The sequence below is a fragment of the Brachyhypopomus gauderio genome, chromosome 13 (assembly GCF_052324685.1).
Source record: "Brachyhypopomus gauderio isolate BG-103 chromosome 13, BGAUD_0.2, whole genome shotgun sequence".
NCBI lineage: Eukaryota > Metazoa > Chordata > Actinopteri > Gymnotiformes > Hypopomidae > Brachyhypopomus > Brachyhypopomus gauderio.
In genome coordinates, this window is record NC_135223.1 from 18565023 (window position 1) to 18680804 (window position 115782).

A 115782-nucleotide genomic window follows, 5' to 3' on the forward strand; every position below is an offset into this window, starting at 1 on the left:
TAAAAGATAGGAGCGAATCTAGGATTCTCCCAGTTGACCCATCAACCACAGAGAAAGATGAAATATGGGACATAAACATTTTACTAGAGGATTAGCAGGATATGTGATTATAATTGAACATTTGATTGCTGTTGAGCCTTTTCTCATAGCACAATTATTGTATTTCGAATAGATAGACAAAAGCAATAGTCACTATCACCTCCCAGATACTTTATAACTAATATAGAGATGTTTAACCATAACTTCATGTTCTATGTTGGTACCTCATAGACCCATAGCCAAAAGCCTATTTTCAAAGATTTAAGGATGCTTCTTAATTAGAGCATTAACCCAGGACTCATTTTAATCTCGCATGCAGATTTGGAATATTCAGCCAGAGAAAGCATTAATATTAGACAGTGGCTATCGATGGCTACATTGCATAAGTTACAGTTTTTGTAGTCAGCAGTTTGTCGTTTGCTTGTTGGTCTCAGTAAGTCATTCTGTTATGTTGTTTATAACAGCATAAGCTTACCTACAAATGTCTGTTTCCCCAGAGAGATCCTAAACAGATAAAACCACACACCTTTTTTACAGCTATATTTACCACTAAAAATAAAAGGTTAGCAATTGCAGCAAAATCACCAGGAGAGCTAAGCTGACCTCGACTCTTGCGTGGGGTCTCGACGCTCCTTTAATGCGTTAGTGCCGGACATTAGCAGGTCTGATGGTCGTGCCCTTTTCCAAACGCTGTGGGAATATTCAAGCCACTGGTGGCACACATGCTGTGCCTGTATGCAGGAGTCTGGACCTGCACAGAAGGGCATTTAGATACGCCAAGATCGTTTTAATGTAACGAGTGCTTGTCCTGGCTCCACAGAGCCCGCACTGGACATGGTAAGATTGGTTAAATGTTCGATTCTTGTGGAGGAGTGGAAAGGATGAAGTGGATGAATGGACTTCCTGCCTCAGCAGTAAATTGTATCTTCAGGCTAGAAGAGGTGCAGTGACAGAACCACACATCAAAGGCCATGGAGTTTTGCCTTAATAGCACTCCCATAACTCCAGTTAGACGTTAGCCAAGCACTGCCAATTTTAGGTTTAGGTCACTTCATCTTCATGCATTGCTTAGTTGCTAATGGAAATTCACTGAATGCAGTGTTAAAAGTCAAGAATGTAAGTATTCATTGAACATTTAGATATTAAATACAATCTTATTTTAGGCTTACAATTGGCTAAATTTCCAATTTTGTAGAATTCTGTATTCGTAAGCCCTGATTTAAAAATTTATATAGACGTGACAATTTTAATACTGACTAGTATCACATGGTTTGTTTCTGAGTGGAAAACTGCAATCAACATAATATTTATTGATCATTTTTTTATGTATTATTTTGAATGTTATCTATTAACATAAATGTAATGTATTTCCATACAGAAATATTTTTGATTGGCACAAAACATGTTCAATAGTGTCCTATAAAAATACTAGTAAATGTGACACATTGGGATCAGCTGTTCAGTTCATACTAGTTCCAGCATTTTGGCAGTTTCACTGTATAAACTGCCTGCTGTGACTGACCAACCAGATGCAGCACTTTTGCACTGCCAGTTGACCAGCATGCTGTCTGAAAACAGCTCGGGCATCTTGTAAGCTTGTAAATCTTGTTCACAGTCACAGATGTTAACAAAATGTTCCAGTGTAATATTCTCTTCAAATGTACGATAGTTTTCTATTCCTTAAATGTTCAGTGCATTGACTATCAAACTCGTCTGACCTCTCACCTTATCACTAGATCCTTTCAATGATTAAAACAGCCATCATCTCAGGTGTAGTACAGATTGCTCACACGATTAACAGTGAAATGTATTTACTTGAGCAGTGATGTGTAGAGCTGCCTTGCCTGCATCATTTAATATTTAACAAAATAAGCACAGCTGAGTCCCCTGCACAACCAGCTGAGCATCAGAATGATGGAGCTTCAGAATGAACAGGCCACACCTGCAGAGTCAGAAGGCACTTCAGATTTGGGGCTGCGCTCTGGGTTTAAGATGGGAGAGATTACACAGCAAATGGGGAAAACGGTGTGGCATAAAACACTACCCCCTCATCTTTGATTTTATTTTATTTTTCATTGTATCTTGGTTGTATTGGCTATATTGGCATATGAACCCCCTTTAAAATTGATTTTGGACTGGTAGAACTTGGAGTTCCTACAATGCTGGCATACACACAACACTGCCGAGGCAACGTGAAAACACATCAAGTCATTCTCTCATTCCCCGCAATAAATTCAGAGCAACTGTATTTCGGTATTAAGATGAATATGCTTAGGTCGGTATCTGACAGACTTTCTTTTAGCTTGTGTTTTCCATATCCGTCTGTAACGATGAATGACAAAAGCATTTACTCCATTCTTTGTCCCCGTGGGGCTCCTGAGAGAGGACATCAAGCGTTTGGACACTGGATGAGTAGTACAGTCAAAAGACAATTATTCAGATCCTGCAGCAATTTCAGCACATTCAGACTCCTGTGGTATCATAGCAACAACACCAGCGAAACAGCATCAGCACCCCCATCACCCGTGTGCCTGCCAGCCACAAAACTCTCCATTACAAACCGGGCACACAGCTTCCTGACAGACGCTCTCTGGAGAACAACGAGAGGCTGGCGCTCCAAATAAAAAAGAAACCTGCTTGTTTTAGAGGCAAGGAGCGATGGAGCCGCTGCCAGCGCCACATTGTAGGAGGAGAGTGGGTCCGGCGAGGTAGAAGCCCGAACCTCCCCTCCGTGCGGGATTACATGACATACGCGGAGCTCTTTTCATTGCGCAAAATGAACGCTTCAAAGGAGAGAAACTTTTTGATCGTCGTCTGAATATATAATTGCTTTATATTTTTCCACATGGTATGTAACGTTACTTTATATACATACATACAAATGACCTTTACCATATTGACAGAATGTGCGTTTTAAGCACAGGGTGAGCGTTCTGTGGGTGTGTGGGTTACGGATCTATTCTTTCACAGATTTTTCTTGTGCTTTTATGAATTTTTAAATAATTGTGGTGGCTACCGTATGTCACGACGCAGCTGTTATTACTGTCTATCTTTACATATTTACATATAAATATGGACATTTTTACATTTGTTACTTTGCGCTTCTTTAAGTTAGAAACACAAAGCGTTGTTTTCTGTGTCTTTTCTCCGTCTTGTTCTTGTGGACGGGCCGGTCCAGACAATCAAATGATGATATAGGATGCGCGCGAGGAGCGGTGTGCGCGTGCGAACACCGTAACACTGAGCACTGATGGAGTATGTGTTGGTCCTCACAATGTATGAGTCAACATTGTCGTCGGACACAAATACTCTATCAAACATAGAGTATGATTTATAATATAACCTACAAACTGGTTGTATTGTGGAATGTGTATGCTAAGAATAGCGCGCCGGCTATTTAAAAGGTTTTGTGGGCATATTGTATTTTTCTATTCGTTGGCTACATGGCAGGAGTGGCAACTCTGTCCACACACACTGGTGTGTGTTGTTGTAGTAGTTATGCCAGTGAAGAGCATACACTGGTGTGATGTAGTGGCACTACAGTCGTATGATGCAGGAGACTACTTTCGTGTTACTGAGTGCAAGTGACTTTGTCTTGTAAAACATACGAGCTTGTTTGTTGATTTATGTTTCATATGTGTGCGTGTTAAGATATGAGCATGTTATCTTCTTCCTCACGTTTGTCACGTTTCAGCGATCTTGCCTTCTGCAGGAGCAATGTAACCACACGCAAGACTTGTGTCGTTAAATATGTGTCGACTCGTGCAGCCACCACTATAGTGGATGAAAAGTTCTCAAATCCCTCAATTTTAAACTATAGCATATACAAATTTAAAAGGTCTACATACAATCAAAGGAACCAGACTCTTCTGTTTCTAGAAAAACAATTCCAAAAAAGTTGGTTTAAGACTGGCTGGGTATCTGTTCCACTGCAATATGAAAGTCCTCATGCAGGGCAATCACCATACGATTTAGCCCAAACACTCACTGGATTCTGAGCAAAAGCAATAGGCTAGCATGAGTCTTCTGTTGAATCCATGCCTCAGATTTATAGGTCCAAAGAACGCAAAGAAATTCAAGAATGGTCAGAAGAAAGAGGTGGGGGTCTTCAGGGGTGTGGGTCTTCCTGGCAACAGCATATAAACATAACCATAACCTGAGGTTGATATATTGAGCAGTACTGATGGATGGCTTTGTGCTGGAAGGTTTACTGGAATAAAACAGCTTTATTCCTCACAGATTATCACTCTTGTACTTGACAATGCAGCAAAAAAGAAGAGAGGAATCTTTTGTCTGCTTTGAATTTGATGTTGGGTATGAACTATAGTCGTACAGAGTTATTCCCTTGGAGTTATATCAAAAAGGAAATTTTTATCACTAAACTATTAGCAGATGTTTATATAATGAATGATTTCTTGTTATTCTTCTGAATTCATTGGTCATTCTTTTCTGTTTTCTCTCAATATACATTTTCATTGTAATATATCAGTGGTTTAGTCAGTCAGTTCTACTTCATTGTTTGACTGTTCTTTAGTTTTCAGTTGCTCTCTGCCTGGCCAATAGTGTGAAAAAAAACGACCTGAATGAGTAGTAGCTTCTAGACATGCTTCTGCTATGGCAGTACAGATATATGGTTTTATTTTGGTAGTGTGGTTTCAGTTTATTTTAAGAGTTTCCTGTCTTATGTGGACACATTTTAAACTAAGCTCTGGTGTTGGTCTTAAGCTAGGGCACAGTGAATTTGAGTTGGACTTTACATCCTGCCCATAACCTTCCAGCAATCCAAATTCTGAGAAATGATGCCATTTGAAATGAAATCTCAAATAATGTGACATTTACAGTAATTATTTGGCCTTAAAGTGTGAAGCAAGTTTACACACTTCTACCATATACCTTCAGGTTTCAGACTGAGTCTGAAATGTTGTAAAAATGTTTATACAGTATGAAGATAAGAAACAAATTGTTCAGTAGAAATAAATTGCTGCTTTACTACCTCATCAGATTATAGTTTAATTTATTCATCCCAACTAATTGCATATCAAAAGAAATGTTCACACTGCAACACTATATTGTTAGATCAAGGTCTCTACCCTTGTTTATAGCTAATTACTTTGGGTATTACTATGTCTGTGTCATATCACTATGAATGTCAGCAGCTGAGTGAGTCACTGGATGTTAGCTAGCCGTCCCCTCATGGGTGCTGAGTGTGGGGATTCCGTGTTTAGAACTATTACTATGAAGATAATTGTTAGTTTAATGACCGTGTACTTTACTTGGGCACATTTCACTGCTCATTAAGCTCCATATAAGCTCAATAGGTTCACCACAAGGTCATGTACACCTGCCTTGTCATTGGAGTGCTCATAGATTAAATTAACTGTCTAGTGGAGTGTTTTCTCTTTTCTGACAATGAAAAAGATTTTGGTGGCATGGGGAAAAAAGTCTTTCCAAATTCTGGGGTTATCTGATGCTGATGCATGACTAGTTTTAAATTTAGGTGTTATTAAAAAGATTAAGCATCATTAAAAAGACAGAAAAGTATGTTTTGTTGGAAAGGTTTAAGTTTTATATGCATAGCACTGGTATTAAATGCTGTTTGCTGGGTACACAGTAGGCTTTGTGAGTAATATTAAAATTAAAATATTAAAGCCTCTCTCACATTTGCTTCCACTACCTTTAATGAGCCACTTGGAAATGCCTTAGCTGTGCATTGCTGGGTTTGGTGGACCACAATTTCTACAGCAATCTAAGAGTTTAATGTTTCATTTCATCTCGTTGGTTCAGATTAACAGATCATGTGACTGACCACGTTGCTGTCTTGCCAGCTCATGCTTAATTTCAGATATGCATTCATACTACGTATAGGTCATCCATCCACTGACCTATAAATGCATCATTGACAGCATGTGTGAATGTCAGCTTTTGTGTTATCTTTTCTTTCTTGATCACTCGCCTCGTTTCCTTGTTTACTATGGTTCTCTGCTGTTTGCTTTGATGTGTGGAGAATCCAGACAATCCTTTGAACCACAGCCCTCAGCACTAGTCTTTCACTAGTCTGCAGTATCGGATATATTTACTGACAGCAGACTGACATGTTTGTGGATGAGAGTGGATTGAGCTGGAATGGTGGTTTCAGTACCAATGCAGTAAAATTTAGGCTGTAAGATTTTGGATTGAGCAAAACTAAAATTTGAAATTGTTATATTTGCTGAAACAATACTGAGAGAGTTTTTTGATGACTCAATAGAAATTGTGATCAATGCTTTATTCAATGTAAAACCCCAGAGGAAAACTTTTATAAATGTCTATTACTAATATTTTTCATACCCAACATCAAATTCAAAGCAGACAAAAGATTCCTCTCTTCTTCTTTTTTGCTGCATTGTCAAGTAAGTACAAGAGTGATAATCTGTGAGAAATAAAGCTGTTTTATTCCAGTAATCCTTCCAGCACAAAGCCATCCATCAGTACTGCTCAAGAGATCAACCTCAGGTGGTTATGGTTATATGCTGTTGTCAAAATCTCTCTCTCTCTCTCTCTTTCTCTCTCTCTCTCTCTCTCTCTCTCTCTCTCTCTCTCTCTCTCTCTCTCTCTCACTCACTCTCTCTCGCGCTCTCGCTCTCCAAAACTGCAGTGCAACATAGTAAACATTATGGACCATAGGTTTCTCAGCTGTTAGATGCCCATATTTAGGGTTATGAACAGAAGCCGAAGGATATAGCATGCTGTCCTGCAGTGGAAGCACCTCATACGAAGCACCTTTTGTTTTCCACCAAAGTGAGGGGAAGTAGTTTAATGAACACTGCACTGTGGCAGTGCATTCATCACCTCAAATTAAGAAAAATGGCCAGTGTACCCCCAATAGGGAGCGAACCCAGGAGTGTCTGTGTGGGTTTCCCTGCTGCTTCAGGATTGATGGACCCTGGTTGTGGAAATGCTAGTATGCATTTTATCTCCAGAACTCCGTACTTAAAGACAAAATAAAGATTTAATTGTTGTAATAAATTATCACAGCACAGTCAGTGCTAAAGAATACAGAAAGTTTATAACATTTTACAGCATCTTCTTTATACATGTGTACTGTGTTTTCCAGAATTTAAAATGTTTTGCCAGTCAGATTTTTTAGCCTGTGTAAATCTATAAAAATCATTTATCTCTACTGTGAAATATACATCTGAGACGATTCCAAATTTCCTTCCTCACGTTTGGTACTCAAACTTTTAGTAATTGATATATAATGACTTAATGGAATCAGTGCATCACTTTAAAACCCTGTTGTTTTAAACTTGTTTAGGAAATTAGAGAGAGCAAGATGCAACTGCTCCTGTGAGCCAAAGTGGGACCCAACCTGTCTGTTATCATTAGCTGGAGCACCAGGTGTTCTGCTTGCCATCTGTTTATTGGCCAGAAGCCATTTAAAAAATCTCATTTATGTCTCCTCCACATCTTGGAGTTTTGAAGCCAATGTTTATTTGTTAAGATTAACTCTCAATACCCAAAATCCTTTCAAAATGACAGTCAGTCTACCAAAATGTCTGAGATTAACTATATCAAACATTTTTGTGTTTCTTTAATCAAACTTGGCTTGTGTATATTTCTTATCTTATTTAAGACACTGAGATGGCTTGAGTGAATCACAGCTGCACTGTGGGAGGATTATTCCCCAGTGATCAGAGGCCTTAAGAGTTCATGCGTATGAGTTCATGGACAACCTTCACCAGACCCGTGGAGAAAGGTTTTGGGACTGTATTCTCCACAGACAACTCATACACTGCCCTCCAGCATTATTCACATTCTTGTGAAACATTTACAAGAAAGAAAAGCATACATTGAATTAATATTTCAATCTGAGGTACCCAAGTGTCCAGCAGCCATTCCCTAATGGTGCAACCTTGATGAGCTGGAGCATTGTTGTCCACGAAGATGAAATTAGGCCTGTGTTGTTCATGTAGATGCACATGATGATTAATGATGTTATTCAAGTATTATTGGTTGTCACTGTACCATTCACAATGTGTAGGGCAGTTCTTCATTGACTAGAAATACCTGCCTACTCTGTAACACCATCACCAAAGGCTCATCTGGTAACAACAGTGGCTGATGCATAACGTTCTCCTTGGCATCTCCAACATCGCTGGCGACCATCATTTCTGCTCAGTGTGAATCAACTATCATCAGTGAACAGCACTGAGGCCCACTGGGCCCTAGTCCAGCGTAAATGCTTCCTGGCCATTGCAAGATGATGCCACTTGTACCTGGTGGTGTGGTCAGGTACCCTTGCAGGTCATCCAGCACGCGGACCACTATGATGTAAATGGTTTGGAATGATCTGACATGACACTTGGGTGCCTCTCGCCTCTCTTAAATGTGCCTGGAGTTGTGTGGCATTCATCATCCAGTTCTGTTCACAGTGAAGTGGTCATCAGTGTAGGATGTAGCCAAAGGACGTCCACTTGTATGCCTTTCTGTGACTCTTCCAGTCTCTCTGTATCTCTGTTGCAACCTGCTGATGACACTCTGTAACACTATAAGCTCAGTGGTCACATTATTGGTCAATTCATGTATCAAACACCTTTTGTGGATTTTGACGTTAAACTCCTTGTTATAGAACAGCAAGTTGTACAAAAAGTACTGAAATATTGAACATTCAAATATTGACATTCAAAGTCACATTAAGTTCACCTGCAAAGGTTAGAGTACATTTTAGGTTCATCCTGAAATTTCACCTGAAAGCCAAATTACTTTTTTTGAGTAGTATAAAGCAACTTGTTGTATGATAAGATGGAAAGGAAGGTATTATGCTAGTTACATGTTCAGTGACTTCACAGGTTAATATCTACAGATATGAACATGGATGTTTCAAATAAATTGAAACAAAGTTTAAACAAATCTTACTTACACTGTTCGTTAAACGTTTCTTGATTAATTTACTGAATGTTTTCAGATGTTTCACTGCTGCTACATCACTGATGTTACTGAGAATCTGTTTATTTAATCTAAAAAGGACCATTCAATATAAAGTGTCACCTCTTTTGCTGTTTTTTTCAAAAGTAACTCTGGAACTGGACCCTATAAACAAATTTTTGAACTACAGAGATTAGAGGTTAGGCTGCATAAATAACACATTTTTCATTTAATTTTGTTGTTGTTCATCTGTGTTTTCAAAAAATGATGTTGCAGGCTACCCTCAGCACAGGTGTTCAGGTCCACAATATGGAGGAAGAGGTTCCCACTGGCCTTCAGATTCATGTTTCGGCAGTTGGACAGCAACTCTGTTCTTGTAGTAACGTTGCTGTGGTTGATTACAGGGTTGAAAAAAAGACCCCGAGTCCCACATCAAAGCCCAACTTTCAAACATATAAAAGTACATTTTAAACCATCTGCTTCCAATTTCTGTGTTGTTGTATGTGAAATATGCACATAGTGAAAATTCTTTGTGGCTTTTTTTGGCATTTTTTCAACTGTTAGGAGAACAATTCTATCTTCAAATGCACCACTAGGTTCATTTGACATTGTTGCAAACAGATGGAACATTCTTTCCAAGAGAAAGCTTTCTTCAAGGTAAACCCTAAAATGCCTTTAGAGGGCCATAACTGATTCAATATCATGTGCTGATCATAAAGAAACAGCTACAATTAAGAATTGTATAGCATTTGGATTGATATTGTATTGATATTTTGGAAATTGTATATATCAAATTCATGCTGTCTCAAGCAGCCAAGCATTCTTTTTACTTTATACTAGTTTTTGATGTGCAAAAATCTATAAATACATTTTAAGACAGATCTTAGTAATGGTTTCGAATGTTGTGCTCTACAGTGCAGACTAGTGGTGGAAGAAAGTGTTCATCAAGTCTTGCAGAAAAAGAATGGAGTATTTTCCAAGACCATAAATCAACACCCAGACTAAAGCTCTAAGTAATGAGAATGATACCAAGGCTATGTTTATGACCATGATCTTGAGAGAGGTCTCAAGATCAACACCATGAAATCAACCCTATTAAATGTATTCTGTTGCTTAACTCTGATCCAATTGAGCTGATTATTCCTTACAGGAGGTTTGAAGTATGTCAGTTGTAGTCTTTTAAATGCATTCTTCAGAACCTTGGTCTGCCTTTGCATATTAATTATATTCATTATTAGTGAGTAAAATCCACACATAAGCATGATGCATCAAGCTGTTTCTGTAAAGAGTGTACAAAACCATTTTTTTACTCTACTGTCTTCCACAGAGACACCAGCATCCATGACTATAAAGGCATTGTTGCCATTGCTCTTGTCCTGCATGTGAGCATGTCTGAAATACATTCTCTATTAGATGTACCATCCTTTCTGCAAACAAAGCCTGTCTGTACCTCCAAGCCTCTCTGCTTCTCTTTATACCTTGGTGTGTTTTATTCTTTACCCCACAACTGATAATGTCAGATTATTAAGCATTAATTCCCAGAACTCTGCAGGGTTTCCTGATCTGCTAGTAGATGAAGAATTCCAAAGCAGGTTACACCTGAAAAGAGTCGTGTTTTTGTTGAAAGAGTCCTGAAATCTCCCAATTCTCTTTTTGCTTGGGTATTTGTGGCTGTGGGTTATATCATCTGTGCAGTCACATCTGTCTGCGTGGCGTAGTATGAGTTCTCCTGGACTCCCACGCATGGCTGATAATCACGCGTGCTCTCCGGGCCTGCACAAGATGCCATGTCACAATGCTGTACTCAAAATGCGCAGTGCCTCCTGGACCCCACGTTTCCTCAGTTCAGTTATCATGTCAGATGAACAAGAGCCAGGAGAACAAATATTCCATTGATTTGAGTTCAAATTTGCTTGGCTAACTTGACCTTTTTAAACATTCACTTTTTTTCCCTTTATTTGCTTTTTTTTGGGGTGTGGTGGGATGGGGCTGAGGTGGGGGTGCAGAATACCCAAAGTATTTGAAATACATCAGATCATGTAAATTACTGTAATACTGCAGATGCTTTAGTATACTTTAATCTGCTCACATTAGGGATTCAGCTTAATGGCACTATCATTCTAACTGCTTCTCTCTCTTTATGTCAAATTCAGGATGATTAATTATTCACAAGCTCTGGCCTCATTATGATTGCCACTGGGGGTCTTCTGCGGATCTCAGCCAGACGCCAAGACTCCCTCCGTGCCAAAAACCGTGCGGAGAACAAGCGTAAGAGGAAAGCCAAGAAGAAGAGGAAAAGTGAGGTGGTGGTGGTGAAGGGCAAACTGAAGCTCTTCTCCATCTCCGGTCTGGTCGCTGCGCTTGGCATCCTTGTGCTGCTTGTGGGCATCGCCTTGGCAGTGCTGGGCTACTGGCCTAAGGACAGCCTGTACCCACTACTCACCCCTAACAGCTTACACAAACCACAGAGACCTGAAGATGTAAGAGTGCCCAAGTCAATGAACTGGACCACTAATGGCAAGCTCATTCATCAGCTAAATGGACACACGCTCATCTCCAATCACTCCAATGGCACAGCTGAGAATTTACCGAAGCTAGGGGCTTTTGCTGAGTTTTTGAATAGACACTTATATTCAGATAAGCTAAAAGTCTTTGGGCCATTGATAATGGGCATCGGGATCTTCCTGTTCATTTGTGCCAATGCAGTGTTGCATGAAAACAGGGACAAAAAGACAAAAATCATCAACCTCAGAGACATTTACTCCACAGTCATTGACATCCACAGTTTGCGAACTAAGGACAACGCTTCGCACAATGGGTTTGTAAACTATGTACAATCAAAGGGGCTGGAGGGTAAACCAGGATCTATTTACAGTGCTGCTGTGCTAGCAAAAGAGTCCTGGCCATCTTCAGGCTCTTTTAAACAGCACCAGGGCAGCCTGCCGCCGTCCAGACGGTCATCCAATGGGAAGGCACAGGACTTTCCACAGGACAGGCATTCATTCACAGATACTGTGTATAGCATCTGCAGGGAGCAAGACAGAGCCACCAAATCATCAACAGTGCCCAAGCACTGGGAGAGCAGAACCTTCATGACGTCCTCAGGCAGTGCGTTCACGCTACCAATGATGAAGCTCAACCACAGGTCTGTAGAAAAGAGGAGGGGCTCAGACAGGACTGGGGAGGTAAGCAACGAGCATTTGGATGCAGATGCTATTCGCCATTGCCTTGAGTCTCTGGCAGCATCCGGGAGCATCACCAAAGCCAGTGTGGAAATGGCTCAAACTCACTCCATCCTCTCCCAGGACTCAGTGGAGGTTTACAAGAGCAGCGGCAGTCTGCAGGGAATGCCACACGTCTCCCAACAGGGCTCGCAAGTGCAACTGCTTCCTGCCTCACCTGGCCCCAAGATCAGAGGGTCTCACCTGTCCCTGAGTGCCCTATCGGACTACTCCAGGTCCATCGGCCTGGGCATCTGCCCGTCCACCCCTTCACGCCGGCACATGGAGCGACCCAGGCGCCTCAGTTGCCCTCGAATGGAGGGCCTGAGTAGTGGGGGCTACATCAAACTGGAGGGCCTCGGAGGAGAGTCCTTCGAGTCCTCGCTGTTTAGCTCTGCAGATCCTTTGTCCAAAGGTGAAGTTTCAGAATCTCTCCCCGTTGAAGAGGAGGGTGCCTCCAGTGAACCCGACAGTGGTGTCGTCAGGCGGTACTCAAACAAAGACAAACTCATCATGATCTCCCGGTCAGACACTACTTTGGAGGACATTGAAACAGAGAGTGTAGAAATTTAATTGAACTGGTGGATTGGGGCAGTGAATTTAAATAGTGGATTTAATAGGGATACTATATGTGAATTATTACAGCAATGGATACTTTAGCCCTTAGAGAAAATGAACGTTTATACATCCACTAGGGTGGTCTCTAGGTAAAAATCAGAACATAATCCATACTGTAGGAATTCATTGTTTGATGCCTTTCAAGATGAGGTTTGCAGTAACACAACTTGTTAAAATTATACTGGCATGTCAGGTCCAAAGACTCTTATAATTGCTGTTTACTGAAGGAGCAAAGCAAAAATGAAGGGCAACAAAACATCTCAGAGTGTGATAGCACAGGTGTGTCTCTGCTGGGGTCAGAGGTCAGTCTTTCCAGTAGGAATGCAAAGTGGCTGTTCCAAACGTGTGTTGTTTAGTTAATTAATGGAGAATCGCTCTCTGAGCGGCATGTCTTTTTTACTGTAGTGTCATTGGACTTTTTTTTAATTAACCAGATTATTGATTTTTTTAAAAAGTTTGACTTGATACATAGCAATATCTTATTTGAAATGTGGACTGCCTGTGGACAAAGCATTATGTTTGCATTTTGACCTGAAAAATTCTGTAATGTTTTTTATTAAACTTGTATGTTTCTGGTTTCTTTAGATGTCTTGCTTGTTTAGAAATGGCTGTAATGGCTTTTGCCTGAACTAAATACATCCTCTAGCACAATGGCCTGCTCTGTTCAGTATCATCAGATTCCATGAGCTCCTCCATTCAAAATACCATGATGTGTTTCTGGATACAGAGTCCTGTGTGAGTGTGTTTTTTATGTACCTGATTAAATGTGGGTAGTGCTGAATCATGCTATCTTGAAGTACATGCTTACCCCCGTGTTCCTTGTGTCACACACCAAACCATGATGATCATCATAGAGTACAATCATTTCTGAAATATAAACTAGAATTCTAGAACTGATGTGTGTGTTGTCTTTTCATCCCTACAGTTCATAGTGTTTGAATGTTGAGCAATACGCAGTCCTACACAATAAGAAGGTTTAGCATCATTTAATTTCAGAAAAATAAAACTTGGAAAATAACCCTACATCAGCCGTCTGTAAGGACCAGGAGAGAGATCCCTCTATGGGAGTAGCAGACATCTGACAGCTATGGTATCCTTGAACTGTCCAAACCTTTCTCATTAGTTGTCAACCTTTAAAACTCCATCAGATTACTTTTCCCTCTTCAGACTAACACAACGCTTGACTGTTCAGCTCTTTCGGTCCATCTCTGTCGTTTTCGGCTCCAGCAGGTGGTTTATGTAGTAGTGGAGCTACAGTCAGCTTCTCTGCAGAGGGAGTTTGTCTGGATCACCTTTGTCATGTAGATGACCTTTGTCATGATGACCTTTGGCCAGATTGCCAGACAGGTCTTTATGGGACCTGCCACAAAGCTCCTGTCTGTCTGTCTGTCTGTCTCTCTGTCTCTCTCTCTCTCTCTCTCTCTCTCTCTCTCTCTCTCTCTCTCTCTCTCTCTCTCTCTCTCTCTCTCTCTCTCTCTCTCTCTCTCTCTCTCTCTCTCTCTCTCTCTCTCTCTCTCTTAAATAACACTGTTTTCTGTTGCTTTGCTTGTAACAACACTACTGTCATTTGTGACTTGTGTTCCTATTATTGCCATAATTTCACTCCATAGTCAGGTTTCCTTTGGCTGGTTTGGTGGTTCAGGGCTACAGTAATTAACGGCTAGTTTCCTAGATGTCATCATTACAGTGAGATTAATCGTGCTCTGAATATAAAATATCACCCTTCTGATTCAAATAACGGGAGGATCATTTATTTTCTTGGAGGGTCAAGTTCTTGTTCTCAGTTAAAGTAAAGATAAATAACATGTAAGTCACTGACTGTTCTAATGTGAAACATCTAATATCTAAAATAATTTCTTGCCAAAACATTAACTGAGCAACCATGGTGATAATGTTACTATATATACTCTGCAACAGTGTTCTCTACTGATAGATTAGCTTCCCTTTGGTTAAGATAAAGATGTTCTCCAGGGAGCAAAGGGGTGATGTCATGTTTCAAGAGCTTCTGAAGAAAAACGCACTGCAAACCGACGTCAACTCAAGACACGTCTCTTCATCTCACTCCAGCTGTGTCATGCTGATTCACCATTGTTCAGGCATCAGGCGTCTGTTTGAGAAATATGAAAGCGGACACATTTCTCTGTTAACCATGTCTCTGCAAATGCAACAAGACTGAATGAGAATATCTGGTCATGTTGTCTCAATATGGACTGGAACATCATATCCAAATGCTCAGGCATTATGAATATGTCTGCTACGTCCATTATGCTGACTTCTACAGACCTCACATATTTTGCCTATGAGGTGTTTTGAGTCTCTACATGCAGTGAAAGCTTACGCACATTTGCAAGTATTTTTGATCCCAACACTGTAATAGAAATACTCTTATATATTTAAAAAGCCAAAAAAATATCCGTGAGTCCAATAGACGTAAATGTCACATCTGAATTCTTCTGGTTCAAAGCATTAAAAGGTGCTTCAAGATCTGTACTGAAAAGTAGAACAGATGTTTAAGTAATGCCAGCTGTGTTTCGTTTCCACCAATCGTTGCACATGGTAACAAGAGAAGAACAAAAACGATGAAGAACTGAAGCGTTCATGAGGCCATGTGCAAACCCGTGAGACAAAGGACTCCACTATCTGCTCTGCTAATGTAACTAGGAGATTTGTCCAGCTTTTGCAGATACAGGAAATTGTAAATATCACCATGATTGTACAAACAAACAACATGCATACAGATACTGTATGAATCAGATATGTTGGGCATGGAAAGGAAAGTAATTTCTCTGGGGACAAAAATTGCCTCTGTCTTTATTAACTGCTGCCTGTTATAAATATTGTATACTTCAAGGCCAAAGTTCTCATCTCACAGTGCCATCTAGTGGTACATTTTCCCATGGGCTATATGAAGCTTCCTCATTTCACTCCATAAATAGCCAGATCCACTGGCTAAGCCAGATATAATTATAACATATAAAATTATAGCAGATAATGAATTCTAGAGATTTGTGTGGGATGAAACAAAAAAGCATTCTTAGTAGTGACTGGGTTGGGATACCTTTACCACAGATTGTATCCCAACAACAAAGATTCACTGAAAATGTGAAGAGCTTGATTCAATAGTGTATCATTTTTTGCATTTCTAAAACTTTTAAATGAGCCTTACTAAAGGTTATTAATAGGTTATGGCATTCATCATTGTTTAAAGTTTAGATTATATTAGAAAGTTTAGGAATAATGTTATTATAAGGACACACATGCTTCTGATGTCATGGTTTTATGATTTGGGTGTTGATGCTAACTGACCTTTTATTATTTGGTCAAGACTCTGGTTCTATGGACAATTTCTACCGCAGATACGTCAGATACGTGCCTGACTCTTTTTTCTTTTTTTTCTGAATGAGGACAAGTCGGACAAGTCATTCATTTCTGAGTATATAAGTATGAAAATATTTTACTGCTGTTATTTCAGCAGTAAAATTGTACTTAAAGAAGTACAAGTTCTGATTACTACGTTAAAATCTTAAATCCTTAGCATTTCAGTTATAAATATATTAACACATATTTATAATAAATATTGATTTATAATCAAATTTACACAGATTCAAGTTTCATAGTTCATAGTTCATTCATTCATTCATTCATTCATTCATTCACTAATATCACTTGAACCACAAAATAATTTTTACTAAAGTCTTAAAACAATCCGGATAGAGGCATAGTTGCGTTCTGTTTAACTGTACACAGGACACTTAAGAGCAAACCAGACTTGCAGTAACCTCACCTGAAAAGGGAACCTCACCAACACAGCTTTGATTTACTGTTCGCGAGTGTATGCTTGTTGCAGCTTTGGCCACTAGGTGGCGAGCTCGTAATACGTTATACATAATACATGCAGCCGCTTATGTTCGTTGTAAGAAAGCTGCTTGTATCTAAAGCAAATGCTCCATGCTTGTTTTCTATAATCTACTGCTCTGGAACACTGCCGTCAGTAAACTCAGAAAAGACCAAATAAAGGTCAGATTAGAGCTCAGAAGCAAGATAGAAATTATTTAAATGCATAAAAAAGTATTATTTGCCTGCCAAAAAAAACTATAAAATGCTCAGAACTCTCCAAACTCAAGCACTGTTAGTTCTGCATAAACACCTTTAAGAAATACATGCCTAAGAAATACAAGGCTGTCAATGTCCCAAACTGGAAGAGTGCTTCTACAGCTAGTTCATTGAATTTCTATATGAGTCTGCATACACACTTGACATTTGAAAAGAACTATTGATCCTCTGCTTGGTGCTCTGTGTACTTTTATCTCTTCTCATGTATATCTGTGTAAAATTAAAATACTTGATCTGAAGACCTGGTTAGAATGAGAACATTTTCAATGCACTTTTTGATGTTATTCAATATATTCACATATATGTGGTTCATGCTCATCAATGGATAAGTTTATCTTGTACATCCAGCATCTAAAAATAAAAATTAAAAAAACCCACAAAGGCCTGAGAATGTAAATACTAACTGTCTACCTTGGTCTTGCATTTAAATTCCTCACTCACACATATTATCACTCTTTTTTGTCATTATTAACACAAACAACCAAAAAGTTGTAACATGGTCTTCAGTAATTTTGTCTTCTTTTTGGAAGTCTTAGAAGAATATTGGTTCTGAAGGCCTTAATTCTGAAAAAGGCTGAGATCTTCCTGCCTCTCGGTCAGCCTTCATTGCAGTCTGACAGTACAAACCTCGTTCATGCTGGTCTGATATATGCATGCGTTATCCATCTGAGCTAAAAACCTCGGCTTTAACCAAGACATTAATACACTATACACTTCATATTTTCTCCAACCGTTGTCCACTAAGTGCCATTACTGCATGTTTGCTATAATATTACCCAAACTGATGAGTCCATAGTGATGCAGTGCTATGACACACCTGCTGTATGATCAGATGTTTACAGGCTAATCCGTTCTTGGTTCTTGGTGCTTTCAGTGGCTTTGAGGAAGTTGTTCACTGACACATTTTTAGAAACAACTGCAGGCAGCCACAGTAATAACAACGCACTGTGCATTAGGGGGGGAAGCAGATGCAATCTTAGTACTCAGGCGGAGCTGCAATGCTCGGGGGAGGCTGAAGGTAAGTATCTCTCTTCATGCATTTGGGTGGGTTTTGCATTTTAATGGCTCTCACATCACACTTTGATGAAGTTGGACAACTCTGCTGCATTGCTGCAGCCCAGATGCGATTCATGAGAATCCTGAAATGGAGGTAGACTGTAGTGGGGCCAATATTCTCAATGAAATAGCTTCTGGTTGTATCTAGTGAGGTCCAAAAATAGGCCAGCTGATATGCTCTTATCCGCCTGCTCCCCGTGGTGATCCTATTGATCACGTAAGAATGGGTTGCTTCTCTTTCAGAGCCTGCCTTGCAACCCTTGAGCTGGATGAAAACATACTTGTGCTGTATGGTTACCTGTGGATTAGCAACAGAAATATCAGACTAAGGTGACTTATGGACTTCTCTCCAAACAAGAGACCATAATTCTGTTTTTTGTTGTTTTGCTGTTTGCTTTTTATTTTTCAGACTTGAAAAATTACAACCAGAAGTCAAATGTTTTCATTTTAAATACCGATGTGTGTCACTAATAATATTTAATGTGTCGATGATGCACAATGTTTCAGCTAGTCCCAGTAATCATTTTGAATATGAACTTATTATACTGTATAATTATGTATAAAAGGCAGAAGAACATGATGGCGTTCTGCAGGTTTCTGACACCATCAAACCCTTCAACAACCCTTAAAACAGCCTTTAGGTTTTAGCTTTAGAAAGCAATGAGAAGGCAAGTATTTTATTCCAGGTGACTGATTTATCTTGAATTATTTATAGTCGGACAGCACTTGCACAGAAGCTTCAAAAGACTGCAGTACTGGCCTGGTGTTATACTGCTGTTAATTTGCCTGTAGAAATGTTTTGCCAAACCGACAGCTAGGCTCAGACATACTTGACATTTTTGGTGATTTCAGGTTGATTTTTGTGATTTATTTTATTTTTATTCTTAGTGTGCCAACAGTGTGCCAATCAGTCTAAAACAGAGCTAATGTCTAAAAACTATATAAATAAAATATTAGTACCAGGCTACACAGTCCAGTCACAGAATGCTTCAATGCAAGGTTATCTAGTGACGTCACCGCAGTAGTAGTATCTTATAGGTGTTCAATATTGTCACAGCTAACGTCCATCAAACATCTCCCTTTTAATTCATATGTGATGACTATGTGTACAAACCTACACGCAATGAATGGCCAAAGCTCCAATATGCATTACGCTAATTCACTATAAATGACACTACTGTGGAATGGCATATTATTATGAGTGGGTGTGGTTCCACAAACGATGAGCCCGGTACATGTCCTGATCCAATGCTTGGGCAGAGACGTTTGGAGTCCAGGTTCGGCTGTTTACAGCATAGTATGACATTAGCACTGTTTTGGGTTTGATGTTCCGTGGAAAAGTACAGGCTTTGAGGTGTTGGATAGACTAACATCGCTATTAGCTGCTTTTTGGAACAGCAAATCGGAATTTTCGAAAGGTATAGTAACTAAGTCTTTGTGTTTATATGTGGACCGCAATGTTTTGTCATGAATTAATTATGAATCTGTGTGAATGCTGCCCGTCCAGAACACGGTTTAATGGGGTATAACATCTGGTGCTGCTCTTACTGGGTAATGCAGCTCATTTAGTCTTCGGTCTGATTAGATTACTTTGCTGCAGTTTTTGTGGCGTGCTTGTATTAACTGCCTTATTTGTTGATGCCGTTAAGTATTTTATTTTGTTGCATACTAGAAGGCTAAATAACTCCGCCGCATTATTTACAGGTCCTGGATATTCACTCGGTTATTGCAGCGTGTAGGTATCTGTAGCAATAACGGTGACAGTTATACTGAGCTCTGAAAACCAAATAGCTTCAAAAAAATGTCTGTATCCACGAATTATCAAGTATACAATATAATATCATACAATTCTTGATGTCGTTAAATGTCGTTTTTTAAAATATATATTTTTAAAAGTGTACAGTCTACAGAACGAACTCTTTTCTCCCAGATTGCTTTGATTAAAAAACGCACTGGGATATTAATAAACTGGGAGCACTTAGTGGTATTTAATGTTTCTATAGGGTTGTGTGCTTTACATTTGGTCCGTATCTCCGTCCATCCAGCAGTAGTTTCGTGTCTTCGTCGAGCAGCAGCTATATGAAGTCCCAGATTCACCTAAAGTAAAAATGTCTCGCTGTCAACCAGGTCCGACTTCTAGTTTGAAAATTATTAGCGTCCACTTTTCAGTAGGTATCATTTTTGCGAGATTTTTGATAGGAAGAATAACTTGGGGCTTTGTTCACGTAAGTATTTAAATATTTGCAGTACGTTTTACAGGACTGGTCCATTCATTGAAGCCCTTAGCTTCATTTTCAGCTTGGAGTGCTTACACCATGCCTATAGCTATGTGTTAACTATATTGCTAATGTAAATTTGCTTTTTAAGAATTTTCTAAACATTTAAAGCTTTTGAAAGGATTATTATGAGAAATATGTTATTTATTTATTTATTGCAATTAATTTTTTCTCCTTTTCATTCTGAATGTATCCGGATGTCCTCATCTTTGTGGGTGGACCATTATTTTACTGCTGGATGGATCATGATTGTGAGTACCCATTTAAGTAATACTCTGCTGCTGCTACTGAATAATATTGTAATGTCTTAATTTCCAACATTGAATGTGATGTTGCAACTCCGCATACATGCATTTGACATAACAGCCTGAAGTGGGTACCAGGATATCCAGATACTTTCCATTATTGGATACATATGCATTGTAAACCAATTTGCTGTCCTCTTTCTTAATTGAGTAATGTCTGAATGGCCACAATAAACTGCCTTCTGTCTGCCTGATCTAAAATCAGCTTTCCCCAGCTTTATAATTGTAACACACTATTCAAAACTCTAACCAGGTCAGAGGAATCAATGGCCTATAGAAAGGCTGTCATTACTGTCACAGAACTAATATTATGCATGCGGAGGACTTCATACATAAACAGCTGGACTTTAATGGTGAGATTGTCATTAGGAAGGAAACTTAGTTGCATGGTGCTTAATCTGCAGAACCCCTCTGAGATGGATTAAGCACAGCAAATGCTGCAGCTTTACAGGTGCTTAGAGATTAAAAAACACCCGGCATAAATACATGCTGTCAGACATTGAGTCCAACTCTACTCGTGAATATGTGGTCATTGTTTAATTTTCCTTACCTCATCATGGGTCTATTACTATCTCATAGCTCCATCTGCCTCTTTGGATATAATGTTTGGGGGTATTGGGTGGATGGTTCAGTGATCTCTCCCTTTTTTGCAAAGGACCTGAGCTATGGAATATGAGCACTATGAAAAGCCAAATTATTAGAATTGATTCACCATTATAAATCAGACTCCCCTTATTTACCAGCAGCCCATAAAGAGCTCTATTACAGAAATGACTTATCGTACCTGAATGTTATTGTTTTACTTTATTGCTTAAAATACAGGATGAATGTCAATTTCTGAGACAGGAACGATTCTGCTGCTTTGAAAATGTTCAAACTTGAATGGTTCAAACTCTGCAGCTTGCTTTCTTTTTGGAGGCAACGTGGGCTGAAATCTGTGTGGAATCTCTGTGCAATGGGGGTACCCAGTGTTCATAGTACAATATCAATGGGGGTACCCAGTGTTCATGGTACAATATCAATGGGGGTACCCAGTGTTCATGGTACAATATCAATGGGGTACCCAGTGTTCATGGTACAATATCAATGGGGGTACCCAGTGTTCATGGCATCATTTCAATAGGGGACCCAGTGTTCATGGTACAATTCCAATGGGGGTACCCAGTGTTCATGGTACCATTTCAATGGGGGTACCCAATGTTCATGGTACCATTTTAATAGGGGACATAGTGTTTATGGTACAATTCCAATGGGGGTACCCAGTGTTCATGGGACAATTTCAATGGGGGTACCCAGTGTTCATCATTTAATCTCAAGGGAGAGGCTGGTGTTCAAGGTACAGTCACATGGCATAACCCTGTGTTCATGAAGATTTGGGCATGGGCATAGGTAAACAGAACAGCTTGGGTTCATGATGGCATTTTCTACGGTGTATTTGCTCTTAGTTTTCTATGTGTCTCCTATGATCAAGAATACATAGCTCCTGTCTAAAGTGGACAATCAGTGTTTGCTACCACATCTCATACTAGTACACATGAACATTATTAGCAAGTTAACTTAGTACTGTGTCTTAATGAGGACAAGGCAATCTTTTATAAACAGTTGGAGTCACCTTAGACAACAGTACTATAAACGCAACCCTCTAGTTGAAATGAATGCATGCATGTGTTGTCAAGCACTGTACTGTGACTCTGTAGGGTTACGGTTCCTTGATAAGAGCATTAATGTTTCATGTGATGACGCTGATGATTGACTTCTTAAAGACAACTGAACAGAGATTCAAAGTGTCTTTGATCTTTTAAAACTCTCATGACCAACTATGGGTTTATCCACATCGTTTTAATCAAATAACCACTGTTTACAACCTATGAGGTTTCATGATACCATCTCTACTGACACAGTGACCAGTATGAGAACAGGCTTGAAGATATCAGTTGGCCAGTAACCTTACCACATGAAACAATCACAAAATTAACAGATACGCTGTTTTTGTTGTGCATGTAATGCGAGAGTGGAAGTGAGGTGGTATGTGTTTGTAAACAATCTACGATCAGATTAGTTTCAGATTCCATATGTTAATTATCTTGGTCCTTAAGGCAGACGTCCATAAACGTACTCTGAGAGTCCAAACTTACTCTGAGAGTCCAACCCTGGTCATAATGTAAATCTAGAAGGTGACATCACTATGCTGAAATGCTCCATCTGGTATGGTCCTGATATGGTTTCAGGAGTTAGATGTAGAATGAATGGGCAGAGAACACTTCCCTGTACCATACAGCAGGCCTTCAGCGCCAGACCTGGGGAGCTCTGAGCTGGAACCTGTGGCAAGCATCTCTAGTCTGTGAGGAGGAGCACTAAAGCAGTAATTTCACATTTCCATTTTGGTTTGGATTAGATCTCTCTGCATGCGAAAAATGACTGCTAGCTGAAGTGCTAGATGCCTCAATCAAGCCCTGTCTCTCAGGGACTCTGAGGACCTCCATGATTAGAGACTTGAAAATAATGAACTGTTAGAGATGTTGTATTATTCCAAAGCCGCTTCCAGTGGTTTACGAGCCTTCTTAATTTAGTCCAGTACTGTGTATAATATGGTATGGCCATTGCACTGTACACTAAATGTAAATGAATGTTACAAATAGCCATTCTACATGATTGATTAAAATGCATTTCCATGTATTATCTCTTGTGTTCCTTTACATTCTAGGCAAGGCCAAACATTAGAGACGGCCACAATTTTTAACGTGTCTTAGAAGTATTTGAGCAATAAATAGTGGTTATTCCAAGTGGTTACTCTAAGTCTTCTACACACACAGGCTGGAACGCCTGTTTAAGTTAGACTGCTGAATTAACAGGGACTGATCTAATCTCTTCTGCACTCTTAACATGCAGCTTGCCAAGCACACAGTGCATGAAGATGCCTTTCCTTTCAGAAATGAAGTGTCATTAAATTCTTTGCAAGCACTATTTGTCTGGCTAGAGAGAAGCCTGTTTGCTGTGGCTATGATATCTTGACTGCCTCTTTCTTCAGACATATGAGCTTTGCATGTTTCTACTTGAAGTGCTGTTGGCACAGGGTATAGAATTACAGACTGATCTGTAAGCATGAAGCAAGCTTCATACTTATTTGTGTGTAGTGTCTTGTGACTAGTCTATATTTGGGTTGACTTTCAGCAATGCCATTGGTCAAATACTGATGGTGGGGATTCCACAGCTGGTGAGCCTGCAGAGAGAGGATGTCCCAACTGCTTGTTGTTGTAGTGAGAATGCTGTACTCATACTTGGTTGTGTGGACTGAGAGTCACTGGGCTCTACTGGCAAAACTCTCTCTCTCTTTCTCTCTGTCTCTCTCTGCAGCTTTGAGCATATGTTGAAAAAACACTGGTACCAAAAAAGAAGAGAGTGTAGAAAAGGAACGACTCTCTTCTTTTTTAATACCAGTTGTTTTTTTAACATGGGCTCAAAGCTGCACATCCCTTTGACATTATTAAAATGTGGTTAAACATTGTTGAGGTGGTCAGATTGGGATGTGTATCCTCAAAACAAGGAGACTAATCTAGAAGACCTGCTCAGGCGTGTGTTCATCGCGTCCCTCACGAGCATATTAACTCACACTCCTGTTACACACGACACACTATAGCACTATGTGTGTTACTTTGAGAGGTACTAATACTGTGATAGTTCTGTTGTGCTTTGTGAACAAAATGCTATGGATACTACAGGTAATTCTTTAACCATATTATAGCACCAAACCCAAATATATGTTTACAAAGGCACAGTCCAACTGGAAAGCCTGCATTTCTCTAATACAGCTACATGTCAATGCTACTTAAAGTGTTTTGAGTGGAATTCTGATTCTTATTAGAAAATTACTGTGACAAAACTGGAAAAACACCTGGAATCGTGGACACCTTTGAATGAGATTATGTTCCTTTGTTGCAGCCTTTGAACTGAACAGCCCGCTGCATGAACTGTGGGCCAGTGCATTTCTGGTCATTCATTTGTCATCAGTGTGATATCTGGTGTCTCCTGACTGAAGCTCAGTCCCCTCAGTCTCCTCAGTCTTCCATCAGCTCAGTCTCCCATCAGTCTCCTCAGTCTTCCATCAGCTCAGTCTCCCCTCAGTCTCCTCAGTCTTCCATCAGCTCAGTCTCCCCTCAGTCTCCTCAGTCTTCCATCAGCTCAGTCTCCCATCAGTCTCCTCAGTCTTCCATCAGCTCAGTCTCCCATCAGTCTCCTCAGTCTTCCATCAGCTCAGTCTCCCCTCAGTCTCCTCAGTCTTCCATCAGCTCAGTCTCCCATCAGTCCCATCAGTCTTCCATCAGCTCAGTCTCCCATCAGTCTCCTCAGTCTTCCATCAGCTCAGTCTCCCCTCAGTCTCCTCAGTCTTCCATCAGCTCACTCTCCCATCAGTCTCCTCAGTCTTCCATCAGCTCACTCTCCCATCAGTCTCCTCAGTCTTCCATCAGCTCAGTCTCCCATCAGTCTCCTCAGTCTTCCATCAGCTCAGTCTCCCCTCAGTCTCCTCAGTCTTCCATCAGCTCAGTCTCCCCTCACTCTCCTCAGTCTTCCATCAGCTCACTCTCCCCTCAGTCTCCTCAGTCTTCCATCAGCTCAGTCTCCCCTCAGTCTCCTCAGTCTTCCATCAGCTCACTCTCCCCTCAGTCTCCTCAGTCTTCCATCAGCTCAGTCTCCCATCAGTCCCATCAGTCCCATCAGTCTCCCCTCAGCTCAGTCTCATCAGGAGCTTCTAGTTGGAGTGGGCAGGGTCAGGCTGGTGCTGTAGTAGGTGGGTCAGTCAGACCCAGCGTGATCCAGTTATCGACTGTCTCAATGAATGCTGGATGACAGCTGGTAGAGAAGAGGAAGCTTTTGTGTGTGTGTGTGTGTGTGTGTGTGTGTGTGTGTGTGTGTGTGTGTGTGTGTGTGTGTGTGTGTGTGTGTGTGTGTGTGCGTCACAAACCACTTGACACAGAATTGATTGTGTTCATGTTTCTTTTCTGTATCCGTGTAATGCTTTTTATCAACTTCTTGGTTAACAAAACAACCTTAAACATATGAGCCACATTTCTTCTTTGACTTCAGTATATCTTACAAATGCAGTATATGCATCCAGTTTACAAAAAAAATTACAACGTGGTTGTTATTATCTGTAATAACCACAGTAGATATTTGCTTTGTTGTGACTGTAAAATCTAGAACCTATTACCTAATTGAGGCAATAGTCAAATGGGCTGACATAAAAGTTGTATGGGACTTTTATACAAGAGATGGAGGACAACTGAACCATCACATATCACTAATCCAACCAACTCAATTCCACAGTCAAATGGTCAGTAATGAGACTTGTTGAGTAATGAGCCTCATGGAACTCTGGCATCTGATACTGATTATATTGCAACTCCAGTTCATTACAGTCTGTAGACAATTAGTGGCTTCTGGCAGCCTAAATCGTTTAGATTGTCAGGTAATTTCCAGTACAGTTGATATTCCTCTTGACCCCTATGTGTTCACTAGTTCCACTAGCAACCAATATGAACTATTGCCCACAGGAAAACCCAAACCTAAAAAAGAACAGTTCTCCATCCTACAAACCTACATCATTATTGGAGATCAATTGGCATTGTCATTGTTGAAACTCGATCCAGCACAAAGAGAAGAGCAATGGCGTTTTACCAAGCGTGTGTCTGAAACGACCTATAGCCAGGTTCAGTCGACTCCAGTCTGGTTACTGAGTCTTATTATTATCAAGCTGTTCCTCCTACACAAGCTACCCTAAATACCTGGGTTCAGTGCTCTCTGGGGAAATCACCTGACTGTACAGGACTGTACTGCACTGTAGAACCTACTGTTTTATTCCAAAATAATTCAGCGTCAAAGCATCTTTTTTCACCAAATGCAGTGGAGTGTTTTTTTTCTTCTTTCGTTCTGTGTGCTTTGCATTCTAGTAGAGACTAGGGCCAAGGCAGTGGCACGGAGCTCTGGGGTAACAGAACATGTAGGGCAGATAATAGGACACTTATAGTAGCATGAATAAAACATGACAAATCTCAGAACCCAGCAGAATTGCCAGGTCATTCACACAGTTTGTAAGATCTTTCAAATGATTAAAGATGGGAGCACCAATAATTTACATGCTCAATTATAAGTGTTGTCAGACTTGTGTGTTTTAACTTGTTCAGTTTTAATAGAATGTATACTGTACATGTACACTGTACAAATACTGTGCACATTTTGCAGGGTACAAAGTTTGAATGTACTGGAGAAAATTTAGGGCAATCCCAATCGTGATGAGATGTCTAGATATCAGAGGATGATGTTTGTAGTACAAAGGATGAATGAAATCTGAACTTTAGTTCACTTTGACATTGGGCAGATATTCCAATTTTTAAATGGTGGTGATAAAATTATATCCTTGGCAGCAAGTCAAACCTGACAGACAGTGTTAAAAAATGGCAGACTACAAGAAACATTATAATGGAAGTGTAGAAATCTCATAAATAACTCCCCCAGTGAGCAGACGTGTGGGTGTAATACCAGTCCACTGCCTGGCTGCTCTGATGCAGAGCTCTGTTAGAGTCGGGCTATGAGTTAACTGGCTCCCTCCATGAGAGGTCAGCCTCTCTCACCATCAAAATACTGGCGATATGGAAATTGCCACTCAGTGTGTCCAGGTGGATTGTTTTTAGGTCACTCTGGAATATTTAAATAATCTAGAGCTTAGCAGCTAAGGATATTATGAGTTATTTACCCCCCCGAATTCTAGCGGACAAACAAAATAAATTTGTTATTAGCTTTGTGGAGCAGAAGACAGTTGTGCTGAATAATGACTGTGCTGTTATAGATCAGTTGATGGACCATTTGAGCTTTGTAGAATGAGGGGTGAGTCTGCAGTGGCTCTTCAGTCATTTGTAATCTATGTTCTTGCTAGCTGCTGACCACTGTTTTGATGGAGCTGGTTAAAGAATTTGGGCATATTTGGTTCTGAATATGACTGAATGCTCCACTGACTGTCCTAGTGTGTGGAAATCAGCCAAGCAGTAAATGAATTTGTTCACTCCAGTACCTCTTTTTTCCCACAAGATAATTGTCTTGCCTGTGTTAATGAGGCTGAATTTAATGGAGCGAATGACAAGAGCTCTGAAATGACAAGAGAGCTAAATCTAAAATGACACTTGAAGGGAGAGATAGAAAATTGATTGGCACCTGTTTAACACACATTGTCCTAACTGTTCGTTTGACTTGTCATTGTATTCGGCTGTAGACTGCAGTCTGGTCAGGCTCCTCTGCCCTTGTGCAGTTATGTGATGGGAACCCTGACTAAGGCAGTATTCCAGAGGACCAGACTCATCAGGATGCACAGCAGGGAATACACCAGGATGAGATGGGGGTGGGGTCAGAGGGATGGGGGGGGAGGCAAACGAAAGGCAGAGAACCTGGAGAGAGAGAGAGAGAGAGAGAGAGAGAAAAGGGAAATGAGAGAGAGAGAGAGAGAGAGAGTGAATGAGACTGCCAACATGGGGAGAGAGGTGTAAAGCAAGGAGAGACAGAGAGTGATTGAGAGAGAGGACTGAGGAAAAAAAAACAAGCAAAATCCGGAGAGAGAAAGAGAGCAATAGAGAGATAGATCATGTAGAACGGTAGAGCAGTGCAGGAATGGCAGTAGAACACAGGGATGCCTTGGCTGCAGCGTGGCCGGACGAGGACTGAATACTGCAACCCTGGCAGGGCTCATTACTGGAGCCGCCCAGCTTTATGAATGCAGTCAGGCATAGCACTGTGCTAGCACAATGCTAGTGCTGTGCTAATGCTGTGCTAACATTGTGCAGTGCTGGCCCTGTGAATCAGCCTTTCAGCAGTGGAATCTGCCATTCCTGTAACCTCACATAATAAGTGTTATAGACATGGACCAAAAGGCAATTTAAGGCAAGCACTCTTTAAGACTGCCCCTTTGTGTGGTCAGTGATATTGGGTAAATATCAGCCCGCTGTCCCATAGGTTGAGCTGCCAGATTATGTCTGGCAGTGCCAGCAGGACCAAGGTTGCTGGTTCCTGTAGGTCACCCTGCATTAGGGTTGCAGCGGTAACCGGTTTCACGGTATACCACGGTATTAAAATGCACGGTTATCATACCGTGTGCGTTTGCTTATTACCGGTAAAAAGCAAGCCAGCGGAGAAACTGACCCGCGCATGCGCAACTCCGCTCCGGTTCAGCTACTCAGCACACAGCAGTGAGAATGGCAGAAAGTGCATCAGACTTAACACATTTTTTAACAAAAAAAAAGCTAAACTAAAATCAGTGGCGAAAATGACGGAATCGCGGTGGCTCCGCCCGTGCGCGAGGGTCTCGCGCGCTGTTGATTCGCGAGGTCGTGCACCTCTCGAATTTTGTAACTTTGCGCGCGCCGCGTCTCAGCGCAATGAACAAAGTCATGTTTGCAGGATTCATACACGTTTAAAAGGTGGAATTAAAACACTTGTACGTCACTTTAAAGGTCCGTTTCAATATTTCCCAGCACCTTAAACTTAATTAAGTTAAATATTTATACATATACTCGAAATAATTCGCTTTTTCATCACATTATTTAATGGTTGTTTATTTCCAAAACGCCCAATCTTAACGTCTTCACGTTCTCTCATGTTTCGTCCTGGAATTAAAAGAGGCTCGTATTTGTTAACGTAAGACAAAAGAACTGTGCGGAGTCGCGTGCTACGGTCACTAGTGAAAGTATAAACCTAGCTTTTTATGGTCCTTGCTTTCACTGGACGTGAAAGACGCTATTAATTTACATGCGTTCAAATTCTAACGTACCTGTTTTTGATATGTTAAAACCAGACTCGGTGTGAAAACCTTAAAATAGAAATCTATTGTGATGATGTCAGAAATAAATCCTCTCTTCCTGCAGTATTTGGCAGTACAACGGACGTTTACAACAGTTGTTGATCAGACACTGACCCAGGCTGAGTTTATCAGATATTAAATAATTTAAACTTAAATAATTGTACTGAAATCCATGATTTAGGTTTCTCTAATTTTGCAGTATTTATATAAACATGTGTACAGCTTATTTTTTTAAAGGACACATTTTGTATACAATAGTTCCAGGTTTCTACAATAAATAGTTAATTGAACAAAAATAACTTGTTGTAATTTCTTTAAGGGTCGGTGTATCTTTTAATAATATACAAACTAACTGTGATACCGTGATAACCGTGATACCGCGGTATTTTCTGAGACAGTTATCATACCGTGAAAATCTCATACCGTTGCAACCCTACCCTGCATGTCCTTGTCCATATGTGTCTGGTAGTGATCCAGATCCATCTCACTGCCCAATGTCTTGTGGAGATGACGGCTACCGTGGTCATTAAAAGCTATAAGACAAATAATAGAGTTCATAGAGAGTTCACTGCAGCAGTGATATGGGACTGGTGCTGCCCTGATTCTTGGTCAAACTCTTGTGCATGTTGTTGTTGGCTATCAGAATTTTGCCATGCAATGCAGTGAAGGAAATCACAAGCAGGCAGTTTTAGGGATGCACAGTACTTATATTTTTAAGATGCTAAATTAGGTGAATGGCATGTTTGAATATAGTTAAAAGATCTCATACCTGGTATAAGCACTAAATTGCATGAATCACCAAATCTTATTAAATGACAATAACTATCAGCAGATTTGATAGGTATAGTGTACACAGCTCCCATACTGTTTGGACAGTTACACATCACATGGTCTGCCATGCTGTTAGAGTATATGTTCTGCTGCATCTCATTAGCCCTGATGTCATGCTAATACATATTCTAATAGTCAGATGGGGCCAGATGGATTTTTTGTGCATAGTTGTGTATATAACAAATTTGAAATCTATCAATGGTTGAGGTAGTTCAAATGTTTAAAAAAATCAGACCTCTGTATAAAATAATCAGCAAAATATTTATTTCACATATGAAAAACTTTAAATGATAAGATTATGTGAAATGTTACACGTGCTTCACTGTGAATAAAAGCCAAATAAATAAGGATGAAATTACACTGTTGTGATGGGAAGGTTATAATGCAGATGTTGTCACAACAGTATACTGTAGTGATATTAATCTTCTTCTTACAGTTTGCTTCAAGCATTTTATTAGTCAAACAAAACTGGAGATTTGTGTAATAGATCTACACATGTTGTGTACTATGCATGTGGAAAAGGTGTACTGTATTAGACATGTACACTAGGTAGCCCTTCACACTGGCATGACTAAGAGTTCATAATACAACAATCCTGTTTATCTAAAAATTTCAAACTTAACAAACATGAGATTGTTGCAAGCACATGTCGAACTATACAGCATAGTTATGGTTTATTGATCTCTCCAGTCTTTAAGCAGTAAAACAAACAATGATTAGGCTACTACATTGTACTACTACTATTACTACTACTACTACTACTACTAATAATAATAATAATAATAATAATAAAGTATAAATATTTATTATTATTATTATTATTATTATTATTATTATTATTATTATTATTATTATTATAGTAAATGTTTTCTTTTAATAGCAAATTAATTAAATGAGCGATTTGTTTTGTTTTGGATAGACTTGCAGTGTGCAGGAGCTACATAAGTTGGTAAGAAGGCGTTGAGTAAGGGTTGATAAGTATCCCAGAATCCTGCGCTGTCTCTGTAGTGTGGCCAGTCAGCCGGGCTGCTGCAGGCAGGGGCGCACAAGGGGACACACACACCGCCGGGCGACCGCACAACATCTCACCCTTGATACGACACAGCAGAGTCGGTAAATATACATCTTTGCTATTCATAATCTCATTTTCGGTCGTATGTAACCGTGTTGTCAGTAGCAGAGAGATGTATTTGGGGAGCGCAAAGCGCAGTACCGTTATAGCTTATAGATGACGGCGCGCGCCCTAAACTACACGCAGGTGTTTAATTACAATGATCGTTTAGATACGACGCGTCCTCGCGCTCCTCGTATTACACGAACACCGCCTCGTAGATTAACGCGTCTAGATTTGTGATGTGTGCGACCTCGCAAATACCTTTAGGTCGCTATAATGCCTCAAATTACGCATCTTCTATATAGCCTATAAATAACAATGCTTCAAACATTAAGTAGCTGCCCTCTAGCCCGTGTTTTTCTGCAACATTAGGGTGTAGTGGCGTTTGTAGGGCTCATGGCGGGTTGTAGATGTCTGGACGTCCCTGATAAGCGGCCGGTTCGTATCGCTGGTGTCACAGTTCCTCCTCAAGTTCACCGGCCTCGGGTGTAGAGACGAGCTTCTGCAATGCGGTGGGTGTGGCGCGGTCGCGCTGCACTTAAGACTGTTCGGTGGATGTGCCCTCGGTTCGCGTCTAATATGATGGTTTTGTCCCCCCTGTGTGGTGTTCACATGAGTAATACGTGTCCTGGCCCGGTATAAACGTCCTGGCCCGGTATACACGTCCTGGCCCGGTATACGTCCCCAGTGCTGCAGTAACACCGACACAGGTGCGGTTTAAGTGCTTAGGGCCTCGTCTGGGTGCAGATGTAAGCCCTGCTGCCACTTTAGCAGGGTGTGTGGAGTTAGACTTCCTTTGTCATAGTGTTTTATAAAAACTACGTTTAATTCACAAGTTTGTTTGGGGTTTATTTGTGTCACGCTTCTTTAGCCAATGTATGCAAATGTTTGTGAACAGTGTATTTGAAAGTGGCTGATGGAGCTGCCTATATCGTCAGTGTGGCTAACTGCAAATATAAAATAATGTAATAGTAATTCTATCAACCTTATTCCAAAGTATTGGTAGTTGCCATTATAAGTGAGACAAATTCATGCTGAATTGTTAAAATGAAGAGGTTTAGCAACTGATCATGCCTGTGTGTATTTATATAATAATTTATATTAAGCTAATTATTCCCTGAATGGGTATTATGTGCATTGTGGATTAGATAGCACCACCCAGTGGGGGTGCATGTTACTGTTTCCAGTAACTGTCGTTGTCGGTAGAGTAACTTTATTAAGGCCATCCTAACACACCACAGTGTCAGAATCCTGAACCTGGCACCCAAGCCTGAAACAAGGAACTCACAGGAATTCAACAGAAAGATAGAGAATGAGGGAAAGTTGCCCAAGTGGCACAGCTAGCACTCACATGAAATGAGACATGTGAGAAATGACATTTTACAGTGCTTATACTCATTAGAATTGGGACACATTAGAACTGTACAAGCCCCCATCTGAGTATGCTTCCACCCATAGGTTTAGAACGACCTTTAAGAATTTAGAAGAACCTATTATTTTCTTGCAAGCACCGGACCCACTAGCATGATGTCAAAACTAAGAGGTAAGAACGTAAACTGATCTGTTGTTGGCTGCACAGACCAGCAAAAAGCTTTATGTCAGCCCCCTGCCTCGGAGGACAGAAAAGCTGAGTGGATAAAATGTATTTTTGATGACAATATCCCAGCTACAGTCGGCAAAAACATGTATGTGTGTGCTGCCCATTTTGAGTCTGACTGCTTTTCCAATCTGGGTCAGCACTGGCAATGAAACTTGCCATAAAAGTGGAAGCAATGCAAACTGGCTGCTGCAAAAATTGAGACTAGGGAAATGTAAGTATTTATAATATTATGCTATGTGTTTCTTTGGCTGTTTAGCACTAGCTTTCACTAGCAGCTGGGCTAACAGATGGAATTTTCTAGAAAGTTGTTGCCGATACGTGCTGTAGGATCCACAGTCGGATCTAATGGTTTGTTAGTTGAATGTCTTTATGATGAACTTCATGGAATAATGTGAAAGTAAAATGAGAAAATGGGTGTAGATGTCACCAGAATATTCCTTGCTGCTGATCTTACAGAGATTTGCAAGAGATTTCACCCCAGCACCCTGTCCTGAATTGTAGCTGGTCGGCATTCAAGGTTTCTCTTAGGTAATCAGGGTTAGTGACTCTAGCATGTTGTGCTATGGGAAAATGTGCTTTATATCTATATCTAATTGGGTACGTACTTGTATTGGCACACACCATGGAAGAGGGGATTTAGGGCGAGAAGTGGCTCATTATCGTTTAAAGATATAGGCACTCAGGCCAGCTGTTCTGAACAGAGGTGTTTAAACAGGGTGAAATGAGTGCTGTGGTGCATGATGCTTGTGGTATTTTCACCACATAGTGCCACAGACACATTTCATTAAGACCTCATGGAACTGTGGTAAATTGTTTAAAACTGTGTAATATGTAGCTGTTAAAGCTAAAAAAGCAGCAAAATGGGTCATTGTCAAATGCTGCCACTATAGACGTAGACAAAACCAGTTCAAATGATCAGAGAAATACAGGATTAGGGTGCGGCGATATGAGCTCAAATCAGTATAATGATTAATTGGACATTTTACTTTGATTATGATTAATAAACAATTTTGGGTTTTTTGCTGGGTTTTTTTTTTTTGGCCTTATAGTTCACTGACAAGTGTTCAGCAATTAAAGCTGGGCTATTTTTTCTAATGAAAGAGATCGTATTGTTGTGATTATAAAATTTACAAAAAAGTTGCTTCACTGTCGCTGACTGGATGGAGCGGAGTCACAGACTACACGTGCAGTAGAATTTTTAGTATTCTATATAGTAGAAAGTATATGAACAGTTAAATATATTTAACATATATTTATATGTTATAACATATTTATATTAAGTATATGTTAAGAAATATATGTTATATGATATAATTTAAAGCCAAAAACATAAATAACGACATGGGCAAAGTTATGTCGTTTTCAATGTACGATGAAATTCGATGAATTGCCCAGACCTATTATGGGTTGCAAGCAGAGTAAAATCAAGTCAACAGGCTCATTTATATGATGGAGATGAAGCTGAGGACATTTCAGATCACTCAGCTGACATCCAGTCAGCCAGTGAGTACAGAGCAATTAGTTAGACGGCTCAAAGAAACATAATATTTGAACATGCGAAGTTTAATTAGATACACTGGGAGTCAGGAGAGAGTGCCAACAGCTTTAGAATTGTTTTGCTTTGCCTAGCAGAGTTTTGCGGCTGTGAACAATTGCAAAATGAAATGATTAGGGTTAGATCAGTTAAATTGTAAGATTGTAAGAAACAATCTGAGCAATTGCCATTGGACCCAGGGCTTGCCTTGGTAAAAGCTATCACGCACATTCACCAAAATGGTGAAAAAGCATCAAGAGAAAATCAACTTTAAAGGTGAAGCAGCTGTGGACATTATTGTGGCGTTGTGGTGTTTGCACATAGCAGAGGGCACTTCAGAATACCTGGCAAACATATTGGCTACAGGGAGCTACTCCATGTAAAAGGTGCAACAAAGTGTCGACTGACAATAAATAGTGTCTAGCAGAAGAGGCACACTGCCACCAGTGCAGGAAGAAAGGGCAATGTGCTCAAATGTGCAGAGCTGTCGGTGAAATGTCCATGAATAACAAAAGAGAAAAGAGGCAGCACAGTTTTTGGTAGAGTAAACAGATGCATCAGATGCTCTGACTGATAAAACTAAAAGTCAACAACAGCGATGTGCTATTGAAAGTGGATAATTGAGCAGGTTTTAGAGTGGTACCAGAAGAGCTATATAAGAAAGGAATATTCAGAAGACTGCAATAAAAAAAACCCAACAAATATATTTCATGGGCTAGGTCAAGATACAATGCGTATTTTTGGTATGTTCAGTCATGCTCAGCATGAAGCATAAGAGCAGTTGTGTCAGGTGTGAAGGCTTCCCTTTGGAGAAGGCTAGCAAGTCAGGCACTAGGAGATTACTGGGATTGACATAGTGAGCTTGAATTGTCATTAGTCTGTGATGACAATTTGCTCAAATTGCTCTAAAATGCCACTTTTTTTCAATGTCAGCTCCATGTCACCCCTAATGTTAAAAGTAAAATAGGAACTGAAAGTATGGAGCAGCAAGGAGTGATCTCAAAGGAAGAGCAACCACCAGATTGATGCACAAGAATGGTTGTTGTCCCACACCTCAGTGGTGCAATAGCATGTGTTGACTTAACAAAGTTGAAGAATAAAGGAGTGTAAAAGGCAGACACTCCTTAAGTCTGTTGAACTCACAATCGGGCAAGTGGAGGAACAAAGTCTTTTTTTTTTCATTTAATTTAGAAATTAGGTGGAAGTGGGAGATCCCACTCACCAAGAAATTTGCCCTGCTCATGACTTTAATTGCCATGTTTGGAAAGATATTGCAAAAAAAGATAATGCAAACCCCGGAGGATATGCCGGGAGGTTGATGCCACACAAATTACACATTGGTCTTTGGAGCAATTCAGACAGAGCATGATCAGAACCTTTATGCTATATTCAAAAAACTACAAAGAAAAATAAAACAGGGATAATGTTGAATCAGAAATATTGCTTATCCATGGACCACATCACCAATGGTTAAGGTGTGCATGCAGTTCAAGATAATATAAGAGCAATCACAAATGAATGTGAGAACAAACAACTTCTAATGCGATCAGTAACCAACCACCTTAAGATATTTCTCCTTCACCTTGCGGAGAAGACACAGTAGAGAGATCTAGTGCAGAAAGATAATGTGTGGTCAGGTATTGGTACACAACTCCAAAAGCTGGTGGCAAACAGTGACATATGTGAAGTGAATGTACCAATGGCAAGGTCAATTTGGTGACTTTGTTTGTTTAATTGTTTACTTTCCCAAAAGACCATGGACAAAAGTTGGGTTATAACTAATGGTCCACAGTTCACTAGTTAGTGTTTTCAGACATTCTCATAAGACTTTTGCAATTACCAGTACAAGATTTCAATAGGCTTATTTTGAGGCAGAGAGGGCAGTGAAAAACATGAAGGCTGGTTCTCATGGCAAATCATGTAAATCCAACATAGTTCATAGGTGATAGTTCAGCTGAACTCCTGATGGGAAAGACGTTTTACACTATCATACCTGTCACTCAATCCACTTTAGACCCATGTTGAATTGATCTCCATAAGCTGAAATTGGGGGTGGAAAGTGTGGAGACAGGAACAGTCAAGATAGTTCAACAGATAACACCAAGCATGTTCCTTACAGTGAGCACGTGTGATTCAAAGACACCATAAAAGGGACAATGCTCACACACCAAAAGTCCAAGATCTTAATTTGTGACCTCATAAAATGGAGTTTGCGCTATAACTGCGCTCACTTACCTCCACCTGTCTCTCCACCAGGACATAGAGTCTTACCTTGACCTGAACACTCACCTCCATTGATCACAAACTCAAACTCAAGTTCCAGACTCATATACAAGGGAAAGAAACCCCACACAGTACACGAGTGAATATGAGTTATTTGCAAAGGGGAAGAATACATCCCTACACTCAGTGGAAGAAATGGGTGATCTACTTCACGCCTTCTAGATAGCTGCATGGGAAAAACAGTGTTTCAAAGAAACTTTGCATGTAAATAAGACTATTATGTTCATTTCCTTTATGAGATTGGTTCCATAGTTAAATGAGTAGATGAGATGATTTAACTCCCAGAGGGGTTGTAGTGTTAGAGGTTAAATAGTACCACCCAGTGAGATGACTCCACACCGTGTGAGAATCCTGCAGGTAAACAGGAACTGAAACATTATTTATTTTGAATAATGTTCACAATGGTGCACAGAGGCATGAACTCCTGCATAAATCTCAGGAAAACGTCCGTCTCCATTTTCAGAGGTAATCACTGATGTTAGAATTTGGATATCTGCTGTGAAGTCAGTTGGCCATATCAGCCTCATAAACATAATCAATATAGTAATATAATAATAATAATAATAATAATATAATAATAATAATAATAATAATAAAACTGTGACGGGCAGTGTGACTATAACAAGTTATTCTGTGCTTTTACATACAATTTCTTACTGTGTGCTTTTACATAAAATTAATCTTGGATATATGACCAAGTATACAGACATTTCTGTAATTTCTTTAGATCATGTTATCGTTTTGAAAAATAAATCTGTTTACATAATAAAGAACCAATAACCAATAACAATGTGATGCTGGGGTGTGGGATAAAGACGATGCACAAAGTCCTATCTTCGGCGCAAACGTCACTTTTATTAAACATACAAAATAGCGCAGACAGCACACGTATAACACACATCTAACATGAAGTATGACTACAACAAAGACGAGCACGGGACACTGCGCGAACGCACAATAAATAGACAAAACCACATGAGCCCCAAGTGATCACGAGACGAGCCACAGGTGAGACCAATGAACACATCCAGACATATTCACACCCATGAAGATCCACAGACACAGACGTCTAGACGTAGACGACATAAACACACGCCCAAAGGGGAGGGGTCACGGGCTGTACCGTGACAAGCAGTCTTAAAATGTGGACCAGATCACTTCATAGAACTGTTTGTAGGATTACGTTAACTCATAGGAATAGTTTTAGGGGTGGGGACACATTTAATATTCCCCATAAAGTTGAAATGAAACCTGTGCCATTGTATTAGATCTTAATCTTCATACATTACTGCATGGCAAGATTCTTGTTTATGTGATGGGATTGTGTGAAAGTTCAAGTAACAGGTTGTTGAGTCTGCACATTTTGTGGATTACCAGTTGCTAAAGTCAAACAGATGATGTGACACAACAGAAAATGATCAGGAACACGAGGGTTCTGCAAAAGTTCATCTCACATTAAACTGCACAGAATAGAAGGCATTTAGTTACATGATACAAAATGTATAAACATGAAGCTGCAAAAATTGCTTTTTGGCATACACTGTACCATAGCAATATAGTGAGTACATGCAGCAGCAATTGGGGTAAATGGTCATCTGCTGCCTTTCCTTCATAAAGTAATAAGTCTAAGTGCAAAACAGTTTGCTTTGGCTGACCGTTCTCTGACATTTCTAAAGGGCAGCCAACCTTGAAATGTGCTGTGTCAATGTCATAATTCAGTCAGGATCCTATTTTCACTTAAGCAGAAGTTTCTGGGATCTTGCGGCTGTCCCAATCTGATTAGGTTGGACTCCTGGTGCAGAGAAAGGATGTCTCCCACTGTGTAGTGTCAGAGGACTTACTATTTCTGATGCTAATGTTCAGGAGTAGTAGGCCCCTACCTCAAAAATGAAACATTTCACACAGTGCCACAGTTTGGCCCAGATTTCTTTACAGAATCAATTCATACTTAGTTTATTTAGGTAGGATACAGTTAAAGCTCCTAGGTTTTTATGATGCTCAATCTGGAATGAATTAATTAGAGATGCTGTCACATTTATACACACTTTCTTGGTCTATTTAGGCAATTTGAAAACAAAAGAGAAAAAAACAAAAACAAAATACTACCAATGTTATAGTTGAAAAGGGACAATATGAGAAGAATATGGGACTATGGGACTTAAGGTCTTTAAAAAATTATTTGAGATGTTATTATAAATGGAACTGCAACAAATTCTATAGTTGTATGAAATCTGGATAAATTGTTTTTTATTTTATTTTATTTATGATAATATATGGCAGAGTAAATGGGTTACTAATACACATTAATAGATCATATAAAATATCGTATTTGCTAAATGTTTAACAAAATGCCAGAGTCAAAAAAACTGTATGCACACTGTAAAAGTAAAAGTAGCACCACAAGTGTACATACATCATTGCTGCATCCAGGGCCGGAGTGGGCCACTTTTTCAGCCTGGGAGTTTCATGCCCAAATCCGGCCCAAAATTATTTTTCCCTCCCAATCGGCCCAAACTAGAGATTGACATGAGCCAGCCCATTGGGAATCCTCCCGAATACTCGATTAGCCACTCCGGCTCTGGCTGCATCTGCTGATATCTAAACAATGGACCTGTTTTCAGGAGCGATTCAGCAGCACAAGCTTAGTAACTTCACATCTTCAACTGCAAACTGAACCTGGCCTGTTGACTCGGGGAGAAACTGGAATGTAATGCTGAAGCTAAGATACATCCAGAGCAGAGCAGCCTCATTTATCACACCTGAGATCAAATTGTCATGTCACTCTCATTAGCTTGTGGTCATGCTTTCATTAGTTAGGATGGAAGGTAGTTGGGCTTGTCTCAGCATCAGGACCCTGTTGAGTAAGGGAATGTTCCACCAATCCTAGCAACTGGTGGGTCATGTCAGCTGCATGAGTCCACAACCTATGGCATATGCCGACCGAAATGAATGAAAGAATTATAAAATAGTAATAATGATGTGGTCTAAATGAATGTGTTACAATTGATCATTCAAATTGATTAATTACTTGTCCATGGGCATACAATACATTTTCCATTCAGTACTGATTGATTCAATGACTATATTAAATGTTTGTCTGTGACTCTGCAGCTTGATTGGATATGAGGGTAGATGTTCATGTTGTAGCTGAAACAATGAGGACTTGGAACGATTGACAGAATCTGTGCTGCAAGACTTTACATCATCAAGACTTTACATCTCTGTTTCAATCATTTATTACAGTAAATGTACAATAATGTGACCAGTTGTGTGCCATTTTGAATTTAATTTGAATGATCAGGATAGTAATCCTAGTTTTTCAATTCTTTTTTTTTTATCGTGCAGCAGTGTGGAGGTGAATTTGAACTGTGAATTACATTTGAGATCATCCACAGCCATGCTGAGCACTGAAGTGGATTTCTGTCTGACGCAGGGTCCTGTGATGGTAGTTTTCAGTGTTCTTCTGCGTGCGTCTGGGTTGGGGTGTAAATTGTGTGTATTTTGAGGTGGAGACTCCACAGGAGACTGTGTTGATTTCTGTTGGATACTGAAGAGACACATGGGACAGAGTTAGAGGGACAGCTGGACTGATGGTGTAGTGGGTAATTGGTTGAAGCACTTCTGGGCTGGTTCTGCAGTCACTAGCCTGAGGGAAGACACAACAGAGGTGTGATAAAGGGTGCCAGGTGGCTGAGGATGCAGCAGAGATGTGGGGTAGGGCACCAGGTGGGTGAATAAGGCAAAAGGAGTCGTTTGTTGGAATCAGAAGTTATGCAGTTTAAAGAGGTGTTTTTGAAACTCAAGAGATTTTTTTCTGTTCATGTTATGCCTGACAGTCACATCTGACTATGACTCATCTGCGTTACTATAACCTAGAGGTGGCAAATATGATTTTATGATAAATTATGTCTGTAACACTCTGGGTGTCAGTGAGCAATAAGGCGGACACAAACACAGAGAAGAGCCAGATTTATTGGCTCTATATTTATTTATTACCGAGAAACCAAAAGACAAATACCAGACAAAGCACAACCAGAAAATCAACCAAACACACACAAAGGAACACCAGAAACAGACAAACCAGGCAAACCAGACAAATTAAAAGACAACAACGGAAGAGAAGAGAAGAGGCAGAGGAAATCAAAGGGAAACCAGAGGACAAAGGAACTGAAAGGACAGAAGACACAGGAGAAGACAGAGAAATGGGCAAACCAGGAACAGACACAGGAGTGGAAGCAGACGCAGAAACACAACCAGGAACACAAGCACGCGGATGACGAACAGGCCGACAAGAGGGGGGAGGAGCAACATCGCAAAAAGGGCGTCGACGTCTGGGAGGAGGCAAAGCAGGAGGATGAAAACCCCACAAAGACCACGCAACAGACAAGGGAACAGACACAGAAACAGGAACAGGCACAGACACCAAAGGAGACACAGGAACCGAAACCATAACATAACATGGGCACACCACCAAAAACAAAGCCAGGCAAGACGGCAAAAACAACGAACCAGAAAATACAGAAACAACAGAGGAGGGCAGGAAGGGTGGGAACCGAGGCCTATCGGGACACATAGGCGGGCCCGGATTCGTAGGAGGTGCTGTGGGGACGTCCAGCGGCGGTGGGTCCGCATTCACCGGAGGCACGACGACGACATTCAGCTGCGGCAGGCACATGGTTACCGGGGGCGTGGCATCTCGAGCGTGTGACGACCCACTCAGGGTCTTCCAGGTTTCAGTGATGGGAGTAAATGGGAGTAAATGGCCGCAGGGACGACCTCCAGGGTCGCTGTCCACGTGGGGACGATTTCCAGAGGTGTGACATGGGGAACACATGCAGAAACCCCCCCACCAAAAAAATCCTTTGCAGGATCACGAGCCTCTGTAGTAGGCTGGGTGACTGGTGGGACAGCCACCTCCACTGGAGACCTTGGAGGAACATACAGACACAGCCTCTCGTGGCTCTCATCACGCTTGCTCCACCTCTCTCTAGGCACCGGGAGCTCACAGTTGCGTAGACCACATGGCTACATAAACAAAACATACATGAATGACAGCTGGGGGAGGGGCTAACCGTCACAATGATTTTATGATAAATTATGTCACAATATAATATGCTTTTCTTGGTGTATCATGGCTATCATCAGTATTTTTCTAAACATTTAATCAAAGCATTGTACCCCATGTACATGTACCACTTCTGAGCACGTGTTTTGCCTGGTGCTTTGTATCGAGTTTATTGGAAAATCTCAAAAGATTTGAAAAAGATTTGATGCATTTTCTGCATGATAGTGTTTGACAGTGTCTTTCACTGTCCACTGCTAGTCAGCCCAGGGTAGTGTGAACACACATTCATTATAACAACATCTGAAGCTAAGGGTAGAAGAGAAGTGTAGGGGAGACACAGCAGACATGGAATGTGTAAATGATCTGGTGTACAGTGATTTAAAGTGAGAACAGGGGAATACCAGTGAGGACTTTGGGTGCCAAATACAACAAACACCCATGCAGAGTTTGACAGACGCTGTATTACCTGCCCAAAATAAAATACAAACCATCAGCCACTTCCTTTACTCCCTAACTATACAAACATCTACCAAACCCACTCGTAACACAAAGGGCAAACAACACTCCACCTAGTGTGTTACTGCATGTAATAAACATACAAAAGGGAAACGCACAAATGTAGAACAGATAACAAACGCTATTTGCACTATGCAAAACTCAGCAATTGTACAATAGGGCAAACCCATTTCAAAGTCCAACAAAATGAGGCAGAATTCAAAGGTAGAATTCAAAGGTAGAATTCACAAATGTGCATCATCAACTCAGCAGAGACTCCTAAGCTCCAGAGAGCCAGGCTTCCAGATTAAGCAATAGTAGGTGCTTTTGTGGCCCAGTGACAGGATGTAACCAGGACAACAACAAAGCCGGACTGGATCACGGACTGAGTTCAGGGGGGCCAGCAAAACATGGGCAGGTGTGAATATTCAGGAGCTGCAGGATACAAATACACAACGTCCACAACACAAATACACAACACATCTGCACAACGTCCACAACACAAATACACAACACATCTGCACAACGTCCACAACACAAATACACAATGTCCCCAACACATCTGTACAACATCCACAACACATATACACAACGTCCACAACACATCTACACAACATCCACAACACGTCTGCACAACATCCACAACACAAATACACAACGTCCACAACACAAATACACAACACATCTGCACAACGTCCACAACACATATACACAACGTCCACAACACATCTACACAACATCCACAACACGTCTACACAACATCCACAACACATCTGCACAACGTCCACAACACATATACACAACGTCCACAACACATCTACACAACATCCACAACACGTCTACACAACATCCACAACACATCTGCACAACGTCCACAACACATATACACAACGTCCACAACACATCTACACAACATCCACAACACGTCTACACAACATCCACAACACAAATACACAACACATCTGCACAACTTCCACAACACATTTGCACAACGTCCACAACACATATACACAACGTCCACAACACATATACACAACATCCACAACACGTCTACACAACATCCACAACACAAATACACAACACACATGCACAACATCCACAACACATCTACACAACATCCACAACACAAATACACAACACACATGCACAACATCCACAACACATCTACACAACGTCCACAACACATCTACACAACGTCCACAACACATATGCACAACATCCACAACACATATACAGCAGATATATCAACACACATGAAAAATGACAGATATATAAAATAACAGCAATCGGTAGTAGCCTGCAGATGAAGATGTTCTCAGATTATCGTAGTTGGGGTGGTGACATTAATTATCAAATCATTACTAGAGATACTGAACATCAGTAGAGAATGAGCCCAGGCATGCCTCTGGGGCAGCTGAAATTAGTCATGCAATTAGGCTAACTGCAAAGATGTTCTGAGAAGTGACTTTACACACTCAGACTGAGCCCATTGGATGCTGTTCTAAAGAGCGTTGCACACAGTGTGGGGCGAAGTGGCAAAAACTATAAGCTAGTGCTTAATATTCTTTACTTGATAACTTGAACTGTGACCATGCTTTGTTAGCATATGTAAAACAATTATGTGCACCCAAGGATACTGACTGCATAAGCTGAGAAGTCCACATTATGAGGCGTGTAGTGGAGGGTCAGGGGGTCACATCCCTGACAGCCGCCTGCTCTCAGCTGTGAGAGAGCTACCACACACTGTTGGGCCAACACACCCATGCACACCAACACCAGCCTGCCCCCACCCAGCCTGTCCCCACACCAGCTTGCCCCCACACCACCCTACCCCCACCCAGCCTGTGCCCACACCACCCTACCCCCAACCAGCCTGTCCCCACACCACCCTACCCCCACCCAGCCTGTCCCCACACCACCCTACCCCCACACCAGCTTGCCCCCACACCAGCCTACCCCCACCCAGCCTGTGCCCACACCACCCGGCCCCCACCCAGCCTGTGCCCACACCACCCTACCCCCACCCAGCCTGTGCCCACACCACCCTACCCCCACCCAGCCTGTCCCCACACCACCCTACCCCCACCCAGCCTGTCCCCACACCACCCTACCCCCACACCAGCTTGCCCCCACACCACCCTACCCCCACCCAGCCTGTGCCCACACCACCCGGCCCCCACCCAGCCTGTGCCCACACCACCCTACCCCCACCCAGCCTGTGCCCACACCACCCTGCCCCCACCCAGCCTGTGCCCTCACCACCCTACCCCCACCCAGCCTGTGCCCACACCACCCTGCCCCCACCCAGCCTCTGTAAATCTGTATGTTGGCATCTTCTCTTGTGGTGCCTGCAGCTCATCACAGCTGCTATCCTGCACCAGCTGGACATCAGAGAGCCGTTCAGCACTGGTAGGATTCTTTGCCTAGAGGAAGAATTCCAGACATTTAGTTGGTATGACAATTGGTTTTCTTCTGAGGCTTCTTCCGTGGCGTCTGCACTGGAATTGCATCCTTGCTACTCCTGTGCGCTTTAAAGCCAGAGGTTAGATCAAATAGACCTCAGATTTTCAGCTGTTTACATATATTTAGAAGAGCACAGCTGAGACCAGACTTACATATGCTTTTAACATGTAGCCTATGCCAGGTTGTCCTGCTGAGCAATAAGCCTGTGACATGAATTATATACTTCACACAATATTCTAATCTGATTGATGTCACTGATGTTGACATTTTTTTTGCTTTTATATGGAGATTCCAGGAAAATTGCATATTTTTGTGCTAGTAGCGACAGGCATACATTTAATTTTTATGCTATACTTTTTAATGCAAGCTTGTGTAGAATTTTGTCACTCTAGAATTTTTTTCCTTTGTTGGAAATCTCAGTTGCACTGAATTTTAACTATGCCTTTTTATTATTTCCATCAGTCTTGTAACCCTGCTCTGAAGGTAAGTTCAGTTGTCACCTGCTCAAGTCCATATTAATTTTTGAGCTCCACACATCTTTGAGCCCTGAAGTCTGGCAGGAATTGCTACCAAAGGTCCTTCAGCACAGTTTTGTGTGTAATGTTTGTTTTCCACAGTGCTGGAGACCTTTTAGTTTGCTTGTGGATCAAATAGAAATAAAAATTTCAGCTGAGGACTGTCTGGCCTGTTGCAATATTCCTATGATTTCCCTGCAGGAATGTTGTTGAGTTTAAAGTGCACCTTTTACTGGATGCCTCCAGCTGTCCTGCAAAATCTGGAGTCTGTTGAAAATGTTCCAAAGCTTAACTTCCTTCTTACATGAATTCCTATTATTTATTTATGAGAAGGGTGTGTGGGCATTACTATGGTTGATCTGCTGGCATCCTTAGTTATATTTTGGATCGTTACACTTAAAACATTACATGGTGCATTTGGGGTTTCAGGTGAGGCACGGATGTATACAATGCAAATTTTTGGTGCTCTCAACCCTGTGAACTTTAAACTGTAATAATAATATCTGTAGCACCAGTTGTGTTTTTACCAAGTCAGATACATTAATGTTCTGAAGCTGTTACTATGTTTGTGTGGATCAGGTCCATATGGGACTTCATTAGGTTTATCTGGAACTCAGGCATGTTTGGCCTTCAGCTGAAGTTCATTACAGCCTTTCTTATGCTGTGTCTGAAGAGACAACAGGTTGTTCCGAGTAAAAAATCCCAAATGTAAGATGAGGAGTGTACAATGTGTTTGATGAATTTCTTACAGTCCATCTTGTATTTTAAACACTTTTTAAAACTAGCTATTTAAGCAGAAGGTGTTCTTTAATGAAACCTTTAATGAAGGTGTTCTTTAATGAAACAGTGCATGCTGTACTTCAGGTTCTATTCTTGCTTACATTCCTCAAGACAATAAGCTTGGAGTGTTTGCTATCTGTGACACTGCATGTTACTGAAAGATCTGCATTACTGCAGTGATGCTCCAGAAAGTAGATCCCCACTTTTTATCCTGAGGTTTGGAGGCCTGAGAAAGACCACATTGAGCAGTTTGTTACACTGAGGTCAAGACATTTTGCAAAAGCTCTACAATCCATCTGCTTTAGCAGTGCATTGTGGTGTTGAACACTGTGGCTGTTCTGTGTACAGCCTGGCCTAAAATAATCCCACTGGTTCTAAGTTTCACTGATTCTCATCCAGGGGTTTCAAGAGACAAACTCTCCTGTGTGCTCACAAGTCCTGGAATGGCGCAAGTTATTTTTAGCTTGCTCTTAAAAAATAAAGGAGAGATTCAGGTTCAGGATGAGGAAACACAGCTGTTGCTTTCATGTTTTTCTCTGTTTGATGCAGTGTCAAAATGTGATGAAGAGATTAGCTTCAGCAGGCAAACACTTTCATCTTTCTCCATCAGTCTCCTGCCATCTCTCCTTCTTTTTCTCTCCCTCTCTGTCTCCCTCCCATGTCCTTTATTCCCACCTACGTTTCTCTCCCAATTTTCTCTTTTACTTTTCTCTCCCCAGCACTGTGACTTTCATTTTGCTCTCTGGGTTAATATTGAGTTGATGTCCTGTTCTCTGGTGATGTTATTTAGGTAAGATACTGACAACATACTTATGGGACACAGCCCCTATAATACACGGAATTGTTCTGCAAATCATTTAATATGTGAAGTTCAGAGTCTATGAGTAATTGAAAGTAGTATATTATTGTGAAGCACTGTGTTATAAGATGGTATTTATTACCATGAACCTTTGTGTTTTCAAAGTTCAATTTATAGTGAGATACAATTATTATTTCTAAGAGGGGATTCAGACCTTTGATAGGATCAGAAATTATTTATTCCTAAGAGCAATTTTAAAAGAAAAGCTATAAATGGGACTAGATGTTGAAAAACATGGTTCTTCATGTACCAAATATTTAATTTCTAAATGAGGACATGCATTATCAGCTCCTTATTTAGACATTTCTTGGGAAAGTATTTTGTATTAAACCTCCATTTAAGCACTTCAAATACTTCTCTGTCCACTCCAGTGTTTTACAGGCCACCGATGCTTCTAAAGGGGGCAGAAGCAATTTGGTTGATGGATATTGATGTTCCCATTGTTCACATATGGTTCCCATGGAAATCGTGTCCATTAAATCTGTCCCTGATCACCTCTGTAGTAGGGATGACATAGGGAGGGGCCTATTGCAGTGCTCCTGGTGATGTAAAACCATGGCGGTGTGTAAGCATGACCTACTTTAGATTAGAGAGAGATAGAGAGACTCAGAATGCAGAATGAGAATTAATGTAAGGGGATGTGCACTGCAGAACCCATTTGTCCATGTTTGTCGTCCCTGTGAAAAACATGCACACAGCTATGCAACATGACATGCTTTTGATAGTTTGCTAGCAAACAGGATTTGCCTGGGGATTTGTGGAAGGGTTTACCAATGAGGTGCTCAGCTAAACATACTTTGCTAAAAACAGCAAATTTTCATATACTGATTTATTGTTTGAGACTCTACTTAAAATGAAAACCAGGAAGTGCTGAAGCAACTCCACAAAGCTAACAAAACAGCAGTGTTAGTCCTGAGTTTACTAACAGGGAGCATTGCAAAACCGATCTGATATTTTGCACTGGTAGTGGCATATGGATGTATGATGTGCCTTAGCAATGGCATTATTCAGAACCTTTTACTGCAGTACTAAATACTAGCCTTCCACGTCCTGTGGTTCCTGACAGGAGCAGTGTATCTGCTTCACGCCCAGCAAGCGTCTGTAGTCACCAACAGCCGCAGCCGGATTGTTTATGGCAGTGTGTGCTTAGCAATCACAAGCATTCAGCCTGAACATCCCCTGACATCAAGGTGCTCACCACAGCCCGACGAGCCGTGGGGATTTCTGCTGCTGATTGCACCAGGACCATAATTACAGTCGGGATTGTATTTACTTAAAGGAAATGGGCACACTTTGATTTTTGTCCCCTTGTTTTGAGCATGGTCTGTGCATTTTGTAGTGTTTCATTTGTTGTTGAATCCTTGTATACGAATACATATAAATGTATTGCCTGAGTGTCTCAGAGAATGGAAACTGTTGCTAATGTTATGTAAGATTTCTATGGATCTGTTGTGACATGCTGTAGACAGAGTAATTAACATGTTTCTCAGATGCTTCATAAAATTTAATTGCATCCTTTGTTGTTAGGGATTCTTCTGAATTATGTAAATATCACACAGACTCATAGCGAAAACGTTTCATCTGGGTAGATGCAACCCTTCACTAACGCACCTCCCATTTGCAGGTGGGTTCTGGCACAGTGCATCAGATACAAAAACATTACTCATGAAAGTAAGAGAGAAATCTGGTGTGCCCACTCCTCACGGTCAGCTTTACCTTGGTGCTTCAGACTGTCAGGTATCAAAGAACTGCATAGTGTGATTCTATAATGATTCCAATTATTTTCCTCACAGTGTGACACAGTAAAGCTTTGGCAGTTTAGAACAATAGCCTGTGGAGCATACCTAACATGAGCAAGTGGCAGGACCTGCCCTCATGTGCTGCAAAAGTCTCATTATTCATGAAAACATGAGTCATTTATCCATTCTTTCTGAATAAAAGCATCATGGACAAAATGACTTTTAAAAATACGCTTAAATGACATTTGGGTTTCTGTAAAATTTTAAAATAAATAACAAACAAAATATACAATGTTGTTGTGTTATTGTGAATAAATGTAACAGTTTTAAATTATTGTGGCTTTTTGTTTGTGTGTATAAACATGGTATATACGAGCAGTAATCATTCTCATCCTGATTTCCATACTGGACAATGAGGGCTCCAACAAACTGCAGCTGTTAATGAAGCGTTGGTGATTTGCATCATTGTGCTTTGAATTATTCCTTTGAGTCCACCTCTCTGTATGAAGCATCTGTCCCAGGGGCATGCGGCTCGTAGTTCCTGCAGTGTGAGCATGGATGGGGGGGGTTAGTCCTCACACCTAGAGCCAACTTTATGCTTCAGTCCCTAAAATAGACCCTGGAGAGAGATAGGACACGCCCACCTATCATTTTCCTAAATCTCTCTCATGCTCGTGTTCCATGCTGTCCCTTTGGCCACTGAGGGCAAGGGTGAATATACTGAACCTCCTTACATACACACCATAATACACATACAATACCTTTACACAGAGTCTCTAATCCTCCTGCATAACTATATGGTTAACATGAGTATGTTTATTGCTAACATTTGGGTATCAAAGTAATATAAAACATGGTATTCTGTGAAATGCTTAATTAAGTGTTTAGCAAAGTACTGTAATGACTGTGAACTTAGCCTGTGTTGCTGAATAAAATAGGCTACGCTGGCACATTATACCTAATAATGTGAAGTACAAACTTGATCTTCGACTTCAGAATGAATGAATGCCTCTTCTCACTGCAGGAGAATGTTCACCCTTACCCTTACTGTTTCCCACATAGAAGTTATTTACCACACTTTAATACATTACATACTGCTTCTTAGTAGGACTGCAATATCCACTGTTTGTGAATCATTACTGCAGTATTTGTCTTTGTCATGGGTTTGGCATAACCCAACAAATTAAAAAACTATTTTGATAAATATAAATTTGTAACCATGTCATATGAAGGGTTCACCAATGTTTAACATTTTGCAGTATATTCTATATATCAATATATGGAGCTATAGCACCCCCCTACTATTTAATAGAGTAATTAGATCTTGGGGAGATTCACACACTTGGAAAAAGCAGCCCAACATACAAATGTAATGTTCTTGGTCATTGGGCTTTGCATTAAAAAAATGTGTCTTCTCTGCCTTCATGAATATACAGCTACAACTTTGACTTTGGCAATTATCTTGCCAGTCGGTGGTACGAATAAAAAAGAATGCAAGCATAGTCTGGCTGTTAGTCACATGAGAATTTGTTGTTTGTGTTGTTCATGAATCTGTAATAGCTGTTTTGAAATTATTTGCTTTCATACCTGTGCCACTACAAACACTAAATCTTAATAATCCCTACTGAGTTATTGTCAAAGAAACCATACTGTACTGATTTTGAAACAGACATTGTTTAAAGTATGTGTGCATTTGTGTGTGTGTGTGTGTGTGTGTGTGTGTGTGTGTGTGTGTGTGTGTGTGTGTGTGTGTGTGTGTGTGTGTGTGTGTGTGTGTGTGCGCGTGCGTGCGTGCGTGTATAGTATATATATTTTTACATTTGCAGAATGGTTACCTAAATGCAGGGGTATTTTCTGTTGCAGTATTGCCATGACGATAGAGCCAAGTTCAGAGTTAGAAGCCAAGCCGGAGCTGCAGGGGACCGGCGTGGCTCCTCCCCACGTAGTCCCGCCCCTTGACGATCAGCTTCCACCTGCAGCTGCACACAGCACACCTGTTAGAAAAGAACAGGTAGCATCCTGTCCAGTCCAAAGCATCACTTCAGTGTTTAAGGGATCATTATTGTAGCTTACACACACTGTGCTTCCTCAGTTACCGGTATTTTCAATTGCACTTAAAGGTTTAAAACCATTCAGAAACCTTCCTTTGTGATACACATATTATGTGTTAGACCATCTTCACAAAATCACCTTCACCATTTCATGTCTGCAGTTTAAACTGGTGTCTTGAGGCTTACGTACAAATACATTTCATACATTTAATACTAGAATTCTGTTCTTAGGTTAAGTAAGTAGCTAATCTAGTACCAGTTCTAGAAATGTACATCTTTTCTCAACCCATTTGGATGATGAAATAATACTATATGTAATATGTAAACTTCCAAAATAAATGTGTAACCATAAACCACTAGAAATATATCCACACTGTTATGTTGTGTATGTAGGGCGTAATCTCCAATCCATTACTAGCACCAGGTTGCAGACTCACCAGTGTAATAAGTGTGACATTTGGAAGACCAAGATTTCTGTTCCTGCTCCCTGTTGATTAGAACGGGGCCAGAGAGGCAGGGGGTCTCCTGCAGGGGAACGCTGATCAGCAGGTGGCTGAAGACGACCTCACCTCACACAGGTCGTCCACCAGCAAGCTCTCTAGGTCCCCAGCCAAGGTGGTCAAGAAGATCAAAAATATGCAGTGCAAAGTCTCACTCCTGGGTGGTGCAGACTACACCTGTGTGGTGGAGGTGAGTGGTTGAACCTGTTCATCATCATTTGCTGATTGCTTACTATTGTCATCTTGATAAGGACGTGTGAAGTGCTGTGCACTCTCATAGGGAGCCCTGAGTTCAGTGACTGGTGTGGTAATGTTTTGCTTTGTCTGCCAGTAGAGGGATTATTATTAAAAGTAAAAAGCTGTTTGCAGTGGTCTTGTAACTTAGCTGTAATGTAGAACTGTAGATCTTGTCAAGACTCTGTACCGTAGTTAGTCTGCTAGGCTGAAGCCTGTGAGTCATCTTACCTGTGAGTCATCTACCCACGCTACAATGATAAGCCCAACAGTCATTAGAGCTAATGTAAGCGGGTTTTGTTTAATAACATCTAAAGAGATAGCTAAAGATAGACAAATATAGCTAGAGAAAGGAGAAAAGGTCTCTGTGAGTGTCCAGGGCTCTGTAACCAGTACATTTCGAGGCAACCCAGCTGTGTTAAGTAATCAGGATACACCTTTGTAAGGAGGCAGGCCTCCCTTACTGCAATTACATGATGTGTGCATGCATCACAAAAAATTTAATAACTGGCTGTGTGCTGAATGTGGCTGTGTTTGAATGGAGGGCATGGGAGCGAAATAACTGTGGCTGTGTTTGAATGGAGGAGTGAATGAGAGTGAAAGAACTGTGGTTGTGTTTGAATGGAGGAGTGAATGGGAGTGAAAGAACTGTGGCTGTGTTTGAATGGAGGAGTGAATGGGAGTGAAAGAACTGTGGCTGTGTTTGAATGGAGGAGTGAATTGGAGTGAAAGAACTGTGGCTGTGTTTGAATGGAGGAGTGAATTGGAGTGAAAGAACTGTGGCTGTGTTTGAATGGAGGAGTGAATTGGAGTGAAAGAACTGTGGCTGTGTTTGAATGGAGGAGTGAATGAGAGTGAAATAACTGTGGCTGTGTTTGAATGGAGGAGTGAATTGGAGTGAAAGAACTGTGGTTGTGTTTGAATGGAGGAGTGAATGGGAGTGAAAGAACTGTGGCTGTGTTTGAATGGAGGAGTGAATTGGAGTGAAAGAACTGTGGCTGTGTTTGAATGGAGGAGTGAATTGGAGTGAAAGAACTGTGGCTGTGTTTGAATGGAGGAGTGAATTGGAGTGAAAGAACTGTGGCTGTGTTTGAATGGAGGAGTGAATGAGAGTGAAATAACTGTGGCTGTGTTTGAATGGAGGAGTGAATTGGAGTGAAAGAACTGTGGTTGTGTTTGAATGGAGGAGTGAATGGGAGTGAAAGAACTGTGGCTGTGTTTGAATGGAGGAGTGAATGGGAGTGAAAGAACTGTGGTTGTGTTTGAATGGAGGAGTGAATGGGAGTGAAAGAACTGTGGCTGTGTTTGTATGGAGGAGTGAATTGGAGTGAAAGAACTGTGGTTGTGTTTGAATGGAGGAGTGAATGGGAGTGAAAGAACTGTGGCTGTGTTTGAATGGAGGAGTGAATGGGAGTGAAAGGAACTGGTTTACTTTTTAGCAGCATAGTCTGGCAGAAATATTTCAGTTTTATTACACACCTACTTTATCATCGGTAGAAATGGCACCGGTCCGATACAATTTATCAGAATCATGTCGATATTAGCAAAAATGCTGGACTGGATATTGGCGAAGACATTTATAAAGAAACCATTCGATACAACACAAATCCAGCCTGATAAAGGCCCAGTGCTTTGCAGCAGCACACTTCTCTGTGATAACAGCCAGGTTAGTTTGAGCAGGTCACGTGAAAAAATCTGGGCTAGTTTTGAACACAGATTATATACCACTGTTTTCTTCCCATTAACGATTAAAATGTATTATGGTCAAATGCAAATATCCATGCACATGAGTGATTTCTGTTACTATTATTCTGATAACCCAATGTGGAGAACAGGCTTGCTAGTGAGATCATTTAAAGGAGACAAAATACCATTATATCACTTCTCACTGTCATGGATCCATGACTAGATTAAAAACAGTGACTGTTCCAGTTTGACCATGAAGTAAAGAAAATTCAGTGTCAGAGAAAAGAGATGGAACCGTAGAAACTGAACCAGAGAAGCGAGAGCAAGAAACGCACAATCGCTATCAAAACTCCCGTCAAGTCTAGTTTTAATCCCGTTAGCCTGCAGAGTTTTAAGGAGGACTTGAAATTTGTAATATGTAGCTGGAGAATAAGTTAATTCAGCTGATTCTGTCTATAAATGTTTTTGTTTATTTATTAATTGCTAAAAAGAATAACCATCTTATAAAGAGAACAAGATTAAATTAGTTTTAATCTTGAGGTTGAATAAAGACCCACTCCAAGTAGCCTCTCTCTCTCTCTGTTCACTTAGTGCCTGGTGTGTGTGAAGTGTAGTGTGTAGAACAGTCATTTACTGCTAAACGTCAGCAATAATAAGAAATGCTATATAAGGTTATTGTTAAGTTGAATTACATATGCATTCAGTAATGCATGCATATAAACTATAGTGTACATTTCAGCAGTGAGTCAGACAGTCAACAGAGAGAGAGAGAGAGGGAGTGAATGTGTGTGTGTGTGTGTGTGTGTGTGTGTGTGTGTGTGTGTGTGTGTGTCAGTTTGTGTCTGTGTGTATGTTGTAGGTGAATGCAGTAAACCTGAGAACCAGTAAATGCAGTAAATCTGAGTTTTATACATTTATTTATATGTATCTGTCATATCCATGCATAACATCTGCAGATAAATGAATAATGCATCCCATAAATAATGCATCCCACACAAAACAATTGAACCAAGGAACTGAATCACAGCGCCATTGTATTTTTTAATGCATAATATCGGATCAGTACTGATATCAGGTGACATTCAAATGCAAGATATCGTTACAAGGTCGGGACATAAAAGCTGGTGTCGTGCCATCTCTAATGATTGGTCACTATTTTTGCTAACTTAACTATTCAAGTAGGTCTGATTTTATAAGGCTCTTAACTGTTGCCATACTCATCTTTAATGACTGGTATGAGTGAACTGATGTTCGTACAGTAGAATTGGAGGTTCTCTGTCAACTCTGTAAGCCATTTCTTTGTGGATGCACAGTCACATGCAGTATCTATGTGATCTTGGGTTGTGGTAATGTTGGTATTGCATTGGGTTTGCACAATGAAATGTGGCAAAACCATTACCTTTAAATTAATATAAGTAGAAAAGTTGGTATATAATCATTGTAATAGGAACACTGAAGACAGCAGCTAAAGTTAGCACATTGACTAAGCACAGTAAAACCATCTAATGATTTGTTGAATCCACCAGGTATAGTCCAAATGTGTGCTGGTAATGTGTAATGTGATGGTAATTTATAGTAGGTCGTCAAATAATGTCTTTGATAATCCTAGTTATTATATTTTGTAGCAGGAAATGTTATTACTAACAGTTCTAGTACCCACATGCTTAATGACAGGGCTCGACAGCCTAAACTACTGTAGACTACATGCAATAAGTATGACTAGCTCCAGCCTTACCTGCTGTATATCAAAGACACAGTACTCCAAACTCCAGCTCCGGAACTTTTACAGAGCTGTGAGAAATAATTCAAAACAAAGATGTGATATTTTCATGATGTGCTTTTATGCTTAGTACAGATGTTTAAAGTTATGACCAGATAGTCTGATTTGCTGAGGAGATACTCATGCATCCCCTCATCCCTCTATTTCTATCCCACTTCACCCAGTCCTGCACTTGTGCAGGTACAAAAAGAACTTTTTGTTGTTTTTGACATGTACCCTTGTGTAACATCAATTGCATAGGTAGCTGTGATTATGAAGATGCTTCCACATGACTTTAACAGTTTTCTTCATGGTTATGCTGAGTAAGAAGTATGAGCTTGGCTGAAAATGAAGCGTGAAGATTGAGATGTTCTTGAATACCCTCTCCTACCCCCCGCAGCATCTCTGACTCTTCAGGGCAGGATGGCATGTCTCCTGCGAGGCTTTCTGGCCTCCCTCATGTTTTATGACATTGAGCCTGTCCATCTTGCCACTTACATGTACTGCCTCTCCATCTGGGCAGGGCAGGGTACTTCATGACTTCCACCAAGAACTGGAAACCAAGCGGCTGGGTTGAGTTTCAGCCTTTGCCATATGATATGCCCAGATTAGCACTTACATCCAGTAAAAGGCTGATTAAGCATCAAAGGCCAAATGGCCTGCGTGTTTGTGTGTGGGGATGCATGTGTAGTCCGTAAATGAGGGTCTGCTGACACAGTGATAAGATGAACTGCTAATGGACAAAGACAGAAAGAAAGATTTGTTGTTTGGTCCCTGTCCTTCCTGTCACAAGGACATTGCCACTGCTTTGAGCTGAAGGTTATTCAGTTAACTAACAGTAGGGTGGCTGCAAACATCCAGATTCATGCACAATGGCTATGACAAACATAGGTGTCTAAAGTACAAAATACCATCTATTTCAGTAATTTCAGTTCAGAGCGCCTGCCGTCATAAGGCCCAAACATGATTTGAAGTGCTCTGTTGATGCAGAAGCCACACACAGATGCGTAAGAGGCCCTCCCCTTTCTCACCTCTTTTCCATCTTCTCTCTCTCTCTCTCTCTCTCTCTCTCTCTCTCTCTCTCTCCGTCTGCTTACATTCTGATTTTTCTCTAAGCTCATCTTGCAGCACGCACTGTTCTGAGCCAACAGCTCTCATATAATGAGTTCATGCACCAGACGTCTGCAGAAAGCGTCTGCAGCACTTTGCTCTCTATCTCTTGGGACAAATGGGAGTTGTCAATACAGTTGTCATTGCAGCTGTCAGAGCTGTCGTTGATTCATGGGAAGAACAAAAGGAAGGAGATACAAATAGTGGCGGTTCATGCAGTGATTTATTTATTGAATCATTAAACATCAGACATACAGTTTATAATCTGGAATACTATATGCCAAGACTCGGACTTCTAGAAGGACTAGGAAGGACATTCTTATCTTTTTGTTTCCCTTTGCTTATTGTGCTGTTTAATGTTTGTGTTGTTCTGATGGTGTCCGTTGCTTACCAGAAGAAGATGGGTCCTCCCACTGATTCTTGGTTTCTCTCAAGGTTTCTTCCTCATGCTCTAGAGAGTTTTTTTTCTTGGCACTGTCACCTTTGGCTTGCTGACTGGGAGCTTGGACTTGGACATATGTAAAGTTGCTTTGTGACAAGAGCTGTTTTATCAGACTTCTACATTCTAGTTATTTACTCCTTTAACAGAATATACAGTGTATCGTTTGATGGCCACTGAATGTTTGTGCTAGTGTGAATTCTTTTTCATCCATTGGCTTAAATAATCAGGATGGAGTGACAGGTTTTTATCTGCTGAGTGATTACTTTTCAATAATGGATAATGACTTTCTGACTGAAGAGCTTTTATAAGGCAGTGAACTTGTTCAGGGTCATTTGATGATGTCATGTCTAAATTCAGTCAGTGCTTAGCTGAAACTGAATTATGCTGAAATGTAAGTTATAAAGAATTTAGCATATGGCCAGTCTAAGCTGTGGTGATTTCAGCCAGGAGGGTGCTGTGTAATCGTGTTGGGCCCGAGCCAGACGACCCTTCGTGTCTGCTAGCCCTCACGTTGCCTCCCCCTGCTCTGAAATCCCACCACTTAAAATGAGACCTCGGTGCACGGTGCTGATGCCTGTGGACAATGGCAGCTTACGGTGGGGCAGCCGTGTGCTGCTGAAAGCCCATTCTAGTCTGCGATCCTGGCCACCAGGCTTTTAGCGCGCGCTGATGGTGTTATTATGTCGACTGACGAAAGGGGAGGGGAGAGGTGAGGTGCAACAGTTTCTCCCTCCACTCCACGTGTGTCGCAGGTCCCTGGGGGAGGCGTGGCCTCCACTGCATTGCTGTGCCCTGTGCCCCAGGGACACGCCCTCCCACTCAGGCCCTTATGAAAGCTTTTTGTGAGAGCTGTCAGTGTCAAATTGGCAAGTAATGCATGAATATTTCTAGGCAATGACAAATGCACTCAGGTGTAGCAGAGAGAAGCAGTTCATGGTTGTCTAGTGGAGTTTAAGGTGCTGTGCTTGATATGATATCATCTGGTTGGGCACTGTGAACTGATGCTTAAATCTGATATAACTCGGTTCTCCACATCCGTCAGCCTGTAGCTTTGCTTAATCAGTTTTAGTAGAAAATTGACAGCACAAATCAGATTTTCACATGTTAAAATAATGAAAATATATCTTTATTAACATCAATCTATAATTAGACTTTAGTTATTTTTCCCCAAAGGGCCCAAACTGTTGATCCTTGATCAGATTCTCTTTGAGTGCAGCATTTTGCTCCCATTTACTCTGTTAATCACCAATGTCTCATTTATCCCGCCAAGCTCAACACAGTGTTGAAGTGTCTCATCTTACTCAGTGTGTCTGAGCTTTCTGTGGGCTAATTGTTTTTTACAGTAGGGAGAGTGGATTACATCCTAATATTCCACCAGAGCTTCTTTATAACCCAGACATCTGCATTAAGCTTGGAACCAAAGTAATTCTCCTGCATCTGGGGCTATGCTGATTTGTGTGTCTTTAATTTCACTGTGGCGGGAGGAGTGAGGGAAAGGACGGCCAAGGTGGTAGAGGCACGTCTTTAATGTCCATAGAGCACAAGCAGCAAGACAGCGCCGGCAACACGGGATAAGTCCATGCACAGAGCTTGTATACATGTATTCAGGTTCCTTATGGAAGCGGTAGTGTGGAACAGTGACGTCAGCAGACTGCAGAGGCTTGAGTAAGCAAAACAAGTTCAGTGTTATGGGCCTGTGGGCTTAAATGCAGGTGTGTGTGTGTGTGTGTGTGTGTGTGTGTGCATGCGTGTCTGTATATATATATATATATATATATATATATATACAATTTATGTAAGCTTTATGTAAACTTTATGTACAGCATTCCAGTCACCTACACAGAAACAGCACTTCATCTAAATTGAAATGAAACTTTAATGTAACTACTGTATTACTGAGTGTTTAGTGTAGCAGTGATGACCCACAAACACACCCGGACTGATACAATAAGTGGGAGGACACTGTGCATTAATTATAGGTTGGTTTAAAGTATTTGGTTGGGTGGGCTGCTTGTGTTTCACTACTAGACATACTACTAAAATTTTCAGGCAATTCCAGTGAACATCCTTCATCTGTTTGAGATGGGTGATATAAACATGATATCAATAGTTTATGAAAAGACCCCTTCAGATGAGTTTTGCGTGGGTTTATTTCCCAAATTTGAATTTATTCATGAGGATAGAGATTATGAAATAAACAAGTGGCATGTTGGTGTCATTACAGCCTGATCATGAATGCAGTAGAAACATTAGTGTTTATCTTCCTCATAGGTGGTTCCTGTGTACTATAAGAAATACCACACATGAGGGGATGCTGACTAAGATGAAAATGATGTTCTTATGCTAATATTTAGCTATGCTAATATTTAGCTGAAACCTTAAGGTGTTCAGTATAACTCAGAGCATTTCCTGATGTTGCACATGACAACCTGGACAAATAGCCAGTGTTCCGTCTCATTTATTTAATGAATGCATGATGACAAGTGCGTAATCTCAGTTGCAGCAGTGTGGTTAAAGTGATTTGTTGTGACAGTAAAAGGCACGGATCTAATACAGGCTTTCACCGTCCACAGAAACGGGACAAAGGCCAGGTGCTGTTTGACAAAGTCTGCGAGCATCTCAACCTTCTAGAGAAGGACTACTTCGGTGTTACATTCCGCGATGTAGAGAATCAGAAGGTAGATCCTCACTTTTGTTTTCCGATTTGAAAACTACAAATTACACCTTGTTTACAGAAATTGAAGTAAATATATATCTATTTTGTGTTGTGCACAGAACTGGCTAGACCCTGCCAAAGAGATGAAGAAGCAGGTCAGGGGTAAGTATTCACGCTGCAGCTGTAAAATGTTTTGAAATTGTTGGACATTTCAGAAAAGGTCCACCTGACGTCCACTGGCTTTCAAGAGTCACTGAACGCCATCTTAATTGCAGAGTAGTATATACTTTTTAAATTTTGGTGAAATACATTTGTCTGAGGACATAAAGTTATGTAACAACGAGTAAACGGATGTCTAATGCTGACTTTTATTGGGGGTGAATCCTGAATCTTAAAAATAGGGATAGGTCATTGTCAACAAGACAGCAGGGTCAGTCGGAGAAACAAAAAACATACCTAACACAAAGACTAAACACAAAATGAACAGGCAAGAGATACGCAAGAGAATAAAGGCAAATGAAAAACACCTGAAACCAGTAAAGGGCGTCGAAAACTAAACAAAGGACTAAGCTAGGAACAGAACCAAAACTTGGCTAGTTACTAAGGGAACCATGACTCAAGAGGAGGGAACTGTGACTCTGCCCAACATGAGGCTCCCAAAGCACAAACAAAAACAAGAGGACCAAGGACAAGATTATACACAGGCAGAGACAAAAGACATGGCTGGAACAGAAGATACAGCAAGGATGGGATTAGGAGCCACTGGAAATGGGGCACGGTGAGGAGCAGAGACTAGTGCATGGGCAAATGCAGGAGCAGAAGACACAGGACCTAGTAAGACAGGAAGACAGAGCCAGGAATGAGAGAAGGTGAGAAGGCAGACAAAGTGGCATCAGGATTCACACGGGGTCTGGTATACGCCATTCTGAGCGTGGCACATCTTCCTTGCCTGGAACAGGTGGCCAGGTGCCGTCTTTCATGCCAGAGGTTAGGCAGTTACTCGGGGACACAAAGGCAAAGAAACCCCTTCACTGACCCTCAAAGTCCACAGTCATTGTCCAATGGACCTTGTGAGCCATACAAGGCAGGTGCTTGGCCACAAGTCCGCGTGTGTAGTCCAGCAGGGAAATCTCCATGAGGGACATCCCTGAACTGAACGATGACCAACCTTGTTCCCGCAGCGCCTGGGGATTTGCTCTCTGGATCGGCAGCTACTGCCTTCATGGTGTAACTGGAGTTTCTTCCCAACAGAACAAGTACATACCGATATGTTGCTTTCTCACCTTGTACTTCGTAGGTGGGTCGTTATGTAATGACAAGTACAAGATGGCAGGACACAAATGTTGTGCTGAGTGACTTTTATTGAGGGTGAGTTCAGAATTGTAAACATGGAGACAGTCCAGGGTCAAAAGGCCAGCAGGGTCAGACAGAGAAACAAAACCGATGCAAAAGATAACGGGCAAACGAAAAACACCTGGAACCTGTAAGGGGCAGAGAAAATGAAACAAGGTATTAAATCATGACACACAAAACAAAGGAACACATGGCTAGTTGCTAAGGGAACCACAATGCCAGAGGAGGGAAACCATGACAAGTGAAATTAACACATTTAATTCCGGGTTTCAACAAATCCTAAGATGCAAGTTAACCCCAAAAAAGGAGGTAGAAATGAAGTGACCTCATTTTCAGAACTGTCGATAGGACACTCATAGTTAGGAAGAAAGTTTTAACAGAAGAAGTAAACATCCTTGTTAACTTCAGAAGAACTTGCCATTGTATGAATGATCGAAGTCGCATTTATATAACACCTTTCAAGGTTAACACGCACACAGCTTTTACATCCAGTCACACCCCAGTAAGCAGCAGCCAATTGCGCACAGTGTACTCTCTGGCAGAGACCTCAGACCCCTGGGCTGAATATGACAGCATGGATTCAGATTAGATGGACAGGCTGCAGTGTTTTATTTCTGAGAGTACCGCAAAACAGGAGGAATGACATGACATGTCACCTTGGAAGTTAGCTAGTTGTCATGTGTTTTGTTTTTTTTCTTTTCATAGCATCTGTCATTTATCTTCACTGTCTTGTGATGTGATGTTGCTGTCTTGTGATGTGATGTCACTGTCTTGGAATGTGATGTCACTGTCTTGGGATGTGATGTTGCTGTCTTGTGATGTGATGTCACTGTCTTGGGATGAATTCTTTTGTATTTCATGTTTGTTCTACTCTTTGGTCTTTTTTTTCAGTTTTACATTTACAACAAAAATGCAATGTGTTTTCATTTCCTACCTCTGTTATAGAAAAGGTAAAAAGTACAAAATGAAAGCATTTGTATTGGCACTAAGCCTTGACACACTGGTCTTGTAGCATTCTTTGACTTGTGCTCTTTCTCTGCATTATCCCTCAGGAGTTGCCTGGAATTTCTCCTTCAACGTAAAGTTTTACCCCCCAGACCCTGCTCAGCTCTCGGAAGACATCACGAGGTCAGAGCTGCTCAGCCAGCTGGTGCAGACCTTCAGCAAACATGCTCATTACAGTCCACTGAGGAACTGCTAGCTGACAGTCAAACTCAAACTCAAGAGAACCATTACTCTTATATCTGCACTTCACTACAGTGTCCTGCAGGCTTAATGCATTGGTAGCACTTTGAGTAGCACTAGCATTAGTAGAGCTTCTGTAAATTAGCAGAGCTTCTGTGAGAACGACTAATGTACGGTTTCATTCTTTCTGTTGCTTTTTCGTAGTAGTTGCACTGTTCCTCGTCCAACTTACCCATCTTCATTCCTGTCTGTGTGTCTGTCTCAGGTATTACTTGTGCCTGCAGTTGAGGGATGATGTGGTGTCTGGACGTCTGCCCTGTTCATTTGCCACGCATACAGTGCTCGGTTCGTACACGGTGCAGTCCGAGCTGGGAGATTATGATCCGGACGAGTACGGCACAGACTACATCAGCGAGTTCCGCTTTGCCCCGCACCAGACCAAGGAGCTGGAGGAGAAGGTCATGGACCTCCACAAGAACTACAAGTGCGCTGCATATACTCTCACCATAAATCAGTATTTGGTCACAATACCACAGTGTAATGCCACAGTGTTTCCGCGCCTGATTTATCTCGATTTGCCCTTGACATCATGCGGGAGGTTGAAAGGAGTCCGTTTTGTATAGGTACTGTGTTTGGGAAACGTCGTAACATTGTGTTTCCCATCAGAGGGATGACGCCGGCTGAGGCTGAAATGCACTTCCTGGAGAATGTGAAAAAACTGTCTATGTATGGAGTGGACCTTCATCACGCCAAGGTAGAGAGCCAACTCCCGTTTCCATGGTCTGGTCCACCTGCTTCTGCTCGCTCAGGGGCACGGAGTTGAGGTTCTTTAAAAGCTTGTAGCATGACTCAGCAGTGACTCGTCTTCCATTAAGCTGCCCTATTTTGGGCTTTGTCAATTTGCTGTTCCACCATACACTCAGGGCCTCTTCTCATGAAGAGGCCGCATTAAAGTTCCATTTGCCCCTGAGCCTCCACAGACAAGATTTCATTACACTTGAAAAATTGTATTTGAATATCTGAACCTCAAGCACATAAAATGTAGTATATAGAAGATGTCTTCTCCTTAAAATTATTCTGATTTCTATTTATTCACTACACAACCCCTACATCAGCTATCTTTAACTCTCCCTTATTAATGTGAGGCGTATCTGAATAATATATGTTTCCTCCTCACAGTGATAATCCTTTTTGACCCCTCAGTTACAGACTACTGATAAGTGTTCTATAAACAGCAGCTTATCAGTGTTTTATGTTCAGTGTTGTTTATTGTTTTACTTGTTTTTCGTGGGGTGTTGTGATTTGGATGCTTTGTCAGCAGTGCTGTAGTTCATTGTCGATACAGAATGGATAATGTACCTACAGGCCTTTTAGACTAGGTAATAATCACCACTAATTATGCTGTATAGCAAAGACCTATTTTGGCAAAAATCCATGGCTGATTTATTGGTGCAGTGCTGCTGCCACATGAAAGGACCTTCTCGTTATGTGTTGTGTTCATAACGAGAACCTTCTCATCACAAGGTTAACCTACCTACGTTAGGATTAGAGTTTAAAGGTTGATCCGTTATGGCTCAAAAAAAGAAAGAAAACCACAATGTTGAAGTGGTCTGTATTAAGTGTTCACAGTGCCGTGGCATCAATAACAACCTTATCTTATTTTAAAAAGCTCTTTTTAAAGATATTTGCAAGGAACCTGCAGTTTTTTGTAAATTTACAGTTATTCCAAAAATAAATTTGCAGTTCTTAGGGGTGAGTGGGTAATGATGGGGAGAAGATTCCTCATGAATCTGCATATTATAGTCAGTAGTTGAAGTTACAGTCAGCAACAGTGTACAGTTATCACTATATTTGTATACAATTTGCTTGTGAAATCAAGTTTTATCTGCCTTTAGCTGATTAAGGACGGAAACAGTAATGTTTCATCATTGGCTTTTGCATATCAGAAAATTACCTCACCGTTGTCTAAATTTTCATAACACTACGAGAGGTTAATATCTGTCAAAAGATGATACTGTGTCAGAAATCTACACAAGACATTTGTCACCCCATAAATGGTCATTGGGCGGTCTAATCTGAAACAGAAACAAGACCAAGCAATGATCAGCATGGAAATTGTCCCTCAATTTGGTTAGATCAGTCCCTCTTCTTTTTTCCTTTTCTTACTGAATGGCCTAGTTGGTAGGAAACTTCTTTGAGTGCTTGTCTCCAGCTAAAGGAGAGGTAAGGCTGCATTTGTGCATCCGTGTGTCCTTGTATGTGTGTGTATGTTTCTCCCGTCTAACCCCAGTCTCCGTGCATGACCATGGACTGAGGAGTCCCATTGTCTGAGCTGTGGCTGAATTGATCACAATGCGTGTGATATTGTGGCCCGCTGCCTTCCCTCGGTATGCTCGTATGTGGAGGTTACATTCCCCAGAGAAAGACCCGCTCATACCTCCCTGTCCAAAACACACAGAGCAATCCCAGGATGCTAAGGTCCCATTTCCTAGGATGCTAAGCTTACATTTCTAGCAACTTTGTGAATCACTCATCAGTTTGGAAATATTTTAGAATGGGAGCCATCATTATGTTAGACATCACGTTCAGTGGTAGTATTAGTTCCATCCAAGTGTGTTATCCAAGTGTGTAGCATTAGTCCCATCCAACAGTAATTGCAGGCAACATCCATTATCTTCCCCATTAATCCTTCCTGAATTACTGTTGTAATGTGTAATTTTTAATGTGTGTAACAGTTTCATTTGTAATAGCATAATAATTTAGCACAGGTGTTTGTTTCCACTAGAAGAAACTGAATTCTGTGGAGAGAAACAAGGTTTAGCACAGACCTAAAAAAGAAGTATCCATCCTGGAAAGGCTTTCTTTGTATTACATCAGATTCTGATTGTCCAGAGAAATGTCTCAAGTGGACATGTTGCAGGAACCAACCATATCAGAGAGTTAGTTGTTAGTGTTTTTCAGTGTTCTGTGAAACAGACCTGCCAGGAGGTTTGCATGCAGGGCTAATGCAGAAGGCAGGAGAGCCTCACAGCAGATGCGACTGACCACTGACATTTGCGTGGCCCAGGAAGGAAGGACATTAGGCTCTAAATTGCCTGGTGAATATGTAGGGCTTTTTTCTCTCTCAGGGGTATTATTACCTCATGGGCTGCTCGACAATGGTTCCACTTTCAATTTTCCTCACATTTGGACATTCAACTTGGTGTTAGTGCAATTACATTATTTTATTTATTTATTTATTTGAAAATGAAAAGGAAGACTTTTTGTATTTTAATAAGCCATCAATAAAGAGGTTTCTGTCAGGCTTGATACATAAGCAGAGGTTTTTGGCTACCACCAGTTATTACATCCGAAGTATTTGCCTAGAGCCACTCAGAAAACCTCATTCCAGTTGTATGTCCAGTGATTGTGGTTTAATTGGTTATGCACTGATGGCCCAGGTTTGTTTATTCAATCATTTCCCAGGATTCAGAAGGGGTGGAAATTATGCTGGGAGTGTGTTCCTCTGGCCTCCTCATCTACCGTGACCGCCTGCGTATCAACAGGTTTGCTTGGCCCAAAGTCCTCAAGATCTCCTACAAGAGGAATAACTTCTACATCAAAATTCGACCCGGAGAGGTAAAACATGTTCTAAGGTGGATTTTACTGTCAATTTGGGTGACCTTTAGCATGTCATGTCACTAAACGTAGAGATATATTATGTTTGTGCTCTCACTGCCTAGTTTGAACAGTTTGAAAGCACAATCGGCTTTAAACTGGCCAACCACAGAGCAGCGAAGAGACTCTGGAAGGTTTGTGTGGAGCACCACACTTTCTTCAGGTGAGAACTACTGCAGAAGAGTGATGACCTTCTCACTCTGTGTGTGTGTGTGTGTGTGTGTGTGTGTGTGTGTGTGTGTGTGTGTGTGTGTGTGTGTGTGTGTGTGTGTGTGTGTGTGTGAAACTCAATTCAGGTCCCAAATTCATGCCAAGCAGCAACTCAAATATATAATATAATTCACCAGGTTGGTGTCTCCAGAAACTCCTCCTAAGAAGTTCCTGACGCTCGGTTCCAAGTTCCGGTACAGTGGCCGAACCCAGGTTCAAACCCGACGGGCCAGTTCACAGATTGTGCGACCAGCTCCGTACTTTGAGCGTTCCACCAGCAAACGCTACACAATGTCACGCAGTCTAGATGGAGGTTGGTTCAGGTTTCCATTCCTTTCGAAAATCCTTTTGTCTATCCTTTGTGAAATATGGTTAAAAGTTAATTATCAAATAACACTAGAAAATAATCGTATTCAAAGAAAATATGTACAGTTATACAGTTATAGGGAAATTATGGCGATTGTATTTGTCTCATTGTGATTGACAGAGACGGCGCATGTTCCATGTATTCTATCAGCTGTATGACGCATTTGTTCAGTGCCCTGTTGTAGGAGTTCTATGAGAGAAAATTTAAGTTGGATCAGCTAGTTCACAGCACTCAGTGGAAACTGCTGTGATTCATCAGAGTACTGATTGTTGAACAGCGTGGTGTAGAAATGTGTTTAGACCAGAGAAGGCTTCATTTTTCTACAGTTAACACACTGCTGGACCCAAATGGTGTGGATTATTTGATCTCTTTCTAAATTAACGTATTATAACATTTTGCATCCCTAATTTAAAGGTCAAAGATTAGCTAAGCACATAGCATTAGTCAGGTAGTGTGCACAATGTATTCAAAGCTGATTTACTTATTTTTTACATGATTTAGTTATTAATTATTATTTAAAGCTTCATAAGGAGAGACCACTGGCAATGGCTGCTTACCAGTTCCATTTATAATGATGTTAGCATAAGTAATTGACACACGAACATCAGTTGGTAAAAAGTAATGATGTTATCTCTGGGTTTATCCATAACACTTAATGCTTTATTGACATTAATATTCTCCATGACCATGATTTGGTTGTTTATGTCATTGTTTTTGCCATAAATCTTGCCAACCAAGAGCTAACATGCATTAGGTGTTCAAGCTGTTTCCTTAGACTAGTGCCAGCATGTCAGCCAGCCAAGAGTTTGTGTCATTGTTATGCATTGTGTTCGCGTCTTTTCATCCAACACAGCCTCAACTCAACTTTCCTCTCACTGTTTAATCAGCTGCTGCCAGACCATTAACGTCCTCCATTCTACAGTGCGCTCTATGATTTCTCTACTGAGAAGTGCTTTTTACTACAGAGGCTGGCACCCTTGATGAGCCTGTGGTTTATTATGTGCCAAAATGTATTTTATATATTTTTCTAAAACTCCTTAACAAGAGCAAGAGAGAGAATTGCCACTTTAGAATTTTCCGCCTACTGTTTTCATAGACAGTTTTGTGAGCTCAAATTCCAACAGCACAGACACTTTTTGTTTTCTGTCTTTTCCCATATAATTATTATTATTTTTGCAACCCCAAGAACTTATCAGAAGTAAACTACCTTTTTGACGTGATCTGGTGTAGACTGTTCCATTTGTGGGCTGAAAGGAGTTGTGTTGAATGTTAATGCATTTTTGATATGATGGCTCTTGGATTCAGTGAAGAGAACACTCATTGGACATGGGTAATGATTTAATTGCCAGAGCAGAATATTGACTTACTCATTAGATCACAGAAAATGCCATATTCTTGATTCATTTTTCATGGTCAGCATTTGTACCAAAGAAACCTGTGAGGATGTACTTGTCTGCTTCCTCCTTAATTAGTTCCTCTATATTGGCAGGCAGTGGTTAAACTTCCTCTTTCTCTGTAACTGCAGATCTCGCTTTGTCATTCCTTATGTTACATAACAGAAAAGGGAGATTAGGAACATGTGTGAGGAGCATGTAAGTTAAATTAAATTTCTGTACTATTAACCTTTATTGAGACGTCCAAGCATGTGCAAACATTTTGACTACATGCAGTAGTTATACAGCCAAAAAACGTTTGTGTATGCAAGAAGCCTTTTGGTGTTGTCCTTGTTCTTGGTTTGGGGGTTTTGTGTGTTGTTTTGTATTGTTTTCTTTTGTTTCCCATTTAGCCATCATTTATCGGAATAGACTTCAGACATAGCAACTGATGGGATAAAGAGTTTGGTAAACAAGGCTACGTTTAGAAGTTGCGTAAGATGCCAGTAACTGTGGTATTGACTCTCTATCAATCTCCTCAGCTCAACGGAGTGTCTTCCAAAACACACCGACTGTAATCCCAGGATCTAAACCACTTATCGCTTTGAATGGCACTAAACCAACAGGTAGATACATGTGTGCCTACAATCTCCCTGGCCCTAAAAGCTTGATGGGTTGAAAGGTTATAGAAGCACCATTATCCTCATTATCTCTCAGTTCTGCCCTGCTCATTCTTCATTTCTCTTTTGTACTTGGGCAGGTGCTCAAATCCTCAGACTAGCCTTCCTGTACTGATCATCAGGCCAGCTCTGCATGCTCCTGACTGACTGAGCTGCTAGCGTAGCATGTGTCTGCTCACTGCTATCTGTAGATTCCCTCGCTTTTTCCTTCTTCTTCTTGTTCTTCTTCTCTTCTTCTTAACATTTTTATTTATGACATACGAAAAATATGGAGTTTGACACCTTACCATTACCGTTACATTAGGACAAAAAACATCTGCAGTCACTGGCCTCACTGAGGCACTGAGTGTTTTATGGGTAGATTGTCTTTTTGGATTTATGATTATTTAATCTAAATGAAGATGACTGTACCCTTTCCTTGAGTTCAGCTAAATCTGTTCAAAATGTGGACAGGGTACATAAATTAAACTATTATAGAAGGTGAAACAGCATCTTAAAACATATTCCTTTCACCAGTGTGAGTAGAAGTCATTCAGTCATTGAAACATATAAACGGGTCTTACATTCCCTTGGTGATGATGTAAGGGTAAAAGCTATGTGCTAAGGCATAGTTTCACTTTTAGTATGTTTATTTAAACATAGAACACAAAACGTAACACAGCACACAGGACTTCGTCTGACTATGAACATGAGACGCAGACACACTTAAATCCTCCAACATTAACAAGACACGCATACAACACATAATGTAGTTGAGGCAAGCAACAGGTGGGACGGTTAACACTGACATACACACACACAAACACACATACATGAATAACACTGACATACACACACACACACACATACATGAATAACACTGACACACACAAACACACATACATGAATAACACTGACACACACAAACACACATACATGAATAACACTGACATACACACACACACACACACACACACACACACACACACACACATACATGAATAACACTGACATACATACACACACACACACACATACATGAATAACACTGACATACGCACACAAACACACATACATGAATAACACTGACATACACACACACATACATGAATAACACTGACATACGCACACAAACACACATACATGAATAACACTGACATATACACACACAAACACACATACATGAATAACACTGACATACGCACACACAAACACACATAAATGAATAATACTGACATACACACACAGACACACATACATGAATAACACTGACACACACAAACACACATACATGAATAACACTGACACACACAAACACACATACATGAATAACACTGACATACACACACACACACACACACACACACACACACACACACATACATGAATAACACTGACATACATACACACACACACACACATACATGAATAACACTGACATACGCACACAAACACACATACATGAATAACACTGACATACACACACACATACATGAATAACACTGACATACGCACACAAACACACATACATGAATAACACTGACATATACACACACAAACACACATACATGAATAACACTGACATACGCACACACAAACACACATAAATGAATAATACTGACATACACACACAGACACACATAAATGAATAACACTGACACACACACAGAAACACACATAAATGAATAACACTGACAAACACACAGAAACACACATAAATTATTAACACTGACATACACACACACAAACACACATAAATGAATAACACTGACATACACACACACAAACACACATACATGAATAACACTGACATACACACACACACACATAAATGAATAACACTGACACACACACAAACACACATAAATGAATAACACTGACATACGCACACAAACACAAATGAATAACACTGACATATGCACATATAAACACACACACACACACATAAATGAATAACACTGACATACACACACAGACACACATAAATGAATAACACTGACATACATACACACAAACACACATAAAAGAATAACACTGACATACGCACACAAACACATGAATGAATAACACTGACATACACACATACATGAATAACACTGACACACACACAAACACACATAAATGAATAACACTGACATACACACACAAACACACATAAATGAATAACACTGACATACGCACACACAAACACATAAATGAATAACACTGACACACACACACACAGACCCACATAAATGAATAACACTGACATACATACACACAAACACACATAAAAGAATAACACTGACATACACACACAAACACATGAATGAATAACACTGACATACACACATACATGAATAACACTGACATACACACACACAAACACACATACATGAATAACACTGACATACGCACACACAAACACAAATGAATAACACTGACATATGCACACATAAACACACACACACACACACACACACACACACATAAATGAATAACACTGACATACACACACACAAACACACAAATGAATGACACTGACATACGCACACAAACACACATAAATGAATAACACTGACATACACACACAGACACACATAAATGAATAACACTGACATACACACACACACAAACACACATAAATGAATAACACTGACTGTTGGAGCCATTTTTGTCTTTTGTTTTTTTTTTTTGTATTTGAGTTGTTGTTAATTTTATATATTATGTTTTGTTCAAATAAAACACCAACAAACCTGCAAGACAGCGTCTGCGCGTGAACTGGGGTATGGCTGGGACACTGACATACATACACACAAACACACATAAATGAATAACACTGACATACGCACACAAATACATGGGCAGCATGGTGGCTTGGTGGTTAGCACGTTTGCCTCTCAGCACTGGGGTCTTGGGTTCAAGTCCCTATCTGAGTGGAGTTTCCATGTTCTCCCCATGTCTGCGTGGGTTTCCTCCAGGATCTCCGGTTTCCTCCCACAGTCCAAAAACATGGAGGTTAGGTAAATTGGCAGTCCCAGACAAAATTCTCCCTGAGTCTGTGTCTCTCCCTGAGTGTGTGTCTGTGTCTCTGTTCAATAAAAACAAGTTGTTGTCTGAGTGTGTGTGCATGAATGTGTGTGTGCTTGTGTGCCCAGTGGTGGATGGTGCTCTGTCTCTAGGGTCTGTCCTCTCTCCCCTTCCTGCACCCCATTCAGTCCCCCAGGTGGCTGTGGATCCCGGTAGAGAGTACGCTGTGCGCAATTGGCTGCCGCTTCTCGCCGGTGTGTGATTGGTTGTCTGTAACATAGCTGTGTTAACAATTGTAAAGCGCCTTGGGTATCTAGATAAGGCGTTATATAAATTGAAACATTCATTCATTCATGAATGAATAACACTGACACAGACACAAACACACGTAAATTAATAACACTGACTTACACACATAAATGAATAACACTGACATACACACACAAAAACATAAATGAATAACACTGACATACGCACAAACACATACAGTGGGGAAAGTAAATATTTAGTCAGTAACCAATTGTGCAAGTTCTCCCACTTAAACAGATGAGAGAGGCCTGTAATTGACATCATAGGTAGACCTCAACTATGAAAGACAAAATGTGAAAAAAAATTGAGAAAATCATTTTGTCTGACTTTTAAAGAATTTATTTGCAAATAATGGTGGAAAATAAGTATTTGGTCACCTACAAACAAGCAAGATTTCTGGCTGTCACAGACCTGTAACTTCTTTTTTAAGAGGCTCCTCTTTCCCCCACTCATTACCTGTATTAATGGCACCTGTTTGAAGTCGTTAACAGTATAAAAGACACCTGCCCACAACCTCAAACAGTCACACTCCAAACTCCACTATGGTGAAGACGAAAGAGCTGTCGGAGGACACCAGAAACCGAATTGTAGGCTGGGAAGACTGAATCTGCAATAGGCAAGCAGCTTGGTGTGAAGAAATCTACTGTGGGAGCAATAATCAGAAAATGGAAGACCTACAAGACCACTACTAATCTCCCTTGATCTGGGGCTCCACGCAAGATCTCAGCCCGTGGGGTCAAAATTATCACAAGAACGGTGAGGAAAAATCCCAGAACCACAAGGGGGGATCTAGTGAATGACCTGAAGAAAGCTGGGACCAACGTTACAAAGGCTACCATCAGCAACACACTACGACGCCAGGGACTCAGATCTTGCAGTGCCAGACGTGTCCCCCTGCTTAAGCCAGGCACGTCTGAAGTTTGCTAGAGAGCATTTGGATGTTCCAGAAGAGTATTGGGAGAATGTCATATGGTCAGATGAAACCAAAGTAGAACTATTTGGTAAAAACACAACTCGTCGTGTTTGGAGGACAGTGAATGCTGAGTTGCATCCAAAGAACACCATACCAACTGTCAAGCATGGGGGTGGCAACATCATGCTTTGGGGCTGTTTCTCTGCAAAGGGACCAGGACGACTGGTCCGTGTACATGAAAGAATGAATGGGGCCATGTATTGTGAGATTTTGGGTGCAAACCTCCTTCCATCAGCAAGGGCAATGAAGATGAAACGTGAGGAGATCTGCATGGAGGAATGGGCCAACATACCAGCAACAGTGTGTGCCAACCTTGTGAAGACTTACAGAAAACGTTTGACCTCTGTCATTGCCAACAGAGGATATACAACAAAGTATTGAGATGAACTTTTGTTATTGACCAAATACTTATTTTCCACCATTATTTGCAAATAAATTCTTTAAAAGTCAGACAAAATGATTTTCTCAAAAAATTTTTTCACATTTTGTCTCTCATAGTTGAGGTCTACCTATGATGTCAATTACCGGCCTCTCTCATCTTTTTAAGTGGGAGAACTTGCACAATTGGTGACTGACTAAATACTTATTTTCCCCACTGTAAATGAATAACACTGACACACACAGACAGACACACATAAATTAATAACACTGACATATGCACACATAAACACACACACACACACACACATAAATGAATAACCCTGACATACAAACACACAAATTAATAACACTGACACACACACACAGACACACATAAATGAATAACACTGACATAGAGACACACATAAATGAATAACTGACATACGCACACACAAACACACATAAATGAATAACATTGACATACAGACACACATAAATGAATAACACTGACATACACACACACAAAAACACATAAATGAATAACACTGACATACACACATACATGAATAATACTGACATATGCACACAAACACACATAAATGAATAACACTGACATCCACACACAAACACACATAAATGAATAACACTGACATACAAACACACATAATGAATAACACTGACATACGTACACAAACACACATAAATGAATAACACTGACATACAAACACACATAATGAATAACACTGACATACGTACCCAAACACATAAATGAATAACACTGACATACACACACAGAAACACACATAAATGAATAACACTGACACGCACAATTAAAAACACATAGATGAATAACACTGACACACACACAGACACACATAAATGAATAACTGACATACGCACACAAACATAAATGAATAACACTGACACAAACACACACATACATAAATGAATAACACTGATACACACACACACACACACACACAAGCACAAGAGAGGAGTCAGGGGCGGCACCCCTGACATCCTCATACAGGGAGTACAAGGTGCCTCAGGAAAAGAAGCAAAGAAATCTCAGAACTGTCCCAACTGTGAACAGAACTGTGTTCAATTAGAGGAGTTAAAATAAACGAGGAGTTAAAATAAATGAGTTAAATAAACGTAGTAAAATAAAGAACATGCATATAAAACATACTGATTAAAAAGTGAGTAAATTGCAATGTCTCCATTGATAACACATTTGTAACTGAGAGTTCTGGATTAACAGTGTTGTATGTTGGCAGGCTCTACAAAGTGAATGGAAGCAATGCTTAAAACAAACCCGGAAGAAGCATATTCATTGGTTGATTATTAAAATATTATTAAATATGATAATTTAGCATGTTTACATAAGCTGAGATTTTCAGGTAAGAAAGTCATTAGGAAATACGTACTTTTTGATATAGAAGTATCAAATATTGGGGCAGTCATGGCCTGGTGGTAGGGAACTGGTCTTGTGACTGGAGGGTCGTGGGTTCGATTCCCAAGCCTGAGGCCATGACTGAGGTGCCCTTGAGCAAGGCATCTAACCCCAACTGCTTCCCAGGTGCCGGGCTAGGGCTGCCCACCGCTCTGGGCATGTGTGCACCACAGCCTCCTAGTAATCACTAGTGTGTGTATGTATGTTCTAACTGCACGGATGGGTAAAAAGCAGAAGACAAATTTCGATTGGGGTGAAAAAAAAATCACAATTGACAAATATGGCACATTTACATTTTAGAAACATTTTAGTGTCCTAATTTGATGGCATATTGTAATCAATCATGAACCTATCCTCACATGATCTATGAATACATTACCAACATACAGCAGTATGATTTTTGTTTTCATTCTGGCACCAAAATGGGATAGTATAAAAAACAAACTATTAATCAATTACATACATACTTAGATCTTTAAAATTCAAAATACCGGTAACTAAAACTGAAAGCTGAAATGTTTTTTTTTTACTGAAAACTGAAAGTTGTAATTTAAATTTAAAGCAAATATCTGACATTTAGATGTCATTTCTATGACCACAGAAAAAAATTAATGATGTGTTCTTTGTTGGTTCAAAAGTATGATCGCATAATTAGCTATTAGAAGTCATGTAAAAACTGACCCAAAACTGTAATGCCCTGAAGTGAGATAGAAGACATTTGTGGGAACGCATCTTAATTAGAACACATCTTAGGGACTAATCCAAAATACTTATCTGTTAAACAGTGTATACTTGAAAAGCTCAGCGACAAAGAGGCATAATCAGAAATCATAATACAAACCAAGAATAAAGTGATACATAAATACAGTGCTTAAAGAACCACAACAGCACTACCAGTGCACACAGGAAATGCTATGACTGACAACACAGAAATATATATGGGTATAAATATACAGGTGAATCAAAAACAAAGAGGACACAGTTGAAAACAGAACAGGGAACTAAAGCAGAAAGAAGAAACACCAGAAAGAAGGCAGGGGAAACACACGACAACTCAGGGGTGAAGACAGGGACCAAAGCAAAACTACATGGCAAATATCACTATGGTAACAAGACAGAAAACAAAGCAAGCAGGACACATGGTGCTAACAGTCACAGATGCCATGACAGTGAAGGGTGGAATTGTGACACAATCCACACAAGTCCTAAATGGAGACTTGAACGCTGGTCAGTTTTAGATTAAATACTCACAGGGTTTCATTTCTGCAGTTGAAAAACATTCTATATCATATATAGCTTTTGACTCAGCTCCCTATTTCAGTAATTACACAATAGATATTGATTATTGTGTGACCCTGAGATATTGCTTTTGATTCTCGTCAGTGATCAAGGCTAATATCTGGAAATAATAATGGAGCTAGGGTTTTGGATGTGTGTGTTTTTGTGTTAATTTACCCTTGCTTTGATGCAATTCTTTTAAACCCTGTAGGTTTGCAAATGAATGTCGTACAGCTGTGCTAATGCAAAGCAGTGGCATCAGCCTCCAAGCTTCAACCTTACATATATATCGCAATCGTTAAGCAGAGAATGAAAGCCACACATCTGTGAATGACGCTCTGTCTGTCTGCGTGCATGTGTGTGTGTGTGTGGGTGTCTGTGTGTGTGTGGGTGTCTGTGTGTACGTGTGTCAGAAATGGGCACAGCATTGTACGGAACAGCAAAAGGCATTGCCATGAGTGACCTCATCACCACAGTTACGCCTGAGAAGAGGCCGGAAGAAAAACCAGTGGAGGAAGGAGTCGTGCTCGTAGAAAACGTTGTTGTTGTGGAAGAGGAGGACGAGACAACAAAGCTTACAGAAGTGTCCCTGCCAAGTCCACCAACTCCTGTTCGACAGGACACTAGGGTATGTGACCTTACACTGAGTATTAGCTAAAAGCTAAAAGTATGGTTTGATGTACTGGTTAAGTACTGTGTAGACTGTTCTGTCTGTAAGTAACTGAAGAATGACACAATTGTTGTTCTGTTGGTTCTGACCTATAACAATTTATAAAAATATAATCTTTAGTGAGAGAAAATATCTTAAATCTATTGTAAATAATATTTCTCATTTAGAGATTGTTGAAGGAGTATTATAAGATTATTTAAATGTGCTTTTGTTATTTTCTTAAGTAAAATTATCTTGCCATATTGACAGATAATTTGTGTAGATATATAGACACAAACATTTATCTACCTGTAACGTGGGCGAGAGGCTCAAGGATGCGGAGATGAGTTGCAGACGGAGGTTTATTATCATATGCCACATATAGCACTAAAGTGCACAACAATAACATTCAACACGTACGTAGCAGACTCAGACAGAGATGATCACGGGACACTTCGCAAACGCACATTAAATAGACGAACAACAAGAGCGCTGAATGATCACGAGACGAGCCACAGGTGAGACTGATGAACATCTAAATGTCTCACGGAAATACACATAGGACAAAACTAGACGTAGACGACACAAACACACGCCCAGAGGGGTGTGTGTGGGGGGGGGGGGGGGGGGGGGGTGGGGGGGGGGGGGGGTCCGGGGCTTTATCATGACACTACCAATAAAGTTACATCATTTTACTTAAGAGAATTGCTTTAATTAAAACACATCTAGAAATAAATGCTATAATCTTATATTCTTACAATAATCTCTAGATGATACAGTTTAGATATTTACACTACATTTAAGATAAGAATAAAGCTTTTTTGAAATGAGTGGATTGGAAATGAAACTGATGTTTAGATTAGTGTTGATGAATGTCAGCTATCTGCAGCATGCTGCTTGAAACAGCCCTTTCCATCATTGTACATCTGTTTCAAGGCATAAGACGTCATTGGATAATTGGGCTTTATGCCACTGCATAATTAGTTCATACACAATAGATCTAAAAAAGAAAAACGTAGAGCTGATTCTAGATGTGGCCTTTATATCTGGTACTAGTCTGACGCTACATGAGAACCAAAGAAGTGTCAGTAGCACTAAAGTCCATCTTGATCCTGAAAATGTATAAATCAATCACAGACATAGCCAAAACATTACGAACATTACCAATTACCGCATTTAGTCAGTACCAACTGTGGGATATTTTGTAAAGAGGCAAGAATGCACCGCCATTGGCAGACCTCAGAAGACCACAGTAGTAGATAACAATAACACTTTCAACATTGAAGAAAAGTAGATATTCCAACGATCAAAAAGACAAATACACTAGCATGGACTCAAAGTTGTAATGTAGACCGGGCTGAGGCGGACACAAGTGCATAGGTGATTTCATTAAACATAGATCTTTAATTAAATAAATAACATACACTGAGCTAGATCACATATGACATCAACTGAAACAAAAACCAAACCAGGAAACAAGAGATCTAACAAATAAGTAGCGCAAGGCTAATAACTGATACAACATTAACAGGAGTCTAGAATAATAAAGAATACTACGGAAGGCTTGATACACAGACAGAGATGGCACATGAGATTGCAACATAGACCCACAAATAGCAGTGCCCAACCAAAGAAAATACAGCAAATGTTAACAAAATATAGGTGAAACCAATAAGACATTGAAATAGGAAAGGGGGCAGATCTAACAAAATCAAACCCAGTAAGAAAACAGAAAGCACGTGAAATAAAAAAACAAACAATGCAGAACACAACAAGGTGTTGCCATGAGAACGATAATGCCAGGGGGTGGGTGATCGTGCACAGGACAAAAAAATCAAAGTACATAGAAAATATGTGTAGATCTCTTCGACAAAGATTTTACCACAATGGCAGCAAGAGTGAGGAGAAGGAAGTTCCCAAGATCCAAGCAGACCTCGACTACGGACCAGTGTAACACTGGCAGGAGGGAACGTTGTCAGAATACACTCGCTCGGCTTTTGTGGTGATATGTCTGCCAGTGGTAGCAGCAGGATCAGTTCTGAAGTGAACAGAAGCGTCTTTTCACATCCAACTAAATGGCTAAAAAACTCAGTGGAATGACTCACGATTGTGTTATTGGACAGTGACCCAAAACATGTTACTAAAGCAGTCATGGAGTTTTTCTGGGAATATTCATGCACACTTTTCTTGATTTTCTTGAAATCAAATGTCAGCTGCCTTTCCCAGTCCAGTACACCAAACATTTCACTTACTAGAGACTGAAGGGAAAAGAGCCCCAAGGCAAACAGGAGCAATATTAAGATTAAGTTCAAGTTGCATAATATATTTGTATTAATTTTATTAATTTCAGATTTTCATTTAGTGTTGCTGTTTTAACTCTAGTGACTTCACTTGAAAATATATTTCACTGACAACTTTTCTTAACACAGCTATTTCTATAATCATCTGATCGTCCAACGTATCTGAATTTCAAATTTTTAAAACTGCAATGTTTTTGTGATGCACATCACTATGGTACAGCTGAGCTCTGTCGCGTTTAGTCTCTTTCATGACCTACCGAGGCAGAAGAGGTATATCTTCTAGGCCTGCTTGTCCTTCTCTTTCACGCTCCACCACTCCCTTTTCCCGCTCCCTCTGTCCCTCTCTGCGTCACTCATAAAGGTATAGTCAGCTTCTTGAATAGCCTGGGAAAGAGAGAAACTGTCAACCCCTCTTAGACCCAAGACCTCCTCTTAGATACCGACCAAGGAGAAAGAGACTCTGAGAAGGGAGAACAACGGCTCTCTCAACACAAATGTGACATTAGCTTAGCTTAGTGGCTCTTTTCCCTTCAGTCTCACCCACTCCCTGGCATGATCGTTCTCTCCTCAGTGATGGGTGACCAGAGCTCCTTTCACCAATAATTTTGAAGTGGGTAGGTTGTCGAATGTGGGAGAAAGGTTTGGTTTGGTTGCTTTAAATGTTTTTAAAAACATTAAAAACATGTTGTATATTTCATTTGGTTTATTTGTTCATATTCTAGTTTAAAAATGAACATCAGTGTTGGTGGAAATGACTGGTGATCTGCATTGACTCAGAATGTTTATCTAGTTGTATGGTTCATTCTGGCTATTTTTCCAATTGACATGGAGAGCAATGTTATTATGCAGTATTACTGTGTCAGAGGCATGGATTCATCGCTATTTAAATATTTAATTTTAACCGTAAAAACTGGGAAGGACCAAAACCGGCTTTTGAAAAAGTGGGGGGGACATGTCTCCCCCCCCCCAAATTACGTCCGTGGTCAGAGGTTTTTACATCTAGTAGCACACCTACCTATTTCATATGCATTTCATGTTTTGAAGCAATTTGGTGAATGGCTGTTAAGTTGTTGTGAGTCATCTTTAATTGCACTCCTTTGTAGTTTATTGATTTAAATACTGAGGTAATGCCTTTTACCTCATAATCTCAATTTTTATGATATCAGATTGTCATTATCTGAACCTGCCTGATGCAAACACGGAAGAGGGACATAATTATAACAAATATTAGTTAAATAATAGGTTTGCTTATTTCTCTTTTCATGCTTTCAAATGGATGTACATTTGTTGCACATAATAGACTGATTTGACAGACACTGCTGTCGATGGTGAACTGACAGCTACTGAGGTTTGTAATCTAGATCCACTATATTATGTGTATTGTGGGTTTTTTTGTTTCACTTTATTTATTGTTGTGTTTTTTACATCTCATTTAAATCTGTGCATGAAGTATGTTTATATAGGGTATTGCAAACCATAATGTACATTTTGTGTAGATTCAGCATGTTTGCTTTATAGTCACTGAATTTTATTATTAGCAAAGAAATATTAGCACATTTCTAGCATAATAATTAAATAGAGATGCATCACTATTCTTGGTTTGACAAACAGTGGAAATTCAGCCAACCATTATACCAAGCAGCAATGTTTGTCTCCAAAAATCCCCTCTCTCTCTCTCTAGATTACTCATCTGTCTCTAGATTAATTCATTTGTAAGGTTTTCTTGGCTGTCTCCAAAAATTAATAGTGAAACACAGGACCCATGCCAGCTATCCATAAGTTTGCTTTGGAAAGAGATCCATGCGATTCTTTAAATCCAACTGCAGATAACAGAATCTTGCTGGGCACTGAACATACCTAACTGGCTTTCAGCAAAGGTTCAACAAATGTTTCAGAGCATTTTCAGTAAAAGCACAAAATCAAGACAGCGTTTCTATGGTGTCATGTTAATGTCAAAATTAGAGAGCACTAAGGCACACGGTGAAACATAAACCTGCAAATTTTTACATTTCATATATGCGAATCACTTGTACATATATCACTTACATAATTCAAATGTTAAGTTCATGAGCTCATGCACATTAATCATAATATGCTCAAATTGTCTTTTTCATTCTCGAATGTGTTTTTCCTTCTCAATGTAATAGTTGTCCTCACACAACATGTACATTACCTTCTGCTGCAGTGAGCTTGAGTTTTAATACCCATGTGGTTTTGACAGTTTGGGGGCAGGTTCATGGCCATTTCTATCAGTGAATACTATTGGTTGATGACTCGTGCTTTTTTGTGATTGAGCACACAAAACCAAAGACAACTCATGGAGACAACTTGATCTGTCTTGATGTGTAAATTATTTCTCAAAATTATTTCATAGTCTGCAGTCAGTCACAAAACCAGGAGCCATCACCCAATAGCATTTGTTTATTGAGTCCACCCCCAAAGTGTCAAAACCACCCCCGTATTAAAGCATGAGCACAGAACATTTGGAAATTGGAAATTTAGTCAGCCACTGTCAGCCATGATGATCATGTTAGAATGTCTCTCAATGCTCTGGACCATTCTGTATTTTATTTGTTTGTTTGCTTATTTATTTTTCTAAATAACTCATCTTGTTTTTATTTGCACATTATTTGCTACATGGTTTGTAATATGTTTCAGCAATTATGACAATATTGTATTTTGTGTCTGGTGTCTGCAGTCGGACCAGGACGATGAGTCTGAAATAAAGAACCAGGTGAGAATGCTCCACAGGTTGGCCCACGGCTTTACTCACGGTGTAATTCACAGTGCTCATTGTGCATGGGCAGTGAACATGTTCGAAATTTGAATGTGTATATAGCCTCCCCTTCCAGCAGCTGTATGTTATTTGAGAGCCTATAACTGCAGCCACCTCACATGGCTTATCATTCACGGCTGTCAAAGGCTTTCGTGGTGAGTAAGTGGACGTGTCTCTCTCCCCAGCCCAGCTTTCTGAGGCGTGTAAGAGGAGGGGATGTGTTCCTCAGGCACAGTAAGCTGATGCTGGAGGTTGGTAAGGAAATGGAGAGTAGAGCATGGACGTTAGATTAACGGCAGAAATCCAGCGAGACGTAACATGTCTGGCAGGTGTGTGGCAGCATGGAGAGTGGGTCTGACCTCCGCAGACCTTTCCAAACCAAGCCCTCTGTGTGCGCTCGCACTGTTTGTCCGCCTAACCGCCGCGTTTCCCCTTTAATGGCGTTTGTGCACAGTGCTGCGAGCTGAAATGTGCCTGACTGTGTCTGGCGTCGCACTGCTGTGACTAATGGAACAAGCAACCAGTGGAGGTTTGCAGTCAGTGTGCCGCATGCTGATGCAGAAGAAGGCTTGTCCTCTCCCCTAATGGCAGAGCACAGCAGTCGTAGAGGAGCCACTATCATTTGGAGAGAACAGACAGTGTTATGTTTCTTAATCATGGATATTACCAAGCCTAGGAAAGTCATGTGATGCCCATTTAGACTGAACTGCTTCTCTGTAAGCTTGTACGCTTCTTTTTAAGACATACAAGTTTAATTTTCCTGTTTCTGGTGTTGAGGGCACATCTTTCTTCTTACATTTTTCTTCTTCTGATTAGAACTATTTTTGTTTGTTTGTTGTTTTTTAACGTTCTGCCAGGAAGTGGATAAAACGCCCGAGGAACTGCTCAAGCACCAGACCAACATTAGCGAGCTGAAGAGGACTTTCCTTGAGGGTGGTGGCGACCGGGCGGGTCTGACGGAGTGGGAGAAACGTCTTTCGTCGTCCCCTTTACGCTCCCCACGACTGGACGAGGCCCCGATGATTGAACCCTTAGTGCCTGAGGATGTAAGCGTGTTACTGACCCCCACCACTCAGCTAGACGTGCAATTGGTGTTCAGAGACATTTAGAATTCTTATTTGATAGGCCCGTTTTGAGTCAGACAAATGAATTACTTCTAGAATGTTCTCAGGATGACATCCTGGTTGTTGGATTACTCTCACCAAGGTTGAATTATGCACAACACGCTTAAACTTTAGACATTAGTGCTGTGACAGCAGCAGCTGACAGATGCCAGGGAAATGATGGAGGCTCATTTTAAGAAAGAAATAGAGATCCTCCACCTGGCAGTGAATGGATGGAGGCGGAGCCTCACATATGAGAACTGAACAATTTGCCGTAAGAAGATGGAGCTGCATTGATTTTTACTGCATGGCTATAAATGAGGTAGCAGCAAATGATTCCCTTAAAGAGTGCGATCAGAGGCAAGGGGACTTTGCTTTTCAGCTGCACTACCCAATTCAGAAAGAAAATGATTTTTATCTTGTTATCCATAGATGCAGCCAATTTAGAGGCGCCATCTCTCCCACTCTCTTTCTCTATCTCTCCCTCACTCTCTCTCTCTTTCTCCCTCTCTCTCTCTCTGCAGACCTTTAATGTTACCTTTTCTGTTTAATGTTTTCGGTTTAATGTTCACTTTGTGATCTCTTGTTAATTTATCTCCCTATTTATGTATCTGAAGATGCTGCCTATGCATTTAGTGTTGTGACTCATCACAACTAATTCTAGTTCTGTCCCCAATGGCTAAAACCAGAAATTATTATTTTTTGAAAATTATGTTTGTGTGGTTGCCTTTACGTGAATGAGCAACATACAAAATATTACATCTACATAATTTCTTCACAGTTATTAAGTATCTGTTCAAAAATACATATGGGAACGTTAAAGTGAAGCACCTCACACACTATTAAGGGCCACAATATATGGTTACAGGTTAAGGGCCACAATATATGACCCACTTCTTAATGGAATGTCAGTCATGGCTCTCTTTCTGTCAGAGTAAAGAAGACTCAAAAACAACCCCTGGAGAGGAAAAGGTTTCTGGAGACCAAGAGGTGCAAGACATCGTGGAGGGTAGCAAGGTTGACGTGGTAGGTAACATCACAGCTGGGAGATTTTCTGCTTCAGGTGTCCTCAAAAACAGCTGTCGACCTGAACAGTTATGTTTGTGTCCTAGAGCGTGACTTAGTATGTCTTTCTAGTGGCACACAAGACTTATTGAGTCATCAGTTGAATTCTGGTTTAAGTCTACTTAATGTATTTAATCGGTTCAAAGGCATGTTGTAAGGATTAATGAGCTTTACTGACTTTAATGTTTAATGCTGTGGAAAGTAGATGGTCTCAGGGTTTCTATTGGTTTTCAGATATTAATATGTTATTAGGCAATGGCAAAAATACTAATAGTCATGAATGTTCGCTGTTGACGTCTTGGCTTTAAGTGTGCCTAACCTCTTTTCCATAGCCACCTAACATGCCTCTCTGTATCTTGTATGTAGGAGTCTGATGGTTGGGTAATTATAAACAAGGTTCCTCCTAAGGTACCTGAAAAGAAAAACATAGTCAGCTACAAACCAGTGGGCATCACTAACACTGTAACTGCCAATGAGGCCCTGGGGAACAGAGCAGTCAAGCTCCTAGAGGGCTCTCTGGAGAACGCAGCAGCTAGGGAAGAGGAGGTGCTTGATATGGACTACGCTCTGGGCAAGTCCTATGACACGACCTCGGGGAAGATTGTGACCGTGACTGCCATGGAGGGGGACTTCCCCTCCCCTACTTTCCCAGTGGAGAAGAAGAAGGTCTCGGACCAGGCCAGCACTGTGGCTGTGAAAATTATTCCAGTTTCCCCTGAGTTTGAGGTCGCCAGCATTATGGCCGCAGGAGATGCGACGGCACCAGCGATCACCATTAAGGAAGCCAGGACCCCGTCCCCTTTTGAGCCCGCTGGGGCCGTAATGCGGACGGTGGTGGGTGTCAGCTCCAGTGATGAAGCCGGGGAAGGAAAGGGGACGGAGCTAAAGCTGCTCGCAGACCCTTCACTGAGGGATGGGAGTTCCCCTACGCCTAGATCTCCCCTCAGGTCCCCGCTGAGATCCCCCCTCAGATCTCCAGCAAAATCACCGGTGGATCTGCACCTGAGCCACGGTCCGAGCACCTATCTAACCAAAACGTCCCCAACAGCCCGAGTGGTAGTATAACACCGACGTTGACATCGCCAGCACCCCTCCCACCCTGCCAGTGGCCTCCAGCTATGCAGGCCTGGCTTTTCGAAAATACACACAATAAATGAATGACTTCAAAAAGCCAGTGCTTTGCACTCGTAGCAGATGGATGTGAATGCTCTTGGATGTGTTTTTGTGTTCTATCAGTTTGCTACATAGTTTTTCCTGGCTTTTTTTCATTCAGTTTTAGACACAAATCCCTTACCATGGAATTTGATGTCACACTTGCTTTTAAAGCCGAGTCTGCTGCGTTATGGGACCAGCTTTGACCTAATTAGCTTTGGCACACATACATGAGCAGCTTACTTAGTTTCTTATTGCACCTTTGTTTTTTTTTTTACAAGGTCTTGTGCTGCCACTCACACAAACGGAACGCCTTAGGCTTTAGTGGCAGTTTGAAGGGATAGCAGAGTTCTTTTCCTTTTGAGTTCCCGGGGAGATTTATGCTGCTTGAAGTGGAATGATGAGGGCTCTGTTCATAAGAGGGTACCGAATCCAGGCTTACTGATGTCACCTCCATTTTTCGGCAACCTTTGTGATCTGGAATTCATAGGTCATGAAAGGGAAGGCAGCAATATCTCAATTAGAGTTGTCCCTGTGGAGCTGAAACGTTAGCGCTTATCTCTGAAATGTCAGTTCTCACTCCATGTCTCACTTTGAAAAAGTTCACCAGTTAAAATCTAATGCTGAGCCATTCAGTATTCTATTTGCCCATGTCTATTTTCCACATAAAAATTATAAAATAACATAACTTATTACTAATAATGAGAGTTTTCATTTTTTCTTTTGTAGAGTAACAATTTTAAAATTGTCAGAGCTGCGTCTTCAGCTCATCAAGGGATAACAACCAAATTTGCCGAGAACAATTCCAGTGCTGGAAAAAAAAAAGATTTTTCTACAGCCCATTCTAACTGTGACCTTCACAACATTCATTGGTGCTCTTATGAATAACCCTGAATGAAGACACCCTTCCCAATGAGCCAGAGCTTCACTAAATACATTACTGTCAGATTCTTCCTTTTCACTCTGCATTAATAACAAACTTTGTTGTGTGTGTGTGTGTGTGTGTGTGTGTGTGTGTGTGTGTGCGTGTGCGTGCGTGCGTGCGTGCGTGTCCATTTTAACCCTTCACGTCTGTGTGTGCGTGCATATCTCTGTACGCTGCATGCTCAGCCTAAGCCCACATTTGATGAGATGTCTCCAGAGCTCACTGCTCTCCTGCAGTCTGCTCGCAGCTGGGCCTCCACCACCCCCACCACAGGGCACCATCAGGTCTTCTTAAAGGTGGACAGCAAAAGCCAAGCATTTCACTCTGGAAAAATATAGCAAAACAGTATTTCATAAACTCCTGCAAGGGAAACATTTATAGTGACCTGCTATGATTGCACATACTATATAATGGCATATGCTGTCTTAAGCACAGCGAAGCCTTTGATATACTTAATATTTACCAACATTTGTCAGCCTAGTCATCTGCATGCGGTTACAGGCCCGTGTGTCCTCATACCCTTGTTAGGTTTTGTCTCTGTCAGCCACCTCTTGTCATCCTGGCCTGCGTCTTATCCTTCCATTGACCATTACCGAATGACAGGTTTACGAGTCCGAGCCGTTGGTGGTACCATCAGGGGCAGTATGCCCTTGTGTATTCAACATTAGCCATGTGTAACTCTTAGACGTGTCTCCCTCCTAATGTGTTAAGCACATTACTGTGGCATTAATAAGTCTTCTTAATATGCCTTCTTAAAGCTTTTTGATTGACAATAAGAAACCTGCATAAAATAATGCATAACTGGAACCTTTTTATGAATATTTTAATTACTACATGAATCTTAATAATTGACGCGTTTGTGTTGGTCATATATGCAAATGATTAATTACAGCTTCTATTTCTTAATTGTAGCTTCTTTATGCTTCATTATAGACATCTTCCACTTCTGAGAGGACTCTCCAACAGACAATTGATACACAGAAGCTTCCAGAAAAAGACCATCTAAAGGAAGAGGAACAGGCAGCAGATAAGGAGCAGGATCAACCATCCAAGCAGTTACAGGTAGAGCCACCTGCTCCGCTGGCTAAGCCCGCGAAGCTCGATGAGGTTTCCGCCGCTGTCCGCACTGAGCCCCGCAGCTCTGCGCCTGTCCCTGAGTCAGACACAGACTCAGATGAGACCTCGGGAGACTCCACTAGTGGGGCCTCATCTACAGTGGACAGGCCTTCCTGCCCTGCGGGTACTGCCCCAACGTCAGCGCCAACCCACCCCCTCTCGCCCAGTGACAGCGAGTCTGAGGGCGAGAGCTTCTCTCTGTCCACTGATGATGATGATGAGGTGATTCACAGCTCCCCTCTCAGGATGTCGGAGCAGAGGGGGGATGCGGAGTGCAATGAGGTAGATCTCCATACGCCCATCCTAGAGGTGACCCTGTTTCTTGGTCCCGTAGTCCTAAAACCAGTGATCCCAAGTCCTTGCTCCAGATCCCAGATACCAAGTCTTTGACCCCAAATGCCTCCCCTCTGCTGTGATCCCCTTGGAGCAGTCACACCATGGTCCAACAGTCAGTGTGTTCATCTGTGTACAGGGGAGAGAGTTTACTTAGAGCCCTACTGAGGGTTTTAAAGGAAAGAATTGCTATGCAGGACATGAGCCAGTCTATAACTTCAGCTTTACAGATTCTAACATTCGTGACATCGTGACAGTGGCTTTCTGTGAGTGTGTGTGTGTGTGTGTGTGTGTGTGTGTGTGTGTGTGTGTGTGTGTGTATGTGTGTGCGCGCAAATCTGATCTGCACACTGATGTACACACTGCCATAACTCCCCATGAGCAATTTTCTCTTAGTTTCACCCTCATGTCCTGTGAACAAATCCCTAAAACTGTATGAAAGGACACACAGTGAGATAGAGACAGGAAGGTCTTTTTTTGTAATATCATTAAAATATATAAATTTGAAATAAAAAAACAGTAATACAATATTATTTATTATTATATCAGTGCTTGAATATGAAACATTGATTCATTTGACAAGTATCCCTTTGATCTTGATCATTAGCATATGTTTGTTTTTGTCACTTTCTGCTGCTTAATCGTCACTTTTGATGAGACACTGAAAATGAGACAGATCATGGCATACATGATGATAAGACAGCTGGTTTTAGCATTTTATTCACACCTTTTATGTCTTCAAGAATATGTTGTGACCTTTAATAATAGACATTCAGAATGAAAGAGATCTCTATTATTCTGGCAACTGCAGAGAGTTTACTCACAATTAGTCAGTAACCAAGCACAATATAAAGAGTTAGTGGTATTCTTATTGTTAGAGCTGGTTGGTACTGACCTTTAACAGACACAATGTACAAACAAAGTGCTTTTTTATACTGTTATTTTCATCACAAACATGCTTATATGTAAAATAAGCATTTTTTGTGCATGTATGCGTTTCTATGTTTCATCTGTATTAATCCATGAAAATAGGGTTATTTACATAGATACATTACTTTTCTGTGTGTCGTGCATAACAAAAAGGGATTTGTTTGTGGGATCATATGAGGATTTCATATGTGTGTTTCTGAGATCATTTGAAAGCTTTTGGTAAGCCTGAGTAAGAAAAAGATGAAGACAAATCAAAATGTTCTGTTTCTGCGTTCTCTTCACCATCTCCCCACAGACAGAGGGTGTGACCTTGAGTGGTGTATTGTCGGGGGACATGGAGTTACTAGTGGCACAAGAAACCCCAGTGATCCACACAGAGATGAAGACCATAACATACGAGGCCCTGCAGGTACACTGCCCCCTGTTGGAATGAGAAGACATACTACTCAGCAGTAAAGAACATACACATATACAATCAAAATTTTAAGCAAAGATTACTCTTCTAGATTACAAAGATTACAAAAAAGTGCTATCTATCACGAGAAGCTCCGAGTTGCACAATTACATTTCCCCAGAACACTCAGATCTTACCTGATTTTGCATTTAGGCAAAGCCGTCAACACGTTTGTTTTTCTTTGGTTGGGTGTCCTAAAACTGCATATAAACTCTCATATTAATTCTGAGCTGATATGAATAAAATAGATCTGGTTCCATTTTTTTTGCAGGTACACACACATTAGATATGTCAGATTTTCATGTAGGTATCAGAGGAAGTGATTTCCCTGTCTAATGCGCTGCCTAATCTACTGATGTGCTCTGCGTGGTGACAGGGTGACACAGATGGCGACTCAGAGCCAGGTATTCTGATGAGTGCCCAGACTATCACATCTGAGACCACCAGTACAACCACCACCACACATATCACCAAGGTACCGCCCGAAGACTTTTCCCTCCACTTTCTAGAACTGCTTTGTGTTTAATTTATGCACATCTGTAGAAATGTTCTTGTTTCATGATGAAATATTGAGATCTATGAATAGTTATTATCTGTGGAATGTACTTATTGCATGAAATGTGAGAAGTAAAATATGCATTTAGTGAAATGGCTTTAGTCATTGGTGAGATAGCTTAGATTCCTAGATTCCCATTTCAGGAGAGGGATTATTTGTTTAAGATGTCTTTTATGTACTTCTACTTGAGCTAAAGGATATGTAGTAAATAAATCCACATTTTGCCACTTCGTATACTGTATGTTGTATTAAATGTAATGTTAGCCGTAAAGATTTGCAGTCTGCAGTCATAGTTTCAATGTGCTTCTTTAAGCTTTCCACGAGTGAGAGCAGAGGTCATTAGCATGCAGCATCATCACCCAGAAAGTATAATTTTCTTCACATTGAAAGAAGCGTCAGATTAGAACAGATCACAGGAAAGCTGAATAAAGTGGTGGTGCGGGTGCTCTTCATCTACACGTTCCTTCATCTTCATGGTCCATGTGCTCAAAGATTGGTCATGTCTTCTTGACTGGTCATATCATAGTGCATGAAACTAATCAGATACAGGCAGTTTAAGTTAAATTGTATATGCATTTTCCACTGGGAAGCAGTTCAATATTATGTACCTATGTATTTTAAATGTTGGAAAATTTATTGTGGCTGAAAAAATATGGCGAATATTTCACAAATTACAAACAAAATGCAAAAATTTCTGCTTTGTTTTTATTGAGTTGCACATTTCGAAAAGTGGAAGCCTTTCACCAGTAATGAAATATTGGATTTTTTGCACACATCATTATGTTCTATAGAAGACTAGTCCTGGGTGGCCTTCATTTATTGGATTATGTCATTATGTGTTTTTAAATGTGTTCTCTGCTTTTCTGATAAGACTGTTAAGGGAGGTATCTCAGAAACCAGGATTGAGAAGAGAATTGTCATCTCGGGAGATGCAGACATCGACCATGATGAGGTGAGAATCACACAATCAGCTCACACTAAACAGCTGTTGTAGGCTACCAACGGTTACAACACGTCACTGAATCCTGAGCAGTATGCCTTTGTAAATACTCACTCGGCCACTATTACTGTAACCTTAAGTCCTGGGTTTGAGCATATTTTTGTATTGTTTGTTGACGATCAGTGACGCTCTTAATCAACAGAAACCAAAAAGGCAACTCCTGATATAGAGATTCTCCACACCGTGGTGTAAACCACACCCACTTTACAATTTCTAATAGACATACCTCCTCATTCCCATCCCCACGCCTCTTTGTTTTGTCATCATGGGGTGTCACTGGGGCCAGGCCCTGGCTCAGGCCATTAAAGAAGCCAAAGAGCAGCACCCTGACATGTCAGTGACCAAAGTAGTGGTCCACAAAGAGACTGAAATCACACCAGAAGAGGGCGAGGAGTGATGCAGGTAAGGGAAGAATCAATCACAGCTCTGTTTGGCTTGGCAAACTGAAAACCAGTCTGCTATTCCGCTAAATGCTCAAAGCTCCCAGATCTGCTACTGGCCGGCATTCTAACCCTACTGCTGCACTGACTATTCATATTTGTTTAGACATTCTTGTAAAGGTAAAGGTAGTACAATGCTAATGGAATGAATGATATGCTGGACCTATTTACAACAACATACTAACCATCCATCCATTTGTGTTCTTGATGGGTTTTTTTGTTTATTTGTTTTTTGTGTTGATTGGCACCTCTTTGACAATAAGCAATTAAAGGGAATGGAAAATGTTACTTCAGAGTTTGTTTTGATAATAAGTAAATAAATACTTACCCCAAGTATGATTTTGAAAGAATACAGTGCACTCCACTGGACATAAACAGTACTGCTATTTATTATTTGCAGTTAATCGTGATGGTCATTTTCACAGTTTGCTTGGATTATTGGTTCTGTATATTTCTTAATAGAAATCTGTTGTTATTGTAAACAGGACTAGCTTGGTGTATTCCTTATTGTCAAAATGTTCTTAAAGCATGTACTGGAGTTTTTGCATTGCAGGTGACTGATAAACCTAGTATTGCTGCATGCCTTTTAAAACGGATTACAGTATACTGCTGTATGCTACTGTATGCATATGATGTTAAAAAGCATTAGCCAGTGCCGTGTAATCACCATTAATGCAAAGCGCTCATAGGCACATGCAGAGAGCATTTCCAAAGCCTATATACATGCTTGTCAGTGGTGAACTGTTTGAGGCAAAAATGTGTTCAAATGTGATACTCAATTCATTAAATATTATGAGATTTTTGTTTATATATTTTAGGACTAGTATGTCTTCATGCTTTCTGAAGCGAACTCACGTCCCCACCATGCAGAATGAAGGACCGCTTTGGAAACGTCACCCATGGAAACTGCACCTCAAATAAACCAATGGATATTACTTCATTTGAGCATTGATGGAGTAGTCTCTCAAACACACACACACACACACAAACACACACACACACACACATGCTCCCTCTCTCCAAAACACGCTTACAGAACCACTGGGCAGCCTGGTCCAGCACTGGACCGCTGCTATTGCATGACAAGGGATCAACTGCTTTTTTGTAAAGAGAACCAACGATACATGCATTTTAGGAAGTATTCTATGACAACGATGTAAATTTCAGTTTACCCTGAACACTTCTCCTACAGGGAGAACGTATGTGACATGAATTTTGAAAATAGTACTGATACAAATACCTACATTTTATTTATTAGAATACTTCTCAGTACAAAGAAGGAAGAAATAATACTAGACTGCATCTGTATGAGCACACGATATTTAACCATGCAATATGTGTGCTGTTGGTGTTGCCTCTCCGTGTGTCCACGCCCACCTGCCTCTGATGTGCTCATGAACCTACCACATCTGGTTGAGATGATGACTGATGAACCCATGTGCTTTATAGATCATGCATATTAGAGGATTAATATAATTTTTTTTTTACTTGAATTATATATGCATTTTATGTTTCTCTTATATTTACACTGAATGGCAGATGTGCAGGATTTGACTGGGTTTTTAAAGAGTGGAGCCTGACACTGTGACATTTGTCACTGACTCTTCATTAAAATTGATGTCTTCACAATTCTTTTAAGTCATTTCCTGAATTATCCATGCCCATGGTGGCATAGCCAAGCCTTAAACTGAAATGGATAGAGAGCCTGAAACATCTCCAGTTGTGTGATGCTTTTTGTTTGTTTTTCATTAGCTTGTGTGTTTTTAAAACCATAATTCTGTCATATGCTGCAGTCCATGCTGAATGTGTTTCCCACGAGCTCAAATAAAATGGAAAATATACAGATTATTTGCGTTTATTCTATATCCAGAAACCAGGCTACATGTCTGACAGAAAGATGAGCATGCAAAATATTATGGAATCACGCTATGTTTGTTTCTGAATTCGTTTGTTGCGGACTGGCCTATAATGCACTTGCAGACACTACTAGTACTCACGCAGTCATTCATTAAAATTTGGGGTATTTTAACGGTACACTGAAATAACGTTTGCTCAACGTGTGTAACAAATGAGTAATAAAGGCTATGATAACTGCTTAGTGTATAGAGGACATAAGGACACGAAGAAGTTTGCGGAAACAACTTCAAAACTACCAGTCTACCTTAATAAAACCATTAAAAACGACCAACATGGCAATGCACGATATTGGTGTAGAAATAACAAATATCACTGATACTGGCTCGGAGCAGACGAAAGCATCCATGGCAAAGAGTCACCGGTGCACATTTGCGATGTAGTTTAAGACCCTAAACAGTTCGGCCTAGTTTGGCATGTTATTTACATGCAAAGAATGTTGCATGGACCTACTAATAACGTTAAGTGTTACTGCAGATGTTTGCTGTTGGTAGGGAATCAAATAAAAGTTTCCATTGTATTTGAATTCGAGCTTAATTTAATCTAAATAAGTTCATTGCTTCTTTAACCCACATGTAGGAGTTTTAACTAAAACCTTCAAATGTGCGTTTCTTAGCTTTTGAATTATTGTTTATTATTATTTATTATTATTATTGTATTATTGCGATTCTGATTTCGGAAAGTGTTTCATTAGCATCGACATACATCCAAGATATAAAAAATAATTTATATATATAAGAATATATATTTATTTATTTTAAGTCCATCACGGCTCAAACTTCCCTGTTACATCTGTGCACAGAACCAGCGCACTCTCTTTCCCGCTCGTGACAGTGGCTTTCGCGCCCCGGCGTTGTGCCCGTACCTTCAGGGTTCGCGCTCCGGAGATTCCCGTAATATGCGCAAGCACGCCTAAACTTCAGCTACTGCCTGCTCTTTGTGTAGGCTGAATTTGCGCCGTTTGCGTAACAGTATTCACTTGCACCATAGTTACGTACGCACTTAGTCACTCGTTCTCTGCAGTTCCGTGCTGGCGCAGCGCGTCCTTCCGTGTGTGTGCTCGTCCTCAAGCGAACAAAACACAAAGTACATTATTCTCAACTGACTGTGTGACATTTTAACAGAGACTTTTCCAGGGGATCAAAACGGCACATACAGGTGAGAAATACATTTTTTTGCGAATTGCAACAGCTTCTGAATTATTGCATAATGTTTGGCCAAGATGCCTGCGCGCTCACGGTTTTTCAGGAGTGTTCATGGCTGCTCGGGCATTTTCCAAGCGGGGACGGGCGCTCCCTTGGCGTGCTTGTCGTCAGTCGGAAACGTCGTCCATTTCTTGGTGTTGCTGCGTGAGGAGGGGAAAGTGGTTCCTATCATCAAAATGGCATTTTTTTGGGTCAAACTTTTAAACGGAATTTACCGCACGTATGACAGTGGTGTGCTTGATGAAATGTGTTTACGAGATAATGCAGATAATGGTTTGCTAACGTTCGCGCGCGCGCGAGGGAGCGCGCGCTAGCTAGCTAGCTAGCTTGTCAGCCAGTTTATTTAGGTTAGCGTTAGCTGGCTAACTAGCCGCTCAGTTACATCATAACGGGACGGAGCTCGCTAGCCCAGCTAACGCGGTCAATACGCGCCATAAAGGGCGGCCGACTAGGTTAAATGAATGTAGCACAACTTATGTTTGTACGGGATACGCATCGGAATTAGTTATTCACCAAGCTAATCCCTTCTCCCACAGAATGGTCAAAACTAAAAAATAGTTAGCTAGGTTAGCTTAGCTAGCTAGCAACCTAGCTATGATTAGAAGCTATAAATGAGATTGTGTCAATCGCCAAAGCTATATCTGTCTTGATCCTGGACGTTTTGACCAATTATTTGGCCTTCTAGTATTTAGAAATCGCAATCGCAATGATGTTTAAAACTTTGAAACTAGTTGTATGTCTGTTTATAGCTGGCTAGCTCCGAAGAAGCTATATTGTTTTGTAGCCTTATCCAATGATCTTATTTATAAACAGTGAAGAAAGTGATCACAGGCCTGTGACCCGTTACTAACTAGTTCTGATAATTTTTTTGCACTTAAAAATAACACTCTCTCTCTTTCTCTTTCATCAGAGTTTTGTTCCAGCATGTCAGAAACTGTGAAATATGTGGATGAAGAACACAAAACCATTTTCTTGAAGATTTTGAATGAGCAGAGGCTAGAGGGTGAACACTGCGATATAGCAGTAGTTGTTGAAGACGTGAAGTTCAGAGCACATCGTTGTGTATTGGCAGCGTGCAGTAATTATTTCAAAAAGCTTTTTAAAAAACACGAGGTGGACAGCTCCTCTGTCATAGAGATTGACTTCATCCGATCAGATATTTTTGAAGAAGTGCTGAACTACATGTACACAGCGAAAATTTCAGTAAAGAAAAAAGATGTCAACTTAATGATGTCATCTGGACAGATCCTTGGAATCCGCTTTTTGGATAAACTCTGTTCTCAGAAACGGGATATGTCTGCAGAAGAGAAAAATGACATTAGAAATGCAAAATTTCCATATGACATTGTAAAAATTGGCCTTCAAAGTGATGACCCTCAGTTAAATCAAGACAATGATGTGCAGGTGCTTGGAGATCAAGATGATACACCCTCTGATGATATTGTAGAGGAAGCTCAAGGCAATCACGAGCTTGACAAATCACCCAATAGTGCCCTGCGAGTAGAAGAAGCAATTCTAAAGGAGTTGGCCCAGGACGAAGTACACAAGGTTAGCTGCTATGATCAAGAGGTGGAAGCAATGGACACTGAACCCAAAGAGCTTGCAGCACATACCCAGACCCTCTCATTTGCTGACAGTATGGGCGAGGTTAAAGATGAGCAAGCCCCTGGATGGACCACAGCGGCTGCAGACATGAAGTTTGAATATCTGTTGTACGGCCACCGGGACCAGTTTGCCTGCCAGGTTTGCGGCAAGACCTTCATTGACGAAAGCCGGCTGAGGAAACATGAAAAATTACATTCTGCTGAGAGGCCGTTCATATGTGAGATATGCACCAAAGCGTTTACCACTCAGGCCCACTTGAAAGAGCATCTGAAAATCCACACTGGCTTCAAGCCATACCGATGTGATGACTGCGGTAAGTCTTTCATCCGTGCCCCAGATCTGAAGAAACATGAGAGGGTGCATAGCAACGAGCGTCCCTTTGGGTGCCAGATGTGCGAAAAAGCCTTTAAACACAAGTCTCACCTGAAGGACCATGAACGGCGGCACCGAGGTGAAAAGCCCTTCGCATGTGGCTCCTGCACCAAGGCTTTTGCTAAAGCCTCGGATCTGAAGAGGCATGAAAACAACATGCATAGTGAGCGCAAACAGCTGTCTGCCAACTCTTTACAAAGTGAGACTGAGCAGCTCCAAGCAGCAGCTATGGCTGCAGAAGCTGAGCAACAACTGGAATCCATAGCATGCTCATGACATACTGCGTGTGCATTATATTCACACCAGTGCACTGTAAAACAATCTTTTCTAACTCCTTTTGTTTTGATAAGCAGGTGTAGTCTTATTGTTTTGGCTGATCTTGTTTTTAAGTTCATTTTTTGAACTATTTGAATCTCAGATCTTGATAGTGATTATAGATTTTCTTAATTTTAGACAAATTGTTGATTTACACTGTTGAATGTTTTTATTTTCTCTCCGATGTAAATGGTGCAAGACTTTTCTCACTGTACAGTTCATACCAAATGTATTTGAGTATTTGTGGCAGTCCAGTGTACTGCCTTACCCTTGTTGATACAGTAAAGATGCAGTTGTACAGCGCCAGTTTTGCTAAAAAGACTGGAAAGGAGATATAATGAGATATAATAAAACCTGAACAAATGTCTTTGATGGTCAACCATTCCGTCAGATATGTTGAAATATACACAGAAAGATTTAGCATATGATATTTTTGCTGTAATAAAAGGCATTTCCGGTGGTAAATATTTTGTACATTTGTGTATAATTTTGTTCTCACCTGTCATGCCATTATGTTTGAGAAAACAGCAGTATGCACTTCAAAATGTCCTGTTTTGTGCTGAAATCTTTCAAATGAATATGTCAAAGTCTAGCGTATGATGACCACACTGATACGGTGAAATGGATAGCTTCACCATTTATTTGTGCCTTATCAGGACATGGGGTGGGATTAGTGTACACACACATTTAGACGCTCTCTCTCGCTGTAACAAATAATGTTCACCATGTGACTGAAGAATGGCTGGGGAAGCAAAAGGTGAACAGACATGGTGTCACTGCAATCTGCACCCCACATACACCCAAAAAGATCAAACTTTCCCCTACAATCTTACCCAAAGTACACATTTAAAATCACAATTAAGCATAGAGGAGTTCATACTAGCCAGCGGCCTATATAAGCAAGAGACAAAATCTACATTTACTAGGATATTCTGCAAGTTTTAGGCTCACAACCAAAAGTATGGATACTGTCCTTATCAATATTCACAGCATAACTTTAAGGACCAGATTTGAAATCCAGTATATATATACAAATTTAAAAAATGTTGTCATTATTTAAATAGTACTTTTTTCGATGAGAAAAAAGTTCTTAAAATAATTGTTTATAATATGTTTCCGCTGCATTTCGACAAACATCCGCAGAAATAGACCCATGAAAGGGGTCCTTATCATGTCCTCACTTCCTCATCTTAAGTGACGAGACACATTTTTGAGCGGAAAAATGCATTGGGCATGACGAAGTTCCTGCGGGTTGTAGTATCTAATGAGCATGCGCAATTGACTGCCTGGAGAACTTCTTCCAGGTGTGCATGGGTTTTCATCGGCGTTCCATCATCAAATTTTCAGGTACTATCTATCCACGACGTTTTTATACAGATAACGTCTACAACTTAGGTAGGTGTAATGTTTTCATGTTGATTGGCGTGCTCATATTGGTCTTTGAAAAACGCAAAATCAACTGATGAAATGTTCTATTCGCGATATCAAACAGTCAAAGTATACCTCGTTAACGTATAGGCTACTGAATATTTTCTGGTAAAGTACGCCAAAATAAATTCAAGACTATTATCTCAAAGTTCAAGTAGTACCCTTTCTCTGTCTTGTGACACCTGAGGATATTGGTCATCGTTGCCTATTTAAAATATATTGTTAGATCAAACGTGCGGGATGAAATCGAAGGTTGATGACCATGTACGCAACAAGAAGAGATCAGACCCTAAACACGAGAAAGACTACCACAAGTAGGGACAAACCTTTTTGCGCAGATTATCTCACCACCACGTTTTCTGAAAGAATTATGGTCATACTTTTCTTTTATCTAGAAATGGGAGGAAAGTGAAATCAGAATCTAAGGATAAAGAGAAAGAAACAGAATTAAATGGAAAGCACCACAGAATCTCTTCAAAGGTAAATGTCCCAAAAGTGTGTGTGCGTGCGTGTGTGTGCGTGCGTGCGTGCGTGTGTGTGTGTGTGTGTGTGTGTGTGTGTGTGTGTGTATGTATGTATGTATGTATGTAATCTATGCCATTTTTTGTTCAAATGTGAATAAAAGCTGAGAAATATTTTTTCCCACAATGATGCCTCTTGTACATCATTGTATTATCTCCTGGGAGATGCCTGTGTCATTTCCAGTCAAAAATATAATTTCTGGTTAAATAAAAGTAAATTTAAGTCAAAATTTTCCAGGGGTATGAATACTTTATATATATATATATATATATATATATATATATATATATATATATATAATGTATATGTGTGTGTGTGAAATGTGCCATATTTCTCAACTGTGATTTTTTTTCATCGCAATTTAAATCTGTCCTCCGCATTTACCCATCTGTGCAGTTAGAACACACACACAAACACACACACTAGTGATTACTAGGGGGCTGTGGTGCACACGTGCCCAGAGCGGTGGGCAGCCCTAGCCCGGCACCCGGGGAGCAGTTTGGGTTAGGTGCCTTGCTCAAGGGAACCTCGGTCATGGCCTCAGGCCTGGGAATCGAACCCACGACCCTCCGGTCACAAGACCAGTTCCCTACCACAGGACCATGACATATATATATATATATATATATATATTAGAATGTGTGTATACAAAAGCTGTGGTGAATTAATAAAAACTAAAAAATTAACTTCTCCTTCACTTTAAGAACTCAAGATCTTCATGCAAACCTCTGCAGGAGTCCAAGATCACAAGGTGTGATGAGTTTTTTGTTTGTGCTTTTTGTCCTGATTTTTTTTTATCGTAATTGCTTGCATTATGTCAATTATGTTAATGCTTATGCTTGGTATAGCTCAGAAAAAGTGAAGTCTGGTTCTGGGACCACTGGATCTGGCGATGGCATGGAGGTGGCATGAACTTTGTGTATATGAAAGAAATTCACTCATTCTTTTAATTTGCCTCTCTGACTGCTTTAATAATTTGTCCTCTTTAATAATTGAAGTATCTTGTATAAAAATATTTCATGTAATGTGTTTGCATTATCAGGATGCAAAAGAAGACTTTGAAAAGAGGCAAGCTATTTATTAACCGTTTGGTTGAGTAGTTACAAAAAGCTGTGAACAGTATTTCAGAATTTACTGTGCATCATTGAAGGTTCATCTGAATAATCTTTCTTGTAGTGTGGCATCACTGGATGGAAACAACAACTCTGCAGTAATAACACTTCCTCATGGGAAAACCAGAAATGAAGAAAGTGCCATGTTAGCAGCACCAAATTGTTAGATACATTTTATATTGGTAGTAATTATAAAGACAGCAATATTAATGGGTGATTCTTGCCTCCTCATTTAGCATTCAAAATGAGAAAGAGGAAGATGACAAACATAAGGTACACTGCATTGGTCTCGTTTATTAAATGTTTTCCTTTCTTTGTGTAACATTATTTATATTATAATATTCATTCTTCTAGAGGAAAAGTAACAGCAAGGAAGGCAGTCGCCATCACAATAGAAGAGACAAAAATACAGGTTATGAAGTTGAGATACCAAAGACCAAGTAAGACTTTTGTCATGAAAACATTTTCATACATCAGTAATCAATGTTAATTTCAGTGGTATATTTGAACTGTTGGTCTTTGCTACAGAAATGAGTGGTAGAATATTTTCATAAGATTCTAATAAGAACACAAGATTCTACAAACACTTGCTGAGGGGACAAAATAATACCTCCCACCTTAAACCATGGGAATAATAGTGACTAGCAAACTGCTGCATTTCTTAATTTATCCCAACTTAAAGAAGCTTAGAGAAGTGTAGAGCTGCATGTGCATAATATAACTATGGTTTGGTGAATGTAGGTTTTGTTGAAGCAGGTACTGGTGTTGGATTTTAAAAAGCATGGGACAATGTGAATGACCAATTACAATCTCTCCTCTCTGCAGATCTGAGTATGATTCATCTGACAACGGTGATGAGGTTCACGTAAGTCTCTATAAAAACTAGGTATTTCACAAAATAATTGTACATTTTTATAGAAATAAACAAAAATGTTTTCTGTTAAATGTTTGTGCTTACCTGCAAATAACAAGTGGAAGTTGTTTAAAGCAGTCCTCTGATATAAATGTATAAATAATTTGAACATGTAATAGAACTTTTGCATGGAACCTCTACTTATTGGCAATGCTCGCTTTGTTATGAAACTGTTTTGAACAGGCAAAAGTAAAAAGGTCTGGTCCCATATCTGTGACCCTGTTAAAAGAAGAAAATGAAGAACTAGAAGTCTTTGAATCTGTCCCTGGCTGCAGACAAGACCGTCTACCTGCTGAGAGCCATACAGAGGTGAGGGAAGGAAATCACAGCAATGAAAGGACTACAAAGAAAGAGCACACTGTCTGCAGCGTGAAAGAGAACCGGCGGAGCCAGAAGAGAAGGAAATCTCACACCACAGAACACGACGAACCCAAGAAAAATAAGAAGTTCAAGGGAGAAGAGGAGGAGGATGACAAGAAAAAGCAAAAAGCAAAAAAGGAATCCAAGAAAGCAGAAGACGCAGCCAGTAAATGGAAGTGGTAAGAGTTGGGGTTTTATTTGTTTTTGTTTTTTAAGCAATAAGGCGCTGCACTGCATTTATTTGCCTGTTTATGCGCTGCACTGCATTTATTTGCCTGTTTATGCAAATAAAATGCACCCAGCAAATGCAATGTTATGCAGTAGAAAACGCCAAAGACATAACTGGGTTTTCCTCCTCCTGTTGTAATGTGGCCCAACCAGCATGTCCTCTGGTTGTGTTTGAGGCTTCCCCGTCACCAAACGGAACTTTAGTCCGTTTGGTTCCTCGTAGGATAAAAATATATGATGCACAATGTTTATTGTGCAGCCGCGCCGGTAACGCCATCATTTCTTCATACGAGTGCGCTGCACTTTACATCTATTCATTTTTCTTTTTTGGAATGAAAAGATATGCTGCCTTTTGCCAGCTAATTCAGTATTCAGCGAAACTTAATTCTTGTGTTTTTTACTCAGCGAGAAAATATGCTGGCGCAGCTGAAAATGTGCTTGTGCCAAGGTTGGTGGGCTTGCTGTCTCACCCGAGTCTCTAATGTAGTCTTTCCCTCTTCTGCAGGTTTAGGCTTAGTCTTAGTCTTATTTGTCTTATTGGTCTTTGGGTAGCTCACCAATGGTAGCTAGCCAATCGTGATTTGGAGGTCGCCGAGGAAAACTCCCACGTCGTAATATCCAAAGGGCAGTTCGGCGTAAAAAGTGTTTAAAAAATAAAAGTTTGTGTACTATGAACAGTACAGTAATCTGACGACTTTATAGTGTAATGTGCCCTGGTTTGACACGATGAAGTACTGGCTCGTACAACTAGCGGGACAAAACACCGACGTGTAATATATTTAGTATTTCGTTCTCTGTTAGTTTATCTTAATTTACAGATCTGGTTGCTATTATAAAGTTACATGCTTAGCTGTTGAGGCACATCAGACTGAAACCAGTCACCTTACATTTTGTAAGAAATGCTGCTTCGCACTCCAGGTCTGATGCAAATATATTGATTGTTCCACATTTCCGTATAATTCTGTACACCTGTCTTTCTTTGCCATTGTTGTGATTGATTGCCACAGCATTTCCATCCACAAAAAGACATTTTTGAAAACTATTGTGTTAAAAATTGGTTTAAATTTGTCAGGTGGGAGGAAGGAAAACACTCAGACGGTCAGAAGTGGAAACGTCTTGAGCATAAGGGACCACTTTTCCCGCCAGAATATGAGCGTTTGCCAAGCAGTGTGCCGTTTTTATACAATGGTGAGCGAGTGGACTAATAATCTCTAGCAGATTCATGCTTCCTTTATTCCTGAAAGCTGAGCGTGTTGGTTTCAATGGTTTTCAACATAGGAGAAGCTGTGAAGTTGAGTGCGCCAACTGAGGAGGTAGCGACTTTCTATGCCAAGATGTTGGACCATGAGTACACCACCAAGGACACTTTTCAGAATAACTTCTTCTCTGACTGGAGAGAGGTGAGACCTTAACGCACACAGATAACTCACTAACATTGTGATGCCTTGTGTTTCCTCTCCCTGGTGATGGCTGTGTGGAACAGCTTTTTCTCTTCTTTATTTTTATGTTAGGAGTGAATGTCCTGTTTTTGTCTTTTAGGTTATGACTGAGGATGAGCGGAAACTAATCAGGAAGCTGTCAAAGTGTGACTTTACCCATATTCATAGCTACTTTGTTAAAAAGGCAGAAGAAAAGAAGAATATGACCAAAGAAGAAAAGCAGGTGTGTGTGTGTGTGTGTGTGTGTGTGTGTTCGGTGTTCATTCATCCAGCTTTTGGAACTTATTTAATTATATGCCACACAGGTTGTAAAGGAAGAGAATGATAGACTCACAGAGGAGTATGGTTATTGCCTACTGGATGGGCATAGAGAGAAAATTGGAAACTTTCGTCTGGAGCCTCCAGGGCTGTTCAGAGGGCGTGGGGAACACCCCAAAATGGGCAAACTGAAAAAACGTGTCCAGCCTGAGGATGTAATCATTAACTGCAGCCAGTAAGTACATGTGTCTGAAATAGACGTATAGCATCCCCTTTTGTTATTCAGTTGTTTAGTTCAGCCATTAAGTTCTAGTGATCTAGTGAATGTCAACTGAAAATGGACCCAATCAGTTGTTTTTAATGGCTTTTTCTGCTTTTTTTATTTGTTGCACTAAATTGACATGTAGTGTTTTCAAAATATATGGATTTTTTGCATCTTTTTTCATTTTTCAGAATATTAAAACAAACACAATGCATAGTACATACAATATAAACATGTTTATATTGGATGGTGGTCACAGATGACATGCAATAGTTACAGTAACAAGTACATGCAGTATCTTGGTTTTAGTAGCTAATAATTAAGAGGATATTCAACATCTAGACTTTACAGGCAAAATGAAAGGTTGCCAGGTCCTATGGAATTTCCTAGTAGACCCTTGCAGGGTGAATCCATGTGGGTTGTTTTTTTTTTTTTTTTTACACCCCTTCCTCCACCCAGTTTAAGATGAAACGTAACATCTTTTGATCAGTGCCCAGTAGGGAGTGTGAGGCTGTGCCTGATTGCAGTACTGTATAATTAATCAATGTGCTGAAAGGGTTATGAACCTTGTCACAGTGTATGAAACACCTGAGTGGGTTGTTCTGCCCCAGTAGACCAAAGACGGCCATATGCCCCAGGAGATCGGACCGAGCTTGAATGGAAAGTGGGAGCATTATGGACTCCAGACCACCCTGTTGATCGGATAGAGTTAAACGATCTTAAAATCTGACAAATTCCTTAGTCTCTGTGTGAAGCTTGAAATCAATTCACTTGGGTTTCTGACCTTAAAAGTAGGTCATCTGCATATAGAGACCTTGTGCTTCCTCTGTCTGAACTGAAACCGAAGGCAAGGCCTAAAGATGACCAACCCACAAAATGAATCTCCTACCAAACAAAACTCCCCATGGCAGAACAAATAGAATCCCACTTAAACCAGTAGAGTGTGTTTTCAGCATCTAATATGAGCATCTTTGAGCATCAAGGGTTTGGACTAGGAGAGTAGATAATATTGCAAAGTATGTGAAGGTTTAAATGTAAGCGTCTGAGTGGCCAGCGTTGAAGCTAACGGATTTGTATCCATGTTCAAAAGGCTAGTGGTGGAAGTGTACTGCCATTAAACGATTCATTAAACATCAAGCAGTAAATGGAAAATCATTGGAAAAAAGAGCAAAATGTGTGCTCTTTATGGAGTGGATAAAATTCTTGATGGAGATCCTAAATCTGTTCAGTAATATTAGAGATGTTCTGCTTCCAAGCTATTAGCAGCTGGATTGTAGAAAACTCCAGGCCTATCTTCACAATTTCTAACAAAATACTCTTGATACTTCTGTATTCTATGTTGAAAAATGTATTTAGGAAATCTGAGAGGTGCCGTGTTCTGGGCTTTTTGGTGTAAATATGCCAGCTGTGTTAGAATTGGGGCATGGTCAGAAATAACTGGCCTCAGTCATATCCTCTAACTGAAGGGAGAAGTTAACATTCAATGAGAGAATAGCATAATCTACTATATGAATGGGGGAGAAATAAGAATTACTGCAAGTCGAACCACCAGGGGTCAGTAATTTATTATGTACTGGAAAAAGGTCTAATTAGTTGAACAGATTGTATCAGTAATTGAACCTAGATACTTTTTTGTTTTTTTGTTTCTTGTTTTTTTATATTTAAAAATGCATAATGGAATGTTTGTTTCCTGTAGCTTCAGCATTAAGCTTTTTCAAAGCAGTCATAACCCTTCTGTGCTTCCTAGCATTAAGGCCCTTCATCTTCCAGCTGAACTAGGCATTCTCCTTAACCTAGATGTCATGGCTACCTAGTCCTTTAACTGTCATATTAATTTAATTGACCACTATGAATTTTTACAAGCTGCTTTGAGCAAAATGGATCCTGGAGATTTCCTGCAGGCTGATAAGAGAAATTTTATTGCATAATCGTTAGAGCCACATGGACTTCCTTTGAATAAGGATGAACAACACGGATGAGACGGAGCAGAAACAATCCACCCCCTCCCTCCACTGCCTTTCTTCAACTGAAGCACCAGAGAAGCCCAAAATAACACGGATCCGAACTTTAAATAGTCCCTAAGAAAGTTCAGCTACTTCTGAACTGCTTTTTAGCAGCAGCGGCCTTTTTAAGAGTAAAATAATCAAACCCATGTTTACTGCACAAGCACAATCTCTGTCGTCATATCAGAACCAAGGAAAAAGATGAGAGCTAGAAGTCACAATGTTGTGAATTGGCCAAAGAGGACATCTTTTCAATATAACTGTTAAGATAAAAAGAGGACATCTTTTCAATATAACTGTTAAAATAAAAAGAGGACATCTTTTCAATATAACTATTAAAATAAAAAGAGGACATTCAATATAACTGTTAAAATAAAAAGAGGACATCTTTTCAATATAACTGTTAAGATAAAAAGTAGAAAGTGAATTTCTTGTCCTCTCGTACATTTAAGCACGGGTTCTCTGGGCTTCCCAGAATTTTTTTTTCTTTAAACAACTAAGGACATTATCTGATTTCAGTACTCACCGGTACGGTCACTTCTACATTTTACTCTTTGGTGAACCGCAGCTACTTCTTGGTCAACAGCACTTCTCACAAGCTCCTCATATTCTTTACTGCCCTCTCTATATCAGGTTCTAAGTGATTCGTAATGACTGAATATTAACCACATTTCCCAGGGGGCACCACATGACTCTCTCCCTTTCATTTCTTCATTCTTACTCTCGCTCTCGTCTAGTACAAGTAACGTTAATGGTAGCCTATGTCATGTTAAAGCTAAACAATGATTTTGGCCTGGCTCCAGAAGGCCATAACCAGAGAGGGTGAGTCAATGACACAACAGACCTTCAACCAGGATGAAGTACAAGCAGGCAGCAGTAGACTAATGATAGCGCCACTCCTGGCAGACTCTTCATGTGGTATCTGCAAAAACCAGTAGCCCTTTCCTCTGCCAACTACGATGTTGACGACTTCGGTAATGATTGTTGATCTTAAGGATTAAATAGTTTTTTTTTTTATGTGTACACTCAACACTGTACACATGCTTAGCATTATACAGATATTGCATTATAAAGTTATTTAAAAGCCTTTTATATATGATTTGATAGTTTGTCAAATGGTTCACTTACAATATAACATAAATTGCTGATGGCAGCCGACACGTGCAACATGTGAAATAAGGCGTATGGGGACGTGATCTGATTCGGGGCCTGTGTTCAGTGTTGAATAGACCACGGTTGGACCCCACCGAGAGGCAATTAAGACTGCTCGACTCCTTCCACTCTAGAGGTTGCAGTGATTCACTGAACATTTGCCATGAGAAGCAAAGCTTTTAACTGAATATGGGGAATTAAATGTGACTGTGCTGTAATAAAATGTTTCCACAAGTGAATAAGTTGTAAATATCATGGAGAATGACACTGGGGAGGTTGGCGTAGCCTATGGCGTTAGAAGATACTCCAGCCATGTCCGTTTAAATCAGGATAGTTATGATGCTCACAAAGCAAAAACCTTTGTGTGATGGAACTTCGTAGCCGATGTCAGAACGTCGAACTTGTGCCTGACTCCATTAAAGTTCAAAGAAAGGGCAGCGGGGGAATAACAGACTGCATTTGATCTTGGCCTCGTGTAGCTTAGCCTTCACTGGATTGAAAGCAGCTCGAATTTTCCAACTTCAGCAGGGAGATCTGTGAAGATGGGAACAGAAAGTTTTAAGTGCCGCTTGGCTTTAATGTCGACATGTCACCCAGCTGACACCTGACTCCTATGATGGTGCTGTGATGTGGCACCTTTAAGGGATTTTAGTCAAGTTTCTTAGTTGGGTAGTTGGTTGGATTGTTTTTAGTTTCTAAATGCCCAGTCCTCCTCATCCTGCTCAGGGACGCAGTGGTCCCAGAGCCACCAAGAGGCCACCGGTGGAAGAGGGTTCAGCACGACAACACGGTCACCTGGCTGGTGTCCTGGGTGGAGAACATACACGGACACATCAAGTACATCATGCTCAACCCCAGCTCCAAACTGAAGGTAAAGGCTCCTGTCCCTGCGCGGCAGTCTTCTGTGTTCAAGCATAATGTCAAGTGTTTTTGTAATTAATGTGACAAACCAGCAATCGTTCCTCTTTCCAGAACTTTGCAATTCTGTTACGAGTACTTGCGTGCCCACTTTTAACAACATTAAAAATAAATCCTGGCAAAGCTTGTTTATTCACTGCAGTCGGCCAACACTTTTGCTTACATAAAACCTAGTGTGCTGGATTAAGCAATGTTTTTATAAATATTGTTGCGTAGTGCTGCAATAACATTTTCAGCTTATGTTTTTCTGGTTGGTGCTTTCATGAACAAAGAATAAACAAATAATTTGCCATCGCTGGTATTCAGTGTCCTGATGTGGGTCCTGTATTGCTTCCCCCTGGACCGTACAGGGTGAGAAGGACTGGCAGAAATACGAAACTGCTCGCAAGCTGAAGCTGAGGGTAGATGGTATCAGGAGGGAGTACCGAAAGGCCTGGAAGGCTCGAGAGATGAAACAGAGGCAGCGAGGAGTGGCCTTGTACTTTATTGACAAGGTACGTGATTAAGAACACTGCACCAAGTGATGTGATCTACGTGCAAAGGTCTTATAGCTGCCGTATCTCATTTAATCTTATAACTTGTTTATAAGAATTAATCTTAATATATAGCTACCCTTTTGTAAAACTGCCTATCCATGTTAATGTGTGTGTGTGTGTGTGTGTGTGTGTGTGTGTGTGTGTGTAGCTGGCTCTGAGGGCTGGTAATGAGAAGGATGATGACACTGCAGACACGGTGGGTTGCTGCTCTCTCCGGGTGGAGCACATCACCCTGCACAACCACTTGGACGGCCAGGACTACGTGGTGGAGTTTGATTTCCTGGGCAAAGACTCCATCCGCTACTGCAATAAAGTTTCTGTAGAGAAACAAGTGAGCACCATTTGAGCATGGATTCGTCTCCGCAATGTCCCAGTCCAAATGTGCAGTCATGCCATTGCGGCTCTAATTCCTGTGCTCTTATGGTGCTATGGCATGTTCATTCATTCTCACTTACAATGGATTGCATTTTTGCATTCAGGTTTACAAAAACCTGAAGCATTTCATGGAATTCAAGGGACCAGAAGATGACCTATTCGACCGAATTTCTGTAAAACATGTTTCCTCTTATGCAGAATTGTTCATTTTATACACACACGTATTCTCTGAAATAACCATTGCCTTTTTTTTGTCTATGTACAGACAACCTACCTCAATAAAAAGCTCAACGAGGCCATGCCAGGATTGACGGCCAAAGTGTTCCGAACCTTCAATGCTTCCACCACCCTGCAGGAGCAGCTGAACAAACTCACCATAGGTCAGTGGACATGGGCCATGTTGCCTGAAGGAAGCTCAATGTGGCAGTGCTGACCTGGAATCAGCTTCCTATCCTGCATCCCTGCTTGTGGACTAAGGGAGCTGATTCAAGAGGACTTTAACTCACTTTTTCACTCTGGCATTTACCAAGGGCTGCTCCCAGGTCTGGAGGCTCAGAGACCAGCTTAGTTTGTGATTTTTTTTGCTCAGTGATGTCTGCTAGACCTGATAACTAACTGATGAGTTGAATCTGCAGTGTTTGGTCCTGAAGTGCCAAAATTCGGCACAATCTACCAATTTCCCCAGAGTTGGGCACACCTGATATTGTCTTTATATCAGTGTTGAAATACAAGTCCATGTCTGTTAGTCAAATCATTCGTCCAAGTTCAACTGTGGTGCTCTCAGTGAGAGCCACACCTCTATACGCATGAACAGCTTTGACACCTCATTCAGTTTATCAGCTTGTTGCCAAAATTGTTTGTTTGCAGCATCAGAGCTGAAAGGGTGATGTAGACAAAAATCTGTGCTTTTGTATTCCAAGTAGTCTCTGTTTAGGAGTTCTAATGAGGGAGAGTTCTGAATTTTTACTTAAAGATGCTATATGAAACCTGGCCAACACCCTGAACTGGCATTCTCTTTGTACCTTTTAATCATTTATTAGAAGTCACAATTACAGATTGTCTTGTATGATGCACTGCAACATTGACCTTTATTTTCTACATTATGCACCTGATGTTGGTGTTAATCTTTTTGTGGGTAAATGTCAGATGATATGACCGTGGAAGAGAAGATCCTGGCTTACAATCGTGCAAACCGAGCTGTGGCTATACTCTGCAACCACCAGAGGGCAGCACCCAAAACATTTGAGAAATCCATGCAGGCTCTACAGGAGAAGGTAAGATCTGATTTGAGAATGAAACCTTCCAGCCACTTTGGAGGGGAAGTTCATGTAGCTGTGGTGAATAGATATGAGAGTTGTCATAATTGTTTTTCAAATGTATACATCTCTGCCTCTATACTAAAAGCCTGTATTACTGTACTGTAGACCAAAGCCGCACTGTGGCTGCATTGTAAATTCTCCGCTGTAATTTCTCCATTTGAAATGGCTACTGGAGAAGTGAGAGTGAGGGGGCCGGCCCACATCTGTCGATCAGGAGCTCTTCAACTGGTGGAGCTCCATCCACGTCCTCACACGGACGCTGAGTCTCTGATCAGCACTTGTCTTGCGTAGCTTCAGCTATAGCAGTTATTTGGATTGGCAGGTGCTGATCCCTAAACACGGCCCCTAAGTTCTCCCTGCTTTTAAGTGGTTGCCTTTGACTGGTAGCAGAGGCTGGGACTGACATCCCTTGCGGGGTTATCAGTGTTGATGGCAGTAGCTATATGAATCAAGTGTTAGTCCTGGCATGCTTTTGGATGTTTGGCTAAAGCATAATAAACTACTGGCAGAAATATTAGCATCTAATATGCAGTCACTGTATGGTACCCCTCATTAAATTAGCTTGAAGTGTCATTTATTTTATCTTTATAATACCATAACCACTTTAGTAAACTTGTTTTGCCGTATACGTTTGTAATTATAGTGTAACACGGACTAGTATAGTATGGTGCTATAATTGCTGTCATGGCGGTGTAATAGCCTTCAGGTTTTACTTGTTTTGTTTGCTGGGTTTATTTTTTATTTAGTACATAATCTCTTCCATCAGCACTAGTTGAAGAGCCTAGTGAGCCATGTTTTTCTTTTTGGGTAAATGTCCAGAGGTGTCGATTCCAGGTTCAGAAAGTAAAAGTCCTCATCAGGATTTTGCTCAAGCCTGCTAGATTTTCTTATTAGTGCAATCCAGGTAAAATTAGTGGAATCAACACAATCCAAGAAGCCTGAGCAAAAAACTGGTGAGGACTTTTACTTTCTGAACTGGGAATTGACACCTCTGCAAATGTCTAATTATTTTGCATGTCTGTTTACGTTGTAATTGCAGATCAGGAAGAAACAGGAGGAGCTGGAGAATGCCCAAAAGGAGCTGAAACGAGCAAAGAAGGAGCACAAGGAGCGCCCGTCCGAGAAGACCAGGAAGTATGAAATCATCATCAAAATCATTGTGTACCCTGCTGCTGTGTTTGGATCAGATGTGAGGTTGGTCTGCTTTCTCCGAGCTAGCCAGAGCCTGTGGACATGTTTTTGGTTTAAAAAATAAAGTAAATATTAAAACTTGTAAGAGGCTGGTCAACAAAGAAGAGCAATAACCACCTTCAGAATTATTCAGAGAAAAACATGCTTTCAAATTATTTTGTTTTGGAGTACTGTTTATCATCTCTATTTGCAAGATGAAATCCTTTCAAAAGAAAGCATGTAGATACTTTATTGCGCATATAAATGCTTGGAGTACAAACATCTTGTACAAAGGTCTTGCATCTGCATGTCCGTGCATGGGGGGGAAATGGTTTTACTCAACCCAAATAAATAAATACCTCCAGCATAAGTCACACACGTATACATATCTATATTATATATATATATATATATATATGTATATATATATATATATATATATATATATATATATATATATATATGTGTGTGTGTGTGTCTCAGTGGTTGCTCATCTGCATATTGCTCTCTCCTCCAGTTTTCTAGTCTATCTAAAATCTCTCTCTCTCTCTCTCTCTCTCTCTCTCTCTCTCTCTCTCTCTCTCTCTCTCTCTCTCTCTCTCTCTCTCTCTCTCTCTCTCAGGCTTGTGGAGAAGAAGGAGAAAGCTGTGATCAGGCTGGCGGAGCAGCTGAAGAAGCTCCAGCTACAGGAGACAGATCGTGAGGAGAACAAGGTCATCGCTCTGGGCACTTCCAAGCTGAACTACCTCGACCCCCGCATCACTGTGGCCTGGTACGCATGGTACAAATACACGCTCACACTACACACTTCCAGTGCACTGCCTGGGGTTTACTGATTAAACCAGGGAAAATATATATACTCACCTACCAGTTTGTTATATAAGCATTTGTAAGGATTTTTTTGTATGTGTGGAGTTGGGGACTGTGATAAACCATTACTTGCTGGCCACAATTTGTTGATCCTGCCATGTCTGTGTCACTGTTGTATTTGGGGAATATTTGGGTCCACAATCCCAATAATATCTAGTGAGCAGTGTTTCAAATCGGTAACTGATAAAGTATTGATTGGGACAGCTGACAGTCTTGTGAAATAAACTGACTGTTACCTGTAATTGTGCACCTATAAAATACAGTGCCGGGTAAGTATAGTCATCAGTAAGTCTAGGTGCAAGGTGTTTCATCTTCAAGGTGAGGAATGTATAACTGTATTATTGCTGTGCTTGTAGGTGTAAAATGTGCTGTGGTGATCAGAAGTGAAGGTTCATCCAGTTCATGTGTCTGGCCATGTGATCAGAATCAAGCCAGTAATGTGGAAAGGGGAAAAACGAATGTTAAAACAAAAAAAAATCAAGTATGGTTTCTAGTTTTTTGTCCAGTGTTCTGGAAGTGGGTTTTGGGCTCAATAACGGGGCCCTTTGATTTTCAAACAGTGCAGTGGTGATCATGCCACATCTGCTACAAATCAGACGCGGATAGAGATGGGCTGTCCTGTTCAGCTTTAGAGAGTCTGGGACTAAGAGTCACTGAAACGTTTCACTTGCTTTGTTTACACGCGTTGTCTGTAATGGCTATTTTGAAGAAGTAGGCAGTTTTGAACAATGAAGGCACAATGCTCTGATTCAGCAGGGCCAGTGTTACTCTCACCTTACGCTTGTTTGCAAGTGTAATTTATGAAAATTGTGTAAGAAACATGCAAGTCAGAACAATGGGGTCCAGACCTCATTTTTCTCGGTATATTTAAGGTGATGATCGCAGTAGAATCTGCTGTCGGCACTGAGGTTTGCCCAGTCTCTCAGAGGAGCTGACTGTGAGATCTGGGTTTTCAGTTGTTCTTATCAGAGCACTGTTTCACTGGCAGGTGCAAGAAACACAATGTTCCAGTGGAGAAGATCTACAACAAGACTCAGAGGGATAAGTTTGCCTGGGCCATCGACATGACTGACGAAAATTTCCTGTTCTGACACTCAGAAGAAGATTTCTTTCTTTCCTTCTAGTTTTTTTCTTTCTTCCTTATACATTGTTGGTCATTTAAACCCCTACTACTTAGTGTGATGTCTCAGTTAAAAATAAGACTGTGATGTGTCTTTGTGTTGAATTTATTTGTGTAGTAAAATGTGAATACAAAACTGAAGGTCACACTTTGAATTTCGTGTTTTATTCCCCCTGAAATGATGTATTGTAAGCATCAAAGACAGTTTAAATTGTCTTTTGGTGGGTGTAAATTCGCTGCAGGTTTTTGATATTGCAAATAGGTAATGATGTTGCAAAGATGATGCTACTGAATAATACATATGTATGGCTAATGCAGTGAAAATATACACAGTTGCATGATGGGAAGTAGTATTAGCACAAGTAGAGTTAACAATGGAAATATAGTAGGCTAGTGTGAAAAAAAATAAGGTGAAATTTGGGATTATTTGACTCTTTAAGGCTAACGGGGGCTTGGGTAAAGCTGTAGTGATGTCTTGGGTAAAGGGTTTGGAACATTTGTGCATGATGGTAGCTTCAGAAAGGGATGTTTAAGTATAGGTGTGGTCACTTGTGATTTTCTGAGCATGAGTCCTTGCTCTGGTGGTGAACTATTCATTGATGAAGCACCACTCATTCTGCAGCACAGAAGGAAGAAAGAAGAGAAAACCTATTTTATTGGATTGTGAAGCAGTTTTTTTTTTTTTGAAGAAAGACAGGATCGGACTAATGGAAAATGAGGAAAAACCTTTCAATTCTGACTATACAGAACTGCAACGGGTTCAGTTGAGAAACCTTGAGTTTTCTCAAATGCCACAGAAAGAATGTGCTCTGTTGAGCTTTCTTAACATGGCATGAGATATCCCTCTCCTATCTGAGGGTACTGGTAGAGATGCACATTAGGAATTAGAATGACAAAACAATCCTCATGATGGTACTATTAATTTCCAAGACTAGGTTGGATCGGTGGCCACTGTAAACATTAATGCACATGTGAACCTTGAGCTGAACCTCAAAACATAACACCCATGCTGCAAGCGATCATCTCCGAGACCCTCTACAGTGCTGTCTTCTGCAAACATGATGAGTTTAATCAAGGGATAGTCAGAGGTGCAGTTAGATTTAATAGTTGATGAGTAAGGTGTGGAAGAGTGTATTCACCCCTGTGGTGTGCACAAGTGAACTGAGCATGCTTCTTGCACGAGCAGTCTGATGCATATATTGTCTCCTGTATGACAGGAGGTTGGTAACCCAGTGACTGTTTGCAGGATGCAGGTCATGACGGAGGATCATGACTTTGGCTGACTGAAGGTGCAGCCAAAATCAACAAAAATATGGATATAAACACAGAATTGTACAGGTAGTCGAAGATAGAGTGAAGACCCATGTTAACTGCATACTGTGGCTCTGTGTTGTCGTTCCAAAATTGCATTAGGCTTTCAAATAGCTTGATCACTGATCTCATAGCCACTGGTAGTCATTTAAGAACGGCAGTTTTCTTTCTGGAGATCCATAATGGGCTCTGTAGAAATGTTGAGTGCTATGCATCTAGGGAATTGGGGAATCTTGCTAGTCAACAAAATGGGCTTATTGCGCAGTTTTAAAGTGTAAAATCCTGTCTGGTCCTGCAGTTTCACGACCCTTTGCTTTTTGATGATTGCATAAACCTGCCCTTCAGTGAAGAGTGGTCTTCAGTCTGTAAGGTTAATGCAGTGCCAGGAGAAAGGTGAGTCATGTGGTGTAACCATAGGCAATGGGAAATGTAAAGGGGGGGGGGGGGCGGTCAGGTGGTTAGTAGATGTGCAGGTGGGGGGGTGGGCCTTCACCGTGGCAGTAGAATTTGTTCAGTTTAGTAGCGAGACTGGGGGAGGGCCGGACCTGGCTGCGTCTCCTTTTGTAATTGGTGAGGGTGTGCAGTGAGAGCCAGAAAGTAAATTCCCACTCCAATTTGCACTTTTGTGCTCCAGTTTTGCACTTCTGCCTTTTGCTGCCTTGATGGGCTTTTCTAGCTTATTCTTGGCCCAGTAATAATATACTGTCTGTTTTCCTGCTTTTTGCACTTCCCAGTCTCCTTACAGAAACAGACTGAGCTCCATACCTCACAGATGTCTACTGACTGTGTTGGTGTATGTGTTGAGTCTTCAATGTTGAAGGAAAGCCATTCTAATGGACGCATCCCAGTGGGCTTTGTTGAAATGTGGGTTATTTATAGAGTCGATGCAGCTACATATTTTTTTTTATCTGTGTATCTACAATGTCTCTGGTGAATCAATCATATCTAGCCACATATTTTGACTTGTGTTTTGAATTTCATGTTTTCTTCAGCTGGCATTTTAACAAATTATCACAGGTTAAAAGTATACAGATCAAACCATGTTGGAAAGAGAAGTAAGTTTTCATACAGTGACTAACCTCTCTGGTTCAAGGATAACAATCTTATACCTGCCCTGTTCACCATTATGTTAATCAGTGGTTCGTTTTTGACCATTGGACAATTTGGCACCAAATCACAGGTCATTGTCAGCAGTGACATGGTAGTGCCATGTAGGTGTCAATCTGGTACAAGTGTGGCAGTGTTACTGTTTGGTTCAAAGTGGTCTGCTATGCAAAGAAATCAAGCAGACATTGTTTCCATGGTCAGGGACTTGACATTGAAAAGAGACTACAGGAATATTAATACAAATTGTCATTGGCAACACATGGTCTGTCCACTCAGAATGTAATAAAGTGGTCCTTCTGTAATGTGACCAGGGTCTGTACCTAGAATTTTATGCAGCATGACTAAGTATACTTCATATGTAATTAAGTCTGTATAACACTGGTTTAATATTTTAACAGATTTTTCAAAAGTACCAGTGTAAGGATATAGTTGAGGGAAATATATATCGGTTGAGAAGGATACATTTTTTTTTTATACTTTGAAGTGTAGAGAGTGACTGAGCTGTCAGGGCCAATGTTTGAAGCTTGTTTCATCATGGAAGTGCCAGAATGTCCAAACAAGGTGGATCTTGCTTTATGCTTGATTAACATGGAAAGTACTGCCAAGCATCATGTGAGGTTGAAATTGAAGCTTAGGATTTACTTTAGAAACCAAAGAGGTACTGCTCTAATAATTGAATTTGCAGAGAGGTATGTGTGAACCCATCTCAAAAGTCAAAGGAAAGTCGGCACCTTTCATAAAGTCAGAATGAATGTAACCAACACTTAAGAATTCCTCATTTTGAGTGGCATTTGTAAATGAAATTGCTCATAGCAGAAACGGCTTTATACACACACACACACACACACACACACACAAACCAGCCACTTTATTAGGTACACCTTGCTATTACCGGGGTAGACCCACTTTTGCCTTCAGAACTGCCTTAATCCTTCGTGGCATAGATTTAACAAGGTACTGGAAACATTCATCAGAGTCTGGTCCATATTGACGTGATGGCATCACACAGTTGCTGTAGATTGGCCGGCTGAACATCCATGATGCAAACCTACCATTCCACCACATCCCAAAGGTGCTCTATTGGATTGAGATCTGGTCACTGTGGAGGCCATTTGAATACAGTCAACTCATTGTCGTGTTCAAGAAACCAGTCTGAGATGATTTGCGCTTTATGACATGGCGCGTTATCCTGCTGGAAGTAGCCATCAGAAGTTGGATACACTGGTCATAAAGGGATGGACATGGTCAGCAACAATACTCAGGTAGGCTGTGGTATTGACACAATGCTCAATTGGTACTTATGGGTCCAAAGTGTGCCAAGAAAATATCCCCTACCCCATTGCACCACCACCACCAGCAGCCTGAACCATTGATTCAAGGCACGATGGATCCATGCTTTCATGATGTTCACGCCAAATTCTGACCCCACCATCTGAATGTTGCAGCAATCAAGACTCAGACCAGGCAAAGTTTTTCCAGTCTCCTGTTATCCATTTTGCTGAGCTTGTGTGAATTGTGGCCTCAGTTTCCTCTTCTAAGCTGACAGGAGTGGCACCCAGTGTGGTCTTCTTCTGTGGCCCATCCACCTCAAGAGATGTTCTTCTGCATCCCTCAGTAGTAAGAGCCGTTCTATCAGCTCAAACCAGTCTGGCCATTCTCCTCTGACCTGTGGCATCAACAAGGCATTTGCACCCACAGAACTGCCGCTCACTGGATATTTTCTATTTTTTGGACAATTTTCTGTAAACCCTAGAGATGGTTGTGTGTGAAAATCTCAGTAGATCAGCAGTTTCTGAAATACTCGGACCAGCCCGTCTGGCAAAAACAACCATGCCACGTTCAAAGTCACTTAAATTGCCTTTCTTCCCCTTCCTCACCATTCTGATGCTTAGTTTG

General features: G+C 40.7%; 4 protein-coding genes across 19 annotated transcripts; all 4 read left to right on the forward strand.

Moving 5' to 3' along the window:
* The first annotated feature begins 2517 nt into the window (after positions 1-2517).
* tmem200ca (transmembrane protein 200C, genome duplicate a) lies at positions 2518-13654 on the forward strand. The gene is made up of 2 exons (XM_076971681.1): positions 2518-2887; positions 11097-13654. Exon 2 carries the CDS (start codon positions 11130-11132, stop codon positions 12735-12737), a length of 1608 nt encoding a protein of 535 aa, XP_076827796.1. The 5' UTR covers positions 2518-2887; positions 11097-11129; the 3' UTR covers positions 12738-13654.
* A 17503-nt stretch (positions 13655-31157) lies between these two features.
* On the forward strand, positions 31158-91913 carry epb41l3a (erythrocyte membrane protein band 4.1-like 3a). 10 transcript variants are annotated; one of them, XM_076971425.1, is made up of 27 exons: positions 31218-31315; positions 32775-32859; positions 50513-50660; positions 51199-51390; positions 59005-59109; positions 59207-59249; positions 61493-61568; positions 61891-62109; positions 62292-62379; positions 65091-65243; positions 65348-65445; positions 65630-65805; positions 67775-67858; positions 75687-75901; positions 79523-79570; positions 80921-80956; positions 81184-81249; positions 81856-82044; positions 83035-83127; positions 83533-84222; positions 85429-85539; positions 86177-86305; positions 87918-88031; positions 88453-88551; positions 89504-89584; positions 89919-90034; positions 90891-91913. In XM_076971425.1, the coding sequence occupies exons 3-26, from the start codon at positions 50520-50522 to the stop codon at positions 90027-90029; spliced, it is 3357 nt and encodes a 1118-aa protein (XP_076827540.1). In that variant the 5' UTR covers positions 31218-31315; positions 32775-32859; positions 50513-50519; the 3' UTR covers positions 90030-90034; positions 90891-91913. The 10 variants fall into 10 exon arrangements, with proteins under 10 accessions (XP_076827539.1, XP_076827544.1, XP_076827542.1 ...); XM_076971424.1 differs by lacking the exon at positions 32775-32859 and having other exon boundaries at positions 31158-31315; XM_076971429.1 differs by lacking the exons at positions 32775-32859; positions 89919-90034 and having other exon boundaries at positions 31158-31315.
* A 972-nt stretch (positions 91914-92885) lies between these two features.
* On the forward strand, positions 92886-95948 carry zbtb14 (zinc finger and BTB domain containing 14). Of its 3 annotated transcripts, none has more exons than XM_076971467.1 (2): positions 92886-93144; positions 94102-95948. In XM_076971467.1, exon 2 carries the CDS (start codon positions 94116-94118, stop codon positions 95442-95444), a length of 1329 nt encoding a protein of 442 aa, XP_076827582.1. In that variant the 5' UTR covers positions 92886-93144; positions 94102-94115; the 3' UTR covers positions 95445-95948. The 3 variants fall into 3 exon arrangements, with proteins under 3 accessions (XP_076827582.1, XP_076827583.1, XP_076827584.1); XM_076971468.1 differs by lacking the exon at positions 92886-93144 and adding an exon at positions 93262-93411; XM_076971469.1 differs by lacking the exon at positions 92886-93144 and adding an exon at positions 93303-93382.
* A 698-nt stretch (positions 95949-96646) lies between these two features.
* Positions 96647-111614, forward strand: top1mt (DNA topoisomerase I mitochondrial). 5 transcript variants are annotated; one of them, XM_076971439.1, is made up of 24 exons: positions 96647-96878; positions 97138-97225; positions 97307-97391; positions 98138-98184; positions 98282-98336; positions 98476-98501; positions 98610-98690; positions 98782-98818; positions 98900-98985; positions 99371-99410; positions 99642-99997; positions 101119-101234; positions 101325-101446; positions 101586-101708; positions 101791-101978; positions 105887-106031; positions 106429-106572; positions 106763-106945; positions 107094-107162; positions 107255-107369; positions 108136-108263; positions 109348-109442; positions 110101-110250; positions 111337-111614. In XM_076971439.1, exons 1-24 carry the CDS (start codon positions 96794-96796, stop codon positions 111437-111439), a joined length of 2667 nt encoding a protein of 888 aa, XP_076827554.1. In that variant the 5' UTR covers positions 96647-96793; the 3' UTR covers positions 111440-111614. The 5 variants fall into 5 exon arrangements, with proteins under 5 accessions (XP_076827554.1, XP_076827556.1, XP_076827555.1 ...); XM_076971440.1 differs by having other exon boundaries at positions 96649-96830; XM_076971441.1 differs by lacking the exons at positions 98282-98336; positions 98476-98501 and having other exon boundaries at positions 96648-96878.
* Positions 111615-115782: the final 4168 nt, after the last annotated feature.

What these genes read in the sequence shown, in the direction of transcription:
- tmem200ca (XM_076971681.1), top strand. Translation starts at nt 11,130, where the DNA reads ATGATTGCCACTGGGGGTCTTCTGCGGATCTCAGCCAGACGCCAAGAC.
- top1mt (XM_076971439.1), top strand. Translation starts at nt 96,794, where the DNA reads ATGGGTTTTCATCGGCGTTCCATCATCAAATTTTCAGGTACTATCTAT. An exon ending in AGGAAGATGACAAACATAAG is followed by an intron (nt 98,819 to 98,899) that starts GTACACTGCATT and finishes TCATTCTTCTAG; the next exon opens with AGGAAAAGTAACAGCAAGGA. An exon ending in CCGTCCGAGAAGACCAGGAA is followed by an intron (nt 109,443 to 110,100) that starts GTATGAAATCAT and finishes TCTCTCTCTCAG; the next exon opens with GCTTGTGGAGAAGAAGGAGA.
- zbtb14 (XM_076971467.1), top strand. Translation starts at nt 94,116, where the DNA reads ATGTCAGAAACTGTGAAATATGTGGATGAAGAACACAAAACCATTTTC.
- epb41l3a (XM_076971424.1), top strand. Translation starts at nt 50,520, where the DNA reads ATGACGATAGAGCCAAGTTCAGAGTTAGAAGCCAAGCCGGAGCTGCAG. An exon ending in GCGATGTAGAGAATCAGAAG is followed by an intron (nt 59,110 to 59,206) that starts GTAGATCCTCAC and finishes TGTTGTGCACAG; the next exon opens with AACTGGCTAGACCCTGCCAA. An exon ending in AGGGTAGCAAGGTTGACGTG is followed by an intron (nt 83,128 to 83,532) that starts GTAGGTAACATC and finishes TCTTGTATGTAG; the next exon opens with GAGTCTGATGGTTGGGTAAT.